Source organism: Abrus precatorius, unplaced genomic scaffold (assembly GCF_003935025.1).
Source record: "Abrus precatorius isolate BTA unplaced genomic scaffold, Abrus_2018 Scaffold4, whole genome shotgun sequence".
In the NCBI taxonomy this organism is placed as follows: Eukaryota; Viridiplantae; Streptophyta; class Magnoliopsida; order Fabales; family Fabaceae; genus Abrus; species Abrus precatorius.
The window spans coordinates 420,609-547,924 of record NW_020874384.1 but is presented as its reverse complement, the minus strand read 5'-3'; the positions used below and the strand labels follow the sequence as shown (position 1 = coordinate 547,924).

The following is a 127,316-nucleotide window of genomic DNA, read 5'->3' as shown; positions in this document are numbered from 1 at the left end:
ATTATTTTTGGATTATTTATTTACAAATTGTTATTTTTTATCGTAAACAATGTTATAAAAATAAAAATAATGAGCTTTCCGTTGGAACTGTCAAATTTTAGCTGGATCAAATTCACAGGTTCTGTCTATTCGTGTTTTGCATCAACACAGAATGTGTTAGTCCCACATCGTGTGGGTTAAAATTTGGGAGACCCCTCTTAGGCTATAAATAGGGGCTTGGGGTCCCTTAACAAATCATCCCAAAAATCTTCTCTCCCACTAATTTTATATTACACTAAGCTTGTACTTGGTAGTAGTAGTCTCCTATTTTGAGGAGTAAATTTTAGAGTGATGAGTGGTGTAATATTTTTTCTTCCATAAAATATTTTTTTTTATCAGCAGTATTGTCTCTCTTTTATCTCTTATTTTTCTCATCTTTATTTTAATTGTGTGTTATTATACTGGTACTCTGGTCCTAACAGTGGTATCAGAGCCTGGTTGTTTATATTATTCCGCTGTAGTGTACATTGGTATAGTGCTAGAGGAAATTTTTAGTATGCTCTGTGGTTGCAGTATTGTTTGATCTGCCACATCAGAAAAGAATTATTCTTGTTACTGGGTATACAATTTTTGGTAGTGTAAAAGTGCATATATAGTGTGTACTTATTCACAGTCTACCATTATTATTGTTCCAGTAAGTAATACTATTCACAGTGAAAGTTACATAAGTCGGTATAATTAAGAGAGAAATTATGGCAGCAAAATATGAGATAGAGAAATTTCATGGGAGTAATTTCTCCTTGTGGAAATTGAAGATAAGAGCAATTTTGAGAAAAGACAATTGTCTTGATGCAATTGAAGGCAGACCCGCAGATATTTCAGAAGAAAAATGGAGAGAAATGGATAACAATGCTGTTGCCAATTTGCACTTGGCATTGGCAGATTCAGTGTTATCCAGTGTTGCAAAGAAGAAGACTGCAAAGGAGATTTGGGACACAATGATTAAGTTGTACGAGGTCAAGTCACTTCACACCAGAATATTCTTGAAGAGGAAACTCTACACTCTTCGAATGAGTGAGTCCACATAAGTAACGGACCACATCAACAATCTGAATACGCTATTTGCTCAGCTTACAGCCGCAGATTTCAACATAGTAGAAAATGAACGTGCGCAGCTTCTACTCCAGATTTTACCAGATTCATATGATCAACTCATCATCAATATAACAAACAACAACATTATCGGTCGTCTATCCTTTGATGATGTTGTTGGAGCAGTTCTTGAAGAAGAATCCAGGCAAAAGAATAAGGAAGATAGACTGGAAAATTCTAAACAGGCAGAAGCATTGACGATGATGAGAGGAAGATCAATGGAACGTGGTTCCAGTGGGAGCCAGAATCATGGTAGATCAAAATCTCAGAGAAGGAAGAACCTCAAATGCTACAACTGTGGCAAGAGAGGGCACGTGAAGAAAGATTGTTGGAACAAGAAGAGTGGAGGAGGGAAGAATATTGAAGCATCAACCTCTCAAGGTTGTGTTGTAAGTACCTCAGATGATGGTGAAATCTTATATAGTGAAGCAGTAAATTCTAGAGGTGGAAGACAACTTCATAAATGTTGGATATTGGGTTCAGGTGCAACCTGGCACATGACTCCATGTCAAGACTGGTTTTACAATTATGAACCTATCTTGGGAGGATCCGTGTTCATGAGAAATGATCATGCCCTAGAAATTGCTGGAATTGGTACTGTCAAATTGAAAATGCATGATGGTACTGTTCGTACAATTCAAGGAGTACGACATGTGAAGGCCTTGAAAAAGAATCTATTGTCCATTGGGCAATTGGATGACCTCAATTGCAAAATCCACATTGAAGGTGGAATCTTGAAAGTGGTTAAAGGCAACTTGGTGGTGATGAAAGCAGAAAAGATCATAACCAATTTATACATGCTTTTGGGAGATACGTTGAAAGAAGCAGATGCATCAGTTGCAATTAGTCAAGAAGAAGAAACAATGATGTGGCATCGTAGACTTGGTCATATGTCAGAACGAGGCCTGAAAATTCTAGCAGAACGTAATCTCTTGCCCGGGCTCAAGATGGTAACCTTACCATTTTGTGAGCACTGTGTGACAAGTAAGCAGCATAGATTGAAGTTTGGCAACGTGACTACAAGAAGCAAACATATACTGGACTTGATTCATTCTGATGTATGGGAATCACCGGAAGTATCTATTGGAGGAGCAAAATATTTTGTATCATTCATTGATGATCACTCAAGAAGATTGTGGGTGTACCCAATCAAGAAGAAGTCAGATGTGTTTCCAGTGTTCAAGGAATTCAAAGCACTAGTAGAACTTGAAATTGAGAAAAGAATTAAATGCTTAAGGACAGACAATGGAGGAGAATATGTAGATGGTAATTTTCTGGCATTTTGCAAGTAAGAGGGTATTTCAAGGCAATTCACAGTGCCTTATACACCTTAGCAGAATGGTGTAGCAGAGCGGATGAACAGAACTCTTCTAGAAAGAACAAGAGCTATGCTAAGAACAGCAGGAGTGGCTAAATCTTTCTGGGCAGAAGCAGTGAAAACTGCCTGTTATGTAATAAACCGATCACCATCAACAACAATTGGTTTGAAGACACCAATGGAGAGATATGGAATGGAAAGTCACCTAATTATTCTTCATTACATGTGTTTGGATGTCCTGTGTACGTGATGTACAATTCCCAAGAAAGAACAAAACTGGATCCAAAATCCAGGAAATGTATATTTTTGGGTTATGCTGACAATGTTAAGGGGTATCGCTTGTGGGATCCCACTGCCCGCAAGGTTGTTGTTAGCAGAGATGTAGTCTTTGCAGAAAATGAACTGCAAAAAGAGCAGAAAGATGACAGTACTATCAAAGACACTACTTCAGTAGTGATAGAAAGGAAGGCTAAAGAAGATGACAACTCTAAAGCAGAACAAGAGCACGGAGAACAAGAACCAAATGATGCCAATGATGGAGAAACTCAACAAACAAGACGTGAGATAAGGAGACCATCTTGGCACTCAGACTATGTGATGGCAAGTCACGATGCATATTGTCTTCTAACAGATGAAGGAGAACCATCAACCTTTCAAGAGGCTATGAGCAGTTTAGATGCTTCTCTGTGGATGGCAGCAATGCAGGAAGAAATGAAAGCCTTACATAGAAACAAGATATGGAAACTTGTAACACTTTCAGAAGGTCGAAAAGCCATTGGAAACAAATGGGTTTATAAGATCAAACGTGATGACAATGATCAAGTGGAGCGATATCGTGCAAGACTGGTGAGGATTTGCTCAGAAAGAAGGCATTGATTTCAATGAAATATATTCTCCAGTGGTTAGACTTACCACTATCAGAATAGTGTTGGCTATGTGTGCTGCATTTGATTTACATCTTGAACAATTAGATGTAAAGACTGCTTTTCTTCATGGTGAACTTGAAGAGGAAATATATATGCTCTAACCAGAAGGTTTTGAAGAACAAGGAAAGGAAGACTTGGTTTGCAGGTTGACCAAATCTCTGTACGGTTTAAAACAGGCACCAAGGTGTTGGTATAAGAGATTTGATTCCTTCATTGTTAGCCTTAGATACAACAAACTGAGTTCAGACCATTGTACGTATTACAAGAGGTTTGGTGATAATGATTTCATCATTTTGTTGTTGTATGTGGATGACATGCTAGTGGTAGGCTCCAGCAAAGATCGAATCCAAGAATTGAAGGCACAATTAGCTAGGGAGTTTGATATGAAGGACTTGGGATCAGCAAACAAGATCTTAGGAATGCAAATTCACCGAGACAGAAAAGATAGGAAGATTTGGCTTTCTCAGAAGAATTATTTACTGAAAGTCTTGCGGCGCTTCAACATGCAAGATTGTAAGCCAATTTTTACCCCACTTCCTGTCAATTATAAATTATCTTCAAGTATGAAGCCTAGTAATGAAGTAGAGAGGATGGAAATGTCTCGAGTGCCGTATGCATCAGCAGTGGGAAGTTTTATGTATGTCATGATTTGTACTAGACCAGACATTGCACAAGCAGTGGGAGCAGTCAGTAGGTACATGGTAGATCCTGGTAGAGAGCATTGGAATGTTGCAAAGAGGATCCTTAGATATATAAAAGGAACCTCTAATGTTGCATTATGTTTTGAAGGATCAGAATTTATTGTGAAAGGCTATGTTGATTCAGATTTTGCAGGAGATCTGGATAAAAGGAAATCTACTACTGGTTATGTGTTTACACTTGCTGGAGGGGCAGTAAGCTGGTTATCTAAGTTGCAGACTGTTGTGACTTTGTCTACTACAGAAGCCGAATACATGGCAACTACTGAGGCATGCAAGGAAGCAATCTGGATTCAAAGGCTATTGGAGGAACTTGGGCACAAACAGCAGACTACTACTGTGTATTGTGACAGTCAAAGTGCTTTGCATATTGCAAAGAATCCAGCCTTTCATTCCAGAACAAAGCACATAGGTATATAATACCACTTGTTCATGAAGTAGTAGAGGAAGGAAGGGTGGATATGCAGAAGATTCATACCAAAGATAACATAGCAGACATAATGACAAAACCAGTGAACAATGACAAGTTTACATGGTGTCGATCCTTGTATGGCCTATTAGAAACATAAGCAACATATAATTGTAATGTGTGAAGATATGATTAACTTAATCATAATCTTCAAGTGGAAGAATTGTTAGTCTCACATCGTGTGGGTTAAAATTTGGGAGACCCCTCTTAGGCTATAAACAGGGGCTTGGGGTCCCTTGACAAATCATCCCAAAAATATTCTCTCCCACTAATTTTGTATTACACTGAGCTTGTACTTGGTAGTAATAGTCTCCTATTTTGAGGAGTAAATTTTAGAGTGAGTTGTGGTGTAATATTTTTTCTTCCCTAAAATATTTTTTTTTTATCATCAGTATTGTCTCTCTTTTAGCTCTTATTTTTCTCATCTTTATTTTAGTTGCGTGTTATTATACTGGTACTCTGGTCCTAACATAGTGAATGTTGAGTGTGTGCTTGGATTTCATTCAAAGACATGTAAACATAGTACTAATGCAGAAGTTACAATTATGAGCATTGAAGTAAACGCGAAACTAAAGACATTTAAACGTCAAGCCAAACATATTATGAATCACTTCCTTTCCTGATCAAGAAAATTCAATCTTCATTTGCACATACCTTCACATACTTTATCTTGCTTCAAACATTGTAATGGACATCTTATTTAGGGTGAACGGATTGCACATTCTAGATGAAGATTCTGCGTTAGGTAAATCACTTCCAGTATAAAATCCAGGAGCCTTCGGCTGAGGCAAATTTTTCTCACCATTTAGCATAAGAACAATAGAGGATATGTCTGGCCTGTCTTCTGGTTTCTGTTGTACACATAACAAACCCACATGTATGCATCTTATGACTTCAAAAGACTTGCAACTTTCAACCAAGTGTTCGTCTATCAGTTCCAATGGTCTATCTTGATTCCATAGTCTCCATGCCTAAAACCATGAAAATTAGTGTAATCACTCAGTTCAAATCAATGCTAATGATAGACTAAGCAACAAGTAGCAAAGTGGATAGTCTTAGCCTTTATGCTTACATGTCCAAGAAGATTTAGGTATTGTTCTGGGTCAGAAAATCCCCTATTCCTCTTCCCACTCACAATCTCTAATACTATTACTCCAAAACTAAAGACATCTGATTTTACTGAATAATGACCATGCACAGCATACTCTGGTGGTATGTAACCACTGCAAGTATTATTTGCAGATGAATAAGTAAAAAAAACAATTTCATATAAAACACTCACTAAGTACAAAAATACGGTAACTTACTATGTTCCGACCACTTTTTTTGTGTTGGCTTCAACTTGATCTCCCCAAAATGTCCGAGCAAGGCCAAAGTCTGAAATTTTTGGATTCATATAGGCATCTAGTAGGATATTGCTGGTCTTTAAATCTCTGTGAATAATTTTTAGTCTAGAGTCTTGATGAAGATAGAGAAGTCCTCTAGCAACACCACTAATAATGTGGAAACGCTGAATCCAATCCAAGAGCTTGCTTCTATGTTCATCTGATCAATTTCAAGTACAATATTAGTATACTATTTGCTTTATCAACTGGTTCTAAGGATAATCATATAAAGATTGCCAAAAATGTTAGAGGGTATGTTAAATTTAAAAGGCACTAACCAAAGATGAAGTAGTCCAAGCTATTGTTGGACATGTATTCGTAGATCAACATTTTCTCCTCTCCTTGAATGCAACAACCAAGAAGATTTACAAGATTTCGATGTTGAAGTTTAGCAATCAGTGCAACTTCATTTTTAAACTCTTCCAATCCTTGGTCAGAGGACTTTGAGTTCCTTTTTATGGCAACCTCCTGCCCATCTATTAGGGTACCCTGAAAACATCATTAGGAATATTTAAACAACTTCTATTGAGAAAATAGAGATTTTTATTGTATTTTGCTGGCTATATTCCTGGTACTGTTAGATTATAAAATTCCTACATTAATTGGTTAAACCAAATTGAAGGGTATATAAGCAAGAGCGCGATGAGTCTAAATTGCTGAAGGTTTTTAGATGAATAGGCTATTCAAGCTTAAAGCCCAAACTCTTAGATCAGACCCACACTCAAATTCTAATAGTTACCTTGTAGACCGGTCCAAATCCACCTTCCCCCACTTTATTTATGCTTGAAAAATTGTTGGTGGCTTTAGCAATGATTGACAAATCAAATGTTGGCAGATCCATCTCTTCTTTCCTCAGTCTATTTTTGTAGTGCTTCCAACTGAACATTCTTCCTGCCATTCAGGTGTTGCATTATGGCAATAACAAAAAATTAATTACTATGACAACAATTGTCCTTATATTCCTTCATTCCTATTTTTTGGTGCCAATCTTTTCTCAGTCTTAAAATTAATTACAAATTCAGGAATGACAAGATGTACCTATATTTTCCATTCTCTGTTTTAACTTGGATGTTGTGCATCCAAGAATTATCAAGCCTATGACTAATATTGTGGACACAGTTCCTATTCCTGGTAGGATCTTCTTTTTGAACTTTCCATGGTCATGGTCAGCAGCAAGATCTGACAAATAAAAGAGAATGGTTAGTAAGTACATTCATGCACAACATCTCAGTTATGGCTTTCAGAGTTGTATTTAATGCACTTTAAACTGTTTCACACGCAAAAGAGTAAAATCATTGTAAGTTCCAACAAATTCTTTATTTAAATTGGATTAGCACTACTTTAAGTTTCCCTTGGCAGTTATCTCTGCTTGTAAAAGGAATGCTAGCGACACACACTTTAATATAAGAAATGTTAAAAGAGCATGACTGTCTTCTATTTTGCATGTTGCATTTCAAACTAAAATCTAGAAACTCATTCACTCTTCACACTGATATATGTGCAGAAAATGAAGAAACTTGCAATAAAGGAAAAGGATGAAGAACTTAAGAAACAGAATTTTACTATGTAGCTCTGATGCAGGAACTCGAATGTAAAGGTCTTGTCCCCCTTCAGCGAATTGCATAATGTCAAGCAAACCATCAAACCAAAGTAAGCATCCACTCCCTCCGTTGCGTATATCCAAACTTGCATATGCTGTACAGGAACAGTTTAGTAGACAGGATTTCTGGCATTCCGTAAGGTTCATGGTCTTGTTATACCGTGAGGAAGACGTGTCTGGCAACTTCAGACCCGTGTACTTTTGGAAGCCATCATTATTATTACATTCCAATGGAATTCTCTTAATGCAGCCACTAGACCAATATGACACATTCCACTCTTCTGGATGTTTTGGTACAAATCCTTTCAGGCATGCACAGATAGGAGTGTTGAAGATGCTGCAGATTGAATATGTACCACAGAAAGCATAATTTCCACACTGATCTGCTATGGCTACTGACATTACCTCCCAGCTATTTGTTCGACTTGTCCAAACAAAACGCTGCCCAATGCCTAAAGTGGAGATGACATATCTAGTGAAAAAGGATCTGTTCAGAAGTTCAACCTCATAATATAACTCTTTCTCATTGAAAACAAATCCATATTTAAACATAGAACTAGGCCTTCGAAATGCAGATCCTGTAAAAGTAAGGCCATTCCAATGTCCTGCTCTGAATTTTATAATATTTCCTTTTAGTTGAATTGCTTGTGGATAGCCTTGAATGTCTATTCTAACTGTGTTCTCACCATGATCAGGATCTTCTGCACTTTTCCATGATGACAAAAACCATTCTACACCAGTTACCAAGTTCCATCCAAGCTTCATTCCTGGCAATAAGGTATCACATGGATAATCAAAACTCTGCCATAGAAGATTGTCCATGTTATTTCCATGTCCATTTCTTACTACAAGATTTCCTGAGTCCAAGAGCTGTGCAATTGGATTCTTTGATATGCTTGATGTATTAGAGGACCAAACAGTCCTCCTTGTGGCATCAAGAAGGAGAAGAAGTCCTTGATCATTGACTTGTAAGACTCCAGAGGCATTGTTGAGTGGTGGCCACCCATACCACTGTTGAAGGAGAATCCTTGTACCATACTCCAACATATAGTCTTCCAGAAGTTCCAGGATTGAAGAATCCCAGTTCAAAAGCTCCGGCGGCGGAAACTAATGTTTCGCCGTAGCGAATGGATTGACCTGGAGCAATACTGTCCAGTGAAGTGGTGATTGTCATGAAGAAGAATAAAAGATAGCATTTAGGTAACATTCTAATGTTATTCATTTTCTCTCAATTTTGGTGATACCAAGAAATTTTGTGCACTGAGCAAGAAGGTAAATACTGAATAGGCTGGCCTAGCTTTAGAATATGGGTTTGGGTGATATGAAGTGGTTTTTCTAAAGGAGAAGAGAATGGAGATGATAGCCGTTGGAATGATGTATTTATAAATATGGTTAAGAAAAAAGTTTGTAAAAATTAAGATCATTCTTATTTTACAAGCAAACTTTTTGAAGTCAAGTCAAATAAAGTCTAAACCCAAATTTAAGATGGTATTGAGAACTTTGACTGTAAAACAAAAAAACTAACCCCACCTATGTTTCAGTCTTGAGCATGAGCAGGTGTGTTGAGACTTGAGACCCAAATTTAAGAAGACTCAACATAAGTGATAATGTTCCTTACCCCAAGCAAGAAACAATGAAGACCCTTCATAACATTACTAGTGTCTTGCAAGTCAATAGCTTAAAATCCGTAACACCTGACCACCTAACATCCAATGTTGTGACTGACAATGATAGATTGTGCCAGTTTAGTTATAAAATTTTATTGTAATTATATTTTATTATTAATATTTTTTATTAATTTTAATTTTTATAATTAAAATTAAATATTTAAAATAATTAAAGATTTTAAAATATAACAAATATTGTTAAATTAATTATTATTGTTATATTTATATTTATATTTATTTTTTATTTTTTAAAATATCATAACATAATAAATTTATTATTATTTATATTATTAATTTTTATTTTTATAGGTTTTAATTTAAACTTTTACTATAAACTTTGTTTATTAAAAATAAGTTAAAAATAATAATAAATATTTTATACACTTCTATAAAATATAATATATTAATAAATATTGTTAAAATCTTTTTAAAATGTATTAATTTAATGCAACATTTTGTATAATAAATTAGTTTTACTTTAAAAAAAATCATAAATATATTAAAAATTAGTTTTACGTTGCAAAATTAAATTTAAAAATAAATTTAAAACTAATTTAACGAACTAAATTTAAAACTAGATTCAACAAAAATTAGATTTAAAATTGATTTGAAACTAAATTTAAATTTTAAAATTATTTTTGAACCGATTAAAAAAATAAAATAAAATAGTTTAAAATTTAACTCATATAAATAATTTGTGTGATGGATAGATGGCAAAAAGTAAAATATATCTAAATATTTATTACTTTAATAAAATAAAAAAATATTATTAATAAATTAAAATATATGTAATTATTTCCTTAACATGTATTGTTAATTTCTTTTAAAGATGTAATGAATTAAAGACTTAGAGTATCCTTTGTATTTATATTTTATCTTTAATAAATATTGATACTTAACAAATATATATGTGTATGCACGCGCGTACGCGTGCAAATATAATATTATATTATTTATTATAAAATTTAAATATTTTTTAATCTAATAATATAAAAAATATTCATAGTATATTTTTATATGTAAAAATGATTTAAAATTAATTTTAAACAAAATCTATATTTTAAAATTAAAGTTAAACTGATTTTTAGAAAAATTAAAATAAATTAATTTATGATACAATTCATATAATTAAATTTTAAATGAATTTAAGTTAGTCTTTTGAAAATCTAATCCATCAACACTCCTACATTTAAGTAACATACTAATGTTATTCATTTTAATCAATTTTGTGCACAGTGCAAGAAGGTAAATACTAAATAGGCTGTCCTAGCTTTAGAATATGGGTTTGGGTGATATGAAGTGGCTTTTCTAAAGGGGAAGAGAATTGAGATGATAGTAGTTGGAATTATGTAATTATATTAATATTCTAAATAGAGAAATTAATATCTTTATAGTTATAGTCATTATGTAACTGTATATTCTATATATTCTATATTAATTTTTTTTATTATTAATATATGTTTTGGTGTGTTACAATACATAAATTTATCTTAATTCATCTTATGTTTATCGATCTTCTTTCTCAACAATAGTAAAAAGAGTAGCATGGGATTAGGAATAAAATGATAGAATGCTAATTGATAACTTGTCCTTTGTACTACTTTTCAATTATGAATTTGGAATTTTGGACCTCTCCCATGACTTATTAATATAATTATGTTGTGTTAAGATAGACAGAGATAATATCGTGTTGGATGAGGACTTGAAAGAAGAAGTTAATACTAAATTTAAATTATAAAAGAAGACTTTAGAATTTAAAGATTTTTGTTTGAGTAAAAATAAGACGGAATATATTTATTATAGGTTTAACAAAAAATAGGATAAGAATCATGCGTTGAAAAATAAAATTAAAGATGATATTATACTATAAGTTTCTAATATTAAGTATTTGGGTTTGATTATACAAAATGATAGAGAAATTAATAAAAATGTTTTTCATGAAATACAAGTTGAGTGGTTAAAGTAGAAAAAGACATCATAAATTATTTGTGACGGTAAAATACCTATAAAGTGAAAAGGACAGTTTTACTATACTGCAATACGACTAGCTATCCTACAAGGTAGTGAATAATGAGTCTTAAAGAAACAACATGAAAAAAATGTCAGTGTAGATAAGCATGCTAAGGTGGATAAGTAGATTCACGAAAAAGGACATAATACAAAATGATAGTATATGTGAAAATATTAGAATAACACTTATATGAAAAATATGACAAAAAATCATTTAAAGTGATTTAGTAAAAAAAATTTGGAAATGCTAATAAAGAAAGTAAATTGCATGACTCTTAGACAGTAAAGAGTAGTCAAAGAAGACTCACAAAAAACTTGACAAAATTATCAAAAGAGACTATTTAATCAATCAAATTTATGAAAATTTAGGTTTTTTATCTAACTTAATAGCGTTGTATAATCTATGTAACCCACCTTATCTAGTAAGACAAGACTTGGTTGTTGTTATTGTAGGATGGATAAATATACAAAATACAAGAGTGATTCAAATAAATTTCACGTCAACTATAAATATAGTTAAAAAAAAGTTTATAAAAATTAAGATCATTCTTATTTTACAAGCTAACTTTTTGGAGCCAAGTCAAATAAAGTCTAAACCCAAATTTAAGATGGTATTCAGAACTGTAAAACAAAAAACCTAACCCCGCTTAGTTTCAGTCTTGAGCATGAGCAGGTGTGTTGAGACCCAAATTTAATAAGACTCAACATAATAAAGTACTGTACTGCAATTGTTAGTGATAATGTTCTTACCCCAAGCAAGAAACAATGAAGACATTCATAACATTACTAGTGTCTTGCAAGTCAATAGCTTAAAAAAATCCAATGTAGAAAAAATTTGTCAATAGCTTACTTTGACAAATTGAATTGGAAAAAAATTGTTGACACCTCAAGATATCCCGCCTTTAGGTGTCCTTTTGTGTTTTGTAGTGTATTTTTGAGATGTGTGCATAGAAAAAAATAAAATGTAACTGAGAGATAAAAAAATAATTATCATATGGTAGCAAGTTTTAGTAATTTAAATATATGAAGTTGCTGTAATTTTACATAGCTTTCACGAAAGACCAGAAAAATTGGAAGCACACTATAAAGCAATCAATTTTATTTTTTAAGAATATCATCAATTCAATAAGGATAAGGTTTGAAAAAGAGGTGTCAAATTCAGATTCTCATTTGGTACAAAATCATTGATAGTATCAAGTCAGATTGGTGGCTTCTCTGCTCGAATTATAGAAGTGATTTCTGCTAACTGGGAAATGTGTATGCGAAAAGTACTTATTTTAGTGCATGTTCTTCATCATAGGATTAAGATTCCATGATGGTCATTTAATCCTTTCTGCGTTTCATCTTTTTAGGAGAAATATAATTGGGAAGATTAGTGCCATTTACTTGTAAAATCATATTATTAGTCTATAAATATATGAATGGGATGAAAAACAAAATTCTTAATTCTGCTACCATTTTAAAAGACCCCCTAATGCAAATGGCAATATGCTGCAGAGATTAAAAAATGAGTCCAAATCATTCACGAATTGGTTGAACTCCCTGCCCAAAACAAAAAAGAAGTTGAATTTGTCCAGTAAGGCCCTAACATCATAGTATATACATGCTTGAAAACAATGCTTGATTAAATTGCAGAAAATGAATTTAAATTTATTTAAATAACAATTTTAATGTGAATGTGACATTTGCTAACTTAATCATAATCCAATTATAATGCATATCAAGTACCTCAATTAATCCAGCAAATTTGTCTTGATTTCCAAAACAAGTTGCAGTTTAAATGTTTCAACAAGAGAAGCCTCTCATCTTGCTTCCACAAGAGAATCTGTGATACCATTTACAGAAAATTTTTCTGGCATGTTTCTGGTAAATCTTGAATTTTCATCACCTTTCAGATTTAGAAATGCAGGTGGTTTAGGACAAGGAAGGGCCACAGATTCATTCCCAATCATTGATACAACATCAGACATTGTTGGCCTATCTGCTGGACTTTCTTGAACAAAAAGAAGTCCTATGTTCACATATCTTGGTACCACAGGCGTACTAGAGGTATCTTCCAGTGTTGAATCCATTAGCTCAATTCCCTGATTGCTTCTCCAATGATCCCAAGCCTGATTTAGCAAGAAAGCCCAAAATTGCAATGTTTGGAGCATATTTTGGCAATGTACAGTTGATCTAATTAATGCTCCATTTCAAAATGGCTCAAAACATTCACAATTCATGAAATTGATTTGAATTTCAACCATGCAAATCAAGAACATTTGAGTGGAGTAAAGAAACTTACATATCCAAGAAGATTGAAGGAATTTGTTTGATAAAAACCAGTATTCTTTTTGCCATTTACAATCTCTAACAACAGGACTCCAAAGCTAAATACATCCGATTTTATTGAGAAAAGGCCTTCCATGGCATATTCAGGCGACATGTAGCCACTGAAAATCATCAACACAGTAATTAATAGATGATTGATATGTGTCTTAAATCTTGAAGGAAACTATATGAATCTATGGTTACTTCTACCAGTGTTCTTTTGTTGGACTGACTTAGTTCCAACTGTCCGGTTTGTATTTGCTTCATTCAAGTTCATTCTCACCAAATATTCTTGCCATTCCAAAATCTGATATTTTAGGATTCATGTTGATGTCTAACAATATGTTGCTAGATTTTAGATCCCGGTGAATGATCCGGAACCTGGAATATTGATGAAGATAAAGGAGTCCTTGAGCGATCCCATCAATAATCCTAATTCGTGTTCCCCAATCTAGCATACTTCTTTTTGTTGCATCTGTTTTGCATTAAAACATGTCAATCCCAAAGTTTGAGCTTAGTAGAAGGGATCATATTTTGGAGAGTTCCAAGGTTGCAAGTACTAACCAAAAAGAAAAAAATCTAAGCTTTTGTTTGGCATAATTCATAAATCAGCATCTTTTCATCTCGATCAATACAGCAGCCTAGAAGTCTAACAAGATTGTTGTGTTGCAGTTTTGCAATTAATAAGGCTTCGTTTCTCAACTCTTCCCACCCTTGACCAGATCTTTGGGATAGCCTTTTCACAGCAACTTCATCTCCATTCAATAATTTACCCTGGAATTCATTTTTAGCAGAGAGTAAAATCTAAGTAGCATCAAAGGAAAAAGTGTAGATGAGTAAAAAGAGATAAAGTATGTTAGGAGTTAGTATTTTTTGATTTACCAGAGTTATATTGATTACATTCCAAAAAATCAAAGTTCACTTGTATTCAGAAAGTATTGCTAAGGAAAAGATTTTTTTATACTTGCATTGTAAACAGGTCCAAAGCCACCCTCACCAAGCTTATTGGCATCTGAAAAGTTAGCAGTTGCTGCTGAAACACACACAAAACTGAATAATGGCAATTTAACTTCCTTCTTTTTAACTTTCACACCCTTGTCTGTTTCACTAAGCTCAGAGTCTGTGATTTTCATGCTCATGCCTACATCAAAATGTAGCAAATCTTCTCCTAGAAAGTAAGGAGAATTAGTTCATATGATAAGTTGCCTAATTTAATGCTTGAACTGGTCATATCAGCTACTGCGAAAACTTGTTTCTTTCTTACCTTTTCTCCTTTGCCTTCTAGTCCAGTAAACAAATAGGCCCAATATAAGAAATGTTAGAAATGAGATTAGTGTAACAATTAGAAGTAGATCCCTCCTCCTGTTTTCATGCTTTTTAAAATCATTCATTGGTTCTTTACCATTTGTTGTGTTTGATTCTGCAGAGAAGAATTATAAATTATCCAAACCCATGTATTTTTGGCTCCTAGATGTACCTAAGCTGAGAAATAAAGAAAAGGGACCAGAGGGAAGGAAAAGACAAATTGCAGTTGAATGAAAATCAACTCACTGGATTCTAATTTCTAGTATAGCTACATAACATGTTGACATAACTTAAGACAACACATCTCTTTGCAACTCCAATGACTGCATATATTCCGGTGATCCTTATCCTTATTGTCAAGGATGTTATCACATATATGAACTTTTAATATCAAATTCTATTATATAAATGATCAAAATAAAATTTTAATTTTAATTAGATAACATGTAGCATGGGTTTTGACTAGACTTTAAAAATAGAAAATTCAAGTCTCGACCTTTTGGAGTATAGTGGTGATCCAAGTGGACGACACTGAAACAGAGCCTAGTGTCACTTGCTAAGTGGTTGATGGACTAGCTCTATGTCATATTTATTGACCAGAAAAACTGTCATGATCTAAATTTTATTATCGTAACAATAAAAATTTGGTTTGAATTGGACTGATTTTTAAAATAAAATTTACAATGTAGTTTAATAAAAAAAATAATTTTTACAATTTTTTATTAATTCAGTTTTTAATTCAAATTTTACCAACAATTCAATATTAATTGAATTACATGCTCAATAATAATTTATAAGTATTTTTAAATTTATTTATTTATTTTAATAAATTTAGCATTTATTAACTATATGTAGCATCGCATGTAGTGATAATCTTTTTAGTAGTTTAAGTACAAACTGTACTTGTTTAGATTAGTAATGAGGTCTAGTCATGGGAATGCTGATATAACAACATTGATGGGTCGCTCTAGGCCTCAACTTTTTTGGGAATCAATATTGGGCTTCAACTTAGGTTTGGTCCTGGGAAAATAAAATAGTGTTCCTGTTTGAATGAGATATAAAATAGAGACGAAATAAATACAAGATAAAAAAGTAAAATTATAAGAAATAGAATAAAAATAGAGTGAAAAATATTTATTATATAGATAAGATGAAATAAAAGGAAAAATATTTATCAATATTAAAAATAATTTTAAAAATTTATTTATACGATTATGTATTGATATTTGAATTTATTCATTGCATTTTTCTACAATTTTAGGCTTGAGAATAACATTGGCGAGAACATATCCAAAATAATGAAGGTGAGGTTTAGTAGCCTGTGATCCTCATGGAAAAAGGTGCTAATCCCTAATAAGATTATTTTGATCTATATTAATTTTTGTTGCATGATATTTTATTTTCATTAAAATACATTTTAAGTTGATGGCTCGAATAATGATGAGACTAGAAGCAATTTCGAGAACAAAGATTCTAACATTGTGAAAAATATAATAAACAATTTAAGAGTAAGAACAAGAGGGCAATGAATCACCCTGGAAATAAGGTAAAACTCGAAGGTTCATTGACTGACAAGTTCATAAAGATGATAGTTATTAATAATGGTGCCTCTCTGTACATTAGTGGCTCCAAATCTACGGTTATGGATAGGAAGAGGGTGGTAATTAAGCTGCATTTTGTTTAACAAGGTGTTTAGGTAATTTAGATTAATTAGATTTACTTATTAAAAACTTGAAATTTTAATTTATATTTGTACGCATATGAGCTTGACAAATAAACTATTGCATTTGATATCATGGGAAAAATGAAGAAGAACGCAGGCTAAATTAACAGGAAAAAATAGGAAAATAAGAGAGTGAGGAATATTATAAGCATTAACATGCTTTAAATTTGAACATCAATTCCTTATATTTTATAAATTTAAATAAGTTTATTATTATTATTATTATTATTATTATTATTATTATTATTATATCAAATATTAACACGCCGGTCAACATGGATAATTTATTATAAAAGATAATTATTTAGATACTCTAAACATATTTTTCTTTTATATATTATAAAAATAATCTTAAAATATTTTTGTCACTTAAATATTATATAATTTATTAATTTAATTGTTTTAATAAAATTAAGGAAAACTTAATTTTTTTTATTATTTATTATTAGAAATAAAATTAATTTGATCAATACGTTAAAAGAGGAAAGGAAAGCATATTTGCACTTACATCAACTTATAACTACGCATCATAGCCGGCACATTTCAAAAAGGTAGGATATTTATTCCTTATATTCCTCTATGACGACAAATTTCTTGGATGAACAGATACAGATACACATGTACATGCTTTTGAAAAATTTAATGAGAGCGTAACATGTCGACTAAAGTATACATAGATATTCTCTTTGTGCTAACTCGATGCCCAAAAGTTGTTTTTGTTTCTCTACTGTGCTGTGTTTTCATTAGAGAACTCTCTAGACATACGTGCATGGATGCCGGATGCAAAGTTCAAATATTCCATTTCTTAAAGAACTTTAAAGTCTCTTTTTTTCAAAAGAGAAAACAGTAGGATATCGATAGATCATAGAAGGTGCCTTATGTGTTATCACGTGATTTCTTGCATAGGAAAAAGGGTCTATTTGTTGAATAGAGCATGAAAATAAAATAAAATAAAATTTTCTTACCAGCTTATCTTCTTCTACTCTAATATGATTGTATCTGAGTCTAGAATAATAACAGATAAGATAAAGTAAGATAATGTAAATTTATTAATATAATATATATTTTTTATCTTATTCTTATTCAATTTTTATGTTCTATCTTGTCTCCTGAACAGAGTTTGTGTGTGTAATTTGCCTTTTGATGGCCACAAAATCTGGATATTTCTCTTTTATCACTATGGGAGATCAAGCAGGCATTTTCTTCTCAAAGGCACACTATATCTTGAAAGGTATTGTGATATATATTTGAACAAGTTAGGTAGAGGGGTATTGTTTCACTGGAGAATGATTGAGTGTAAAGGAGGAAAGTGCAGTGAAGTTTCCCACTGCTTGTTGGAGTCACACCTCTAAAGTTTTAAGAATGTGCTTTGTATACGTCAATGTCGGGTATAAATTATACATTGATATGTATGATTAATTAATTTTAAAATTGTGCTTAGTTTACGTTATAGTACTACGGTAAATGATCAATAATGTAATTACAATTATAATAATGAAAAAATAAAAAACTATTCAAGCAAATCAATCAGAATCTTAGTCACATCAGCAACAATAGCGATGTCAAAACTCAGTTAAACTGTATATAGTTGAGAGTACAATAATTAAGTAGTAATGATCAGAAGTGAGAATGGCATGCATTATCCGGTTTGCCTTTGGAGTTACATAAGAGGAAGCAATGGGATCAAAGATGGTGGTGTCCCATGGCTCCATGCTTACCCTTTTCTTTCCTTCTCTTCCAAATCAGATACATTAGGGTTTTCTTTGTTTGTGTATGAACATCAAAAAGAAAATATTGTCTTCAACATAAAGGCAAAGGCATCTTATCCTAACTTGTTTACCTCTTCTTTTAATTTTTATAATTACTTTTCCCCTTTTAAAATCCAGCTATTTGAGTAATTGCCTTGTGTAATTCAAAAAGAGTGACAAGAATAAATGAAATTATAAGTATGTAAAATGTAATATTTTTCAAATTAGACTTAGTCATGAAATCGATTAAAAATAGTACTAGTTTATAATTTATTAGTTTAACTATAATTAAACCGATATTTAACTGGAGGTATAAGATATACTTTTTAATATTATATAATATATAAAGTAATAAATTAATATAAAATTAGAAAAAAACTAAGTTAAGTTAAAATTTAAATTAGCATAATATGATTATATTGCATGTTTTATAAGATTAAAAATTATCATAAATCATTAAATAATAGTAACTTATGTATATATATTCATTAAAAAAATTAGAATTAAAAAATTAAAAAATAAATTTTTGATACAGTAACCGACTCAAACTAACTTTTCCATAGTTCTTGCTCGATTTAGTCAATTTTCTTCTTGATTAATTTTTTAGGTTGTTCAAAACGATTATTTAGTGGTTTCTAATCAAAGTAGGTGAAACAATTAGTTCGGTTTGAATTGAATAAAACTCACACAAATTATTGCTGTTTTTTCTTTTCTGTGGAGAAATTTGAATGAATTTGATGAAATACAGTGAATTGAAAGAAGAACCATTAAAAGGATTTTTTTTAAACATAAAATGTTTAATTGGAACTTTCCTTTTAAAAAAAAAACAATTAAGGATATAAGTACGGATTGGTTGAATTAGTGCAAGAGATACAAATATAAGACTCTGTACTTCTTTACTCTCAACTGCAAGAGTACTTAAAACTAACTCTCTCTCTCTCTCTCTCTCTATATATATATATATATATATATATATATATATAATTTTTTAATTATAATTATATATTATTTAAATTATTTGTATCAAATTTATTAAAATTAAACACATATAAAATTATTACTAAATAATCTTTATTTTCATAAATTTAAAAAATATAAATTACATTAATTTTGATGCACATAAATAAAATATTAAATAATTTTGAATTGATCTCAATTTTTTTATATATAATTTATATGATTAAAAATTTTAATCTATCGATTGCTTTTAAAATTAATTTTAAAAAATTATTAAATAATGTAAAAATAAGTATAATTTATACTGATATAATTTTATTTATAATTATTGAATTTTATAAATTATATATATTATTTTAAGTATAGACTTGTAATTTAACTCAAATCAGTTCGTTTATGACCAGATTGAATTAATTTAGATCATATATTAAAAATTAAAAAATTAATTAAATTTAATCAGTACATGTTGGGCACCTAAAATTGATAGTTGGAGAGTGATTCGAGTTCAAGGCTTTAGTTGAGAATTTATAGTTTGTAGTTTAACTTGACAGTGTTAAAAGTTTGTAATTTATAATTAGTTTATTGAATTCGAGTTTTTTTTTTAAATTATATGGCAGTTAAAATGTGTTAAATTATTGAAAATAAACTGTGAAGATTATGTAATGTGAGTATAAATAATTTAAATAAAGAATATTTAAAACTAACTTTCAATAAATTAAATGTTAGAGAATTTTATTAGTTAATTTTTGAAAGTTATAATTTTTCTTATTTAATAACTTTACTTATATATCTATTAAAAATATAAATTATAATTTTGTATTATCAAACATACTTTAAGATTACCATTTCATGATGGTAATTTCACTATGATGTTACATAAGCACTTGTATTGTATAGTCACATCAAAGATTTTGGAATTGAAGTTAAATGCTGGTAGATATTTGATAATTAACCACATCCTAAGGAACATGTAATAGGCGCGTAATGTCACAGATTATTTGATTGTTTTCATACAATGCCAAAACAAAAGTTTTGGAATCCAAATTATTTTGGAAAATCAATTTCTTGGTTAACCCGATCTCATCTCACAACCTCAGATATTAAAATTCAAACCTAAGTGAAACAGAATATTAAAACTCATGTTATATATGTCCTGTCCAATAATTTCAAAATTGAAATGTTATCTCATTAAATAAAAAAATATGTTGATAACTAAACTAGTAAAAATAATTCGTTTTACCCCATTAATTGTTTTACTTATGGAGAATGGTCATAATGATGTGATTGGTATATGGGTGCTACAAGATCCATGCCTTCTTATTTTACGATGCACTTTTTGCAACACGTTGGAATCATCTATGGAAAATAATTTGATTGTTGTGGTAATTTGATCCCTATGCATATAACAGCTTCCATAGAATATATTTAACAAAGAACTGTTAGATTTTAAATAAAGTTGTAGAATTATTTATAATTGATATTTAACTATCAATTTTTTTAACGTTGTTACTGTTTGAAATATAAATTGGATAAAAATAAGTTCTAAACTTGAATAATTTTTATATACTAAAAATATAAAAACTCAAGAAATGTGTCACACAAGACTTAAAAGTAATTAGGTTAGATTCAATTTTTTAATGGTTAACCTGTTTGTTTAATTCATGAGCTTAATTCTTTAAGCAAACTTAAATCAAACAATTCATTTAGTATGCAAACTTAAATCAAACAAACTTTTTTTTTTACCCCAAAATCATTACATAATACACATCTAATGCTGTATATATAATACTTTTTAACCTTAAATTATAGAAAATTACGAGACTTATTATGGTTGAATAATTTATTTGTGTATTGCACACATTACTCTTAAGTTGGAGAACTTGATGTAAGAGTTCGAATGCCATTCATATATTTCCGTTAAATCTAAATTATATTAATCTTTACTCTGCTAATGAAAAAACTTTATTATCATTTAAGTTATATCTACATTGTTATATCTACCCTAGCACAAAGATGAACACCCTTAAAGACGTTGACAGAATAGCTATATGCTTCTGTTCTCTACATTGCTTAAGCTGAATGAGAGTAATACAGACATGAACTGACGTCAATAAATAATAAATGGAAGTGCGGTATTTAAATGCAGAGCCGTAGTTAGTTGTTGACAGATGCCACAATATGAACCAAATTATATGTGCAAAAGCGAGGTATTTTACTCCCAAACTTGTGTTCTAAATATATATATATGAACCAGCCTTTACGTGACAACATAATTCTCACCATAGTGTTTTTCCTACAATAGCATTATTGTCAAGCTTATAGATTCATTTAGTTATATAATTGTAATTTTATTTTGTAAAGTATATAAATTTTAATTACATAATAATTCATGCCACAATTAATGTGGTGGGAATTAAAAAGGTATATATATATATATATATATATATATATATTCAACTTCAATGACAAAGAAGAGTACTTTGACATGATGGTCATGTCTTCCTTCAGTCCCCTCCTTCCGAGGGGAATGGTGCATTGAGATTGTACTTTTGTTGTTGTTTTTATTACTATTGTTATTTTTTTTCCTACTGCACCAAAAAAATATAAATTAGAAGAATATATATAATTCAAATTAAGAAAAGTGTTCTTATATACATCATACCGAGTTTTTTTTGTACAAGTATTTGATCTTCAAGTCTATAGTTTACTTTATGGACTAAAAATCAATTGCCACATTAATTATTTAGTCCGTTTACTAAGCAACTAGTGAACTGCCCATGTAAAATTGTTAATTGAGAAAAACGTGGGAGGAAATAGTAGTAATAGTCCTCTAATTGCGTACATATGAGTATGACATAATTAATTGTGATTAATTATGATGATTTTGTGATGATTAAAAGGGAACAAGCGCATCTTCCAGGAAGGAGACGGCTCCTTCAATTCTTCAATAATAAAGGAAGCATCGTGTCGAAATGAAAGCCGCAAGAAGCTACGCAACAGAAACATTAGAACTGTTTATCGTAAGTACCTATTTGTTGGTTACTTATGTTCCTTTCTCCTTATATAATTCCCTCACCTTATCATACACCTCATACCATCCTGTTTACATTCTTCTATCATAAGCTACCACCCTTAATTTCTCTCTCCAAGTTTCACCTTATACACACACACACACACTCATTAATTTCATTCAAATATGGAATTAGATTATGGTTTTGATTTCCAGGATTCTTTCCCATCCATGATTGCACGGCTAGGAGCTGAAGGGTTCATTGGAGAACTTTGTAATGGGTTTCGTTTGCTAATGGATGTGAACAAAGGGCTTATAACGTTCGAAAGCTTAAAGATGAGCACTTTGTTGCTTGGTTTGGAGGTGAGGGATGATGAGCTCGTGTGCATGCTAATGGAAGGTGATTTGGATGGGGATGGTGCTCTAAACCAAATGGAATTTTGCATTCTCATGTTTAGGTTGAGTCCATGTTTGATGGATATGCAAGGTATGGATCATCCAGTGTTAATGTAATGTAATGTAATATAATATATAATGTAAATCTTCTATGACCAAGTTTTCTATTTCTCTCTTTTTCAATAACAAGTTCATCCTTCTTTGTGATGAGAGAGAGAGAGAGAGAGAGAGAGAGAGAATATTGTAGTAGCTTTTAATTAAATATGTGTAATCAATGACAAAACCTACTCTTAGCTATGACTTCATTTCTTTGTTTGATGTAAGATGGTTATTGCTTTATGGGTACTCCAATATCATGTGTACTTCTTTTTGGAGGTTACGTTTAGGTAAGAAAGCTACTCAAGAATAGACATTTTAATTTTCCTTCACGTTTTTTTTGTCTTTTACTTCCCAAACTTCAAGGGAGCTGAGGCATGAAAAAGGAGAAATAATTGCATGTGTATGGAGAAAGTGACTTACGTAATATTTGAAATGATGCGGTATGTATGAGTAATGAGTTATCCGTAAGAATTTATTCAGTGAAATTGTTGTAAGTATACAGCATCGTGTTGAATATTTTAGTTTATCATACATAAGAAGTATTTATTATTTACACCTTTCTCATCGTCACATAAAGAAAAGTTTTAAATTACATAAAAGCAAGTCTAATTTTTACAAATTATCTAATTTGAATACATACACACATATATATATATATTGTATTAACGAATGCTGGATCACTTATAAGTTATAAAACAACAAAAACCAATGTTTTTTCAAGGACGAAATGCAGGAAAACGCAATTTAAATGCAACTTTTCATTATTATTTTGAGATCTGAGTATTACATATATACAGACCATTTATATTTACATATACGACTGTACAAATTAGTTTTATTGAACGTACGCTAAACTTACACAAATTTTAACTAAGAAGTTCAAATACTGTTGTGAGCCCATTGAAGCTTGTCTTTTTCTGATTGTTTTGTGCTTTGTGACCCTGTCAATAAAAGGGAGCATAAAGATGCACGACCCCTTTATCTTCCTTTCGTAATTGTCAAGTTTCTTTATATTTAAGCCAATTCCTATATCGTAAAGGGACATGTATTATAATTGAATACTTATTTTTAACTTTTTGGCTTAAAGATTGATTTCATATCTTTTTCGGCCTTGGCGGCAAATTCATGAAAGTAATTCCAGTTAAATATCAAGGGAAAAATAAACATCTAACATTTATAATATACTTTCTCCCATCTTATTCGCAAAAAAATAAATAATTAATTTATTAAGATTAACAAAATAATTATATGTTATAGAATATAATATATTTTAAAAATATTTACAGCATTAAATGATTAAATTAGTCATCTATATACTAAATGAATAATATAGATGAATGTTTGTTAACACAAATATTACAACAATAAAGAATATGATTTAAAAATGAATCTTAATTTATATATTATAATTTAAAGAAAAATATATTGATAATCGTTTATTATAAATAAGACAGGTAAAAATAATTAGTATGATATTCTAATATTGCATTTGAAGTTATTGAAATTGGGTCATTCGATCAGTACCGTGATGAGAAGGAATGGAAAGTTTATAACTAAAGGAATGGAAAGTTATATGATATCATATAGTTCCCAATGAAATTTTATAAGGACTTGTAAATTTCTTATCAAAGAGGAATTGCTTTGCTGGAAGAATCAAACTTTAACGGCGAAAGATAATTAATACGAATCTCAAGATATTTATTCCCTCAAGTCCATAATCCCACGACTAGAATAAAGATAGAACACAAACTACATATATCTGTCTGTTTATCGATGTAAAGAAAGTATAGATTAAGTTATTCAAACACACTTATTTTACTTAATAATTCTTTATAAATATTAAATTTTATCAATCTAATTATTAAATAATATTGTATATTTATATTGATATGTATATTATGTTTTGAAAAAAATTAAGATTCATGAATGTATAATTTTATAATCAATATTTATTTACATTTCAAATGCATATCAGATGTTAAATTTATCTGATAATATATATTTCAAAATACATATTAGACATTAATTTTTTTTTATAATTTTTATATACTTTATAAAAAATTTAAATTGAACGATTGAATTTACAAAATAAAATAGATTGGTTTGGGGATTGAAAACACGGGTCGATTTTACTTTTACATGTCCCCATCTTGATTCCTCCAAGAAAAGTGATATATCTCGAAAACAAAATCTATTTAAATAGCAATATGATCTTGTAGATATCATTTGGTCCGACTTTAATTTAATTTTTAGATTAAAAGTTAGCTTTTAGTTACAAAACTATTTGGTAATGTGATTATAGGTCTTAGACTTGGAAATTGAGAACGAAGATTAAGGATAGATTTTAAAGTTAACTTGTTTAAAAATTGTCATGTTACGTTTTCTTAACCAAACAAGTTCTTATTTTATTTTATTTTATTTTATTTGTTTGTAAATTTGTGTTTAGTACAATTTATCCATTTAAGAGATAGCTCAAAATAAATTAGTTAAAAATACTATAGTAGTTAGTTTTTTCTTGCTAAGATGCTATATCTTTTAATTATTGGAATAAACAAAGAAACATACAAAAAGTATAAGTAATTTAACTTTTTCAATAATGGCTGCGTTAATTGTGAACCAGATACTTAGTAGATTATTGGTTGGTCTCCCAATCAAATATAGGTCCTTAAAGTACTTTTGGTACTTCATTTCAATAAAGTTAATGCTTTTCTTTTTCCCTGCTGATTAAAAGATATTGATGCTATTATAGTAAAATGTAAAGCATTTCTCTTCATGCAACGTGGATTGTTTTTCAATTCTCATTTCATGCCATATCAACAATTTAGACCACCCATCAACTTTGAAGGTTAATTGAATACAGATACTAATTCTTATATGTGTCTTCTGTCCTTTTCGTCCAGAAAACCTAAACGGTTCCATGACTTCCGTTCTCATTAACGATCATTATTTGGTTAAATCAATTATTGCTAGCAACAATCAGCATCCTTGTTATTGTCTCAGGATAATTCTTAACACAGTGAAGCTTCACATAATAAGGAAAAAGAAAAGCACAATATGTGATTGTCTAAGGGTTTAATTGAATCAGTGGGGCATATGAAATAGAAAGAGATAGAGTTGAATAACTTTAAGATCTATTTTGTTTGGATTGTAAAAGATAAGATGTTGTATGGAAGGTGAGATCAATATTTGTCATTTTGCTTCTCTCCTAATTTGGAGGTCTGAGGAGTATGGGATGGATCATAAAATTGATCTCTTTTGCATTTTTAATATTCAATTTTTTAATGTGTTTAACATAAATCATGAAATTTTATTAAAAATTGTACCATTTAATATTATTGTATAATTTTTATAATACACTGAATCACATATGTAACTTCAATAAAAACTTACCATTTACAAGTTTTCATTATAGATTCTTATATATACATTACAAAAATATCCTTTAATATTATCCTGTTACCCGTGACAAGCTTGATTAAGTGGTAGAAACCACTTATATCTAATAGTCAGCAGAATGTTATACCAAACTAGTATTTTCTACAAGATTAATTTATCTCAACCAAGTGATCTGAAATAATACAGAACTGAGATTATGTGTCTATATAACCTTTAAAAAGTGATTACTCATGGTGAGCGTTTGAAGTGAAAATGTGAATAAACTTGAAGTTTCATTCCTCTTAACCCATTCCCCAAATTATGAAGTTTATCAAACAATCATGCTCTAACATTCCTTCCTTCCTTATGCTTGATGACATTAAAATGCCATATTTAGAAAGCTGAAAATAATGTCATTTTGAGTGCTTGCTTTCCTTGTCTTTGAATACCAACAAAATCGATATTAACAGCTAGGGAGTAGGGATTGAGTTCCTTAAAGATAGAGATTAAAAAAAAATTAATGCCTAGAAGTTAATTTTATTTTAATATATCTAAACAATAGAATGAAATATGTTACATCTTAATGCGACTCATCTTGTTTAAATCTATTTCATTGCACTCTATCTTTTTTCATCAACCATAGCCTAACTCCCAAGAGTTGAGAATCTTTTTTCTTTTTTTTTGGATACATCAAGTTTAAGCTATTTTTTTTATAAGCAGTGGATTATACCGGAAATGTGTGCAAGCAAAAAAAAAAATGACAAGTATAATTTTTGTTCCTTTATATATAATGTGCAATTTTAGTCTCTAATAATATTTTGCTCAAATTCAATTTTATGAATATTCAAATTCTACAATTGTCCTTTCATTAATTTTTCCGTTTTTACTACAATTTTTAAATTTTCATTTTTTTCAATCAAATAATTGAAAAGTAGGATAATTTTAAGACAATAAATTATTTGAACAATTCTATGAAAATTCGATGACGTATTAAGGATTTTTGAAAGTAAGGCTAAAGTTTGAAGAAGGAGAAAAATTATTATTATTTATTTAAGTGAAATATGTTATTTTAATTGGTGGGTTTTAAGTAAAAGAAGCTTGAAATGATTGAATTGATTTAGTTGGTAGAGTTTTGATTAAAAATAAAAGTTAAAGAATACTAAGTGAAGAAATATTAAAAAAAAAACCTTTATTGCGGTAATAATTCGAAAAATAGGAGATTGAAATTAAGAAAAAAGTTATTAAAAAAATTTAAATTAAGCATTGATTGCAGTAAATAGCCGAAGATAAATTATATTATTGTGCAAGTTTATCGTTTCCTTAGTGGTTTAAAAAGATCTATGCCGAACACTCTGAATTTTCGTTGCTGCAATGATCTGTCTAATGGATTAAGAAAAGTATTTTGTTGAGAACTATGGGTCAAAGATTATTGGGATCATAAACTGTTTTGTTGCCCAAGGAATCATCAATGATGCTATTAGTGCAGTAAGAGATGTTAATAACACCCCGTTGAATACAAATTACTTTTTAAAAAGTAATTACCTTATAAGATAATTGCTTTAATTTTTTTAAAAATAATTAATCATAAATTATGTGTTGAAGGGTGTGTTTAGTCGAATGTGTTCGTATTTCTCTATTTTTGTTGCTCATGAATGATGTCACTGTGTTCCAATTCTAGGGTCATCATTTTCGCCTACATAATCAGAAGCACATTCTTCGAACACTCCTGAATATATGCTGAATTTATTTGACTCAGAGTAATCTTAATTTATATTGTTTTTTTTAAGTACTAAGGATATCCTCTAGCCGACAGTCGAAGACTATTCCCTTTGAGGTTAGGATATATGCTGAAGAATACAACTGTGTCAGACTTTGTTGGTAAATAGTAATTTTTTTTGTCTTCAGACCATAAGCATCTTTCAATAGATACAATTTTGTTCAGATTGATAATCCTTGTTGAACACTGCATAACATTACAAAAAAATTATAAGTAGAATTTATTTATAGCAAGAAGTATCCACCATTTCATATGTTAGAAATAGATTTATTGCGGTTTCAATGGCACAATACATGCATGGTGTCTTTCTTTATAATGATAATAATATGGACTAATTTGTCCATTATGAAGAACATATTACAAGACTTACGAACGCAACATATAAACCGCAATAATTCTAAGTTCATAAATAACCAAGGTAATTGTACATGTGAATTCAATGGTCAAAGAAACCGGCTGGTTTTTTCTTGCCATTTTCTTGATCATTTTTCTCCGTATCTGAATGAGAAATAGAATTTAATAACATTCTAGGTGCAAAAATGGTTATAAAAATAGCTTCTGTTATTCTTCACCATGAACCATAAAGTATTCTAGTGTTCTAGAACGTCATCTCTGACCTTCACTTTGACTGTGTTCCCATCTATTTCAGTGTTATCTTATACCCCTTCATATGAAAAACACATAAATCACTGAAATCAGAGTTCTCTAGTTATGGCTTTGAGAAGAAGTCATTACTTATAAAATATGATAAAATGGTGGATAGCATCATGGTGTTATTTTATTTGTCCCTTTTACTCTTCTACTTGAAAACATGTAGTTCAGTAGATATTCTAGCTGTGAATCAATCTATTATAGATGGTGAGAGTTTAGTTTCAGCAGATGGAACATTTGAAGTGGGTTTCTTCAGCCCCGGGAATTCAACAGGTAGATATTTGGGTGTGTGGTATAGGAATTTATCCCCTTTAACGGTTGTGTGGGTGGCCAATAGGGAAGCACCTTTGCAGAATGGTTCAGGAGTCTTAAAATTCAATGAAAAGGGGGTTCTTGTGATTTTGAATTGCTCAAATAGCTCTGTTTGGTCATCCAACATATCAAACCAAACAGTGAATAATCCAATTGCAAAGATCTTGGACTCGGGAAATCTTGTGGTAAAAAATGGACAGGATACTGAGGAGGAGCACTTTTTGTGGCAGAGTTTTGACTATCCATGTGATACAATGATGCCGGGAATGAAGCTTGGATGGAACTTGGTGACTGGTCTAGATAGATTTTTATCATCTTGGGAAAGTGAACATGATCCAGCTAAGGGAAAGTATTCTGTAAGGGTTGACCTAAGAGGGTATCCACAACTAGTTTTCATGAGGGGATCTACCATAAAGTTTAGACTGGGGTCATGGAATGGCATTTCTTCAACAGGATATCCAACTCAACAATTGAAGCAAAAACAAAGATACAAATTTGTCATGAATGCAAAAGAAGTATATCATGTGTATGAAAACCTTGATAGCTCTATGGTCTCCATATATACTTTGAACCCTTCTGGCATTATGCAGGGCTTAGCTTGGACAAGTAAGACAAGTGGTCAAATAGTTATTGCAGCTGGAGGGAGAGACACGTGCGATAATTATGCTTTGTGTGGAGCAAATTCGGTGTGCAATATTGATGGCAACACTCCCAGATGTGAATGCCTTAAAGGATGTGTTCCAAGCATTCCTGAACAATGGAATGTATCATATTGGTCTGGTGGTTGTGTTCCACGGAAAAAATCTATATGTGAAAACCACACCACCGATCGCTTTTGGAGGTACACAAACATGAAATTGCCAGACACATCATCATCATGGTTTAATAAGAGCATGAACCTTGAGGAATGTCAGAAGTTATGTCTGAAAAGCTGTTCTTGTACAGCATATGCAAATTTGGATATCCGTAGAGGAGGAAGTGGCTGTCTACTTTGGTTCGGTGATCTGGTTGACATGAGGAAATTCTCTCATCGGGGACAGGACCTTTACATCAGAGTTCCTGCAGAACTAGGTATAATTTTTTTAGCTTCTTATTTTTCCTTTCCTTTGTGATATTGGAATGACAATATTTCATATTTCTAACAAGCAAATGGAGAGGGGTAAGGCAATGAGAGCTTCTGTGGTGAGTTCAACAGAACATTTTTGGTATTGCTGCTTGAAATTTTATTCTCAAGTCAAGGCCACAATAATTGAGACAAAGACCTGAATGTTGCAAGATTTTGCTAATTGTCATCATCAGTCATTCTTGTTAACTGTTAGGTTGCTTTTATTTTCTAGTTTATTTCCTTATTTTTTTCACATTGTGAGGGCTAAATTACATACTAGTATTACTGTTTTTTATATACACCACCAGTGTTGAGAAACTAGTCACATTTTTATCAGTTCTAATTGAATCATATACACCATACTAATACTAGTTGGTGATTAATCATGCTTTTGCACCTATCAGATAGCGTTGAGGTTCATGGCCACGGAAACCAGAAGAAGATCATAGGAATCACAATTGGTGTGTTTATTATTGGATTCATTGCGTGTGTCTGCAGAATAACACTTAGAAAACGAGGTAAATTTTGTATTAGAAATAACTTGTCGTATATCTGTTCGAAAAATTTTGGAAATTATGTTACTTATCATTGAGCATGAATTTAAAAATATTTTTAATTGTGGGCGTCAAAAAGTAGAGAAAGAAAAGGACAATTTTTGTCATGTTAATAATTTCTTCTTATTATCATCTTACACACTTTAGCGGAAGCCAGAGTATCTTCTCATCTCCCATCATTTCAATGGGGGCAAGAATATTTTAGATTGAGGGAGGAAGATATGGAGTTGCCAACATTTGATTTTCCAGTCATTGCTAAAGCCACCAACAATTTTTCTAGCAGAAACAAACTAGGGGAAGGTGGATTTGGACCAGTGTATAAGGTAATATAGTCATGTTCTATAAAGACCTTTTTCTTTTTCAACAGAATCTTATAAGCATTACACATGATGGTTTTCAGGGTACACTGATAGATGGGCTAGAGGTAGCTGTGAAACGGCACTCAACGATGTCTGATCAAGGATTGGATGAGTTCAAGAATGAAGTTCTGTCGATTGCAAAACTTCAGCACCGTAATCTTGTGAAGCTTCTTGGTTGCTGCATTCAAGAAGAGGAGAAAATGTTGATCTATGAATACATGCCCAACAAGAGCTTAGACCGTTTCATCTTTGGTTTGTGTCTTAACTTACTATAAAACATATATGGCAATCTTTATATGATTACCTTTAAAGCCTGTTAATAAAGCAAGTGGTATACTGAACATGTAAGTGAAATTAACCAGATGGAACTAGAAGCAAGCTCTTGTCATGGTGTCAACGTTTCCATATTATCTGTGGCATTGCTCGAGGGCTTCTCTATCTTCACCAAGATTCTAGACTGAGAATTGTTCATAGAGATTTGAAAACTAGCAACATCCTACTAGATGCCCATATGAATCCAAAAATCTCAGACTTTGGCATGGCTCGGACTTTAGGGGGTGATCAAAATGAAGACAAAACCAAAAAAGTGGTTGGAACATAGTAAGTTACCTTCTAGTACTTTGTGCATAGTTTATGCAAAATGGTATTTTTGACATATTCCACTGAGAAACACTTGCAGTGGGTACATGCCTCCAGAGTATGCTGTGCATGGTCATTACTCTGTGAAATCAGATGTATTCAGTTTCGGTGTAATCGTACTAGAGATAATAAGTGGGAAAAAGAATAGGGGATTTTCTGTCCCGGAGCATTCTCTCAATCTTCTTGGACATGTAAGCACAATGCCCATTTACTTTATTACCTAGTTGAATTATCTCGGATTAGAATGAATTCAGTGTTAATGGCTACATTAATTCATGATTTTAGGCATGGAGACTATGGATTGAAGACGGGCCAGCGGAACTGATAGATGAACACTTACATGAAAGATGTATTTTTTCTGAAGTCTTACGGTGCATACATGTGGCTTTGTTGTGTGTACAACAAAAACAAAGAGACAGGCCAGACATGTCCACTGTCATTCTTATGCTGAATGGTGAGAAGTTATTGCCTCAGCCAAAGGCTCCTGGATTTTATACTGGGAGGGGTTTACCTGGATCAATATCATCATCATCTAGAACATGCAATCTGTTATCCTCAAATGAGTTGTCCCTTACAATTTTTGAGGCAAGATAGAATTTGAATCAAATGAAGAGGCAAAAGCTAAACCTTTTTAACTAGATTACAGTGTGCTCTACACTTTTTATTGAATGGATCTGTTTTAACTTGGACAGTGTTCTGCATATTGACATTTGCACAAAGTTTCTGACTGCAGTGCTAGAAAAATCGGATTTAGAGACGGATAAATTCCATTTTTAAATGCTTTTTTTTTTCGTCACTAACTAATTTAGAGATAAAATTACAGAACAAAATGGTCTGTCGTTAATTCTTATGTTGCAAATGTATTAGTGACAGAATCTTAATTCCGGTTACTATTTAGAGGTGAAACTTTACCGTCTTATGATTTAATTGTTGGTCTTATGATTTCATGGTTGGATAGATTAGTTGTTGGTCTTATGGTTTAATGTCAAATAATATTGACTTCTATGAATTTTCTTTGTTTTCTGTAGTCAATAAATTTTTTATTATTATCGGAGTACCGTAGTGTTATTAAACTGTAATCTAAGTTATTAAAGTACCAAAAAGTGAGTATATATATAGCATCTGATTTAACAAGTTTCTTAATATATTTTCTAGTCTGAACTTCTGAATTCAATGACATAAACACTTGAGCACGAGGAGAGACCTTTTGAACTGAGATGTTGACACTTGCGACTTTTGGTAAAGGTACTTAATATATTGGGACACGTGTTGATTTCATGTTTCTGTCTAATTGATCCTACAATCTAAGAAATAAGCAAACTGATAAAGCATCCTTTGGATAAAGGACAGATCTTATGTGCTTTTTTCTAAGCGTTGGTAGTTCTGTATATCAATCAAAATTATTTTAATAAAAAATTTGCAGTTAATATTATTGCATATTAATGAAGTAAAACTCTAATTTTGATTGAAAAAAAATATTAACAACATATAAAAACAGTACCTGAATTTTGTCCTTTGCTAAAGATGAGACTTTGGCACAGTTCTTTGAACATTTTTTGTGTTATTTTTCAATCAAAATTAAAATTTCATCTTAATAATATACAACACATTAAGACTTATTTTTACCGAACTCTTTGATTTAAAAACAATGCATAAATTACTCAAGTAAACCTAAATTTTGTGCCTTAGACAAAGGCAGTGGACAATAAACAAAGGTAGCCTTTCCCCTAACGCAACCCACCCTCCGTATAAAATGTGAAGGACCCTCTTATTGAGTTTGGAAAAGTCTTTTGCTGACAAGATCTGAATATAACATGGTTCAGGATAATCTTGTTCGTTCCTCAAGCAATTTTGTTCACATACGTGGCTCTTCATCATTTGAACACGTAATTTTGTATAGAGATAATTTTTAAATAATTATTAAAATGAAATAAGATGCTAATAATACTTAATATAATCATGTAGTTTTTAAATTTGAACACATAATTTTGCTTAAGAAATAAGTGTAAATAAGGATGGGGGGAAGAAACGAGTGCTCTTGGAGGAGTTTGAAGAAAGAGCATCACTAATTGTTGGATTTCATGTTCACAAAGTAGAGGTAAGGATCCTGATTGGTATTAAAATCTCATGATTATATTGTGTATTACTTATAAAATTTCTTATCATTTGGCTTGGATTCACTGCTCTCACCTTTGTCGAGAAACCCATCACTTTTTGTGGCTGCGTTTCATGCTAAAAATCCTTTGGTGTGTTCTGTTCTCTGTTTCTCACTAGCTTGTTTGTTTCTCTATCCCTCTGTTATATTTATTTTTCTTATTTAGTATCTCTAAATATTATGGGTTTTTCTTTTTCATTTAGTTCCTCATTTTAGGATGATTAAAAGGAAAATTCATGATATTTATGAGGACCGAATGTAAAACTCGTAATCCCAAATGAAAATAAAACATGAAGCACGGAACACTTGAGCTAACCCCCATTGATCTTAAGCCACCTGAATGAATATAAAATTATATTTTATTATATTAAAGGAGGTGGTAGATGAGGAATTTATTGAAGTATTAAGGGTAAAAATTGAAAAATAATAGAAAGATACAAATTCAAACTTTATAGGTTATTAATTTCGATAAACTTATTTACCAAACACTTATATTTTAGTTAAGCAAGCTTATAAGCTTGTGAAATAAGTTATCGGTTAGTTAAAATGATCAAACACTCTCTTGACATGGAAGAACCCGCCAATGATTTAACCCTTTTGACTTAATAAAAGGTTATATTGATAGAATTCATAGTGTTTAAAGAATTAATTATATCAAACTGAGAATTGTTATCTATTTGTAAAAAGGGCAAAGTTTAGGGATGTTGTCAGATTTTCCTTAATTTTTAATTGAAACAAATTTTAGTGGCAATTTTATTTTTCTCTTTCTTAAAATTATTTTGGCATGCTGTTTACTATTATTTAGTTCTCATTCAATCACACATTTTTCTAGTTGCAGGGGCCAGTAAAAATGAGCATCATGTTTAATAATATTAAGTCAACTTACTAATTAACCCCACGTTTGGGACCAAGTCATTGTCATTTCTTTGAAGAAAGAGTGAAGGGAACGGTTTCAGAGATTTCAGCATGTTATGTATTTGGTTCATTCTCTTGTTGTACCTTAGAAACTCCACTTCATTGGACACATTGGCTCCTAATCAATCAATCCGAGATGGAGAGACTCTAGTTTCAAATGAAGGCACATTTGAAGTGGGCTTTTTCAGCCCTGGAACTTCAAAAAATCGATACTTGGGTATATGGTATATGAATGTATCCCCCTTTACAGTGGTGTGGGTGGCTAATAGAGAAAAACCACTTCAAAATAATTCAGGAGTTTTAATAGTTAATGGAAAAGGGGTTCTTGTGATTCTTGATGACTCAAATAGCACAATTTGGTCATCTAACACACCAAAGAAAGTAATAAAGGATCCTATTGCACAACTCTTAGACTCAGGAAACCTTGTAGTGAAAAATGGACAAGGCAGAAATGAGCACAATTTTTTGTGGCAAAGTTTTGATTATCCATGTGATACATATTTGCCCGGAATGAAGCTTGGACGCGACTTAGTAACTGGTCTGGATAGAACTTTATCATCTTGGAAAAATGAAGATGATCCTGCTGAGGGAGAATATTCTATAAGAATTGATCTTAGAGGATATCCACAGTTTTTTGGATTCAAGGGATCCATGATAACATATAGAGCAGGGTCATGGAATGGGCATGCTTTCACGGGATATCCAATTCATCAACTTGCAGAAAAGTATAGTTATGAATTTGTGTTTAATGAAAAAGAAGTGTACTATGAGTACAAGCCCATTGATAGATCAGTTTTCTATATGTATACACTTACCCCTTTAGGATTTGGGCAGCGTTTTGTTTGGACAAGTCAAACATGTAGTAGAAGAGTTATCCCAACTGGGGGAGCAGATCCATGTGAAAATTATGCCTTGTGTGGTGCCAATTCTATATGCACTATGGATGGTAATGTTCCAAAATGTGAATGCCTAAAAGGGTATGTTCCAAACTTTCCCCAACAATGGAATATGTCATATTGGTCTAGCGGTTGTGCTCCAAGGAATAAATCTATGTTTACAAATAGTACATCAGATGGCTTTTGGAGGTACTCAAACATGAAATTGCCAGATACATCTTTGTCGTGGTTTAGCAAGACCTTGAACCTTGAAGAATGTCAGAAATCGTGTCTTAAAAACTCTTCTTGTACATCATATGCAAATTTGGATATTCGTAGTGGGGGAAGTGGCTGTCCACTTTGGTTTGGTGATATGATTGACATGAGGACATTCTCTAAAGGGGGACAAGACCTTTATATCAGAGTCCCATTTTCAGAACTAGGTACACAATTTTATTTGTTTTTGCACTTTTTCATTTCCTTTTCCTTTTAATGATTTGGTTGATTATGTTTCATTATTCTAATGGAAGTGGATGAGAGGAGTAGGGCAATGATAACCAAGGTAAGTCCAGTAAAATATTTCACTATTGTAGATACAATGCCACGCTGAGGTGTGGACCCCAATAATTGAAACATAGATCAAAGGAATACTGGATTTTACTAAAGGCTATTTAGGAAGTTATTAATGATGATGCATGTTGGTTGTTAATACTATTTAGTGTCTGTTTTTTGGCACTTTATTTTCTCTCTCATTCCCATTTTCTGTCGCATTGTAGTGGTCAAAACAAATACATTTTGTTCCCATATGCTACACTGTTCTTCAGTCTTGACAATTTAGTTGCACCTCGCATCAACTTCCATTGAGTTGTGCACTAAAAGTTTGTATTAATCACACTTTGCTTATATCAGATCTAGTTGCAGTTAATGACAACATAAATGAGAAGAAAATTGTGGCAGGAATTACAATTGGTGTGATTATTTTTACCTTAACTACATGGGGCTTCGCAATGATACTTAAAAAGCGAGGTAAGTTCTGTTTTTAAAATAATTTATATTATAATATATGATAGTTGGTAGGCACAAGAATAAGGTAAAAGACAGAACATTTACCCTTATCTTCAAACCAATCAGGGACAGCAAGAGTACGTTGCACAGAGCATTACCAAAATATACTAAGGAAGGAAGACATTGATCTGCCAACATTTGATTTGCCTATTATAGTTAAAGCCACTGAAAACTTTTCATACAAAAACAAACTGGGAGAAGGTGGCTTTGGACCAGTATACAAGGTACCACAAAAATTGGTCAAGAATTTACTTTCCATAACATATTTCTAACTGTTGCAGATGATAAATTTTAGGGAACACTGATAGATGGGCAAGAGTTGGCAGTGAAAAGGCTCTCAAAGAATTCTGCACAAGGGTTGGAGGAGTTCAAAAATGAAGTGGTGTTGATCACCAAACTTCAGCATCGTAACCTTGTGAAGCTTCTCGGATGCTGCATTCAAGGAGAAGAAATAATGTTGATCTATGAATACATGCCCAACAAAAGCTTGGACTACTTTATTTTCGGTTGAGGCCTTCATAATTTAGACTAAAACCAATATTGCATTCTTTTTATTTCTTACTTTAGCTTATGAAATTAAGGACAGTGGAAATGATTTGCTAAACAATTTTGTGTAATTGACTAGATGAAACGCAAAGGACATTGCTTAATTGGCAGAGGCGTTTCAAAATTATATGTGGCATTGCTCGAGGACTTCTTTATCTTCATCAAGACTCTAGATTGAGAATTATTCATAGAGATCTAAAATCCAGCAATATTCTTCTAGATGCAAATTTGGATCCAAAAATATCAGACTTTGGTCTCGCTCGAAAATTGTTAGGAGAACAAATTGGAGCAAACACAAACAAGGTGTCAGGAACATAGTAAGTTAGCTCAGTCCATATTTTGGAATTTTGAGATTTCATCATTACTTATTTTATCTTTGAAAATGATGTTTACAGTGGTTATATGCCGCCTGAGTATGCTACACGCGGGCATTTTTCAATAAAATCCGATGTATTTAGTTTTGGTGTGATAGTTCTTGAGATAATAAGTGGGAAGAAGAATAGGGAATTTTCACACCCAGAGCATTGTCATAATCTTCTTGGACATGTAAGCATAATAACTTGGCTATATAGCAAACTTGTCAACTTTAAATTTCTTGCAACTAACTAATTTGATTACCACAATTTTAGGCATGGAAACTATGGAGTGAAGGGAGGCAACTGGAACTATTGGATGAAGTGTTAGGAGAAAAATACACACCTTCTGAAGTGATACAATGCATACAAGTGGGCCTATTATGTGTGCAACAAAAACCAGAAGATAGACCAGATATGTCATCAGTAGTTCTTATGTTAAATGGTGATAAATTGTTGCTCAAACCAAAAGTTCCTGGATTTTACATTGAAAAAGATACTATTACAGAAGCAAATACCCAGTTGGCAAAATGCACACTAGTGTTGCCCGATGAAGTTTCCATTACATTATTAGAGGCAAGATAGAAAATGAAGACAAGCAAATGGCAAGGATTGAATTTGTAATATTAGATAACACAAGCTATTCAAGCCATATTTTTTCTGGAATATATATTTTAAGTCATGATATGATTTATAGGATCAACTACACTACCTCGATAGAAATGATATATTAGGGCAGAATTAATGAATATTTTAGATTTTGTGGTATTCTTTATCTTTTCACTTGCAAAAACTCTTTATTTGAATGTTTAATATTGAGAGAAAAAGGTGATGGAGGGTTTAATTATATAAATAATATTATTATATTTCATATATTTTATTTATATTTTTTTATTTTTATAAAAATAAAAAGTAAATATTTTTTTCTCAAAAATTAATAATTTTAAAATTAATTTTTTATTTTTTTAAAAAAAATTCACTTAAAAAATTAATAATTAAAAAAAATTATAATTATAATCGTGAAAAAGTCTAAGAGAGTAAAAGAGAAAAGAACCTTAAAAAATTTTCAGGTTAAAGGAACTAAAAAAATTAACAGTAAGAGGACTTTGGAGGGTGTATAAATATCTTTAAAATGTTTCTTTTCTAATTAAGTAACTTGCATACAAAAATTAATTCTTCATAAACTCTCCCTTTCTCTCCTCTTCCACCCCTCTTAAACTCAACTCATAAATATAGCCTTTGTGCTAGAAAAGTAGCTTGTGTGTGTGTTCGACTTCTGTTTTCAATATCTTATTTATGTTTTCCAAAAAAGAAGGAATCTACTTGTTACTTACTGTGTTTAATAACATTTAATAGACAATGAACTCATGAATTTAATGATTGAATTATGTAATATTAATTTTATAATCATGCATGTTAAATTGAAGACAAATTGAACTAACATGTATGTAATGTTATAACATAGGTTATATTTTATTTTCTTTTAAAAAATAAATTTTGAAAATTATTTTAGAAAATAGTTTTTAAAACAGAAAATAGAGAAGAGACTATTTTTATTTCCCACCAAATAGTCTATATTATGAGGTTTCGTCAGTTAACTGTTGTATTACTTAATTAGTAGTCACAAGTATTTTGTGAAGGAAAGACTCAGATTTCAATTTTGGATATGGAATCTTTTCACCCTAATGGATGAATTCACAATATTTGAGATACAAATCACATTACTAAAACAAAAACCTATTCCTAAAATGAAATCATATATTACAAGATGACAGCTCTAGAGATAGGAATGCACATGGCATCTGCAACGAGAAGGGAAGACAATTGAGGGGGAGGAGCTAAAATCTCTGCAACATCAGCAGGGGAAAGACTTGGTTGTAAAATGACACACTAATCACCTTGAAGAAGAACTCGAATTTGAGACAGGAGAGGACATTACAGATGAAATAAAAATTAATATAAAATTAATTTATGTAAAATGTTTAATTAATATAAAATATCAATTTATATCTATATTCAGTCTTTATTTATTTAAAAAAAATACCAAAATTTAAAATTAAAAAAATGTTCACTTTAAAAATTGGTTTAAAAATGAATCTGATGTGGGTTTATTATTATTATTATCACAATTTTTTTTCCAAATACTGTAAAGTTGCAAAATAACACGTTAATCGTGACCATTTCCTTTCCAAACCTTTTGGATAAATTTAAATTATAGGAAAAAGAACATTAAAAGCTTTGCAACTTTTAATAGCTGTCATTTTATTCTCGTGTTGAATTGAAATTTCAACTAAAAAATCATTGTGGGGTCATGGAAGAAAAATATAATAATAATAATAAAAATGCATGAATGACACCACTCTCAAATCAACGTTGATTGTTTTCATATTGAAAAGATCTTGCCTCAGTGTATACTTTTCAGCGTTTTATTGATTTATTATTATGGTATCTCTTGATTGGACTTTTGACTTTTAGAAACAATTTAATATTAATTACTTTATTTTATGCGCATACATAATCCATTTCATGTTTAGACTCAAGTTAGAAGTGAGAACTAATATATATGTATGCAAAAGTGCGAGTTTGAAAATTTTAAATAAATAAAAAGATTGATAACCAAAATTAAAATTTTTCATCTAATTGTGATTAAAATAAACATTATGGTATTTTAAATATAAATTACATTTGTGAATGTGAAAAGAAAATAATAATAAATTACATTTTTGTGCAAACTGACATTTTCTTCTAGTGGTTGAAAAAGACTGGTGCTGCACTTCTGATATATATGAAAAATGATAACCTGAACTTTAAGGATTGAGTATAAACAATTAAAAGTATTAAACACTTTTGTTGGAAATAAAAGCATTTAATATCTTCAGAATATAAAAGTTAATAAATTTTATATTTTTTAATAGAAAAAATTATTTATTGGGACTTAAATTAGCCATAAGAATTGAGCTTAACAAAAGAAATCATTTATTTACTGCATTGGTCTCTGTATTTGACCAAGAAAAGTAATTTGGTCAACTTTGTGGAAAAAAAATAGCAGCTATAATGGTAATCAACATGAACTCTTCTATTCCTCATGGAGCCACCATGATAAAAGAAATCATATACTACAAGAAAACCCATCTTCCTTAATATCTTGTTAGACAGTAAAGAAAGGTTATCATCTTGGGTGTGTAATTCAGAAATCAGAGTTCCATTGTTGTAGCTTTTAGAATAAGTCATTGGTTAGAAATTAATGGTTGATAGCATCATAGTGTTGTTTTGTTTGTTCTTTTTACTCTCCTACGTAAGACCCTGCACTTCACTATACAGTTTAGCTGCGAATGAATCTATTCAAGATGGTGAGAGTTTAGTTTCATCAGATGGAACATTTGAGGTGGGTTTCTTCAGCCCGGGGAATTCAACAGGTAGATATTTGGGTGTGTGGTATAGAAATCTGTCTCCTTTAACGGTTGTGTGGGTGGCGAACCGGGGAATTCCTCTACAGAATAAATTAGGAGTCTTGAAGCTGAATGAAAAGGGTGTTATTGTGATTCTTAATGGAGCAAACATCACTGTTTGGTCATCCAATATATCAAACAAAACAGTGAATAATCCAATTGTGAAGCTCTTGGACTCGGGCAATCTTGTGTTAAAAAATGAAGATACTAAGGAGGACAAATTTCTGTGGCAAAGTTTTGATTATCCATGTGATACTTTATTGCCAGGAATGAAGCTTGGATGGAACAAAGTAACTGGTCTAGAGAGGTTTGTGACATCTTGGAAAAGTGCAGATGATCCAGCTATTGGAGAGTATTCAACACATATTGACATTAGAGGATTCCCACAACTAGTTTTTATGAAGGGATCTGCGATAAAATTTAGAGGGGGCGCATGGAATGGCCTTGGTTACACTGGATATCCAACTCAACAATTGAAGAAAAAACAAACATATAAATTTGTATTTAATAAAACGGAAGTGTATTATCAGTATGAAGTCATTGATAGATCAATTGTCTCCATATATACATTGAACCCTTCAGGCCTTTTGCAGGGTTTGGCTTGGACAAGTCAAACAAGTGGTAGGAAAGTTATTGTTCCAGGAGGGGTAGACTCGTGCGATAATTATGCTTATTGTGGTGTAAATTCTATATGCAATATGGATGGTAATGCTCCAAAATGTGAATGCTTGAAAGGGTATGTTCCCAAGTTCCCTGCACAGTGGAATATTTCATATTGGTCTAGTGGTTGTGTTCCAAGGAATGAATCTATATGCAAAATCATTAACACAGATAGCTTCTGGAAGTACACAAATATGAAATTGCCAGACACATCTTCTTCATGGTATGATAAGACCAGGACCCTTGAGGAATGTCAGAAGTCATGTCTGAAAAAATGTTCATGTATAGCATATACAAATTTGGATATCCGTAGAGGAAGTGGCTGTCTGCTTTGGTTTGGCGATCTGGTTGACATGAGGAAGTTCTCTCAGTGGGGACAAGACCTTTATATCAGAGCCCCAGCTTCAGAACTAGGTATGCAGCATTTCTTTTTTCACTTTTTGCATTTTTTCTTTCTATTCTGGTTTAATATATTTCATTGTTGTTACAAGTGAATGAAGAGGGGTAAGGCAATGAGAACTATGTTCTAAGGTTACTTTAAAAGAAAATTTTGGTATTAAAGCTTGAAATGTCATGCTCTAGTGGAGAGTGGAGACCATGGAAATTGAGACAGAGATATGAAGGTTGCAAGATTTTGCAAAAAACATCCAACAATTTATTAGTTATTAGTCATACTTGTTAACTATTATACTGATTTTGATTCCTTACTTTATTACCTTTTCCTCACATGACAAGGGTTAAATTAAATAGTATAACTAGTCTCTACAATCTCAGTCAAAATAAACAAGTCATGTAAGTCATGCTACTGTTAGTTTCAATTATCTGTTTTAACAGTTGATGATTAATCATACGTCCTCTGTATGTGCCAGATCATGTTGCAGTTAATGGCCACAGAAATAAGAAACAGGTGATAGTAGGAATCACAGTTGGAGCGATTATTTTTGGATTCATTACCTGTGTCTCCATAGTAATATTTAAAAAACGAGGTAATTTCTGTATCATATATAATGTAAGACAATAATAATCATCTATATTAGTCATGTGATTGATGATTTTTGGCCCGTGAATAGAAAATATTTAAAGATTCTGGTACATAATATCAAGCTTGAATTTACGATTTTCTTAGATATGGCTGTGCGTAGGCTCCCAAAAATAGAAAAACAAATAAAATAAGGACACTAATCATATATATATATATATATAATTTTTTTTTATAATTTTTTTTTATATTGTCATCTTGTACATTTTAGTGGCAGCAAGAGTACATTGTCATGTTGCACAATTTCAACGGCAGCAAGAATATTTTAGATTGAGGAAGGAAGACATTGATCTGCCAACATTTGATTTGTCAATCATTACCAAAGCTACTAATAGTTTTTCTAACAGAAATAAACTAGGGGAAGGTGGATTTGGACCAGTGTATAAGGTAATATAGCCAAATCTATAAAGATTTTCATTTTTTTCAACAAAATTTTTGAAGTACTCCAAATGATGGTTTTCAGGGAACATTGATAGATGGGAAAGAGATAGCCATAAAACGGCACTCAAAGATGTCTGATCAAGGATTGGAGGAGTTTAAAAATGAAGTTTTGTTGGTTGCAAAACTTCAGCACCGTAATCTTGTGAAACTTCTAGGTTGCTGCATTCAAGGAGAGGAAAAACTGCTGATCTATGAATACATGCCCAACAAGAGCTTAGACTATTTCATCTTTGGTTTGTGCCCTTGATGTTTAACTTTACATTAAAAAATTCATGGCAATATTTGTGTAATTACCATTAAATCCTGTTTACAAATCCAGTGGTGTACTAAACATGTAAGTGAAATTAATTAGATGCAGCTAGAAGCAAGCTCTTGGCCTGGCATCAACGTTTTCACATTATTTGTGGCATTGCTCGAGGGCTTCTCTATCTTCACCAAGACTCTAGACTGAGAATTATTCATAGAGATTTGAAAACCAGCAATATTCTACTAGATGCCCATATGAATCCAAAAATCTCAGACTTTGGCATGGCTCGGACTTTTGGGGGTGATCAAATAGAAGACAAAACCAAAAAAGTAGTTGGAACATAGTAAGTTACCTTCCATTTGTAATTATTGTATAGTTTATATGCAATTACATTTTATGACTTATTCTGAAGATTATACTTGTAGTGGTTACATGCCTCCAGAGTATGCTGTGCATGGTCAATACTCCGTGAAATCAGATGTCTTTGGTTTTGGTGTGATAGTACTAGAGATAGTTAGTGGCAACAAGAACAGGGGATTTTCTGATCCAGACTCTCTTAATCTACTTGGGCATGTAAGCACATGACTATTCACTTTTATTATTACATAGATTCCAAGTATGTGACTATTTTAATTTCCATGACTTCAGGCATGGAGACTTTGGACTGAAGATAGACCAATGGAACTCATAGATACACACTTGCGTGAAAGATGCATTCCTTCTGAAGTCTTAAGATGCATACATGTTGGTTTGTTGTGTGTACAACAAAAACCAGATGACAGGCCAGACATGTCAACTGTCATTCCTATGGTGAATGGTGAGAAATTAATGCCCCAGCCCAAGGCTCCTGGATTTTATACAGGAAGGAGTTTACCTGAATCAATATCGTCATCACAAACATGCAATCTTTTGTCCCGAAATGAGATGTCCCTGACAATATTTGAGGCAAGATAGAATATGATGACTCATGTAAATGATGTGTTACTTGATGAGGCAAAGAAATGATATAGCTTCCGATATGCATAATGTTGATATGAATTTTTAGTACACAGAACCTGTGAATAGCATTATGTCATTTGTTTGCTGATCTATTACTTACTTGATTTTGCAAATTTAAAACCGAGTTTGTGTCTCATTTCTGTACCATTTATGTGTAATGCCATTTTCTGTTGAAGTCTCACAAAATTCTTATTGAATGAATAATCGTACACAAGACTGCAAACTTTACCTTCTAGTGGGGTTTACTGTTTTAATCTTTTATTATAAAATGGGTTGGTATTTGTCCATTTTGTTAGGCCACGAATTTGTCTTCATTGACACTGTAACAATGTTTCTGTCCTTATTTTTACAAGTTTAAATAATTTGATTAAGTGATCCAAACCTGATGCCTCATGCCTTTGTCCATATAAATAATGTATATTGATGATAATGTAAAATGATCCATGAATATTTTCATTGGCAAATAACTACATTGCCTCCAGTTTGGAGACAACTTCATTTGATGCCTAGTTGGGAACTCTTACAAAAGTCGCTTCTGTTTAGTGTTGGGCTAGTATTAAACAAGGCTCAGGGCAATCCTTCATGTAAAAGTCATAGCAATGCATTCTTTTAACACTCGTAACTATTATCTAAAATAAAATTTATTAAAAATTACAAAGTGGTGTTTGTTAGCTTAGCTTATGTGTTAGTTATGAGTCCAATTTTGAGTCATGACAATATTAGTTGTATGATTATTTGCACCGAGAAATTTAATAACTTTAAGCCCAACGTCAAAGTTGATGAGTTTATTTTTATTTTGTATAATTATAATTAATTTTTAATTATTTTATTGTTGTCATTTTTGTTTTTGTTAATATTTTTCCAACACAGTGTTCTCCATATATTGCTGAATTTTATCTCTAACTTGGTAAATGACCTAAATTCACTTAATTTTAAATTTCACCTTTTTATTTTTCTCTTCCTCCTTAAGACTTAATCTTAGATATTGAAATTATTTTCCAAGTCCAAGGACAAAAATATCTGTATATTTCTGCGTCTGCATATTCATATATAGCAGCACTTTCAAAATGTTAGCTTTTGCAACATGGTAATCGATTGAGACACTTGTTAATTTCAAGGTGGTGACTAATTCTAAATCATACAAGTCAATTTGCTTAGTCAACCCAACTGCTTCGTTGATGAGTCAAGTAAATTGAATGCTTTTGATGCTTTTTATTGAATAAATAATCTAAGTTAGTATAATTAATTGAAAATTTTAATGAAAAGATATTATTACTTGAAATGCAATGAATTATTTAATTATTTATTTTTTGCAGTTGATTTTTGAAGAGTTTAGAAGAGAAATAGCAATTGAATCTAAAGAGAAAAAGTTAAATTACAGCAAGACGTATTTATGAGCACATGCATAACTGATTGTGGGGACACAAGCATGATAAAACATATAAAAATAGAATTTCTGCTAAAGACAACAACTATTATTACACTTTTTAGACACAAAATTTTAAGTTTTCTGTATATCTTTACATAAAGATGTGTTTCATTCCATTTTTTTTTCTCTTTTGTATGGAATTTTGATGGGAAGTAGGACTACATCCCTTCATTCCCTTTACTCTTTAATGGAACATTGATTTTTATATTTACATTTTCCTGTAATTTTCCTTCAATTGAACATGAAGTTTAGTTATGTAATATATTTCAATTTCTTCTTCTTTATTCCTGCTATGTCTTGCTAATTTTACTAGAGTTAAGAAAGGATGAACTTAATCTTTTATCCATTGCAATGAACTGAACATTGAATATAACGGATTAATGTATAAATTGGATAATTTTAGGTTATGACTTGGACACTTTTCATGTTAAGTGTTTGGATTTTTTAGTTAAATTTCTTTGAAACTTGAAATTTTTATAATTACTTATATATTTGAGGAGAAGAATGCAAATTTAAGTGTTTTGATTCTTTTTTGATATATTTTATACTTAGAATAAGAAGAGAAACATTACTCCAAGTTGAAAAAAATTCAAGAATTAAGCAAGAAGCACAAAAAGCATGAAGTTTGAAAAAAAGAGACCTTCTCGAGGTCTCTCACTGCAACAAGAATTCATAATTTTAGAAGAGTGATTCTGTATTTTTCTCGCTACAACGAATAGTAAGACAGTTGCCTCTGCAATAAAAGGCAAGTAGAATGACCTAATTTTTATATTCATCTCTCGCTACAGTGAGAAGGCGTTGCTGTAGCAAGAGAAGCTTCGTCTAAAATGTTATAAAAGGAGACTTTTGTGTTTATGGGAAAAGTTACTATTCCATTTCATTGTTCAAAGAGGAAGAGCGGCAAAGAGTGTAGGAATAAAGCGGGAACACTCATTTTCACATATTTGATACCGTTTGTACCTCTTTTCTTGATGTTATGCCTATAATGAGTAGCAGCTAAAACTCTTGTGGGATTGAATGTAAATCTTCAAACTTGATGTATTCTCAGTAATTTATATAAATATAACTATTTCTTCTTCATTTATGTTGATTTGGTGATTTTAATCCATGTTTAATGCTTAGATATGTTTAACTGATAGTTTCTTGAGCCCTTATATCTGGAAAGGTATTGCTCAGATCCAGATCTGATTAAGATTGCCCAATAACTGGTCACTCTAAGAATAAATTTTGAGTTATTGATTTTTTTTTAAATCCTGATTGTAATGCTGAATAGTTTGTTAACTAATTAGGAATCAACATTTAAGAAATTATCTTATAAGTATATTTTCAAGTAATTGAGATATATGATTTTTGTATTTTGCATCAATATCAATGGAAATGATTGTTATGTTTATTGCTGAATTACTAAAATAATACAGAGAGGGAGATAGATGAAATTCAATCTTAATTTCTCTAATTTGGATATTTTTTTACATTTTACATCGTTGTCTTACATTATAATTGTCACTCAAATTCTATGAAAATCATCAATCAATTTTATTGTATATAAGTTCAATCAATTTATATCTTAACAATTAATATATTTTGAATTGTTCTCTAAGGACAATATTTTGCAACTCCACCAGTTATTACTTGCAACAGACCCAGTACACTTGCCGTATTTTAAGAACAAATTTCAACAATAAATCAAATGCAATCTGTAATCTAAGGTATTTAATTCTGAGCTTAATGCTTTTCTGCTTCTTAGCACTCAGAATTGATGAAAAGAAATTTATAACTGAAAAGTTGTAATTTTTTTTGGATTTGGATTAAATCGCTCATTATAGATTATCTAGGAATAAGAATCTCTAATGATGTGGTCATGTTGATTTCTAAACTTAATACTGATCACCTTCTTGCTTATCTAAGGACTTGAGAATTTAGAACTGGTTTATAATTAATCAACCAAGGAATTAGTGTTGGATATTGTTGAAAATATGACTATTAGACTGGATTGTATTCTAAGTTATATATATTTGGATACAATGGAAAAGGATTAAGGAATTCTAAACTCAACCCACCTCTTATTCTAATTATAACTCCGTTTCATTTTCTGATTTAGTTACCTTCTGCAACTTAGTCTCATTTATAGTTAATTTCTTATGTCTAATTTTTACTCTTAATGTTAATTTAATTTTTCCGCACTTGTATCTTACTTTTACTTTTTGCAAAATATTTAAATTTTTCTTTCTAATTCTTACTCTGTTTTTTAACCCAACTAGCAACATTCTTATGATTTATTAATTAACATTAATCTTAATGAATAATAAAATCTAATTATTTCTGCAAACAATTTGGTAAACTTGCCAATTTATTTATCATTCATCCATTGGAGCTCATTTAATTTTACCATGACGTTCAGCATAATCAGGTCGATTCCATAAATCGGAAGTACAGATTTATGAATGCAGAGATAACTAATGTTTGACTTGGACTCCTGTATTTTTATCCTTTATGGATTATTAATTTCAATATTTGTTAGTAGATGGAAGAAAGCAGAGGTTGTTGAACAATTCAACATTATTATTGTAATTCTTGTGGACTTACTTGCTCTCGTCAACACTCCAAGGATTATTCATAAATATCAAAATTATTTGGCGCACACATTTGAGATATTTCCTAAGGTACAAAGTCAAAAAGAATTAAATTTTTGCAGGGGAGACTTGTTTTGGCTATCCTTAAGTATTTGAAAGTCCACAGTGGATCACTATAAGAAAAAGAACTTTCTTAGCCAATGGCTTCTTTGGAAAAAATATAACAGGAAAGAAAAGAACGGACAGCACATTTTAAAATTTCAAACGTAATTTTGAAGTTTTTTTTTTTTTTTTTTTTACTTTTCTACATTTTATTTTCCTTTTAATAAAAAATAGATATTTTACAATTTCCACATATTATTTCCAAAACTATTTTCTTTCTCTTGATCTAAACACTAGGTACACATATGCATGATATGCTTTGATTATGTTCAAAGTTAGGTTTGAATTTTTCTTAATTCCTGTAAATGGGGGTGATTTTCCATGATTAATTCACTTCTCAAGCTCTCGCTAGATATGTCCCTAGGGCAAATCTGGTTCGTACAGTAAAACATGGATATGATAAAAAAAATATTTTAAAAGTGACATACATAATTAAAAGAGTCGTTGACTCTGAGTCTTCTTTGACAACAATGGGCGTTGCCATGATATTACTATATCAACCATCTACCATTTTTACATTCATGTGTCTCAACCCATGTACCATGCTTCAAAATTGGATTGCTGAGTTAGTGAGTTTCTTCTAGTTCAATTTTATGGTCATCCTCTCCTTGTGCATGATCAAAAGCACTTACTCTCACAAAAGCTTATGGAAAATAAACATCATAGTGTTATATATTTGGTTCAATAACATCACAATGTTATTTATTTGGTTCATCTTATTCTCATGCATGACTAAAACTTCCTCTTCAGTGGACTCTTTAGCGGTGAATCAATCGATCCGAGATGGTGAAACTTTGGTTTCAGCTGGTGGTATTATTGAAGCTGGTTTCTTCAGTCCTGGAAGTTCAAAAAAACGGTACTTGGGTATATGGTACAAGGATGTGTCCCCTTTAACAGTGGTGTGGGTGGCTAACCGAGAAACCCCTCTTGAGGATAATTCAGGAGTTTTAAAACTCAAGGAAAAAGGGATTCTTGTGCTTATGAATGGTACAAACAGCAATATTTGGTCATCCAAAATATCAAGCAAAGCAGGGAATCATGCAAATGCTCAGCTCTTGGATTCAGGAAATTTTATAGTGAAGAACGGACAGAATAATTTCTTGTGGCAGAGTTTTGATTATCCGTGTGATACATTGATGCCAGGAATGAAGCTTGGATGGAACTTAGAAACTGGTTTAGAAAAATATTTATCATCTTGGAAAAGTACTGATGATCCTGCTGAGGGTGAATATGCTGTAAAAATTGATCGTAGAGGATATCCTCAAATAATGAAATTCAAGGGACCTGATTTAAAAACAAGAGCAGGGTCATGGAATGGCTTGTCTATAGTTGGATATCCAGGACCAACTCCTGATAAGTCTCAAATATTTGTGTTCAATGAAACAGAGGTGTCTTACGAATTTGATTATTTTAATAGATCGATTTTTGTTGTGTATACACTGACCCCTTCAGGAACTGGGCAGAGTTTGTTTTGGACTACTCAGACAAGAAGTCCCCAAGTTGTGTCAACTGGAGAGGAAGATCAATGTGAAAACTATGCCTTTTGTGGTAACAATTCTGTATGCAGTTATGATGGTAACCATCCAATCTGTGAATGCTTGAGAGGTTATGTTCCCAAGTCTCCTGATCAATGGAATATTGCAATTTGGGGTGATGGGTGTGTTCCAAAGAATAACTCTAATTGTAAAAATAGTCATACAGATGGCTTCTTTAAGTACACAAATGTGAAATTGCCAGACACATCTTCTTCGTGGTATAGTAAGACCATGAACCTTGATGAATGTCAAAGTACCTGTCTGGAAAACTGTTCTTGTGTAGGTTATGCAAATTTAGATATTCGTCGTGAAGGAAGTGGTTGTCTACTTTGGTTTCATAATCTGGTTGACTCGAGAAAATTCTCTCAATGGGGACAAGACCTGTATATAAGAGTCCCTGCTTCCGAACTAGGTACTCAATTTTTTTATGATTTGCTTTCATTTTTGTCTTTTATTTCATTGTTTCCTTTTCCCAGTTTGATTTCTTGTTAATTATTGCATTGTTCAAAGAGATGGGGGTCGAGTAGGGCAAGGCCATAAGAACTTCCAAGCTGTGTTAAACAAACATTTTGGTATTGAAGCTTGAAATGCCATGCTCAAGTGGTGACAATAATTGAAACATATATCTGCAGGTTGCAAGATTTTGCTAGCAGATTCTTAGAAAGTTATTACTGATGCATGATATTTCTTATATGGCATTTAATTTGTAAATTAAATACATTGCCTTTTTTACTCACACATTCTAAAGAAATTAAACACACTTATCTCAGCTTCAATATTTAGTAGAAGTCCTGTTGTAAAAGTCACTAATCATACTCTACTCTTAGATCATGTTGCAGCTGGCCATGAAAGCAGCACGAGAAAGATAGTAGGAATCACTGTTGGTGTGACTATTTTTGGATTAATCACATGTGTCTGCATATTGAGAATTAAGAAGACAGGTTAGTACAAAGATATCATTTACTATATAAATTTAGCATATATAAAGAAGAAAATCAAACATGTCCATATTATGTATCAGTGTTTGAAAACTGTTATCTTCTATCTAATCAGGGGCTGCAAGAAAATTTTACAGCAAGCATTACAATAATACACAAAAGAAGGAAGACATTGATTTTCCAACTTTTGATATTTCAATATTAGCTAATGCCACTGAAAACTATTCAAACTTTAACAAACTTGGAGAAGGTGGCTTCGGACCAGTATATAAGGTGATATGGAAAAACCAATTCAGCACTTCTAGTTTTCTTAAAAGCTTTCTAACTATAGAGAATATGATTATTTTTTAGGGCACACTGATAGATGGGCAAGAAATAGCTGTGAAAAGGCTTTCAAAGAAGTCTGGACAGGGGTTGGAAGAGTTCAAAAATGAAGTTGCATTGATTGCGAAACTTCAGCACCGTAATCTTGTAAAGCTTCTAGGATGCTGCATTGAAGAGGGAGAAAAAATGTTGATTTATGAATACATGCCTAACAAAAGCTTGGACTGCTTTATTTTCGGTTGGAGACTTTATGATTTGCTCTAAACATCTATGGCAGTCTTTTTATTTCCTAAATTTAGTTTACAAAATTTTAGAGATTACATGCAATTGATTTGTTAAATACGCATGTGTATATGACCAGATAACACCAAAAGGAAGTTGTTAGATTGGTGCAAGCGATTCAACATTATTAGTGGCATTGCCCGTGGACTTGTGTATCTTCATCAAGACTCTAGGCTGAGAATTATTCATAGAGATCTAAAAAGTAGCAATATTTTACTAGATGGGAATTTGGATCCCAAAATATCAGACTTTGGCTTGGCTCGATCAATTTTGGGAGATCAAGTTGAGGCAAACACAAATAGGGTGGCTGGAACATAGTAAGTTAGTTTCAACCTGATTATGATTCTTTGATTTTGCATTTTATACTTATTTTCCTTTGAAAAATAATGCATTCAGTGGTTACATGCCTCCTGAGTATGCTGCGCGTGGTCATTTCTCAGTGAAATCAGATGTCTATAGTTATGGTGTGATAGTACTTGAGATTGTGAGTGGGAAGAAAAACAGTGAATTCTCAGACCCAGAACACTACCATAATCTTCTTGGATATGTAAGCATAATGATCTGACTGACTGGCTAATTAGTCTAATTTGAATTGTTTATAGTCATCATTTTAATATGCATCATGTTAGGGATGGAGATTATGGACTGAAGAGAGGGCACTGGACCTATTGGATGAAGTGTTAGATGAACAATGCATGCCATCTGAAGTCATACGTTGCATACAAGTTGGTCTATTATGTGTGCAACAAAGACCAGAAGAGAGACCAGACATGTCATCCGTTGTTCTAATGCTAAATGGTGAGAAATTATTGCCAAATCCAAAGGTTCCAGGCTTTTACACTTACGAAGATGTTACATATGGAGCAAATTCTTCATCAACAGATCCTAAACGATGCTCTGTTAATGAACTTTCCATCACAGTCTTGCATCCAAGATAGGATATGGAGCCAAGAAATAACAAGGCTTCAGCTTCCAATGTGTGATAAATAGGTTATTTGAGTGCACATTGTGAAACAGTAAAATGAGCTTCTGCTTCATGTTTGCATAATGTATAAAATCAGGCATGTGATAAACATTCTGTGAAGAAAAGAAAGCTAAATTGCATTTTGCAATGGAATATCATCATCAAACATTTCTCATCCTTAACATGAAAAAATTTAGAATTCACTTGTTTAAATTTTGGTAGAATTTATTTAGACACAATTAAGGTTATGAAATTAATTTGTGTTTGGGAATTATACTTAAAAATGAATTGATTTGGTTTAGTAAAGCGCAATATATAGATATGTTTTGTGAATCCCACTAACAAAATCTTGATAACTTTCCTTCACATTTTTCTATTTTGGACTTGATAAGGCACTTAAATAATTTTTGTATTAAAAATTACTTATTAAAATGCGTAAAAAATATGAAAAAAAATGTATTAATAATATTTTTAGACAAAATTTTTCACTTTTGAATTTATAACTACTGTTTCTTTTTAAAGTGTTGTTTAACATTTGCCTATTGTTGTATATTAAAAATGAGAGAACTCATGTCTGGTGAAAATGTATGTGAAATTTTGCAAGGTGTCAATATTCCACGCTATTGGGCCACTTTATTTTTTTGTTACTAATCTCAGAACTGTTTGGTGGTGTCCAATACTCAATTAACTGGGCCACATTATTATTTAACTGCAAAGTTCTATAATTTAGACATTTGATTAGTCGTGTTTGCAATGATTCACGCAAGTGTTTATGAACAAACTGAAACTTGCGTAGACAAGTTTTAATTTTTTTGTAAAATTTTATTATCAAATTTAAAAATCTTACTACAAAATTTTCTTCATTTAGACTCGTGTATAACACTTTTATAGCACTAAATTTTCTTTTTATTTTTTCTCTATAACTTTAACATTAACCAACTTGTTATTTTTTACATACCCATCCTCATTTGAAACAATTGTGAATCAAACTTGTTGACAATAACATGTTAACATGGGTTCAGGCCATTGTTTTAAACACTTTTACAATGCTTATTTTAAATTTGTTAGAATAATATTAAAATAGAATGTAAAATGAATCGATCTATGTAAGTTCATTACTTATCGAATTAAGTTAATTTAGATAAATCATGTCATAATGACATTTTTTTTATCATATATATGGAAATTTTCTCTAAAATAATTTAGTGCATGGTAATCACAACTAGATAAAGCAAAATTTAAAAGACAATTTTTTCCTTGAAAAAATATATAATAAACAAAAAATAGAACTAAATTATTCTAATTTTTTTTAATAGAGTTAATATTTTTAATAAAAAAACAACTTACTTAAAACGTTTTTATTTTTACTATTTTTAGGGCTCATTCCTACATATTCAAATATGAAAATAATCAATAAGTTTAGACTTTGGATCATTGTAGCTCAGGATTTTTTTTCTTATATGAATCCAAAGGGATAAATTGAATTCTAAATTTTGGAAGTGACTTATAAATGACTTCTAGAATTTCATTTTTAAAAGTTATTAACTAATAAATTTTAAAATTTAATTTTTTAAAAATATTAAAATTTTATTGAAAAATTAAATTACAAAAGTGACAATAAAACAAGCGATTTCAATAAAAAAATATATTTAATGTCCAGGCCATTGGGATAATAATTCCAATAAAACAAGTTATTAAAGTCAAACAATATAATTTTATTTTACTTTAGATCTGAAAGTGCGTTAATCATGTAGTAAAAATGAACAAATTTAAGCCTAATGGAAAAGAAAATTAGAATATGGTCTCTTAATAAGATTAAAAGATGACTAGCTCACTCACTTAAGAGGCACATGTTCATAGAGCAATATGAATCACCAAAATTAGCATTCTTAAAATTAGGCCATAATCTATTTATAAAAGCTTATAAATGACTAACACGCAAAGAATTATGTATAAAACTAAATTAGTTATTGTCCTAAAATCAATTAGCCTACCTATACTATCATATCCAAATCTCTAAAGTAAAATAAAACCTAAAGTAAATCACAACTGACATGAACCTTTATTGATAAAAGAAAACAATAATAAAATTAATTCAAGTCTTACCAATTAAAATATCAATTATATAAACCAAGATTAACAGTTGATGAGAAATTATAATTGGTGGTGTTTATTATAAAATTAAGGAATGATATAGTTAAGTTAAGCGTTATTATATGACATAAATATTCTAGGTGAAGAAACAAATAATATTAATTTTTATTGTAATTAAGTATTTTGCTTCTTATTTTTGCATAAAAAACTGTACTTTATGAACGAAATAAAAATAAATATTGTACAAATTTTTGCTTCTGTGTAACTAATTAATTACATATGTCTGTAGAAGTATTTTGTTTGATATGCTTTTGCATATAAAATATTTTCTCATGTCATCATTAGATTAATTTCAAGAAATTAAAATCAACAAAATGTGACATAATTAATTAATAGATAGTTGAGCCATGGGATTCAATTTCTAATCGCCTGTCTGAAAAACTTTATTGAGTGAGATAATGCTTAAAGATTAAATATTAACAAAATTTAATTATTTTTATATTTTCTTCGCATGCATATGCGCGCTGTTGAATTTAAATAAAACTTAAAATACTATCATTGTTAAACGATGTGAAATATTTACATATTTGACAAATACATTATTATAATATGAAATGTCTGCATTGTTAACAACGGTGTTTCTATTTTACTAAACGGGAAAAAGTTGAAGAGGTCAACTTTTAGAAAACAAAGAGAAAGTTATGAAAATAGATTATTAAAAAAAGCATATGATTTCTATGTTTATTAATTTCATGTGATATATCAAAATTTAAAATTTAAATTAAGATTGACTTAAATTAAATAATATTATGTGAAAGGATAAGACTTATATTAATAACTCTTTTATATAAATTCATTTTATTAATGATTGAATTCAAAGATCTTCTTAAATAAATTAAATATATTAATTTCATATAATTAAGAATGAATTGGTATTTTTTTTATTAAGTTCATTTTAACGGATTTGGTGATTGGTAGTTGATAATTGACGCAGTAATTGAACCAAAAGAATGTGACCTAAGTTAATAGAAGTGTTACCAAATCCGCAGCCTCTGAATATTAAAAGAGGGGGCAGTGAAGGTTCTATCATCCTTAGAATATTTCCTTTTGAAGACTAAGGCGCAACGCCACCAATGGTCATCAACGTGGATAAGACTTTATGACTTCTCTTTGTCCACGGAATTTTAACCCCACCCACAGTTTGGATTAATTGAATCTCAAAAAGTGAACACCTGCAATTCAACAAATGCTGCTCTTTCAAACTATAGATTTCAATATTTGAGAATTAAAGCTTAACTTTTGGATGTGCTTTACAACTTTTTTTGGTATTATTTAAATGCATTATTTCATCTTGTATTATTTTACGTTGACTTTTTTCATGTTAATCTTTTATGATCAAAAGTTTTAGTGATCTCAACCCAAACAGATCCACCCAATATAATTTAATTGGGAAGAGTTTCATTTTTTAAACATACAAAAATTGACACCGTATGTAATATCAGATATAATAATTTTACTTTTGCATGTTACTAAATATATATAATAAAATAAAATAGATAATATTTGCTGTCTGAATTTTGTGCTTGAGGAGCATTTTCCTTTGGACTAAGTCTAGCAATCTATGATAAATTAGCCTTGGAATTTTCAATTCTTCAATTTTGTTTAAGCTGGCATAGCCAATGCAAGCCGAAGAATATTGTAATGGCAAGCAATAAGGTATGTGTTGTCTACTCTCTCATATCACCCTTCATTATCATTCCCATGGTCACTTCTCTGAGAAGCATCACTTCAGACCAATCAATTCATTACAACCAGACCCTGGTTTCAGCAGCTGGAACTTTTGAAGCTGGGTTTTTCAGCTTGGGAAATTCACAGAACCAATACTTTGGTATATGGTACAAGACTCTAACACCTAGGACAATTGTATGGGTAGCCAACAGAGACACCCCACTTGATAACTCCACAGCAATGTTCAAAATCACTGTTGGTGGAAATCCAATTATAATTGATGGCTTAGGAACCACAGTCTGGTTCTCCAATGCATCAACAATTGTAGAGAATCCTATGTTGCTGCTACTAGACACAGGAAACCTTGTTGTACTAAATGGAAGTAGTGCTGGGAACATTTTATGGCAAAGTTTTGACTACCCTGGTGACACTTTACTTCCTGGGATGGTACTTCATGTTAATAGAGTTAGTGGTGAGCATAATTCTCTCACATGTTGGAGGAACACTGGAGATCCTGGAAGAGGTGAATTTTCATATCATTTAGATGGTCATGGTTTTCCTCAACTTGTTATCACAAAAGGGTCAACATTGATATACAGATTAGGCTCATGGAATGGTTTTTTCTTCAGCGGGATTCCTTGGGAAACACTCTACAGTTACTTTAATTTTTCTTTCGTGTTAACTGAGGAGGAAGTTCAATTCAAGTATGAGCCCTTGAATGATTCAGATGTTTCAAGATACCTGATCACTCCAACGGGTAGTGTGCAACGTTTTGTGTGGTCATATCAGACAGAAACTTGGCAACTTTTCCTGGCTGGCCCTGTGGATCAGTGTGAAAACTATGCCTTGTGTGGTGCTAATTCTGATTGCAATGTTAGTAACTCTCCACAATGTGAGTGCCTCCCAGGTTTCACACCCAAATCTCCAGAAAAATGGAATTTGTTAAATTGGAGTGATGGATGTGTTCGGAAGGTGAACTTGGATTGTGATAATAGAGATGGATTTCGTAAACTTACAGGAATGAAGTTACCAGACACATCTTCCTCGTGGTTTGATAAGAACATGAATCTTCAGGAATGTGAGAATCAGTGCTTGAAAAACTGCAGTTGCATAGCATATGCAGCTTTAGATATCAGAGATGGTGGAAGTGGCTGCATGATTTGGTTTGATAAAATAATAGACATGAGGCAAGAAAGTTCTGTTGGACAAGAGATTTACATAAAAATGGCTGCTTCTGAATTAGGTGTTACTTACTTTTCTTTTCAATTTCATCTATCTTTTTTAATTTTTCTTTTAGTAGTCATAGAAAAAGAAATATAAAGATTTCAGCCTTTAGGTGATATTCCACACTCAGAAGATGCACATAATGATGGAAACATGTAGACAGTGATTAAAAATGCATGTTAGAAATATAATCTATATTGCATTGCAGGTAACAAATGAAACACGAAAAGATAAATAGAAATTAAAGTTGCTTGTGTCAGTTGCGGGATTAGAGTTTACTTACAGTGCTCTTAAAATATCTCAGGTCACTCATCAAATAACACAAACAAGAAAAAGTTAGCTGGGATTCTGGTAGGAATTGGGATACTTGTGTTGGTCATCGCAGTAGTTGGATATGCCATCTATCGCAGAAGAAAGAAACTTAAGAAGTCAGGTGAATTTAATATATATATATATATAGTTTTGCTTCTTTTCATTTTTATTTTTTCATGATACACTTAATGATTATAAGACATTGATTTGCAAGTCCTCTTTCATTTTGAGTTTATTGTGAATTTCCTAAAAGGAGTTCTGTTACTTTATTATATCTTTTAAAATATATCAGGTTATCCTCTATCATAAATCATCTACCCTTTTCAGGTAAGCAAGAAATAATTAGCATGGAGGATCATAGTGAGAAATATGGGAATGAAAGCATGGACTTGACTACATTTGATTTTTCAACTATAGCTAATGCCACAGATCACTTCTCCCTCAGTAACTTACTGGGAGAAGGTGGATATGGACCAGTTTACAAGGTGACAGGATTATATATTATTCCTATTAGTGGAACCATTATCTTCGTGATTTTAATGTTTCTAAGTAATGATCAATAGGGTACACTAGCCAATGGGAAAGAAATTGCTGTCAAGCGTCTTTCCTTGAAATCTGTACAAGGACCACAGGAATTCAAAAATGAAATCCTGTTGATTGCCAATCTTCAGCATCGAAATCTTGTGAAACTACTAGGTTGTTGCATTCAGAATGATGAGAGAATCCTAATATATGAATACATGCCTAACAGAAGTTTGGACAAGTTTATTTTTGGTATGAACATTTGCCTTCTCTAAATCCATAACTTGTTCTTACCATGAATAAAATGTCTTCTCCATGCTAACTTGTGATTGGAATTTGTTAGATAAAACTAGAAGCAAAGTGTTGGACTGGAATAAACGTTTATATATTATAAGTGGGATTGCTAGAGGACTTGTTTATCTTCATCAAGATTCGAGACTGAGGATCATCCACAGAGATTTAAAAACCAGCAACATTCTTCTTGACAATGATATGAACCCAAAAATATCAGACTTTGGATTGGCTAGGGCCTTCGGTGGTGATCATGCTGCGGCCAATACAATAAGAGTAGTGGGAACCCAGTAAGTACCTAAAATTTTATTTAATTACTTTATGGACTCATAATTTTTTTCTTCTTAGTTTTAATTTTCCTCTTCTGTGCTATTGTAGTGGTTACATGCCCCCTGAGTATGCAGTGTATGGATCCTTTTCAGTGAAGTCTGATGTCTTTAGCTTCGGTGTTATAGTATTGGAGATGGTTAGTGGGATGAAGAATAGAGAATTTTCTGATCCACAACACAATCTTAATCTTCTTGGACATGTAAGCTTAGAGTTCAACTTGCAAACTCAAACTTTAAAATCTTATCAGTAGCACAAATATTTTCTCATTTTGCACATATTCTACATCTGATATCAATAATCACAAGTTAGTTGTTTATGAATTTCAATTATCTCAGTGAGTGGTGATTAGCATTGTCTATACAAGTGCACTAAATTCATATTTTTATGTTTTTTAGGCATGGAGACTGTGGAGTGAGGATAAACCATTGGAGCTGATAAATGACTCCCTTAGTGATTCTGTTATTGAAGATGAGGCATTAAGATGCATTCACATAGGACTCTTGTGTGTGCAAGAGAGACCAGATGATAGGCCAGACATGTCATCTGTTGTTCTAATGTTGAATGGTGAGAGAGCATTGCCTAATCCACGACAACCCGGGTTTTATCCACATGAAGTTTCATCAAGCAAACAAGAACTATCTTCGACCAATGAAATTTCCATTTCATTGTTACAGCCAAGATAGAAAAAATATGCTCTTGCTCATATGGGGTGAGCTTCAAATATTTGTCACCAGACAGACAAATGGTGAAAATATTCTTTATGTCTATAGAAAAAGGAAAAGTAAATACATTAAGGTTAGTTTTGCAGATGAGCCATTGGTGTATTCTACTATATTCATCATTCAATATTGAATAAAATTCAATTAATTTTCCTCAACCTGAAGTGTTCTCTTATTTTAACTAGAAGAGATTTTTGTAGTTCGTTAGTTCGTGTCCTTAAGCAGTATTTATTTTAGAGAGGCTTTTTCTTATATAATTGCAGTTAATTCAATTTATATTCAGGTTTAATCCTGCTTTCTAATGAATAAAATTCTGATGCATTTACTCCAAGTTCTCAACATTTTCTTATCATTCAACTAACTATATGCTTATAAGAATGCTCCAAGTGTTACTACTTAACTAACAAGACACTTAAAGCTAATAGTGGGATGAGTTAAGGATCTGTTCTTCCATGTGTTGGAGCAGAATTTAGTCCTCAAACAGGCCACATGACATCGCAATACTTTATAAACTTGATTTGTTTAATGATCATTTTGAATTAAATAGTTGTATTAATAAAATTAAATATTTATTAAATGTTATTATATGAAGTATGCTTAAAAAAATTAATATATTTTTTTCTAACATATATTCAAGAGTATGCAATAAGATGAAAGAACATGATTAGAGTGGAGACTTTTACTTCTCTCTCAAGAAAAAAAAAAAAAAAGGGACTTCTAACATATGAAAAATCATTCACATTTTTTTTATCATTCATAATGAATGAAAGTAAAATATTATTTTCTATACTTAAACATCATCTTCTTATAACAATCTTCATAACTACAATAACATAAATTAAATTCTTTAAATATCCTTTGTAGCCGTGGATCTCATAAAAAAAATATCTTCCTCATTTTTTTAAAACAAAAAATTATATTTTACTCTTATTTTAATTATTTATGTTAACTTTTTGAATATATAAAATAATGAACTTGGTACAATTTTCCAAACATAGTGAAGTCCACTCCACTCTAAGCTGGAAACATAAGAAGAGACGACAGAATTATTTTGGCATTAAATCTGGTGGACATTTTTGCCCTTATAGGACCTTCTGCGAAAGCCATAGGCAAGTAACTCCAGCCCAACCCAGACACCAACGTTGTTCCTCACTTGTCTTCTATCAATCAATGCAATGCCACTCTCTCCTTCTCGGAAAATCCCTTTCCCTTTTCCCCTTTCTATATATATCACATTCTCTTCTTTACCCTCTCACACTCTCTCTTTCTCTTCCTTCATCATATATGGCATCGCAAAGCCCACAACCCCATTTCCACGATTACCTTCCTTTCATGGCCAACAAGCTCGGTGGGGATGGTCTCATAGACGAACTCTGCAATGGGTTTAACCTTTTGAAGGATTCTAACAAAGGGGTCATCACTTTTGAGAGTCTCAAGAGAAACGCTTCTTTGTTGGGCTTACATGGCCTCAGTGATGAGGATCTTCGCTCTATGCTAAGCCAAGGTGATTTTGATGGCGATGGGGCGCTGAACCAGTTGGAGTTCTGTGTTTTGATGTTTAGGTTGAGCCCTGAACTCATGGAGGGATCCAAGTTGTGGTTGGAGGAAGTTCTTCGACAAGAGCGTCAAGATTGATTTTTTATTTTTTTAATGTGTTGGTGTTTTTAAGCCCAATTTAATAATTATTTTTGCCCAATTTAAAAAATTGCCCCTTATGTATAGTCCTCATTTCAATTCAATAATTATTTTTGCCTAATGTCGATGTTTTAGTTAACATGGCCTCAAATTCACATATTCTGAACATTTTGGACTTGCGTTTATGTTTGCCAACTCGCAATTGAGTTACCCTGGGTTATCGTCTAATATCGTGTTTTGAATTGATGTTTAATGTGGCATAGTGGTTATAATTTTTACGTTGGAACGAAACTTAAGGTTTTGAAAGTACACTAATTAATTTTACATACATGGCTTTATATTGATACAAATGAGAGACTTGTTTTAATATTTTAGGTGAGGAGGATCAAATCAGTTTCTTTTGCCGGTTAATTTGACATATCTCTGTGCGTGGATGTCATGTTCCTGAAAATGATAGCGCCATTAGCTTAGATCCACATTTGTTTGGTGTAAAATTGAAACAAGGACAAAGATGAGAACAGGATGTACCTTTTAGCATTGGCCACAACACAGGATATTATATACATTGTATATAACGAGAAAGAGCTTCTTAAAGAATTTTTTTTTTTATTAGAATTAGCATTATAAATAACCTCTAGCCAAACACATGTTTAATTAACAATTTAACATAATATCAAGTTATCTCAAAATATGCCAAACTTTCAAACTGGTTGTGATTTAGTCTAAGTTACTTTCCAATCCCCTTCAGGAATTTTAACACTGATTTATTGATACAATAATGGCTTCTGGCTCTGGGAGTGGCGTATATTGAAAGAGACATTCCTAAGACCAAGACTTGTCCATGCAGATTATCTGCTACATGTTCTAATTCTATCCTACAATTTTTTACCAAATAAAAGGTGGAAGCAAGTGTAAACAAAAGTGATTCACTGAGATGCAAACTATAAAGCCATGTTTCCAAATTCTAAAACTGCTTTCATGTCAGTCTGAGTGCATGTTCCTTTCAAATGGAAAATGTTTCAATTTCAACCAATCTATTTTGGCCTTCGAAACTAAAGATCGTTTGGTGAGTCTAACAAGGCTGCTAAGTGCTAATCAAACGACATGTGGACTAACAAAGATTTGCAAATATTTTTGCCAAATGGTTACGTGTTGATTTCAATGTATACACTATACAGCTACCGATATTCTTGTACCCATGTGCAAACAAAATGAACTTCAGGTGTAAATGTATTGCTTCTTTCATTCAGAAAATCACGTATGAAGCTTCAAGACACAGGCAACCGATGAAGAATCTTTCTTCGATGTTTGTCATTACTAAGATTCTGTTATTCATTTTTCATACCTGCAGGGCAATTGATTCCATATCCAAATTTGAGTCACTTTCTGAGAACACCACCTTGGTTTCCAAAGATGGTAGCTTTGAATTGGGTTTTTTCTGTCCTGGAAGTTCTGGGAACTGTTACTTGGGTATATGGTACAAGCGAATACCAGTTAAAACTGTGGTATGGGTGGCCAATAGAGCCAACCCAGTCAAAGACAACTCTAGCATTTTGCACATAAACAAGCAGGGGAATCTTGTGATTGTAACAGAAAATGGGACTGTTGTTTGGACAGGACTAGCAGACTCCAGAAACAAGGCTTTTAACCCATTTGTTCAGCTCTTAGACACTGGAAATTTAGTAATAAGAGATGAGAAAGATGAAGATGTAGAAAACTACTTATGGCAAAGCTTTGATTATCCTTCTGATACCTTGTTACCAGGTATGAAGCTGGGGTGGGACTTACAGACAGGTCTTAACCGGCATTTATCTGCTTGGAAGAACTGGGATGATCCATCACCGGGAGACTTTACTTTAGGTCTTGCACTTGAAGGGTACCCTCAAATAGTTATGTGGAAGGGCCCAACAGCATTCTATAGGGGTGGTCACTGGAATGGTATTACATTCAGTGGTGCCCCGGAATTGAAGGAAAATCCACTTTTTGAGTTCGAGTTTGTGTATAACAAGGAAGAGGTGTACTACACATACAGCCTCAGAAATGAGTCAATGATTTCAAGAATGGTTATGAACCAAACCGTGTATACTAGGCAGCGCTATGTATGGATTGAGGGAGCTCAAACTTGGAGGCTTTATGCTTCTGTGCCAAGAGACAACTGTGACTACTATAATCTTTGTGGCCCTAATGGAAATTGTGTTATAGGTGACTCACCAATTTGCCAGTGCTTGTCAGGGTTTAAGCCAAAATCACCGGAAAACTGGGATATGATGGACTGGACTCAAGGATGTGTGCACAATCAACAGTTGAGTTGCCAGGATAAGAGTAAAGATGGGTTTTTGAAATTTAGCGGTTTGAAATATCCTGATACTACACATGCTTGGGTCAATGAGAGTATGGATCTCAACAAATGCAGGGAAACTTGCTTAGGAAATTGTTCTTGTACAGCTTATGCAAACTTAGATATAAGAGGAGGAGGTACTGGCTGTGTGATTTGGTTTGGTGAGCTTAGGGACATGAGACAGTTTTCTGGTGAAGCTCGTGATCTATATATTCGGATGACAACATCAGAATTTGGTATGGTCTTGATGTGTCTATAGCACTTGATACTGTATTCAAACAGAAGTGATTATTTATGCTACTACATTTATTGTGATTTTTCTGCAACTTCTTACAGTCTTTGATGATTTCATAATTGTTTTGTTACAAATCATGAAGCTGAGAAAGATGTACATAAGAGGAAGGTGGCTGCAATAGTCATCAGTGTTGCCTCGGTTCTCGTGGTGATTCTGATTTTCTCCTACATTAGCAAGAGAATGAAAAAGCTCGAAGGTAGTTTTCTAATCTTAATTAATGAATTTCCACTGAAATAAAACAAGACTAATCAGTTTCAATCTCAGTTCTGTGAGCGTGAGACTATTATATTGTCATTCTTAGGTCTAGATTATCAAGCTCTTATAAATAGTGTTGTTAGAGATTCTTACAGGCTTTAAACAGCCATTCAAAATTTTGAACGCCAACATATAATTGTCTTATTCTATTGCTTTCTCTTGCAAAATAGTGCTGCAAATTTTTTAATTTTAGCTGTTGTTAGGAACAACGTTGTGCAATTAGTGCTTGTGTTAGCTGTCAATCATAAATCAAGAAAACTGGAAATAATTTTTACTTTCAAACGGATTAAAATTGAAACCTTAAATGTTGTTTTCTTAAATCTATAATAATTTACTGGCTTTATTCACAACACCATTGGCAACTTTTGATTCACAAAATGTTCCTCTGTAGCACTATTATTTTCCTAAATATAAGTTTTCTTGTTTGGATAAAATAAAGAACAAGATAGACGTTGCATGTGGTAATGGCATATTAGTATCTTAGAATCAACTTGCCATGTTTTTCATATTTTGAAAAAAGCTCAATGCTCTTTACAGTTGAGGAAACAGAGAATTACTTGATGGAGAATAATGTTGAAAGCATGAAAGAAAACCTCGAGCTTACTTCGTTCGACCTTTCTCGTATTCTCAAAGCAACCAATGGCTTCTCAACAAACAAGAAGCTTGGCGAAGGCGGTTTTGGGACTGTATACAGGGTAACATTGCAGGATAATTGCTTTATAAAATATATAAAAGCTTGAAATCATTACTTATAGTTTGTATATAAATTTGAAACAATAGGGTATCCTAGAAGATGGACAAGAAATTGCTGTCAAGAGACTTTCACAGAGCTCTAGACAAGGATTGAATGAATTCATGAATGAAGTAATATTGATTGCCAAATTGCAGCATCGAAACTTAGTTAAGCTTCTTGGTTTTTGCGTTGAAGGAGAGGAGAAAATGCTTATTTATGAGTACATGTCTAACAATAGCCTAGACTCATTTATCTTTGGTTTGTGCCACTATCTTTTGAAATTTTATACTTCATTTTCTATATATATTTCCGCACGTCATTTTACTTCAATTTTTTATACGTCTGCTGGAAATAACTAATAATGTTGTTGGTTTTGGCAGATCATGTGAAAAGTAAAGTTTTAGATTGGTCTAAGCGCTTCAACATTATCTACGGAATTGCTCGGGGACTTCTGTATCTTCACGAAGATTCTAGATTAAAGATAATACACAGAGATCTTAAAGCGAGTAACGTCTTACTTGACAATGAGTTCAACCCAAAAATATCAGATTTTGGCATGGCTAGAACTATTGTCGGAGATCAAATTGAAGGAAACACGAACATGGTCGTTGGAACATAGTAAGTATTCTTAACATTTTGCAATTTACGTCTACCTCTACCCAACAATGATCTCAACCATGCTTGATTATATTTTTCAGTGGTTATATGGCACCTGAATATGCAATTAATGGACTATTCTCGGTAAAATCTGACATATTCAGCTTTGGTGTATTACTGCTTGAGATAGTATGTGGAAAGAAGAACAGAGAATTTTCCCATTCAGACAACTGTATAAACCTTATTGGACATGTAAGTAAAAAAAAGTTGATATTTTTCTGCTAGGACTTTTGAGTGACAAATTTTGGAAATTGAATGAATGGCTTTGTATGTTCTAGGCATGGAGATTTTGGAAAGAAGAAAGGGCTTTAGAGCTGATTGATTCATGCTTCAAGAATTCATGTATTCAATCACAAGCACTACGCTGCATTCAAATTAGTCTTCTATGTGTTCAGAGGCATCCTGAGGATAGGCCCATAATGTCAACTGTGGTTTTGATGTTGATTACTGATATTGCATTACCCCAACCTAAGGAACCTGCTTTCCTTATTGACAACGTCTTAGTTGGTGCAGATTCTTACCATAACCATCAGCTTTCTACATCCAATGGAGTAAGCATCACCAAGTTAGAGCCTCGGTAGTGGATCATTTACCAAAATCCTACAATGGATCAAAATAAAGATATGGAGCACAAGTTTGAAAGAGTTAAAATCTTTGCATTTATTCTTCCAATTTGGTACTATTTATAGATACTAGACCAAATATAAAAGTGAAGTGTTATAAACCAGCATTCTTGGTCTCTCTGGTAATTTTGTATTACGACTCCACAACGTTTTTCCAAACCATTATGAGCGACAAAATTTTCCCATCAAGCTAGAATAGTAATTACCAGAAATATTAATCAGTAAAATAGTATATCAAAACAAGTATAATATATCACGGAAATTATGGAATAAAAAAATATGAGAAAGGTGGTGACATTCACGTAAACACCCAAGAGTTATTGTTCATTTATTCTCTGTGATGTCACCAGTGACGGATCTGAAGTGCAAGTGGGAAGGCGTGAACTATATATCATCACATACTCTATGTATTTGTGCAAGGAAATTCTGTTTTCATTTAATAATTTTTTATACAACAAAAACTCTGCAAGAGATTTTGTTTATTTATTTCTTACACCTAAAAGATAAAGGTTATGAATATGAATATATTCTAATATCCAACAGCAAAGGATATTTCCTGAATAAAAATAAACAGAGAGCATAATATGAGAATAATAAAATGGTGAACTTGGAAGTGCAAAGTTTTTTTTCGTTTATGATAATCGGCAAAGGAAAGCTTTAGAAATAAATAAAATTTTGCCACGCAAAGAAGAAGAACCAGATGTCTTGTCCAATTGGTTTGTGATGGCGTCACGAGTGACGCCAGAGTCAAAGCAGAGAAAGTCAAAACTTGAACAACAAGGCAAAAAAAAAAACACATTCACCGCACGCACTGCTTCCCAACACTTTCTTCTTTCTCCGACTTCCCTTTATAATACATACATTCCTTCACTTTCTTCCATTGCACTTGAAAAAGAAAACATTGCAGAACCATGTCCACATCACAAACTCACGTGCTCGCTTACCCCTTCCCTTCTTCAGGTCACGTGATCCCAATCATTGACCTCGCCAAAGCCCTTGTATCTCGCGGTGTACGAGTCACGGTTTTAGTCACTTCATCGAACCAAGCCTTAGTCCCAACCACCTATTCCCCTCTTCTCCAAACTCTTCTTCTACCCGCGCCTAACGCCTCCGACCCCAACCAAATCAGGCTCGTAGCTCTCGTCACCTTCATGCGCCAATACCACTACCCCATCCTCCTCGACTGGGCCCAGGCCCACCTTCCACCCCCTTCAGTTATCATCTCTGACTTCTTCCTCGGCTGGACCCACCACCTCGCACGTGACCTCAACGTGCCACGCCTCGTTTTCTCCCCCTCCGGTGCTTTCGCTCTTTCCGTCTCTTACTCCCTCTGGCGCGACACCCCCCGAAACGACAACCCCGAAGACCCCAACTCCGTCGTTTCGTTCCCCGACCTACCGAACTCCCCAGTTTACCCCTGGTGGCAAATCACGCACCAATTCACAGCCCCCGAGAGAGGGGGACCCGAATGGGAATTTCACAGGGAGAACATGCTCTTCAACATTGACTCATGGGGCGTCGTTTTCAACACGTTCACCGAATTAGAACGTGTTTACCTTGACCACATGAAGAAATATCTTCACCAACGAGTATGGGCCGTGGGTCCGGTTCTACCGGACCAGAAAAGCGGACCGGAAAACCGAGGTGGGTCAAGCACCGTCACGCGCCATAACCTCATGGAATGGCTCGACGCACGCGCGGATGGTTCGGTTGTTTACGTGTGCTTCGGGAGCCGCACCTTTCTCACGAACTCACAAATGGAGGTGTTGACACGTGCCCTAGAGTTAAGTGGGGTCCACTTCATTTTATCCGTTAGGACTCCCGATGAGAGACACGTGGCGCAGGGCCACGGTAAGATACCGAGTGGGTTCGCGGATCAGGTGCGAGGCAAGGGGTTTGTAATAGAAGGGTGGGCCCCGCAGCTGGTAATACTGAGTCACGGCGCGGTGGGATCGTTCATGACTCACTGCGGGTGGAACTCGGTCGTTGAAGGGTTAGTTTCAGGGGTAGTAATGCTGACGTGGCCCATGGGTGCGGACCAATACACGAACGCGAAGCTGTTGGTGGATGAATTAGGGGTTGCGATTCGCGCCGCAGAAGGGATCGAGAAGGTTCCAGAAGCGATAGTGATGGCGAAGAGCATGGAGAGGTCATTGGGGATGACGAAGGAGAGAGTTCGAGCCCTTGAGTTACGAAACGCTGCGTTGCGTGCTATCAAGAAGGATGGTAGCTCTCACAAGGACTTGGATGCCCTCGTTCACAAACTCAATCAACTTTAAGCATTAGAAAGTGGTATAAGCATCTCTGCTATTCCACCCTTAGGAAAGAACTTGAATTAGAGTAAAATTCACAACAGAATATGATTGAAACTCATTAATGAAATTCAGCAAAAGTTGCTGTTACTACAAAAATTACACATCTATACAAATAAATAAGTGAATATGCAGTTAAATAAAATAATTTTGTCTATCTCTCACTCAAATTTGAGATAGTGACATCGTTAACTGAATAGGGTGATAGGTTCTCAAAATCACAGTCTCCTTTAGTTGAGATTTCTTCTGTTAAGTAACACGGATCCTTAGGTACAGGCAATGCACCCTCGTTGCTCAATAATACCACTACAGTGCTCATGTTTGGCCTATCTTTTGGATGATGCTGCACACATAAAAGACCAATATGAATGCATCGCAAGACTTCAGAGAGAATACAAGAGTCCTCCAAACTAGCATCAATGAACTGCATTGGAACACCCTCTTTCCATGACTTCCATGCCTAAGACATTTTAAAACAACGGTCATCAACCAGTTCATAAAATAAAAACTGAAACTGTTAATGATACTTACTTGCCCTGTAAGATTATTGTAGTCACTTAGATAGAAGAGTCTAGAATTTTTCTTGCCACTTATAATCTCTAGCAATAATATGCCAAAACTAAATACATCGGATTTGATAGAGAATATTCCGTCAAAAGCATATTCTGGCGCCATATAACCGCTGAAAAAAATTCAAAAAGAGTTGATTGAATATATTAGATTATTGTATAATAATAATATTTTAGTAGAAATAAAGATACCTACAATGTACCAACTACTTTGCTTGTATTCCCTTCAATTTGATCACCTCGGCACATTCGAGCTAGGCCAAAATCTGAAATTTTTGGATTCATCTCATAATCTAATAAGACATTACTTGCCTTAAGATCTCTGTGTATGATCCTTAGTCTTGAGTCTTGATGAAGATAGAGTAGTCCACGGGCAATTCCATTTATAATGCAAAAGCGCTTTGGCCAATCTAGAAGTTTACTGCGATCAGAATCTACCAAATTTCATGGTTATCTTCTAATATTGCAAAAAATATGAGAAAAATGAAATTCTAAATTCAACTAAGAATTAGTTTTGACAGAAACACTAACCAAAGAGAAAAAAATCAAGGCTTTTGTTGGCCATAAATTCGTATACAAGTAATTTCTCATTATCTTGAATGCAGCAGCCAAGAACTTTAACAAGATTTCGATGTTGTAGTTTAGCACATAGCATAACTTCATTCTTAAATTCTTTTAATCCTTGTATAGATGTTTGTGAAAGCCTCTTAACCGCAATCTCTTGTCCATCTGGTAGTGTTCCCTAAGCAAATCACATTTGTCAGGAAAAAAAAAATAAATGTAGTGAATAACAGTTTTTGTGCTATGTGGCACACTTACCCTGTATACAGGTCCAAAACCCCCTTCACCAAGCTTGTTTTGATTTGAGAAGTGATCTGTAGCATGTGCCATTAAGGCAAGGTCAAATAATGGTAGTTCCAAGTCTTCTTGCTTGCTTTCATTGTTCTTTACTCTTATCCTTGTGATGATCTCTGTTTCCATGCAAACGAATTGAATGAGAAAAATTATCTTGCAACCTGTACTAAAAAAGTTTCCTTTTGAACAACAACAACAACAATTAAGACTTATCCGCTTCCTTTTGACCTACAATACTTTGAAATTTATTGTAAGTGTTTGGTTTTTAATTATAAGTTTTTATTTTAAAAATGCCATTCATTATTGTGGGGTCGAAAGGAGGAAATGACTACAAAATCTGTTTAATATTTCCAGACAATAATATATATGAAGATTATGAACAACGCTTCCCTCTGATTTCAAAAGGAATGGACACAATCACATCCTTCTACGACTTCATGTGACCATTCTAAATATTATGTGTTGGCTCTTCCATGGAAAATATGGGAAAATCATTATGAATAGGTAACATGGGTTAGGCGGAGACTTACCTTTGATTTTTGTGTTGCTCCTCCAATGAATGAATATGAAAATTAAAAATATCGCAATAACAGAAAACACAGCACTTGTGATCACAGCCACATTTTTCTTTGAACCACCTTTTGCACCTTGAATTCCTTAACAAATAAAGGGAAATAAATAGTCAAAACATGCAAAAAAAAAAATGGGTATTGAGATTAATTACAATTTATCTTCATCTTAAGGTAATGAAATCAAAATCAAGATCAAATTTCGTACCTATTTCGGACATCGCCAATCTAACATAAATATCTTGTCCACCATTTTGAATCACTCTTAAATCTAATAGATCATCGAACCAAATGGCACAGCCACTACCTTCTCCCCTGATGTCTGAATTTGCATAAGCCATACAAGAACAATTTTCCCAACACTTGTTCTTGCATTCATCAAGAGTCAAACTTGAATTGACCCATGATCTCTTAGTGTCTGGTGCCTTCACGTTACTAAATTTTTGAAAACCATCCTTGTTCTTTTCCCTGCAACTCCATGTTCCATTGTGGACACATCCTTCATTCCAATTCATTTGGGTCCAATTTTGTGGCGATTTTGGCTTGAACCCATCCAAACATTTGCACACTGGAGACTCATTAATTACACAGATCCCAAATGACCCACAAAGATTATAGTTGTCACAATAATCACCAGGCAATACTGAAGACATTATCCATGTTTGGCTATCACGATTCCACGTCAAGCGTTGGCGTGTATAAACCGTTTGATTCATCACAATTCTTGAAATCACTGACTTATCACCGATGCTATAAGTAAAATAGAATTCATCGTTATTGGACACAAATGTGTAGTTGACTACTGAATTATATGCCAAAAATGGACTACCACTGAATTTAATGCCATCTGAAGGGCCACTTCTATAGAACTCTTTTGAGCCCTTCCACATAACCGCTTCAGGGTTATTTGTAGGTATAATACCCCATTTAAAGTCCCCTAGAGAAGGGTCATTCCAGTTTCTCCAAGCTGTTACACGCCTATTGAGGCCTTTTTTGAAGTCCCATCCCACTTTCATTCCAGGCAAAAGTGTATCTGAAGGGTAATCAAAGCTTTGCCACAAGTAGTTTTGAGGATTGTTGTCTTTCTCATCTCTTAGAACCAAGTTGCCTGGGTTTAATAGCTGTGCTACTACGTTGACCCTTTTCGTTGTTGCGTTTGTTGACCAAATAACTGTGTTGTTGTGGTTGAGAAGTACAAGGTTTCCCTCCATGCTTATGCTCAACTTGCTGGAATTGTCTTTGATTGGGTTGTCACGGTTGGCAACCCAAACGATAGTTCTAATTGGTATATTTTTGTACCATATTCCTATGTATTGGTTTGTGGAATTACCTGGGTTGAAGAAACCCAACTCAAAGGTTCCATCGTTTGAAACCAAGGTCATGTTCTCATGAAGTGATTGAAACTGAGTAAGGGTATCTGTTTCAGCTGAAATTTTAGAGAAGGACAAAAGTAACTTGGCAACAAGAAACATAAGAGGAAGAGTGGCCATTTTACATTAATGTTTGCTCTTGATCACTAAGAGTTAAATGTGTATAAGCTGAAATTCCCAGCGGCCAAGTATGTTCTATCAATTCAATATAAAAGGAATCTATCTGTTTAAATATTGCGAAATTTCCCAGTGGAAACAGCAAATGAAATTGTCATTTTGGGTACCCACACATTGCGTAGTTTTAAATATATTATTAGATACATTACACTTGCGATTTCTTTGATAGTTGAATTGTTTGTGTCAAACACTGTTTCTGCGTTAGTTTATATGTTAGTCAACTCATTATCTTCAGTTTCAGATAATTTATTTATTTTTGTGTCAGTTGATTTATTGTATTTAAATATCTGTGTTTGAATTGTTGCATTACATAATTATATTTTACAGCTTTGTTCAATTTCGTTAAGAATATGACGTAGATAATTTAACGTAAAATGAAAGGATAAATAAAATATTATTTACGAAAATGAGTCATACACGTAAGTCATCATTGAAGGATATTATAGAGTTTGAATTTACTTGTGTGTAAGAGCACTTAATTGGAACTGTATGATTGGGTGGTAACTATGGTTAGTTGTATGCGTGCGTGAAAGGAGGGAAACTTTTTTCAATGCTTCTGAAGAACACATACACACACATCTGGTACAATATATATCAGGCACTTGAGCAGTGACCTAGAAATTTTGTGATGAATTTTTTAATTCATTATTGTGTTACTGATGTGATCTTCATGGAGGGCGATTTTTACGGTCCCTATTTTGGGAAAAGGAGATCAAATCAAGCCGATGATGAATTAACTACCATGATATTACATAAGAAAAACCATTATACATAATACTTCTGATTTTATATAACCTTGCACAATCAGGAAATATAAGAAAAGACATAAGATATAATACAAAATATAAAGGAAGAGATAAACAAAAAAAAGGTTTAAATATATTTTTCTATCTTTGCATTCCTGTGAGATTTTAATTTTAATTTCTTAATTTTTTTTTATATTTTAGATAGTTAGTTCTCTTTTCAGAAAAATTGGTGATTTTAGTTTCTACTGATGATTTGATTAGTTAAGAAGCAATCGTACGTGTTTAAATTTTTTTAGTCAAATTATTGCTGAAGACCAAAAATATTAACTTTAGAAAAATTTTATACTAAAATTAAAATTTATAAATATATTTTAAAATCAAAAGATGTATTTTATTTAAATGTTATAGAATTATTAAAATAGATTAACTCAATAAGAAATATTTTTATCATTAAGAACCCCTGAACACAAAACCACACCAACCCTCAACTGCCTGAAACTTAGCATACATAATGAAGATAATATTACATGTTTTTAACATACTGATTTCATGATTGAGAGAAAATTTGTTGGCATCTTATATATTTGTCACTCTCCACGACTCAAATAGAGCCACATATTACCATCTTGACAATTTCAAGTCTCAAACTTCTCCCTTTGTAATGAATTTGTTAATATATTAAGATGAATATCAGTTGCATGAATCTTGTCAAGATCAAGCAACTTGGAGCATGACACATCTGGTATTTAATGTGTGCGTGTGTATATATATTAATATAATATTAAATTAAATAAATATTTAGTTTATAAAATAAAAATGAAATATTCTTAAAAGTTTAAAAATTAGAATATTCAACTCGTACAATCTAAAATTTTAACAGGAGAGTTTACTCAAAAGTAGATTCAAATATGAACGAAGGAGCAGCCAGCAGTCGTTTACAAATGTTGTTTTACTGGCGAGTCACTATTCTCGGGCGAAGGTGTCTTTAAAGTGTCGTTTTGTATTTAAAAATGATTTGGAAGGGACAAGTATTGATGGCATAGCAATTAAAACAGAGATGTCATTAGTGCTTTTAGGCCCTAAATAATTGTTATTCTATTAAACATTGTTTAATTTTGTTTCTTATTCATATATATATATATATATAAAAGCTATGATCATCTTAATTACAATATATTTGATGTAGACTCTTTTGACAAAATCAAATAACATTTTGAATCACATAATCTTCCATGGCTTGCTTGACTTGACCTCTTTCGGTAAAATAGACACCATATATAATTAAATCGATCACTCCTATCACCTTCAAAACCTCAATAATTCATATATAAATTCGTTACAACATTTGTAAATGACTGCTGGCTGCTCCTTGGTATATAATTAAATATGATTAAATTCTCGTATTAACATTTGAGATATGAGTTGAACTTTTTAATTAAAAAAATATTTATATTTAATTTTCTAAGATAATATTAAAAAAAATATATAAAATAATAAAAGTAAATATTGTTTATAAAATAAAAAAAATATTTTAAAAAAATTTAGACACTAAAATACTTTATTCATAACATCTTGTGAACTAATTATGTTATCAAACATGCTTTAAACTTTATTTGATAAATTTAGCTAAAAGTTTGTAATTTATACCTAAAAACGTATAGTTAATAAGTAATTAATTGATTGAATTATAGTTATTGAATAAAATTACTTGTATTGCTAACTAAAATGTGCTAAATGAATTAAAAAAGAAATGCTAAAATTATTTTATTTGAGTGTGTAAATTATTTAAAAAGTTAGGAATAAAATTACTAAAAAATTATTAGAAGCTATCTTTTACTAAATTAAATACTACTTTTCGTAAGTTTGTTTTAAAAAGTTAAAAGCTTTCTTTAAGATGTTTTTGATATAACACATGCTTATGACTTATTTATAAGCTTAATTTTTTTTTCATTATATCAATAAAGTTAATTAGTAAAATTTTTTGATAAATAAAAATAAAGTAAGCTTATATGTTTTGAAAGAGCTTTTCTGAGTTATGATTTTTGAAAATTAGCTTCTAAAAAGCTATTCCAAGTAACATTCACCTTATTGGAGGTTAGCAATAATTTTTCTATTTTTATACTTAATTAGTTAAATAATTTACATTTACATAAATTAACTTTAATATTTTTTAATCATTTAAAATATTTCAACTAGTGATGCAATTATGTTTTCCAAGAAAATTTAAATTATATAAAAGATTAAGATAAAAAGAAAGAAAATAGTAATACTTAACTTCTAATAAATTAAATATTTTGAAATAAGATTTTTTTTTTTTACTGAATATCTTGATTGTTTGTTAATACTTGCCACGTCTTATTTTGAACAGCCTTGGATGCAGCTTCATGCACGCCACTCACTCAAACGGTTTCGATTCACTTTCTTAGTTCTTATACCCAAGTTTATAGTCAAATTCTATGCTCATTCTATGTAATATCCTCGTCCTCATCATCATCATTATTATTATTATTAACCGATATGATTCGTTTTTCTGAAGAAAGACTACCGGCGTTAATTCTCTGACTTCTAATTTCATATTATTCTAAGTCGAAGTCACAATTCTGAACAGAATTTGAACCATGAGGTTTAACATATTGAATTCTCCTTGTTCAGAGGGTAATTCAAAATATTGAATTGACGAAATGGGCATTTGACTAATTCAAACTGCGAACTTCAACTTGCATATATAACGCTCGCTAGTGATGAGCAACATAAACATAAAATGGCCACTCTTACCATTATCCTTATTGTTGCGAAGCTATGTTTTTGCTTTTCAGCTGCAACAGATACCATAACCCAGTTTCAATCACTTCTAAATAACATGACCCTTGTTTCCAAGGATGGAACCTTTGAATTGGGTCTCTTCAGCCCAGGTAGTTCCACAAACAGTTACATAGGAATCTGGTACAAAAGCGTTCCACTCAAAACTGTCGTTTGGGTTGCAAACGGTAACTACCCAACCAAAGACAACTCCAGCAAGTTGAGCATAAGCAGAGAGGGAAACCTCGTACTTCTCAGCCAGAACAACACCATTATTTGGTCAACAAACGCAACAACAAAAGTTGTCAATGTTGTAGCACAGCTATTAGACACAGGCAACTTTGTTCTAAGAGATGAGAAAGACAATAATCCTCAAAATTACTTGTGGCAGAGCTTTGATTATCCTTCAGATTCATTGTTACCTGGAATGAAATTAGGATGGGACTTCAAAACTGGTCGTAATCGACGCCTAATTGCTTGGAAAAATTGGGATGACCCATCTCCGGGGGATTTCATATGGGGTCTGGTGCCTACCAATAATCCTGAATCGGTTATGTGGAATGGCACAAAAGTGTTCTATAGAAGTGGTCCTTTTGATGGCATTCAATTTAGTGGTAACCCATCTTTGGATTATAATGCATTAGTCAATTATACATATGTGGCCAATAATGATGAATTGTGTTTTTCATATACTATCAATGATAAGTCATTAATTTCAAGAATTGTTATTAATCAATCAAGTCACGTTCGCCAGCGGGTGACATGGAGTAATAATACTGGAACGTGGAGGGTGTCTTCAACGTTGCCAATTGATTATTGTGACCATTATAATCTTTGTGGTCCATTTGGGATATGTTACGTTGGTGATTCCCCACTGTGCAAGTGTTTAAATGGCTTCAAGCCCAAATCGCAGCAAAATTGGATTGAAATGGATTGGAGTCAAGGATGTGTGCACAATGAAACATGGGTTTGTAGAGAAAAGAATAAGGATGGTTTTGTCAAATTTAGTAACGTAAAGACACCAGACACTACAAGATCGTGGGTTAATAAGAGTATGACACTAGAGGAATGTAAGGAAAAATGTTTGGAAAATTGTTCTTGTACGGCTTATGCAAATTCTGACATAAGGGGACAAGGTAGTGGTTGTGCTATTTGGTTTGGTGATTTGTTAGATATAAGGCAGATTTCAGATGCTGGGCAAGATTTATATGTTAGAACGGCGGTGTCTGAAATAGGTATCAATTATGATTTATATTTCGCCACCTTAGTTATGGTAAACTATGTAAATTCTACTTAATACTCGTTTTTCTTCATGTATTGACAATTTATTTCATTTTCTTCGTGCAGCTCAAAAAAATAAAGATGCAAAAGATAGTTCAATGCGAAAGGCGGTTCTGATCGCAAGCACTGTTTCATCTTTTGTTGTGATGCTTATAATTTCAACATTTATTTATTGGAGGAACAAAGGTAAAATCAAAGGTAAGCCTTCTTAACCTATATTGCCTTCATATTATCATACTCTTTCCATAAAATATGTTAGAGAAAGGAGTATTCATGATCATCCGTGAGTGACCTAATATTTTTATTGAATCAATTCTAATATCGTATTAAAAATATATCAGGTTTAACTCACTTCTTAAAGGGAAGAGAATTGCCTCAGTCCTATGTGGAGTAATCTTGCTAAATATATATTTCAATAGAAATCATATTCTTTACTATTCTGAATATTTTAATAGAGTTAATATATGATTTAAATGGTCACATTAACACAAAAATTATGGTATTGCACTGATAAATTATACTAATTACTTTTGAAATCGGAAAAAGTGTGTGATCCTGATCTTTAAATATAATTTTTTAAAAACATTTAATTAATATTACTGTTTCAATCCTATCAACTATCATATGCTTACATTATTTAATAACTTTTTATAAAACGTAAAATTTATCAATCTAAAAATTACTTTATAAATTTTAATTAACTAATATCAATGATTCCAAATTCTATGTATATAAATATAAAATAAATGTCAAACTACTACAACTCAAAAAGTAACATTTGCAACACAAGTTAAAATAATTTTTCTATTCAATTTGTTTGGATGAAAACAGATATCATCACAGTTACAAAGAAAAAGAATGACGAAAACAAAGAAGATTTTGAGCTACCATTGCTTGACCTCACTTCAATAGAGCATGCCACAGACCACTTCTCAGATAGCAATAAGTTGGGCGAAGGTGGTTTTGGGCCTGTTTACAGGGTAAGTTTAAAATACTTGTTCATCATTTTTCATATAACAAAGCTCTAAATTTTTATGTGTATATATCTTTAACTTCCTTCCCCATAAACGGTGATGTGTTTAGGGAATACTACAAGATGGGCAAGAAATTGCTGTGAAGAGGCTTTCCCAGACATCTGGACAAGGATTGAAAGAATTTAAAAATGAAGTTATTTTATGTGCTAAACTTCAACATCGAAATCTCGTTAAGGTTGTTGGTTGTTGCATTCAAGAAGATGAGAAACTACTCATATACGAATTCATGGCAAACAAAAGCTTGGACTTCTTTCTTTTTGGTTAGTGTCAAGATTGAAACAATTCATTCATTATATATATATATATATATATATATATATATATATATATATATATATTACTTTTAGGATCATGCTAACAAGTATTTTGAAGATGCTAATTAAGCAATAAATAAATAAATTTTGTAAAAAATTACAGTGGGGTTACATTAGTAATACAAGGGTATGTTGATAATTATTTTTTTTTATTAAAATGTTCCATTTTTTATTCCATAACTAGTGTCCAAGGATACTTGTTAGCATTTTTGATGTTTTTATCGTTGCAATATTAGAAGTATAATAATCTTTAAATTTGATAGATTCTAGTCAAAGTAAACTTTTGGACTGGTCCAAGCGCTTAAACATTATAAATGGAATAGCTCGGGGAATGCTTTATCTTCATCAAGATTCAAGATTGAGGATCATACATAGAGATCTCAAGGCAAGCAATATTTTATTAGACAATGAGTTGAACCCAAAAATTTCAGATTTTGGTTTGGCTCGAATGTGTGGGGGTGATCAAATTGAAGGGAATACAACAAGAGTAATTGGTACATAGTAAGTATCTTTATCCATCCTACAGTCTTATTACATATTAATTAAACATCAAAATAACTCTTTTTGTGGTATCTTGCAGTGGTTATATGGCACCTGAATATGCTTTTGATGGAATCTTTTCTCTCAAATCTGATGTATTTAGCTTTGGTGTATTATTGTTAGAGATAGTGAGTGGTAAGAAAAATGGCCGATTTTTCTATCCGAATCAGTACACTAATCTTATTGGCCATGTAAGTAACATTAATAACTTTAGATTTCATATAGTGATGTGGTAGATAATATTAATAAGATTAATCTTATTCAATGTGTTTTAGGCATGGAGCTTATGGAAAGAGGGCATTCCAACACAATTAATTGATGCTAATTTGCAAGATTCATATAATCTATCTGAAGCTTTGCGGTGCATTCATATTGCTCTCTTGTGCGTGCAACATCATCCTAATGATAGACCAAATATGGCATCTGTGGTTGTATTATTGAGCAATGAGAATATATTGCCTCCACCAAAGGATCCTACCTACTTAATAGACGAATTTTCAATTGGATGGAAGTCTTGTTCTACAACCCAAATGGCTTTTTCAATTAGTGAATCATTACCCCAACCTTAAATGATAGAAACACACATATTTTACTTCTTTTATTTGTACAGCATTAACAAGATGATAAGTCTAACATGGAATATGTGGCTGTACTATTGAACAGCAGAAGTGTTCAGCCTCCATGTTGAACGACAGATTGGCAAAGTTACGTAACGTCATAGCTACATATTGATTTATTTATTTTGTAGAAAAAATAAACTTTTTGTCTCTTCGTAATGACTAATACATGATTTTTTTTATTCAAATTCAATTCTTCAATTTATTCAATTCAAACCTTTAAATACTTGGTTTATGATATATTTGAGATAATATATGATTTGAATGGTTAGATAATGAAATTTGGTGGAAGAAAAATTGAAGAATCCTGTAGGCAGGGAAGAGGAAAAAAATTCATTTTGAAATCTATGACAATACTAAAAAAAAGTTTTAATAACAGTTAGAAAATAATTAATTATATAAAGTATAACTGCTATATTGCAAATGATATAAAATATCATAAAAGTAACAAAATCGTTATAAGGGTGAACCTCTATCCTAAAATTAATGTAACATTAGTAGAACCATGGCTCATGCTGTTAGATACAGTTATTAGAACCTAGAATGCACAAGATAACATGGGTTGTCTGATATATTACCTTGAATCTAGAACACCATGGGGCCATACTCCGGTTCGCCTATGAATTGGAAAACTAACTGAGAATCCCAGTGGACGAGCAAGTGAAGCTGAGAACCAAAAAGCCAAGCTTGAGCAAGCCATTGAAGTGCATCTCTAAAGGCTTCTCTTTATGCAAAACATTCCATTTCACACCTACCCTACTAAGTGTGGCTCCCCATCTATAGCATCATCAAGATGTCCAAACCTCATTATCATCAAGATGCAAATAAATGTACTCATGATTACAATTAAATAATCGTGCTAAAATTGAAACTTATTACAGAATAATATTTAAATTTATTTTAAAAATATATAAACTTTATAGATATCAAAACCTTATTCAAACTTTATTTATACATGTGTTTGTAAATGGGTACGTAAGTTTGGAATGATTTTTTGATCAAGTGATTTTATTCAAAGTTGGATTTGGATTTGGATAAAATGTTAAGCATATATTATGTAGTGGATTCAATGAAATTCTTGAATGTTTGGGTGTGTATGTATATTTATGGTTGGTTTGGTGTATATAAATAGGATACTGAATCAATTATGAAATGGCAACCTTATATTTTTGAAATCGTATAAAAAATATTCCGTGATAACACAACATATTCTTTAAAAAGTATTTAGCAAAGCTTGTAGGGGGTGCATGATATGGGGTAAAGAACTTGTGAAAAAACTAACAATTTTTTTTAAATGGCAAGGTTTTTACTCTAAAACAGTAATTACATTAGTATTATATATTACGCATAGGAAAGAAAAAAAAAATCTTTATATATTAAATTTAAGCCTTTATTTTTAAACAAGAGGGCCTTAGAAATTATTTTTTTATTATTTTATGTGACTTTTATTGCATTTAATTTTTTGAAAATTCAGTTTTAACTTGAATTTTAAAGTTTAGTGTTATGAAATAAAATACTTTTTAATTTATAAAATTTATTAAATTTTAAAATGATTATGCAATATATTCTTAATTTTTTTTAAAAATTATTTAAATATAATAATTTTAAAAACGAGTGTCAAAAGATGAACACGAAATTCATGATTTCTAGCTGCAACGGGCTTAATATGAACGGGGGCATAGTTAATGCTTCAATCCCTTGAGCATTGCCATATCTAAGAAACACTTTTTATCCTTTCGTGTATAAGAAGTTATAAAAGTAATTTTTATATAAAGTAATTGATAATAAAAGATTGGGATGGTTTTAAAATGAGTTTAGTTTTAGTGTATCGTTAGTGTAAACTTATTTTACTATTTGTGAATGTCTGTCAACCAGCGTAATTATTTTTATTTTTAAGTATATTTAAATTAAATGTTATATATATATATATAAAATTAAAATTTGTTTTGGTTTGTGCTTTAAAAAATAATGTGAATGTGTACTTTACACCTACACGGATCTGAGTTGATTTCTTCAATCAATCTATTTATTTATATATTTGAGCTATCATGATATTTTACCTTCGTCTGATGTTGACTTTTCTCATAAAACAAACATTTTTATCGAGGTATTTTCTCAGGCTTGATTGGATCTTCTTTGGCAAAAATAGCCACCATAGAAATAGAAAAATCACTCATGTCATGTTCACAAACACTATAATCAATTCTTAATTTGATTACCAGGAAGTTTCGTGGAATCCCATCTTGCAGATGATGAAGGCAAACAGCACCGATGAGGACGAAATTGCAGGTGGCCATACATATTCACGAGTCTAAACATCACACATTGCCACCATCCATAATGACAATTTTTCTAGCTCTACAAGAGAAACAAGTGAAAAAAATGGACCCCATGAAAGCATCACTTAACACATGTTTGTTGGTTATATGTTTAAAGTCAAATTATCTTGCTTTTCAAATATGATATCCTCATTGTTATTATAAATATAATTGTGCTATGCATGCACATGGCTCATTCCTGTAGCAAGACCACCCCCATTCTAATTTCTATTGACTTTTCTTGCATTTTATGTTAAATCTATGTCAACATTCTAAAGAGAATTTGAACCAAACTTTAAAATATAATTATTTAACGCAACAATTCAAGTACACATATTTAAATATAACGAAATATTTGAAATTAAAAGATATATGATTTGAAACTGAAGCTAACTAAGACGACTTCGTATATAAAGCAATTTGAAACGAACCATTCAACCATCAACAGATGGAAAGTGTAACGAAACTATAATATATTTAAAATTAACAATTGTACCTAAAGCTATGAAGTATGAGTACTTTAAAACTACAATTTACTCGTATAGTACTCATACCAAATATTCGATGCATGTATTATTTTTATTTTTACTATATACTTTTTCTTTAGATATATAGAGATTAATATATATCTTAACTGAAATGTGTTATTTAGATTTAAATTCAATTAAATTTATATTTTTAATAATTTTTCAAGAAATTAAAGGTAAGTGATAATACAATGGTGATGATAAATTAATATAATAAAATATCATTTACTTATATAATTTTACCATATCTATATTTTATTTTTCAAAAAACTAATATATGTACATGTCGTACTATACAGTACTGAGTCCTATTCATATTCATGGAACATAGAACTAAACTAATAATATCATTGACTGAGTTAGGTGGGAAATTTCGATGAAGTACGCGAAGTTATGCTACGAACTTCAACATTTAAATTCTTGTATGTAATCGTGAGAAAACAATAGGGAGCAATGGAGATTCTTCCCGTTATGCTTCTTGTAACCAACATACTAATTTTCTTCTCTAAAATATCTTTTGCTGTAGATATCATTGCCCAGAATGAGTCACTTTTCTATAACACGACCTTAGTTTCAAAGGATGAAACCTTTGAGTTGGGTTTCTTCAACCCGGGTAATTCTTCAAACCGTTACATAGGAATCTGGTACAAAAATATACCAGACAGAACAGTAGTTTGGGTTGCAAACCGTGGCAACCCAATCAAAGACGACTCCAGCAAGTTGATGATAAGCACAGAGGGAAACCTCGTACTTCTCAATCAAAACAACACCATTATTTGGTCAACAAACGCAACAACAAAAAGGGTCAACGTAGTAGCACAGCTATTAAACTCGGGTAACTTTGTTCTAAGAGATGAGAAAGACAACGATCCTCAAAACTACTTGTGGCAGAGCTTTGATTACCCTTCAGACTCCTTTCTACCAGGAATGAAAATTGGATGGGACTTCAGAAAGGGCCTTGATAGGCGCATAACTGCATGGAGAAATTGGGATGACCCTTCTATTGGGGACTTTACATGGGGTGTTGTACCTACAAATAACCCTGAAGAGGTAATGTTGAGAGGGTCAAAAGAGGTATTCAGAAGTGGCCCTTCAACGGGTACTCAATTTAGTGGCAACCCTTCAGTGATAAACAATACAATACTTAACTACTCTTTTGTGTCTAACAATGATGAGTTATATGTCACAGCTAGCCTCATTGATAAATCGGTGATCACAAGAATTGTGTTGAATCAAACACTTTCTGTTCGCCAACGCTTGACATGGAGCAAACAAAGCAAAACATGGAGGATGTCTTCACAATTGCCTAGTGATTTATGTGACACCTATAACATTTGTGGTGCTTTTGGGATTTGTGTCATTGGTAATGCACCCGTGTGCAATTGTTTAGATGGGTTCAAGCCCAAATCGCCTCAAAATTGGACCCAAATGGATTGGAATGAAGGATGTGTGCACAATGAAAGGTGGAGGTGTAAGGAAAAGAATAAGGATGGTTTTAAAAAATTTAGTAATGTGAAGGCACCGGACACTAAAAGATCATGGGTTAATGCAAGTATGACACTTGATGAATGTAGGATCAAGTGTTGGGAAAATTGTTCTTGTTCGGCTTATACAAATACAGACCTTAGGGGAGGTGGTCGTGGCTGTGCCATTTGGTTTGGTGATTTGTTAGATATGAGATTGATTGCAAATGGTGGACAAGATGTGTATATTAGATTGCCGGTGGAAGAAACAGGTATGAGCATTCATTTTGGTTTTGTCACTATGGAAATGTTGCTAAAATTTAATTTTTTTCAACACCCATTTTTCTTCACATATTGATGACTATATATTTCATTTTTTTCATGAAGAAAATCAAGGTGTAGAAGGTGGGTCAAAACAGAAGGTGGTTGTGATCGCAAGCACCATCTCCTCTGTTATTGCGATAGTACTAATTTTCGTATTTGTTTGTTGGAGGAACAAAACAAAAATCAAAGGTAAGCCTCTGCCTAACCCATATGCCTTTTCATAATGATTTTGTATTATTTCCACGGAAAAAGTTTAAGGCACATTTGGAATGGCCACATAAAGTCATAAAGACCCGTAATGATGTTATTAGGTCCATTCATTTAGAAATAAGAGGAAAGCGTGTGATCATAATCATGATATATATCATCGGAAGTTTTAAATATATATTTGATACTTTTTTTTTTTCTAAGCAAATATATATTTGATACTTACATTTTAATTCTTTTTTAGTCTTTCTGAACTCTTTATTTTTGTAAAATTATTGTTTTAACCCTATTGCTAGTGTAGACTACTAAAACATTGTTATACATCAAATTTTTTGTTAAATTACCGTACTAATAGAAATTAAAATAAAATTTTCAAAAAAATATATAGAAATTAAAAAAAAATTAAGAGAAATTAAAAACAATCGATAAAATATAAAGAGCAAAATATATTCAAGCCTTATATAAAAACACAATCATTTTACATTCATGCGTACCTCTTCCCAAATTATTGACTATCATATTTTTTTAATAAAATTTATTTAAATTAAAAAAATTTCATACCATAAACTCTGAATTAAGATAACATCAAAAGCAAACTTTCTTACCACAAGTTGTTGAGAATTTCTATTAACCCAAATTAAATTTCATAAAAACTAAATACTACATCACACTGTATTAACGAGAGAAGAAGAGAATTTTAAATATATCTAGATTCATAGAATTTTACTAGATAAACACAGTTGAATATGAACTTCCGGCACAATGATGAGCAAAAACATTTGGTACAATATACTTTTTCAACGAAATTATTGATTCTTTTGTCAAAACTTGATGTTTTCTCTTTTAATGAGAAGAGAGTAAACTATTTTAATTTGATATATTAGAGACTATGACTACATTTATTAAGGTTACCATTATTTTTTAATGGACTTAAACTCAAACTCAGTATCCAATTATTAATTTCATATTACCTTTTATTAGCAGTCTAAAAGACTTACAAAAATTAGATCAATTAAATATAAATGTTATTAATAAAATGTAGTCCTACTTATATTATTATATTATTAGAAATATAAATTTTTTAACACAAATTGGAATATGGTTTTTCTTATTTAAATTGTTAAATGGAAACAGAGATCTTAATGAGGATAAAAGAGGAGAACAACAAGAATAAAGAGGAAGACTTTGAGCTACCTCTGTTTGACCTTGTCTCGATAGCGCATGCCACTGATCACTTTTCAAATCACAATAAACTTGGTGAAGGTGGTTTTGGGCCTGTATACAGGGTAAGTGAGTAACATAGTTATTGATGATTAAGAAATGATCAAAGCATAAAAAATGATAATTACTGCATTTGATTTTCCTCCCTGTATGTGTATATGTGGTGTGTGAAGGGAAAACTGCTGGATGGACAAGAAATAGCTGTCAAGAGGCTTTCAAGAACATCTGGACAAGGGTTAAAAGAATTTCAAAATGAGGTTATTTTTTGTGCCAAACTTCAGCATCGAAATCTTGTTAAAGTTCTTGGTTGTTGTATTCAAGATAACGAGAAATTACTCGTATACGAATTTATGGCCAACAAAAGCCTTGATTTTTTTCTCTTTGGTTAGTGTCTCTGCCGAAACTGATTCTTAATTGAATTTAGAATTTCATTTTTCTCTTATAGTTTTTGCAATATTAGAAGATAACCATGAAATTTGGTAGATTCTGATCGCAGTAAACTTCTAGATTGGCCTAAGCGTTTTTGCATCATAAATGGAATTGCCCGTGGACTACTTTATCTTCATCAAGACTCAAGATTAAGGATCATACACAGAGATCTTAAGGCAAGTAATATTTTGTTAGATAATGAGATGAACCCAAAAATTTCAGATTTTGGTTTGGCTCGAATGTGTGGAGGTGATCAAATTGAAGGAAAAACAAATAGAGTAGTTGGCACATTGTAAGTATCTTTATTTGTTCTAAAATCTTATTACACATTAATCAAGTATCAAAATTAACTCTTTTGAATCTTTTTTCAGTGGTTATATGGCTCCTGAATATGCTTTTGATGGAATATTCTCCATCAAATCTGATGTATTTAGTTTTGGTGTATTATTACTTGAGATAGTAAGTGGTAAAAAAAATAGCAGACTCTTCTATCCGAATGACTACGATAACCTTACTGGACATGTGAGTGATATTGTTATATACTTTTTTTCACATAATGAAATGATAAATAACCACTCTTTCTAATTGTTTTAGGCATGGAAGTTGTGGAAAGAAGGCAATCCAACACAATTCATTGATTCTAGTTTGGAGGATTCGTGTATTCTATCTGAAGCTATACGTTGCATTCATATTGGTCTTTTATGTGTTCAACAACATCCTAATAATAGGCCATCAATGGCATCTATAGTTGTATTACTGAGCAACGAAAATGAGTTGCCTCTGCCGAAGGATCCTAGCTACTTAACCGAAGAAAACTCAATTGAAAAACATATTTATGCAGAAAATACAACATCTTCTTCGGTTAATGACCTCACTATCTCAATTTTAAGTGACAGATAGATAACATTATTTTAGTTCTTAATTGTCTATTAACTTTTTATTTTTATATATATCTTAATTTTTGTACTCAGATGTTTGTTGATTTTTTTTAAATATGTTTTTATCAGCAAAATTTTGACACTGTTACTCTGCCAATTATAGGTATGTAAAAGTTAATTTGAAAATTTTATTAGTAATGGAGATGTCTGTCTTAACAGTGCAAAAATTTCAAATTTAATAACAAAAGTTTAAATGTTGCATGGCTAGAAGTCATTCAAGCATGTTACCCAACCCTATATTACTTTTTAGAGAGATTTTTGAATGTTATATAAGAGATTTATAAGCCATTCCTAGATGTATTGTAAAATACTTATATGAATTATATATGAAAATAGAAGAAAACATATAGTTTTTTTTTTTTTTTTTTTTTTTGTAGAAGGCATAATTCAATGCACTGGAATGCGGAGATTCATCGCTAACAATAATTGAAAAAGTTATGATTTCCTCTAAACTTCTTGTTGACTTAAATTCATTTAAAATCAAATGAGTTATTAAAACATTAGCTTTCTCAAAATTACAAGTAATGAGTATTAAATACCTTGAAGACTGAATTTTATTTATTCTTGAATTTTAATTAACGCAATCACTCGCCCCACCAAACAGCTTTTGATAGGATTCAATACTTGAGCTCAACAACTTGAGAATAAGAATTATTTCCATTAGTAATTAATAGTCAATGGTCGATATTCTTTTTAATATAAAATTAACTCTGACATCATTACCATTATTATACGTAATTTTATTGGGCAAGAACCAACGTGGACTTGCAAAATTCACGCATGCAATAATAATTAGCTTTAGAATATGGACAATTAAGTTAGGCAATAGTTTTATGATGGATAAAATTTTGTCAACTACATGACGCAACAAAAATATATAACGAAGCAAAAAACAATAGCACCTTCACTTGTAGAAAGTCTAAAATAGGATTAATAATTAAAACTGCAAGGACTTGTGAGATTGCATGTTTGGGCATATATATATAACTCCACCTTCTTTTACGTACACTTCTTGGAGTTAATAATTACATATGAAGTCTTAATAGTTGCTCCATATGAAAGCTGATTATGCACACAAGTTGACGAACAATCTGATCATACTCTCTTTCTCACACACCCACATCAATAAACATTAGTTCAACGTGCGATTAAAGTCAACGAAATTTGTGCATTCAGATTGTATTGGTCGTTTTCGGTAGTTTGGGTGAATGGAAGGATGAAGAGGCAAGGGAAATTAAAACTCTTTATTTGGGTTGATTAGAAGAGAGGAAAGTTTGTAATTTTTAATTAACAACCTTTATTTCTTGAATTTTAAATCTATGTACTTTGAACTTTTACTAAACTTAAGCATATATGTAAGTGACACTACGCCAGAATAGAGATCTGAGAGTGGTTCTATTTTAGATTAGAGAGCGTTTAAAACTGCTCTAAAATCCTGGGCTATCTGATGTGTTATATTTAAGAGAGCGGTTAAACAACCGCTCTCAAAAGTTAATATTGGAGAGCAGTTTCAGGCAGCGCTCTCCAAAATATAGGTGTAAGATTAGAGAGCGGTTCTTGGAACCGCTCTCCAAAGTATAAATATAGACCGCGAATTTGAAATTTGAAATTAATTTTTTTTTAGTTTTCGATCTGTTGTAAAGTAAAATTAATTTATTATTACGTTTAAATTAAAATTTAAAATTAATTTCTTTGTGAGTTTTCTTTATTTTTATCACAAATCAAAATTGAATCTTGAGTTTATCCATTTGGTGTTAACCAAAGACAATCCATATATGCATGAAGCAAACAGAAAAAAAAAAAAAAAAACAAATTAGTAGGATGATTTTTAACGTTAATAGAGAGAAAAAAAAAAAAAGAGAATGGATGATTCACCATTAACAAAGAGAAGAAGAAAGAAAGAAAGAACAAAGAAGTACCTACAAATGTGAAAAAAATTTGTTAGCGCAGAAATATGAAGAGAACAACAGAGAATAAAGAGGTAACTACATATATGAAAAAAAAAAACTAATTATTAGCGCAAAGAAGATTAAGAGAGAAGGATGAAGAAATACCTACAGATGTGAAAAAAAAAAACTAATTTGTTAATGAGAGAAGACAAAGAGAGCATGCTAACAGAAAAGATGAAGAGAACATAAGAGAGCAAAGAAGAAGAACAGAACTTACAATAAAAGAGACCAACTTTATTAGCTAAGAAGAATAATTACGTTGAACGTGTTTCATTTATAAATGACTTTAGAGAGCGGTTAACAGAGAACCGCTCTCCAAGAATGATTTTAGAGAGCGGTTCTTTGTTAACAGCTCTCAGAAGTATGACTTTAGAGAGCAGTTAATAGAGAACCGCTCTCAGAAGTATACTTTGAAAGTGGTTAACAGAGAATCGTTCTCTAAATATATAATTACAAAACAGTTTTTACTAATCGCTATATAAATTAGGGCTTCAAAAACTCATTTCTGGCGTAGTGTAATAAAATGTCTTAGAAATATTGTGTTTTCAGATTCACTGCAATGGTTTTAAGTAAGATGTTAGGCTAGATGAGGTATTCATCGTTAGATTGTTCAATGCTTCTATTAATTGGGGATCTGTGGAAGGTTAATGCTATTTTGAGATGATGATTCGAGAATATGTCGCAAAATCTTGGATTGGGCATTATTGACTTTGTAATGTTTTTTTATATTGATTTAACATCAGAAAAGTTATACTGATATATTTGTGGTATATTTGTAGTGTTTGTTATTGGTAGATGTTTTGCAAGAGTTGGTTGCTTATTTCATCGATCTATCACATTCGAAAGGGATCCTATTTTGCAAATTTTGCATGATTAAGACTATGACCGATTATTTAGGTCAAACCAAATTCATGTAGGCCATGAAAATAAAATATTTTGTATCCATCCACACATGACAAACCATATACTATTACTTGCTTAATTAAACTCGATTTATAAGGCTCAAGTTAAGATTTTTTTCATATTTAATAATGATGACTTAAGTTTAGAATATAAATGTTCACAGTTAAACAATTGATACTTTAGAAGAAAACGTAATTTAACGGGACAAGAAAAATTTAAAACAAGTAGTTTGAATTTACAAATAAAATTTTGAGAAAAATAAAATAAATTAAAGAAAGTAGTTTGGGCCAATGGCCAAAACATGAACCTCGTATCTTCTGTTGTGAATCACATTCCGGTCAACTTATGGCAGCATAAAGTATACCAAGTCAACCCGGAAATAATAATAGCAACCGTAATCATATTAATTACCCCAACGCCCCTTCTTTATGGCATATCCTATATGCTCATAACAAGTGGCTGTGAGCACCAATTACCAAAAAATGGCCACCATTACTACTATGCTTGTTATTTCCAAACTAGTAGTAACATTTTTCTTCCCTCAAATTTCCTCTGCAGTCGACACCATTAACAACTTTCAACCACTTCATGATGGCACCACGTTGGTTTCTAACGATGAAACCTTCGAACTGGGTTTCTTCACTCCAGGTAGTTCCATAAACCGATACATTGGAATTTGGTACAAAAATATCCATGTCCCAACCGTTGTTTGGGTCGCCAACCGTGACAATCCAACTACCGACAACTCCAGCGTTTTGTGCATAAGCAAAGGCAACCTCGTACTTCTCAGCAAAAATAAAAGTCTTGTTTGGTCAGCAAACTTGTCAACAAAGGCGTTGAGTCTGAGTCCCTTTGTGCAACTCTTAAACACCGGAAATCTAGTACTTAAAGAGAAGAACAACGAAGAAGAAAGGGTCTTGTGGCAGAGTTTTGATTATCCAACAGATACACTATTACCTGAAATGAAGCTAGGATGGGACCTTAAAACTGGTCTCAATAGACGTTTAACTGCATGGAAAAACTGGGATGACCCATCTTCAGGGGATTTTTCTTGGGGAATTGTGCTTGGCAACAACCCTGAATCGGTAATGTGGAAGGGTTCTGTCGAATACTATAGAGGTGGCCCTTGGAATGGGGTTCAATTCAGTGGCTCACCGGCATTGAGGGCTAATCCAATTTTTGACTACAAATTTGTCAACAATTCAGATGAGGTGTTAAAATAGTATCTTCATCATTTTTACAATATTTTAGTACATCTTAACTCATATTTTATGATTAATCTTTCTTAATTCTTCAAGGACTGCTTAATTTTAAAAATTAATTTTTGTTTTTGTATGTACACACATTGATGTGATTAGTCTCCTGTAAATCAAGATAAATTAATAATAAGATACGTAATTCTCCAATCTAAAATCTCAAATTTTTTTTCTTCTTATTTTGAACAGGTGTACTACACGTACGACTTGAATAATAAGTCTGTAATTTCAATACTTGTTATGAATGGAACCCTTCATTTTCGCCAACGAATCACGTGGATTCCAAAATATGGAACTTGGAGTGTGTACCAGTCTGTGCCGAAAGATAACTGCGATGCTTATGGCCGATGTGGGCCTTATGGGAATTGCATTGTTGATGATTCACCTATTTGTCAGTGCTTGAAAGGGTTCAATCCAAAATCACCCCTGAATTGGGGTATGATGGATTGGTCACAAGGATGTGTGCGTAGTGAACCATGGAGCTGCAGGGTCAAGGATAAAGATGGTTTTATAAGATTGAGTGATATGAAATTGCCTAATACTACACAGTCTTGGGTCAATAAGAGTATGACACTAGAGGATTGCAAGGCCAAGTGTTGGGAAAATTGTTCTTGCACGGCTTATTCTAACTTAGATGTAAGTGGTGCAGGTAGTGGCTGTGTAATTTGGTTTGGTGATCTTGTTGATTTGAGATTGTTTTCAAATGGTGGGCAGGATCTATATATTCGAATGGCTACTTCAGAGATAGGTGATTGCTTTGATTTGCTTCTATTGTTTTCCTTCATTTTATATTAAATGTCACTCAGTATTAATGTATATAAATACATATATAACCAAAGAGAGTATCTTCCATAGTTACAGGGACATGGCAGTGTCTTCGGGTCTAACCAGTGTTTTATGTTTTTCTTTTCTGTGAACCTGTAAATGCAGATGTGCGGCATAAGAAAAAGGTAGTTTTGGTAATTATAATTCCACTTGTAGCGGTTTTTATGATGCTATTGGCATTTTCCTACATTTGCCGGTCCAAAAGAAAGTGTAGAGGTATAATTTTTAGTCATCTGCTTCCTTATTAATTTCACAAGTTTCTAAGGTTTTTGTTAACACTTACTACACTGTAAAGTGAAATGCTCTGAATAAATTTATCAACCCCCCCGCCCCCCTACATACACGCACAAAATATTACTACTAATTAACTCTTTATATTGGTCAAACTTTTTACTATGACATATACATGGTACACAAATACATTCTTTATATTTAGCACCCCTAAATTTTATCCTCTTTGTAAATAAATACTTTATAAATTTTAATTTCATCCTAGTTGATCCTTAAACATCAAATTTATTTTATTTTTTGCAATCAAACACTTAGAAAATTTGGTGTTCAACTTACCCTTAGACTTCACTAATTTTATAAATATACACCCTGCTCTTTAATTTTGTTTCAATTAATCTTTAAACTTTATAATTCTTGCAAATAGCCCATTCTATCAATTAAGTTAGTGCTAAAATCATTCAATAAAACATTTGATAAATTATTTATCTTCATACTAATCATTCATTCAAATTTTTGTGTTATAATCCTTTTTTCTTTTCTAAATATCATAACGTAATTCAGATTCCAAACTCTAGAAAAGAATACAAAGAAATAAAAATAATCCACTATAAATATTTATTATATAATTAAGAAATGTTTTCTCTGTATTTTTTATTTTATTTTTTTGCAAAACTATTGCTATATTATTATTATTATTATTATTATTATTATTATATAATTTTTTTATTTTTTTATTTTTATGTTTAGAATAATGAAGATTTAAGATAAATAAGTGGTTAAAATTTTTTCTTCATAATTGTATTTAAATTAAAATTTTAATCATATAAAAATAAATTTTAAGAATCAATTGTGATGAAAATAAAGTTTGAGGTATATATAGCGAAGATCATATGCATAAATATTATATATATATATATATATATAATATAATATATAATAATAGATGAGATATTAATTAACTAGTTTTTGATCCAAAGTATCTAATCTCTTCTTAATAGTTGTCTTATTATAAACCTTGTTAAATTTTTTAATATTTCATTTGATTATCTGGAGAAAAAAAAAAAGCCTTCACCCCCCTCCTATTGTTGGATTCCTTGAGATAGCACAATAGACTAGTTTTAAATTTGGTGCGTTGCATACACTTAAAAATTAAAATCAAGTTTTTGGTTGATGTTCTTTCTTCTTGATTATATTGGTTCCCATTACTATTTTGAAGAGAAAGCAAACAAAAGGTTGTCAACTAAAAAGAAAGATGAGACCACACAAGAAGATATTGAGCTTCCAATCTTTGATCTTGCAACAATAGCTAATGCCACTAATGACTTCTCAGTTGACAACAAACTTGGCGAAGGTGGCTTTGGACATGTATACAAGGTAACATGCAACTTACCTATTACCAAAATCATGAATCTTTCATCAGACAAAGGAAAATTATGAATCTTATTATTAAATTTCCTTATATGTTATATTGTTTTCAAACTATGAATTGAAACATAGGGTACATTTGCAAATAGCCAAGAGATTGCTGTCAAAAGACTTTCGAGGAGCTCTGGACAAGGATCGAAAGAATTTAGAAATGAAGTTATATTGTGTACGAAGCTTCAGCATAGAAATCTTGTTGAGGTTATTGGTTGTTGCATTCAAGGAGAAGAGAAAATGTTACTTTATGAATACATGCCCAACAAAAGCCTAGACTCATTTTTATTCGGTTAGTGTCCACACTAAACTTATATTTAATTAAAGTTTGAATTGTTTTAAATTTTTCTGTTTTGAAAGAGAATACTGATCAACATAATGAAAATCATGACAGACTCTACTCTGAGCAAACATCTAAATTGGTCTATACGTTTCAATATAATAAGGGGAATTGCTCGAGGACTACTTTATCTTCATCAAGATTCTAGATTGAGGATTATACATAGAGATCTTAAGGCAAGTAATATTTTATTAGACAATGAGATGAATCCAAAAATTTCGGATTTTGGTTTGGCTCGAATGTGTGGAGGTGATCAAATTGAAGGGAAAACGAGTAGAATAGTTGGCACATAGTAAGTTAATTTCTTTAGTTATGATGAACTGTATTCAACATTAATAAAAAAAAAATCTAATTAACTTATTGTTGATTCTTTCTAGCGGTTACATGGCACCTGAATATGCTATTGATGGACTATTCTCTACCAAATCTGATGTATTTAGCTTTGGTATAATATTGTTGGAGATTGTAAGTGGAAAGAAAAACAATGGACTTGTCTTTACAAGTGACATGTATAATCTCATTGGGCATGTAAGTAATAAACCAATTTCAATTTCAATATAACGAAGTGGCCATTAAAAATTGGTTTTGCACTGTTGCAGGCTTGGAGGCTGTGGAAAGATGAGACCCCAATGAAATTGATTGATGATTGTCTAGGAAGCTCATGCATTTTATCCGAAGCTTTTCGATGCATTCATATTGGTCTTTTATGTGTGCAACAACACCCTAACGATAGACCAAATATGGCATCTGTGGTTGTGATGTTGAACAGTAATGATGCTTTGCCTCAACCAAATAAACCTGGTTTCTTAATGGATAAAGTTAAAATTGAAGGAGAATCTTCTTCTAGCAGAATGATATTTTCTTCAACTAACGAAGTAACTATGTCAGTGTTGGATGCTAGATAAAGATTTTTATGTTACTTATTATCATATACATAGACTTAATTAATTAGCACACAACTTTAAATGTACTTTTTTTGTTGTAAAGAATCTCTTGTTCGATCTAAAATTAATATATAATTATTCTCTGAAAATAACTTTAAAAAGTAATTAGATATGAATCGTTGTTCAAGGTCATACTTTTTTATTTTATTTTAATTATTTTTAAAATCATATTGTCTATGGCATTTTTCTTTCTCTTTCTTATTACTCTCATTCTCCTTTCACTCACTTTACTCGAGTTTATTAATGATCAATGGCGAATTAGGTGAGAACAAACTGCTGGGCTTCATTTATATTATATTAATTAATAATAAATCTTTTAATTATGTTATGAAAGATTAACATTAAAAAATAAAGAATAACAATCTGTTTTCTTTCTGAATTCAGGATTACATTATCATATTTATATAATATACCGTTAACCCATTCAACAGAGTGTGTAACGGAAAAACATAGAATCTGAAATCCGTTAGTCAGCGCAATTAATTAAAATGAAGGACGTGAATTATGAGTCTATAATTGAGAATAATTGAGTTTTAAAGAAGAAAGAGAAGAAGATACATATTTTATTTTTATATAAAATGAATTTATTATATTTATAAAAAGTAAATTAATTAAATATTAATTCATTAAATTTATATTAAGATATTATTTTAATTTTTTATTTTAAAAATTATATATCTCTTGGTGAACCTTATGCGTGTTATTGACAATTATTTGTGATTTGACGATTGGATAATAAATCGTGAAGAAATCAAAACAACTTGACTCAATCTAACATATCTTATTAATAGAAAATTGTTTAAAAAATATAATGTTCCAAGGAAAAGTCCAACTGAAGCAGAAGATTCGATGGACTCAAACAAAACATTTGCCAGTTAGTATTACTTATATTTATTTATAATTATTGTCAAATTTGTGACAGCGTCTACAATGACAAAACATAAAAGCGACATTTATATAATTTAAATAAAAAAATGTTTTGTCTAAATCATAAAAGCATAAATCAAGAGAATTGCCAGCATAGACTAAATAAACAAAACAAGCAGAAGTGGTGCTCTATATTTCCTCAATTTAAATACAATAAACAAATACCCAAGAAGTTTTGACTGGAATCCTCTTTTGGAATTATTCAAAATAATGATCAATCTTGAAAAATAACAGTACCCTCATTCATAAAATTATTTCCTCCTTATTATCTAATCTCCAATTATATCTTCAACTCTAGCCATTGTATGCTTTAATCTACACAAAATGGCGGCCATTCTTTCAACTATGCTAATTTTTTCCAAGTTACTATTTTTCTTCTCTCAAATTTCCTATGCTACTGACACGATTTCCCAATCTCAATCCCTTCTTGATGGAAACACCTTGGTTTCTAAAGATGAAACCTTTGAGTTGGGTTTCTTCAGTCCTGGTAGTTCCTCAAACCGCTACATAGGAATATGGTTCAAAAACATTCCAGTTACAACAATAGTTTGGGTTGCCAACCGTGACAACCCAATCAAAGACAACTCAAGCAAGTTGATCATAAACCAAGAGGGAAACCTCGTACTTCTCAGCCAGAACCAGACCCTTCTTTGGTCAACAAACACAACAACAAAAGCATCAAGTCCCATTGTGCAACTCTTAAACACTGGAAATTTAGTACTCATGGATGAGAACAACAACAACAATAACAACCCAGGTTTTTTGTGGCAAAGTTTTGACCATCCTTGTGATACATTATTACCAGGAATGAAGATAGGATGGAACCTAAAAACTGGTCTTAATAGACGTCTCACTGCATGGAAAGATTGGGATGATCCTTCTTCAGGAGATTTTACTTCAGGTATAGTACTTAGCAGCAACCCTGAAATGGTTATATGGAAGGGTTCTGAGGAGTTCTATAGGAGTGGACCCTGGAATGGAAATACGTCTAGTGGAATATTGGGATTGATGGCTAATCCACTTTATAATTACGAATTTGTCAACAATGAAGATGAGGTATATTACATGTTTACTCTTAAGAATAGTTCTGTGATTTCTATTATTGTTTTGAACCAAACACTTTCACTTCGCCAACGCCTCACATGGATTCCTCAAACCAAAACTTGGACCGTTTACCAATCCTTGCCAGAAGATGGTTGTGATGTTTATAATGTTTGTGGTGCATATGGAAAATGTGTCATTAATGCGTCACCAATTTGCCAATGTTTAGAAGGGTTCAAACCAAAATCACCTCAACATTGGAATGCCATGGATTGGACACAAGGGTGTGTGCCTAATGAACAGTGGAGTTGTGGGGTTGAAAACAAAGATGGGTTTAGTAGATTTTCTGGGATGAAAGTGCCAGATACTACGCATTCTTGGACCCATGAAAACATGACACTTGAGGATTGCAAGGTACAGTGCTTGAAAAATTGTTCTTGCACTGCTTACTCAAACGTTTATCCAGGAGAAGATAGTGGTTGCTTGATTTGGTTTGGTGATCTTCTTGATTTGAGAGTTTCAGAAAGTGGGCAAGATCTATATGTTCGAGTTGCAACGTCAGATGTGGGTAAGACGACAAAGTATTCCTCTAACTTATTATGAAGTTGTTCAGTTTCAGTTACCTCACGGTAAATAAGATTAATAAGATTTTGTTTATAAAGAGTAAATAAATATTTATATAATTTTTATTATTATTTTAACCTCGTTAATTCATTTATTATAACGTGATTTATTCCATGGAATAATTTAGACTAACCCCTGTTACGTTTATTAGAGGGCCATTACTTTATTTGGTAATCATTGGTTCTTCATTTTTTTAAGCTAAAAATGCAGATGCTAAACATGGACACAGAAAAAAGGTCGTCTTGGCTGTCACAATCACAGCTTCGTTGATCCTTGTGATGCTATTGGCATTCTGTTACATTTATATGACCAAAACAAAAAACAAAGGTAAATTTCTAAGCTAGAAAGCCTTTATTTCTTAAAGATTCTAAAATTAGTTTAATTGAATACCAACATTATCTCAAATGCAGAATAGTTGTACACAGTTGAACATTCTATGCTATTTTGTTAGATTGCAAAATTTTAAAGCAATTCGTTTTACATGTATGGCTTGTTCAGTTGTTTGAGAACTTAGGCAATATTGATCTTCCCCTGTTTCATACAATGAACTTGATCAATCAAAATATATTAATATATTATATCTAAAATAGTCAAATCCTTCCCCGACTGTTAAGTGCAAGAAATGATAATATTAAATTTAAAGAAAAGAAACTAATGGTCTATCCATTACTAATAATACAATGATCATTTTAAATAGAATGTTAATGCATTTTTGTTTTTCTTCATGTAAAAATGTAGAGTTAAATATATTTTTTTCTTAGTGGAATTTTTTTTTGTTTTGGCTCTCAATTTTTGTGAGTTCGTCATTTTTATTCCCTAGTGATGATATGGTTAATTAAAGTTATTTCATTTTAAATTTCTATTGTATCGCATTAGTGAGACAGAATCAAAATGTTGAATTTAAAACATTGAAGGACTACAATTAAGTTTTTTAAGAAATTAAAACAAAAATCTCATAAAAATATTAGAACTACAAATATATTTTTAAAAATTGCATATATACAATTAATTTTTTTTATATGATTTGACTATTTAATAATTATACAAAATTTTATAAATTTATTTATTGTGAACGTTCATTTAAGATCACTAATTATGCAAATTTTGGGTTGAGCTTGGAATGATTATAATTTTCTAATAAAATTTATTATTTTTTTAATGACATTGTTCTCATTCAATACATCAAAGATGAAACCGAGAATATTATATTAACAAAAGGGAAAGATGATAGCACACAAGATTTGGATCTTCCATTCTTTGATCTTGCCACAATAGTTGATGCCACTGATAACTTCTCGATCAAGAATAAGCTAGGCGAGGGTGGTTTTGGACCAGTATACAAGGTAAATTTTCAATCTAAACTATTAGTGAGGCTCAAAAAAATTCATGAATTTCATTATTTATCAAGTTTGATCATATAAAATTTAGGGTATATTGCAAGATGGACAACAAATTGCAGTCAAAAGGCTTTCAAGGAGTTCTGGGCAAGGAATAAAAGAATTTAAGAATGAAGTTATATTGTGTGCCCAACTTCAACACCGCAATCTTGTTAAAGTTCTTGGTTTTTGCGTTGAAGGAGAAGAGAAAATGTTAGTCTATGAATACATGCCTAACAAAAGTCTTGATTCATTTATTGTCGGTGAGTGTTTTGTAAAAAGTTTAATAATTGAAAATAGTGAAGTTTGATTTGTGCTATAATTAAGTCATTTTAGAGACAAATTACTAATAAAAACTCATTGGAAAATCTTGACAGATTCAACTCAAAGCAAACTTTTAGATTGGCCTATGCGCTTTCACATATTGAATTCAATTGCTCGAGGACTTCTGTATCTTCATCAAGATTCTAGATTAAGAATCATACATAGAGATTTGAAAGCCAGTAATATTTTGTTAGACAACGATATGAACCCAAAGATTTCAGATTTTGGCTTAGCTAGAATGTGTGGAGCAGATCAAATTGAAGGGAGTACAAGTAGAATTGTTGGAACATAGTAAGTATCTTATTGCTAATTTTACAATGATTATTAGATCATTATATCAACTTTTACATGGTTTCTTGCAGTGGTTATATGGCACCAGAATACGCCATTGACGGATTATTCTCTATAAAATCTGATGTATTTAGCTTTGGTATATTATTGCTTGAAATTGTAAGTGGAAAGAAAAATAGAGCACTTACCTTGCACGAGCACGATAATAATCTTATTGGACAGGTGAGAGACACTTACAAAGAAAATGCTTTTCTTATTATAAACTACTATATAATAGTTGTATTGAATTGTTGTAGGCATGGAGACTGTGGAAACAGGAAATTCCTGAAAAATTGATTGATGCATCTTTGACAGGCTCGTGTAATATATCTGAAGCTATTAGATGCATTCATGTTGGTCTTTTATGTTTGCAACATCATCCTGATGATAGGCCAAACATGACATCTGTGGTTGTAATGTTAAGCAGTGAAAATGCTTTACCTCAACCAAATGAACCTGGTTTCTTGATTAAGAAGGTCGTAGTTGAAGGGGAACAATCTTTTGGACAACTATCATCATCAGTTAATGAAGTAACTATTTCACTAATGAATGCTCGATAGATAAGTTATATTATTTTTATTCTAGTCTATGAATCTAATTTGTAACTAACGCTTATAACAATGTCAATTAGCCACTATATTCAGTTTTGGTGAAAATATTAGTTTTAAAATTTTAAATAAAATTATAATTAACAATATAGTATCTAATTAGAGATGACATGATAATTTCCTTTTTATTACATGCATTCAATGACACTTTAATTAAATACACACTCATGTAAGAGACAAGGTGAGTTTGAGTTTTGGACAAGGTTGATATTAGAACCTTCAAACCCGAATATCAAATCCAACATTTTTAAATAAAATAAAAATCAAATCTAAACCCAATCAAAATAAATTTGTTCTCACAAAATCATATTGAGGTTGTCCTAATTCCCATATGCTTAGGTCTCATTGCTATAGAAATTTTTGTGTATGGTCCCACACCACTATGATTCTAACGAATAACAAAATGATATGTATGTATATTTAAAAAAAAAAAAAAAAACTAGACACGTGACAATATTTGTACAGATAGAGATCATATGGTTCAAATCACCTAAAAAATTCTCCATTGCCATTCTACATGTAATGAAGTCAATTTTTATCAGCTCTAATTCAAGTTTCCATTTTCATGTTTCGGCTTAAATCCTTAAAGTTCTGGGTTCTCCCAATACGAAACTATTTGAGTCGAAACCCTTACAACAGTAAGTATACCATCTTGAATCTGATAATTTTAAGTCCAAATCGTATCCCATGGAGAAAGCTATTTTCATTTTTATGCAGAAAATATTGTCTGTAAGTTTTAGCTTAAATAGCTTTCTTTTAAACTTAAAAGATCTCTCATATTTTAGGACTATATTAACAACTGTACGAGCCACGCAATATTTAACTTAATCTTGTAAATTTGCTGAAGTTGCTCAATTTTTCCTTACAAAGTTTACAACCAGTACTTTAAAGATGTGTTTGGATGAGGAGACAAAATCAAATAAAATAAAAAGAGAAAATAGAGTGAAAAGGAAGTGTTGTTTGAATGAATATTAAAAAAAGATATATGCTTATTTAAATAAATGAAAAATATTATTAAAATACATAATTAAATTGTATTAAAATTATTATATAATTGTGATAAAAAAATTTAAATTAGTTATAAAAATTGATTTTTTTATCACAATATTTTTCTTAGGAATTTATTTTAATTTTTATAAAATAATTAATTTGATAGGTAGAAAAAACACACATGTCCCTCTCCTCTCCTTCAACATTCTCCTTGTTCTCTTATGCGTGCAAAATCAACCCAGTAATATACCAAATATGACATGAGTGGTAGTGATATTGACCCCAGCCGAATGAACAAAGTTTTCTTAGTAGAAAAGGTATCAATTGAAGAAGAATCATCTTCTGAAAACAAAAGATATGTTATTCGACCAATGAGGTAACTATGTCAAAGTTTGAACCCAGAATAAAAAAATTGCTCTCGTTTTAGTTCAAACATATGTTGAATTTTATAAGTTTGGGGGTACTTCTAAGATAACTATAGCTAATTAGACTCAATTGATCTTTGGTTCACTTTGAATGTATTCACGTGATTTGTGCTTGTCAAATTTCCTTGCTGCAACTGTTAATTTATTCATGAAACTTATGGTAGGCCAACATATGTGCCATATACATATGTGAATTTGACTTTTGTCTGTATAAATAAACACACAATTGTTCACATTTACTTTTGTACATCAATTTTCTTTGCAACATATATATTAATTTTTAGTCTTTTAAGCTTTGTTTGAATTTTACGACGAAGGGACAGAAAAAGGAAAGAGATGAGAAGGAATGGGAAAGGTTAATGATTACTAATTTTTATTTGAAAATTAATTAAATATAAGAAAAAGAGTTAGAGATTTTTTTAAAACTCCAAATCTCTCTTAACCTTATTTTTTAGTAACTTAGGTACTGAAATTTATTATTTTTATTTTTATTTTTATTTTTAAAATTAAATATTTAACATAGTTCAAAATTAAAATAAAAAACAAATAAAGAATAAAAAAATATTTTTTTTCAAAAAATGATAATTTTTAGATTAGTTTTTTCATGCTTATTACCGAGTTACCTTTTTCTTTTATACATCAATTTTCTTCAGCAACATATATACTATTTTTTAGTCTCTTAGGCTTTGATTGGATTGGATATTGAGGGAGAAGGAAGAAGTTAATCACTAACCTTTATTTAAAAATTTAATTAAATATAAAAAATTGTAACTTCATATCCTTCCTAACCTTTTTTTTTTTAGTTTTTCTAGCGTGCAAGTTTTAGTAATTCATGGATTGAGATTTATCATTTATATTTTTATTTATTAAATTAAATATTTAGTATGGTTTAGAATTAAAGTAGTAAAAAAAATGAAGAATAAAAAATATTTTTAAAAAAAATATTAATTTTTGTGTGAAAATTTTTTAAATTATAAATAAAAATTTTAAAATATTTAATTTTTGTATAAAAAGACAAAAAATTATATAAATACAAAACATAAAAAGATAAGAATGTGATTTACATATTAAATCCTCTATTATCTTTCTCTTTCAATACTAAATATTCAAAAAAAGAAGATGTTTAACTCTCTTTCTCCTCTCTTTTATGTTTTTTAAATTTTTTTTTTTAAACTTTCAAACAAAGCTTTAATTTTTTTTTAGTATCTATATTTTTTTATTTTCCACTTTTTATTTCTTTATATATATTTTTATCACTTCATCTATCTTATAGGTTATTTTTATCTCTTTATTTTTTGTATTCCTCTCATTCTCCACTTATTCTAAACTTCAAAAATGGAATGTGAACAACTGAGCATTACCCTTTCCTTCCAGGGATAGAAGCCTGAAGTTGAGTTGGGTCTGCAACACAAATTAATCAACCCATTGATTATTGTTTGGTTGCCAAATCCCAATCAAAGAGTAAAATATATCCCCACAAAGCGCCACATAGTTTTATATTTTATGTATCTTTTGAAATTCCAGGCTTAATTAATAGTGACGTGCTTTCACTCACTTTAATCTTGAGTTTATCAATGATCAATGGCGAGGCCTCATCTATTAGTTAATAATAAACCCTTTAATTACGTTCTAAAAGATTAAAAAATAACTGTTTTCTTTCTGCATTCAGGATTACATATCATATTTATATAATATACCGTTAACCCATTCATCAACAGAGGGTAAGGGGGAAACAAATAGAATATGAAATCCGTTAGTCAGCTCAATTAATTGAAATTTGATTTTGTAATACACTACTTTTTTTCATCTTCATCTCCTCTATCTCTCTTATTTTTAAGTTATAATTGAGAATTGAGTTTTAAAGGAGAAAGAGAAGAGGATAAATATTTTATTCTTAAATAAAATGAATTATGCCATATTTATAAAATTAAACTAATTAAAGATTAATTCATTAAATGTATATTAATTGATTATCATTATTTATTTTAAAAAATAATAAAATATTTATTAAAAATTTCAAAATCTAAATATCAAATATAGCCTAATGTATTAGTTAATAATAATCATAATAATAATAATAATAATAATAATAATAATAATCACATCTAATACTACGAAAATTGTCGATCTCTTGGTCAACCTTATGCGCGATATATTGGCAACTATTTGTGATTTGATTTGATGGTTGAATAATAAATCGTGAAGAAATCAAAACAATATGACTCTAATGTATCTCTTATAAATGGAAAATTGTAATGTGCCAAGGAAAAGTCATTCTGTAAATAGAAAATTTGTAGTCAAAGAATACCTTAGCCAGTTAGTATTAATTATTTTTATTTATCATTATTGTCAAATTAGTGACAGCCAAACTCTTTAAATTATCGCCTAAATGAGAAAACATAAAAGTCACAGTCTAAAAGCATGTTTATTTCCTTTTTTAAAAAACAGTTTTTTTAAATAAAATATAATACAAATTTGTATTAAATTTTATTTTTAGAAACAGAAAACTGTTTTTTTTTTAAATAAACATACCTTAAGAATTTAAAATTTATTTTTTTATTTAAATCATAAATAACTTCTAAAGGTAATTCAAAAACTAATAATATTAATAAAATACTTGAATTTAAAATAAAAATATTAATAAAATCTCATTTTCTTAAATAAAAGTGATGACTTTCCATTTCTTACAATTTTATGTAAAAAATAAAAAAATATAAGATAAATCACTTCAAATTAAAGTACAAAAAAAAAAAAAACCTCAAATAAAAGCAACAAATACACAACCTTAGCCAGAATGTGTAAAAATGCGTAAGTAAACCATCAATACATCGAGAGAATTGCCCAGTATTTTCAACTTAGACTAAATAAACAAAAGAAGCTGAAGTAGGGTTCTATATTTCCTCAAATTACATACAATAAACAAATACTCGAGAAGTTTCTCACGGGAATCCTCTTTCATAATTATTCAAAAGAATGACCAACCTTGACAAACAACAGCACCCTCCTCATTCATATTATTTCCACACTATTATATTTCAAATCTCCAATTATATCTTCAACTCCAGCCATTGTATGCTTTAATCTACACAAAATGGCCATTCTTTCAAGTATCCTTGTTTTTTCCAAGTTACTATTTTTCTTCTCTCAAATTTCCTATGCTACTGACACGATTTCCCAATCTCAATCCCTTCTTGATGGCAAGACCTTGGTTTCTAAAGATGAAACCTTTGAGTTGGGTTTCTTCAGTCCTGGTAGTTCCTCAAACCGCTACATAGGAATATGGTTCAAAAACATTCCAGTTACAACAATAGTTTGGGTTGCCAACCGTGACAACCCAATCAAAGACAACTCAAGCAAGTTGATCATAAACCAAGAGGGAAACCTCGTACTTCTCAGCCAGAACCAGACCCTTCTTTGGTCAACAAACACAACAACAAAAGCATCAAGTCCCATTGTGCAACTCTTAAACACTGGAAATTTTGTACTCACGGATGAGAAGAGCAACAACAATAACAGCCCAAGTTTTTTGTGGCAAAGCTTTGACCATCCTTGTAATACATTATTACCAGGAATGAAGATGGGATGGAACCTAAAAACAGGTCTTAATAGACATCTCACTGCATGGAAAGATTGGGATGATCCATCTTCAGGAGATTTTACTGCAGGTATAGCACTTAGCAGCAAGACTGAAATAGTTACGTGGAAGGGTTCTAAGGAGTTCTATAGGACTGGACCGTGGAATGGAAATAGGTCCAGTGGAGTATTGGGAGTGATGGATAATCCAGTTTATGATTACGAATTTGTCGACAATGAAGATGAGGTATATTACATATTTACTCTGAAGAATAGTTCTGTGATTTCTATTATTGTTTTGAACCAAACACTTTTACTTCGCCAACGCCTCACATGGATTCCTCGAACCAAAACATGGGCCGTTTACCAATCCTTGCCAGAAGATGGTTGTGATGTTTATAATGTTTGTGGTGCATATGGAAATTGTGTCATTAATGCGTCACCAATTTGCCAATGTTTAGAAGGGTTCAAACCAAAATCACCTCAACATTGGAATGCCATGGATTGGACACAAGGGTGTGTGCCTAATGAACCGTATAGTTATGGGGTTGAAAACAAAGATGGGTTTAGTAGATTTTCTGGGATGAAAGTGCCAGATACTACACATTCTTGGACTCATGAAAACATGACACTTGAGGATTGCAAGTTACAGTGCTTGAAAAATTGTTCTTGCACTGCTTACTCAGACGTTTATCCAGGAGAAGATAGCGGTTGCTTGATTTGGTTTGGTGATCTTCTTGATTTGAGAGTTTTAGAAAGTGGGCAAGATCTATATGTTCGAATTGCAACATCAGATGCGGGTAAGACGATAGGGTATTCTTTTAACTTTTTATCAAGTTTTCAGTTTAAGTTACCGCAAGGTAAATAAGATTTTGTTTATAAGGAGTGAATAAAAAAATTATAATTTTTAATATAATATTTTAACTTCGTTAATTCACTTTTGATAACGTGATTTATTTCATGGAATAATTTAGACTAACGCCTGTTATGTTTATTAGAGGACCATTACTTCATTTGGTAATCATTGGTTCTTCATTTTTTTAAGCTAAAAATGCAGATGCTAAACATGGACACAGAAAAAAGGTTGGCTTGGCTGTCACAATCACAGTTTCGTTGATCCTTGTGATACTATTGGCATTCTATTACATTTATATGTCCAAAACAAAGAGCAAAGGTAAATTTCTAAGCTAAAAAACTTTTTAATTTCTTAAAGATTCTAAAATTAGTTTAATTGAAAACCAACATTCTTTGAAATGCAGAACCGTTGTACACATTTGAACATTCTATGCTATTTTGTAAGAATGCAAAATTTCAAAGCAATTCGATTTACTTGTATAGCTTGTTTCAGTTGTTTGAGACCTTAGGCAATATTGATCTTCCCCTGTTTCATACAATGAACTTGATCAATCAAAATATTAAATGCAAAAAGAAAAAGACACTTATGGTCTATCCATTACCAATCATACAATGATAAGGAAATATTTAGAAGGATTTTAATGTGTGTCAATTTTTATTTTTTTTGTTTTGTCTCCCAATATTTAGAAGTTTGTCATTTTCAGTCCCTAGTGATGTGATGATATGACTAACTAAAGTTGTTTTCCTTTAAATTTCTGTTGTATCACGTTAGTGAGAGAGATTAAAAATGTTGAATTTACAACATTGAAGGACTACAATTAATTTTTTAAGAAACTAAAACCAAAATGTCATGAAAATATAAATACAAATATATTTAAAAAAATTGCATATACAATTTACACTTTTTTTATGATGACTATTTAATAATTGTACAAAATTTTACAACTTGATTTGTTGAGAATTTCCATTTAAGATCACTAATTATGCAAATTTTGAGTTGAGCTTGGAATGATTATAACTTTCTAATAAAAGTTATTAATTTTTTATGACATTGTTCTCATTCAATACATGAAAGATGAAACCGAGAATATTATATTAACAGAAGGGAAAGATGATAGCACACAAGATTTGGATCTTCCATTCTTTGATCTTGCTACAATAGTTGATGCCACCGATAACTTCTCGATCAAGAATAAGCTAGGCGAGGGTGGTTTTGGACCAGTATACAAGGTACATTTTCAATCTAAACTATTAGTGAGGCTAAAAAATTCATGAATTTCATTATTTATCAAGTTTGATCATATAAAATTTAGGGTATATTGCAAGATGGACAACAAATTGCAGTCAAAAGGCTTTCAAGGAGTTCTGGGCAAGGAATAAAAGAATTTAAGAATGAAGTTATATTGTGTGCCCAACTTCAACACCGCAATCTTGTTAAAGTTCTTGGTTTTTGCGTTGAAGGAGAAGAGAAAATGTTAGTCTATGAATACATGCCTAACAAAAGTCTTGATTCATTTATTTACGGTGAGTGTTTTGTAAAAAGTTTAATAATTGAAAATAGTGAAGTTTGATTTGTGCTATAATTAAGTCATTTTAGAGACAAATTACTAATAAAACCATTGGAAAATCTTCACAGATTCAAGTCAAAGCAAACTTTTAGATTGGCCTATGCGCTTTCACATATTGAATTCAATTGCTCGAGGGCTAATGTATCTTCATCAAGATTCTAGATTAAGGATCATACATAGAGATTTGAAAGCAAGTAATATTTTGCTAGACAATGATATGAATGCGAAGATTTCAGACTTTGGCTTAGCTAGAATGTGTGGAGCAGATCAAATTGAAGGAAATACAAGTAGAATTGTTGGGACATAGTAAGTTTCTTATTGCTAATTTTACAATGAATATTAGATCATTATATCAACTTTTACTTGTTTTCTTGCAGTGGCTATATGGCACCAGAATACGCCATTGACGGATTATTCTCCATAAAATCAGATGTATTTAGCTTTGGCATATTATTGCTTGAAATTGTAAGTGGAAAGAAAAATAGAGCACTTACCTTGCACGAGCACGATAATAATCTTATTGGACAGGTGAGTAACACTTACAAAGAAAATGCTTTTCTTATTATAAACTACTATATAATAGTTGTATTAAATTGTTGTAGGCATGGAGACTGTGGAAACAGGAAATTCCTGAAAAATTGATTGATGCATATTTGACAGGCTCGTGTAATATATCTGAAGCTATTAGATGCATTCATGCTGGTCTTTTATGTTTGCAACATCATCCTGATGATAGGCCAAACATGACATCGGTGGTTGTAATGTTAAGCAGTGAAAATGCTTTACCTCAACCAAATGAACCAGGTTTCCTGATTAAGAAGGTCTCAGTTGAAGGGAAACAATCATTTGAAATACTATCATCATCGGTCAATGAAGTAACTATTTCACTAATGAATGCTCGATAGATAAATTAGATTATTTTTATTGTAGTCTATGAAATTAATTTGTAACTAACGCTTATAACAATATCAATTAGTCACTTTATTTAGTTTTGGTGAAAATACATTAGTTTTAAAAAAATTTAAATAAATGTATTGTTATCAATATATTATGTAATTAGGGATTACAATGAGAGCTGTTGGGGCAAGTTTACCCCTTCTCAAACCTGATTCTTAGTCTCTAAACTTGATCCTGCCCTGCATGTCTTAGTAAAAAAAAAGTAAAATTGTACTGTGGACACATTTTGTCATACAGAACGCAAGCATGGGTAACTGATAGGGTGTTATCAAGATGTACGCTCCACCGGCTTATGATCTTCGCAATGTTTCCTAAGCTTTGTGTGGAATGAATCACAATTGAAAAGAAAGCTTGGCAACGGAGATTTTTTTTTTTTTTCCAAATTAAATCAGCCATTTTAAATGAGCTTAAAATATCCATAGAGAAACCTGAGCTTAAAACCAAATCAAATATTTAAAAGATAGTTGAGTTTCAGAAAACCAGTCCAATTAAAATATCTTTTAAACTTAAAAGATCTCTAATATTTTAGGAAAATTTTAGGACTATAATAACAACTGTATGAGGCACGCAATATTTAACTTAATCTTATAAATTTGCTGAAGTTGCTCAATTTTTTCTTACAAAGTTTACAACCAGTACTATAAAGATGTGTTTGGATAAGGAGATAAAATAAAGTAAAATAAAAAGAGAAAAAAATCTAAAAGAGAAAAATAGAAAATAGAGTGATACTAGAGAGAAAAGGAAATGTTGTTTGAATGAATAGGAAAAGTATTATCTGCTTATTTAAATAAATGAAAAAGATTAGTAAAATAAATAATTAAAATTATTAATAATCGTGATAAAAAAATAAATTAATTATTAAAAATGATTTTTTTATTATAACTTTTTCTTAGAATTTTTTTAAATTTTTATATAAAATAAATGATTTATAAGCAGAAAACACACACACACACGTACGTCCCTCCTCTCCCCTTCAACATTCTGCTAACTTAGAGGATTTTCTTTTCAAGATAGGTCTTTGAAATTTATAAAAAAAAAAAAAAAAACTCTCAAATCTCTTTTCTCTTTCTGTTCAAACATCCAAACCGCTCTTGGTTCTCCTATCTTTTTCTCCAACCAAACATAACCTAAGATACATGTTAAAGAATAAAAAAATATTTTAAAAATAATGTTAATACAATCATACTATTGTTTTTAATGCGTATTAAAATTTAAACACTGGTCTAATCTAAAAGTGGGAGCTTTTTAAGAAAAAGTTAAGTTGTTGTTCACATTATTTACACTACAGTGTATATGCCGTACGTAGACTGGAAACATAGATTTATGCAATTTCTTTTATCTTATTTTGGTGTAAGGAGGTTATGGAAATAAATGAACCTATTTATAAGCATATATATGGCCGCCTATATCATATCACCTTGTCAAATACGGCGACGCAAATGGACCAACTGAGCCCATAATGAACAGTGTCCATCCCATACCATAATTTAGCAAAATCACTTAGACGTCCATAAATATCTTCAACTTTTGTGATAATATAGAACAATTGTTGCAAAATGGCTATTCTTCTTTCTACTATGTTTCTTATTTGCAAACTACTGTTGTTTTTCTCTCAAATTTCTCATGCAATTGATACCATTACTCAGTTTAAGTCACTTCCCGATGGCAGCACCTTAGTTTCTAAAGATGGAAGCTTTGAGTTGGGTTTCTTTAACCCTGGTAGTTCCACAAATCGCTATGTTGGAATTTGGTTCAAAAATATCCCTGTAAGAACCATAGTTTGGGTTGCTAATCGTGACAACCCAATTAAAGACAACTCCAGCATGTTGGTGGTAAGCAAAGAGGGAAACCTTGTGCTTCTTAGACAAAATGGGTCTCTTCTTTGGTCAACCAATGTATCAACCCCGGTTTTGAGTCCCATTGTGCAGCTTGTAAACAATGGGAATTTAGTAATTAGAGATGAGAAGGTTGACAATAGTGAAGAGAATTTTTTGTGGCAGAGCTTTGACTATCCTTGTGATATATTGTTACCAGGAATGAAGTTGGGATGGAACCTAAAAACTGGTCACAACCGGCGTCTTACTGCTTGGAAAAATTGGGATGACCCATCTACAGGAGACTTCACTTCAGGTCAGAGTTATTAGATTCTTATGATTTACGTTGACTTAATATATGATTAACTTTGTTTTAATCTTCAAAAATATTATTTCTTCATTTTTATCACTTTACAATAACGTGACATACATTTAATCATATTATATCAGTAACTATTTTAAGATATAAATGATGTAACATGAAAAAAATTGATGTGATAACTTTTATGATTTGGTGCAATCTATAATTGATGATTTAAATCTCAATTTGATAACTAATTTAGGTATAAAGCTTGGAAGCAATCCTGAATTGGTATTTTGGAAGGGTTCGGTTGAATACTACAGGAGTGGCCCTTGGAATGGCATTTTGTCTAGTGGAGTATTTGGATTCGGACCAAATCCACTTTTCGATTATAAATATGTCAGCAATGAAAATGAAGTGTATGTCACATATACCCTAAAAAATAGTTCTGTGATTTCAATACTGGTTTTAAACCAAACCCTTTATCTTCGTTCACGCATTACATGGATTCCTCAAACAAGAACTTGGAGTGTATACCAATCCCTACCACAAGATAGCTGCGATGTATATAATGTTTGTGGCGCATATGGGAATTGTATCATTAATTCATCGCCAATATGCCAATGCTTAGAAGGATTCGAACCAAAATCATCCCAAAATTGGAATGCAATGGATTGGACTCAAGGGTGTGTACGCAGTGAACCATGGAGTTGTGGAGTCAAACACAAAGATGGTTTTCGTAGATATGTTGGGATGAAATTGCCTGATACCACACATTCTTGGATAAATAGAAGTATGACACTTGAAGATTGCAAGATCAAATGCTTGGAAAATTGCTCTTGCACAGCTTATGCTAACTTAGACACAAGTGGAGTTGGTAGTGGTTGCTCTCTTTGGTTTGGTGATCTTATTGATTTGAGAGTTTCAGAAAGTGGGCAAGATTTATATGTTCGAATGGCTAATTTAGATAAAGGTAAAGACAATAGTATTCAAACTTTTTTATTCTATAATTAATTAGATTTCCATTGCTTTTATTTAGGAATCATAAGAGCTTCAATTCTTTGTCCAACTATACATGCAGATGCTAAACATGGGCGTCCAAAAAAGCTAGTCTTGGTCCTCGCGACCATAGTTTCGTTAGTCCTTGTGATGCTATTGGCTTTCGTCTACATTTACATGACAAAAGCAAAGTATAAAGGTAAATTTTTTAGCCATAAAACCACTTTCATTTCTTAAAAGTTGGAACACCCAAATAGTAAAATGTTCAACACAATTATATTAGAATTGAAAATTTCAGCAGATCTTTTTTACTTGTGTTTCTTCTTTATGGCTATTGAGGCAGTCTTTTCTTGTTTAGAATAGTGAATATACATGATTCATATGAATAAATTTCCTTCATTATAGGTGTAAGATATAATATTATTTATTGTATTACATTAAAGTGATACTTAAGGTATTTGACATCATCTGTTACCAATCATGAAATTAATGAGAGGATATATATTGAATAGAAAATTCTATACGTTTGTCTTTTGTGTTGTGTACATGTACGCACATTTAATATCTTTCTATGTTGCTTGAGCCATCCATATTTGCTAGGTGTGTTCACTTAAAACCTTTCAATGCAATAGCGTTGTGTGGGGCTTCAAGTTTTTCTAACAATCTATTTAAAGTTTTGACTCTTTTTTTTTTTGTTTTAAAAAATGGAATGACGACAGAAGAGAAAGGTAAAGGCAGACAAGAAGATTTAGAGTTACCTTTCTTCGATCTTGCTACAATAATTAATGCCACCAATAACTTTTCAATTGACAACAAGCTTGGCGAAGGTGGTTTTGGGCCTGTATACAAGGTAACTTTGCAACCTTTCTGTTTATAAGGTTAAAGAAAATACACTATTTTCATTATTTATTAATTTTTCATATTTACAAATTTTAGGGTACATTATTAAACGGACAAGAAATTGCAATTAAAAGACTTTCAAAGAGTTCCGGACAAGGATCGAAAGAATTTAAGAATGAAGTGATATTGTGTGCTAAACTTCAACATCGAAATCTTGTTAAGGTTCTTGGTTGTTGCATTGAAGGAGAAGAGAAAATGTTACTCTATGAGTACATGCCTAACAAAAGTCTCGATTCCTTCCTTTTTGGTAAATGACACTTTATTCTAAAAGCTTGATAACAACATTCTTTAATGAAAATTCTAATCAACTTATTCAAAAATTTTGTCAGATTCGACTCAAAGTAAAATTTTAGATTGGCCTACACGCTTCAACATCTTATGTGCAATTGCTCGAGGGCTTCTTTATCTTCACCAAGATTCTAGATTGCGGATTATACATAGAGATTTAAAAGCAAGTAATATTTTATTAGACAACAGCATGAATCCAAAAATTTCAGATTTTGGCCTAGCTAGATTGTGTGGGGCTGATCAAGTTGAAGGCAATACAAATCGAATTGTTGGGACATAGTAAGTATATTTTAAGGTCAATGCTTAATTTTTACATTGATGTAACAAATCATTAAATTAATTTTTGTGTGGTTGCTTTCAGCGGATACATGGCACCTGAATATGCAATTGATGGAATATTCTCCATAAAATCAGATGTATTTAGCTATGGCGTATTATTGTTGGAAATTGTTAGTGGAAAGAAAAACAAAACACTTACCTATGAAGACCGTGATTATAATCTTACTGGACATGTGAGTAACAAATAGAAAAAAAAAATATTTTTTATATAACTAAACCATAAATAACAATTACATTGAATTATTGCAGGCATGGAGATTATGGAAAGAGGGTACCCCAGAGCAATTGATTGATGGTTGTTTGGTAGACTCATGTAATATAACTGAAGTTGTACGATGCATTCAAGTTGGTCTTTTATGTTTGCAACATCATCCCAATGATCGGCCAAACATGACATCTGTGGTTGTGATGCTTAGTAGTGAAAATGTTTTACTTCAACCTAAGGAACCTGGTTTCTTATTTAAAAATGTTTCAATTGAAGGAGAAGAGTCTTCTGATAAACAAACATCTTCTATCAATGAAGTAACAATCTCACTGTTAAATGCTAGATAGAACAATTTGTTTATTTAAATATTGGATATGAATTTCTATAATTAGTAGATGAGAGTTAAACTATATGTTTATCATTATTTAATTACAATGAAATACATACATACATATATATATATATATATATATATATATGTACTTTTTATTTTAAACCAATATTTTGGCAAAGTTAATGTTCGCCTTGCATATAGAAAGTATTAAACTAGTTGTTAACAACTACACACCCAAAGTCCATAAATTGTATTTTGAGTGTTAACTGAAATCTAGTTCAATCTTCGATAACAAGTAACTTAACACACACATATTATTAATTGATATTATGTGCTAAATTTGTATATTTACACCAATTAAGTTAGTAGCTGAGTCATATAAAAGCTAATTTTACTAATGAGAAACATGACAGAAGATTTTCAATCTCATAAAATATATAAACATAATTTTAAATAATAAATATGAATTAATAATTTTTTGTGTGCACTTAACATATATTTTCAAATAATAAAATTTAAAATAATTAATTTAAAATATTTTATATAATTTTTAATTTTAATAAATTTTATAAATTTAAAATAAATATTATAATTATTAATAGTCATTTAAGTATTCACACTAATCATCATATACTTTGCTATTTTATTGATTTTTGAGGTTTCAATACACTTAGAAATCAAGACATAAGTTTGGAAATTCAAAATTTCAATCACTCAATTCTCCTTCTCCAAAGTTTGTGAAGTCATCTTGCACAACAACGGATTATTGCATGAAAAATTTGAACTATAAACAAGGCAGAAAGCAAAATAAAATAAAATAAATTAATATAAGATGTTTGACTTCACTTATATTGTTTACTTTTACCTATTTTTTATAATTTATATTTATCATCAACTATTTATTTTAAATCCATTAATTTAACTCTAGCCAAATGATCATGCTGGATATGAAATTAAAAAAGTATTATGATCCAACAAATTTATCAATTCAACAACAGATTAATAGTTTAGAATTAAGATTTATCACAAAATTTTAAATTCAGTATTCCGTAGTTGATAATATTTTATTATCTACCACACAACTAACTTAAATAATGATAAAATTGATCATATCTTGATAACAATTAAAGTAGTAATTTAAATCTCATTAAAATAAAAACATAAATTTATTTAAAAAATTAAAACAAAATTCGTAATATAAGATTGAACATAACTCTTAAATTGAAAAAATAAATAAATAAATAAACCAAGTAATGTTGAAGATACAGTGGATCGAATATCAAGAAGCCATTTTGGGGTCTAAACACTTATTTTGTCCATCACGTAAGACGTGCTTTCAACAGCCTTTATTGCCAACCAATTGCAGACATACACTTAGATTTTTTTCCTTCTTCTTCTTTGGTCTCTGACAAACATTTAATGTGCAACTAATTCTGTAAAAGCACGTTTAAGTCTGTAGCTTTTGCAGAATGCTTTTATACAGTCCAAATGCATCCCACGCAATTATAGAAGGGAGATCCATTATATATAATATTGATTAAAACATTTTAAACAATCATCTTATCTTTTATCTCTGTAAATCATTTTACTTATTAAATAAAAATATTAATTTTTTTATATCCTGAAGATAATAAATATTTAAACTTTTTATTTAATATTTACTTTATAAAATTGCAAAAAAAAAAAATGCAAGAGAATATAACAAAGCCCCAATGTAAAGATAAAAAAGAAATAGGAATTTACTTTAAAATCAAGATTTAAAATTTAATGAATAATGAAAAGATTCATATCAATGCTTTTAATCTCACCTATTCAAATAATTTAAAATGAATTTACTTATATTATTTCTCCAATAATTGAACTTATGCCTGCGCCTTGTAGACCAGGGCAAGGGCATGTAGCGATCGAGGGACAGGGCTTTGTTCTTATCATTAGACGCAACTGAGTTTGACCAATGCCTTCTTATCATTACAATGAACGTTTTGTTGAATGTAATTTCTATATGATATAATTTTAAGCGAAATATGTATCTTAATATTACACCATATAAATTTGTTATAATCTTAATGCTTTTGAGACTTCTATATGTATCATTCATAAAAGAAAAAAGATATGTTTGAGACAAGGTTTTGACTTGAATGTGAGTGCTTCTCCTATTGAAATTTCAAGTTTTGGTTCAGCCTTTTATTAGGAACTATCGCCTTCTGCTAGAAAAAATAACCATTTATGTTCATAATAATCTTATTAACACAGCATTGTATTAAATTTAATTTCATAATATAATTTAAAATTTTAAAAACATTTGTAAACGTACCATTATATAGTTGTTTACAATTTAACATTACATTTATATTTAATTTTTAAATAATTAACAATAGTAAGTCTGAGAGAACAAAATTGATTTAATCATTTCATTATATTTTGTGTAATTATAATTACCGTATGTTTATAAAAGGAAAATGACACTTATTTTCGGAACATGTCTTGTTCATTTACAATATTTGAAATTTTTTTTAATATCATATGATTTTAATAAATTCGTTGAATTATACTATATTTTGTTAATGGTCAGGGAAACTAAATTTTAAATGTATTTTAGCATTCATAAATTGTGTACATCTTGTTATCGGTTAAAGTAATAAAAGTTTTGCCTTTACAAAACTTTTTTTTATGCTATTGACTACTTCATAAGAATATTCGATCCAATAATTATATTAATGAATCAGTGATATGAATAGTACAGCTACACCGATGCATTATGAAATCAGCAATGCTATTTTGTCGGTATACATTATGTGATCATAAATAATATAAGCCTCCAAAAGCAAGGACCTTCAGCGACCCATGCATGAGATCATGTCTACCCCCCAATGTTGATGCCTATGGCACTATTCAGATTAATACTTACAACTCCCTCAATAAATGTGCATGTATACATTCATCTTCAACTTGAATGATCGATCGTGGGAATTAATCAATTAGCACAATGACAATTTTCACTGTCACACTTGTTATCGCCAAGCTATTCTTCTTCTTCTTCTTCTCTTCAAAAGCTTCCTCAACAACCGATACCATTACCCTCTTACAACCACTTCCCGATGGAAGCACCTTGGTGTCCCAAAATGGAACCTTTGAGTTGGGTTTCTTTTCTCTAAGAAATTCCACAAATCGGTATGTGGGAATTTGGTTCAAAAATATACCAATAAGAACCATTGTTTGGGTTGCCAACCGTGACAATCCTCTCAAAGACAACTCCAACATGTTGAGTATAAGCAAGGGAAATCTTGTCCTTCTCAACAAAAATGGCACGGTTCATTGGTCAACAAATGCAACAAGAAGGATCTTGAGTCCCATTGTGCAACTCTTAGACACGGGAAATTTAGTACTTCGAGACAAGCACGGCAATAACGACCTTGAAAATTTCTTGTGGCAAAGCTTTGATTATCCTTCTAATACATTATTACCAGGAATGAAGCTAGGATATGATAAAAAAACCGGTTTCAATCGACATATAACTTCTTGGAAGAATTGGGATGACCCTTCTCCTGGGAACTTTACTTGGGGTATCACACTTGATATCAATCCTGAAATGGAACTATGGAATGGTTCAGTTAAGGTCCATAGGAGTGGCCCTTGGAACGGTGTTAGATTCAGTGGTGCATTTAGTGGTTCAAATGTGTTAAGCACTCACCCACTTTATGTTTATAAACTGGTCAATAATGACGATGAGGTGTATTACACATATAACCCAACAAACAAGTCTGTGATTTCAATTGTTGTTATGAACCAAACCATTTATAGTCGCCAGCGCATCATTTGGATTCCGGAAAATGGAACATGGAGGCTTTTCCAAACAACACCAAGAGATATATGTGACACTTATAATCCTTGCGGCCCATATGCAAATTGCATGGTTAATGGATCACTAGTTTGTCAATGTTTAGAAGGATTTGCTCCAAATTCGTTCCAAAATTCAGAGACAAATGATTTGGTAGTGCAAGGATGCGGGAGAAGTGAACCTTGGGCTTGTAAGGTCCAAGGCAAAGATGGTTTTCGAAGATTTGTTGGGTTGAAATTTCCAGATACTACGCATTCTTGGATTAATAGAAGTATGACACTCGAGGATTGCAAGGCCAAATGCTATGAAAATTGTTCTTGCACTGCTTATGCAAACTTAGATGTAAGAGGAGGAGGTAGTGGTTGTTCCATTTGGTTTGGTGATCTTATTGATTTGAAAGAGGTTTCACAAAGTGGGCAATTTCTATATGTTCGAATGGCTAATTCACAAAAAGGTAAAAGTTTTGCTCTTCATCCAAGTTCTAACATCATTGATGATTTTAATTATTTTGGATGAGGACTACTGATATTGCTAATTCAATTATTTTTTTCAACTTGTAAATGTAGATGGTATTGATGACCATAAGAAAATGGCAGTTCTGATAAGTGCAACCATACTTCCTACTGTTCTCGTGATACTATTATTGGCGATCTCCTTCAACTACTGGAGAAAACGAAAGAATAAAGGTATATTTTGCAAGATCATATATAACCCTCTCCATTGTTCCAGTGTTGAATTTTGTTTATATATGTTCCAGATTTTTATATTTATCTCATGTAGTTTCATGTTTATTGAATTTATTGCTTATACTTTTTTTTATATCACTTAACTTTCTTATATTTTATTTTTGGGTCACTGAATCTTTTTATAGTGCTATTCTTTTATCACTTTAACCTAAGAAGGTCAATCGATAGAGAAAAAGTATATATATACTGTTAGATTTAAGTTAAATAAAAAAATCAAATCAAATGTGTAAAATTTTTTAGATTTACACATAGATAAGAAGAATTTGCCGCTATATCTATATATATATATATATATAAACCTCACAAAAACCCTTGCTATATTTTAAAAAATTGATGGCGGTCTCGTTAATTAATCAAGGAAAAAAGACGTTTATAACGGAGAAAGATGAAGCTGGTGGACAAGAAGACATGGAACTACCAATGTTTGATCTTGCTACATTGGTTAACGCCACCAACAATTTCTCAATTGATAACAAACTCGGGCAAGGTGGTTTTGGGCCAGTATACAAGGTAAATTAGCACCATCCCCTTATTTGAATTTGATTCTTCTGAAGTATGAAACGGTGTAAAACGAGAAAGTAAAACTTTATTTACTATTAGTTTAAATTTAATTAGATAGAGTTTAACTTTTTCAATTTAGATATTTTTTCACTATAGAGGAATGAAATCCCACCTATTTATAAGAAAGAATGAATCTTACATTTGTTTATTGAAATAAATAAATCACCATTTTATCAATTTTTTCAAACTATGAAATTTAGGGTGTACTATCAAATGGACAAGAGATTGCTGTCAAAAGACTATCAAGGAGTTCTGTACAAGGATTAAAAGAATTTAAGAATGAAGTTATGTTGTGTGCCAAACTTCAACATCGAAATCTTGTCAAAGTTCTTGGTTGTTGCATTGAAGAAGAGGAGAAGATGCTTCTCTATGAATACATGCCCAACAAGAGCCTCGACTTGTTTCTTTTCGGTTAGTACGCAAAGCTTGATATGCCTATGGAAGTTATACTTCTTTCAAAATCTTATTGAAAAAGAAAGACACTACCAAACATAATGAAACAATCTTGACAGATTCAACACAAAGCAAGATTTTGGATTGGCCTAAGCGCTTTCAAATTTTATGTGCAATTTCTCGTGGACTTCTTTATCTTCATCAAGATTCTAGATTAAGGATAATACACCGAGATTTAAAAGCGAGCAACATTTTACTAGACAACAACATGAACCCAAAAATTTCAGATTTTGGCTTGGCCAGAATGTGTGGAGGTGATCAAATTGAAGGAAATACAAATAGAGTAGTAGGAACATAGTAAGTATCATTGATGATATGACAATTTTGTTGTGCAACACAAAACTTGAACTAACTTTTTTTTTGTGTGTTCCTTTCAGTGGTTATATGGCACCCGAATATGTTATCCATGGATTATTCTCTACAAAATCAGATGTATTTAGCTTTGGCATATTACTACTGGAAATTATTAGTGGAAAGAAAAACAGAGAACTTACCTATCCATACCATAGTCATAATCTCATTGGGCATGTGAGTTATACAAATAACTTTAGTTTCCTAAGATTAAATCAATAAATAACAATTATTTTTGTTTTTGTAGACTTGGAAGTTATGGAAAGAAGGCATTCCAAAGGAATTGATAGATACTTGTTTGGCCGACTCTTGTAATCTATCAGAAGCCTTACGATGCATTCATATTGGTCTTTTATGTCTACAACATCAACCAGCTGATCGACCAAACATGGCATCTGTAGTTGTTATGTTAAATACTGAGAGTGAATTGCTCCAACCAAAGGAACCTGGTTTCTTAATAGATAGAGTCTTAAATGAAGATTCTCAATATAGAAACCAAACATCTTCAACAAATGAAATAACTATTTCACTCATGGATGCTAGATAAGAGAAATTGTTTTATCTCTCGCACATGTCATTTAATTTCGTAATTGTGAAATTAATTAATAGTTTGAAAGTGACAATTTCCTAAATTTAAGAGTTTTTGGTGTAATTAACACCCTTATGCCATGTAATTCTTAACTAAGTATCATTTTCTTTGTGTTCATAACTAACACAGGTTTATAAATAGTTAGACGTGTTAATTATTAGATTTAAATATGTTTTTAGTGTATATAATTATGGTTTAATTAGTTTGATCATATGGAAATTCTTTGTTAATTTTAGTTTTCATAATTTTTATTTTTTATAAATGATCTCTTTCATTGTAAAATAATGAAATTATATTTAGATATATATAAGATTATCCTGTCTCAGAAACCAGTAAGGAAAAGTGACCAAGAAGTGCTTAGAACTCTCAAACAGGACAAGAGAGAACTAGAGCTTGAAACTCTTAATAGAGAATGAGAATTTACTTCTTCAACTTAATGCCAAAATGAGGAGTACAATGGGGTATTTATAGTATTACAAGGATGGTTCTAGAACATAGATTATTTTATAGTAGATATTAAATAAGATAATTCTAGATTAGAGATGTTTCTAGAGAATGATTAAGTCTAGAGTAAGGATATTTCTAGACTAGAGATATTTTTAGATATTGGGCCATACTTCCCTGGTTGGAAAAGACTCGTCCTCGAGTCTAAGTATTATCTTCATAATAAGATGATAGATCTGCAACGTTGAATGTAGCAGAAATTTCGTATGACTCAGGCAGTTCTATCTTATAAGCATTGTCATTGATCTTCTGTACTACTCGGAATGGTCCATCTGCTCTTGGAGACAATTTAGCATTTTGCTGCTTTGGAAATCTATCCTTCTGCAGATGAATCCATACCAAATCTCCTTCTTTGAAAATAGCATGTCTTCGATGCTTATCTCGTTGAGTTTTATACTTGGTATTTTCCTTCTCAATTTGTGCTCGAACTTGCTCATGAAGCTTCTTAATCTCCTTTGCTCTTTGGTCAGCATCAGCACTGAACTGGTTATTAGTGGGAATAGGGATCAAGTCCAATGGGCTAAAAGGTCTAGTACCATACACGAGCTCAAATGGACATTTTCCAGTAGCAGGATTACTGGAATTGTTGTAGGCGAACTCAACTTGAGGTAAGATAAGATCCCATTGTCGAAGATTCTTCTGAACAAAGCTTCGTAGTAGATTTCCCAGAAGTCTATTTTTTGCCTCTGTTTGTCCGTCAGTCTGGGGGTGGCTATCACTGCTGAACTGTAGTTTAGTGCCCATCTTCTTCCATAGAGTCCTCCAAAAATGGCTTAAGAATTTAACATCTCTATCCGAAGTGATGGTTTTGGGAATTCCATGAAGTCTCTCCTTGAAGAATAGATCGGCAATGTGAACAGCATCATTGGTCTTTTGGCAAGGTATGAAATGGGTCATTTTAGAGAACCGGTCCACGACCACCATTACTGAGTCCTTCTGTCGTTGTGTACGAGGTAATCCTAACACAAAATCCATGCCGATATCCTCCCATGGTGCAACTGGTACTGGAAGAGGTAGGTATAGCCCAGTGTTTTGGCTTGTGGACTTGGCAAGGTGACATATTCGACACCTTTGAATGTGACGAATAACATCCCTTTCAAGTCTCGGCCAATAGAAGTTTTTTTTTATTAAGGCTATTGTCTTGTCTCGTCCAAAGTGTCCGGCTAATCCTCCGTCATGTGCTTCCCAAATGATTGCTTCTCTTAAGGAGCATTGGGGAATACACAAGACATTGTTTTTGAATAGGAATCCTTGTTGTCGATGGTAATGTTGGAAAGGTTGATTTTCTGTAGAGCTCCAAATGTTCCGGAAATCTGGATCATCTTGATACAATTTCTTAATAATTTCAAAACCTACTACCTTCATCTGCATTGTAGATAGTAATGCATGCCGTCGACTTAGCGCATCTGATACACTGTTTTGAACCCCCGACTTGTGTTTAAGCAGAAATGGATAGGCTTGAAGGAACTCACTCCAAGATGCATGTCTACAACTTATCTTTTGTTGAGAATTCAAGTGTTTCAAGGCTTCATGATCTGTATAAAGGATAAATTCCTTAGGAAGCAGATAGTGACTCCAATTAGGGATGACAATGGGTAAAGTACCCGATGGGCACCCGCAAAATTTACTCACAATGGGTAGATATTTACCCGCTATACGGGTACGGGTATGGGTGTGGGTAAAAACCTGCAAATTTTAATAAGGATGGGTGCAGGTATGGGTATCTAAGTACCCACCCCGCCCCATACCCGCATATATATATATATATATATATATATATATATATATGCTTGAACTTTATTTTACAATTATGCATTGAATTTTTGTATTATTATATTACTTATGTGAAGTTATATAAGATTAATATTAAAATATATTTAATAATAAAGTAAACCAAAAAATTTATTTTAGTTTATATTTTTAATAGAAAAATTTATTTACTATTTTATATCATTTAATTAGGCTAATACAATTTAATTATTACATAGTTAATATGATATTGACTTTTTTTAAAATATTATTTATATATGACACACATAAAATATTTTTTACACAAATATTTTTGTTAATAAAATCATACTGATGTTTAAATCATAAAGTGAATGATAAATAATAAATATATTGTAAATATTTTATAAATTTTATAATCACCTACTATTACCGTAAACTTATTATTTATTAATGATATTTAAATTTTATTTTTTTATTTTAATTTAAATAATATTTTTCTATGCAACATATGTATTACAAGCACAACTATAATCTATTGAATCTAAATAATATTATTTTTACTATTTATTCACGTTCAAAGAAGTTTTTGAAAAGATATAAATATAAAAAATTATTGTTAATTTTTATTTGTTAATTTTTTCATATAAAAAAGTATAATTTTTTTAATATACACGTATATTTCTTTATTATAAAATTTTATTGTAACTATTTATCTTTTATTCAAATTCTTTCTTTTAAAATTTATATACATTATAAATATTTAATTCATTAAAATAATTTTTCAAAAATTTATATTTTTGATAAAATTCTTTCGTATAATATATGAGTTAAAAATATTAGTATTAATATATATATATATATATATATATATATAATTTTAATTAAATCTATTATTTTTCTTACAATTTTAAATTCAAAAGTTAAAAACAATATTTTATGTATTCACTTTCTGTTGTTAGTATTGAATTTCTCTACTCTAACTCTATTCTCATTCTCAATGACTCTCTCATTAAAACCTAACAACTATAAAACATTATTTATTAGAGTTAGTTGTCAATGTCGTCACAAGAGGTCACTAAGTGATCCCACACAAAGGGACAACCATTGTATAGATCTATTTCGTTGTCGTTCTAACGTTACCAATCATCAAATCTCACACAAGATAGGGTTATCACTGACAAATAACTTATGTGTTTAGTTTCGCTTATTGTTTCTAAGAATTTTAGTTTAGAAAATTATTATATTAAGATACATTTAACATTTATGATTTTTGAATATTTGTTTTTATCTATGTTTGTACCTTATTCGGCAACTACATATTGAATTTTTGTATTATTATGCTATTTAGGTGAAGTTATATAAACATATTTTTCTTTATAAATATTTTTTTTCTCAAACAAGCGCGGGTAATGGGTACAAGATGGGTATGCGAGTATCCAGAGGGTATGGGTACGGGGATTAATATTCATACCCACGCGGGTATAGGACCGGGTACGGGTATTTTTTTAAAACTCGGGTATGGGGATGGGTACTATAGTACCCTACCCATACCCTACCTATTGCCATCCCTAACTCCAATGTTGCAGTGCTCTCACAATAGCATAGAACTCCTTATCATAGGTGGAGTATTTGAGTTTAGCATCATTTAGCTTCTTGCTAAAGAAAGCTATAGGCTTTCCTTCTTGACTGAGAACGGCGCCAATGCCGCTATTCAAAGCATCACAGCTTACTTCGAACACTTGATCAAAGTTAGAAAGTGCTAAAACTGAAGCTTCAGTTAGTCGTCTCTTCAACTCATCAAAACTATTTTGAGTGCGTTCTGACCATTGAAATTTATCTCTTTTAATACAATCTGTAAGCGGGGCAACAATAGAGCTAACATTCTTTATGAATCTTCGATAGAACGAGGCTAATCCATGAAAGCTTCGTACTTCTTGCACAGAGTTAGGGGTAGGCCAGTTGATGATTGCTTCAACCTTGCTAGGATCAACCTTGACACTGTGACACCTTAATGTCACAAACTTCAAATACGATAAACGTATATCTAAGGGCATAATATTTTATCGTAATATTCACACAATTTCGTAAATATAGGAGTTAACGTGCATAACCAAATATTCATTTAATTACTTGTAATTTAAGTGTATATCATCCGTAACATTCTTTTCATTTATCATTTAATCAATCTAAGTGTAATTTTTAAAGTTAAACTTATTTGTCAAGCGAAATTTAGAATTAACTAATTTACCATACATGGTCACAAACGTAATTCATTTGGAGACTAATAAAAGATAAAAGAGATCCCAACACATGTCACACCCCTGGGAGAACAAAACTACACATCATCCAAAGCATTCAAAAAGTAACTAACAATCCCTAATTTAATTCTCCCAAAATTCCCATCATGCAAAAAGAAAGGGGTACACACACGTGGATATACATAACACTAAGTCAATCCAGAGGAGTATACTCCTCTGAGGGATCAGAGTCAGGCGAAGTAGAGAGGGTAGCGTCCGGGTCAGAAGGCAAACTGGGCAGGTCCTCGTCTACATCTTCCAGCCAGCCAGGAGTAGATGGAGGTATGCGAGAGTATGGAGAGGACAGGGGTGGTGAGGGACTACGGTGTGAGGGTCCAGCCTCATCAATGGGTGTCAGTCGGCGGGGTGGAGTAGGAGGGCGAGGTCTGACGGATGACTCAATCACCTGAATATCCACACACTCGGGCTCAATGGGAGGAGGAGAAAAGGGTCGAGGTACATGAGAATCAGGGGTACTGTCTGGGATAGGTAGAGCAATGGGGACATCAGTATGCATGGGAACAGGAGCGGCCACAGGTGGAATAAAAGAGAATGGTATACAGCGGGTCTCCCAACCCACCTCAGTGACTGACCCAAGGGTCATCCTGGCGAACCCTTGGTAAATCGTCTGTTGGGTGGTGTTGTCGTAGATCCACAGGTCATCCTCGGTCGGGAGTACCGACACCTTTATCATTTCGGAACCCATCTGCACACAACATACACAATACACCAAACAAACAAACACACCACAAAGAAGAAAACAAAAGAGAAAAGACAGGGTAAGTCCATAATATCAATCAAAGTAAATAAAATACATGTACAAGAATTACGTTATTAAAAATAAGTTTATCAAGAATCAATGCTGCATTTGAAATAAGACAAAACAGAATTCACTGGTATTCATAAATGAGATGATGCATGATGCAGGTAAATTATGGAGAATTCTTTTTCTTTCATGATAATTTCTTGTTATGCAATGCATGGGGATCCCATATACCAATTTCCCTTTCATTAACTTTTAACCTCAAGGCAATCAGAGGACTCCATTCCCTACTATCACATCCAGCACATTCACAATTTTGTGACAATAGTCACACTACACTTCACAAATGTCATTCAGGAATGGGCCTACTGCGATCTTGGTAACGGGTGTTCACGTCAGGCTTGGCAAGGGTTTGCTGGCGACGTGACCCGGCCGTAGTGAGCTACTCTTCACCATTGGGTCATCCCCCCCTTTACCATCTCCAAGGTTCATTGTCGATCCTAACACAGGCGTCCCACAGTTGTGCCAACTGTAGCCTTAAGTCATCTTTTCTCTCATGATGCATGATTATTTTTGAAATCCTCACTTATCCTCTTTTATATCTTTAGATGTTACTTGATCAATTCCATCCATATAGGGAATTAGATTTTCACACATAATCATATGGGCTGAGTTTTTTTTTTTCCCTTCATTGCTACATCAACATCTCTTACTTTTTGAGGTTCAACGGTTTTAATTAATTGGGCTTCTAAAATCTTAATCTTAATTTTATTTTATTTTATTTTTCTTTGGTTGGCTACGCTAATTAATCCTAATAATCTTTCTTCTGTTCCATTACATTTCTATACTATGTGTTTATATAATACAACTTTGAGTTTCTCGGTGATATAGGTTGATTTGGCCGTATATCTAATACTATTAAACACTTTACTTTCTTTAATTAGTTTGGTTATAATTTATAGGATATTTCTTTTTATAGTGCAGGGAAAGTTTCTTATGACTTTCTAAATTATTCTCTCTATTTTCCTTATATTCAAGTCAAGTTCTAAGTTCCTCTCCACTATAATTTAAATAATTAACTGTCCTAATTGTAATCACAAGCAAGCATGATTAAAACACCCATTCATACAGAACATAACATAGTACAGCACAGAGAGCTTTCTCACTTGATCTATACATATATTTCCCTTTTTCATTATCATTACTATTTTTATCCGAAACTCACATTCACCTCCAAAATCTATTTTATTCATATAGTTGCAAACGGAAACAAAAGGGAAGGTCCTCATGCACAAATGAAGTCCAGAAAATTTATACACGTGATGTCACTAAATCACATAATATCCTCACCTATTCTATTATTAGATAATTCGGTCTCCTTGTACTATGTGAAACACCACATTTGATGTTCTCATACCATTATAAATTGGGATTATTGGGGTATCCAGATTTAATATAGCGTTAATTAGGTACATCCATTCTTCACTTTTTCTTCCTTGGTCCTCTTTATCGTCTAACGAAAAGATTTGAATTTTATCTATTCATTAAGTTGCATGCAATAAAATCCAGTCAAATGTACAAAAATTTCAACTAAATAAACAACAAAAGTCTAACTAAACATGCAGCAAAATCTCAATAAGACATGCAGCAAAAATCTCAGTAAGATATACAGCAAGATTTCCACACATTATGGACTCCTCCTTACTTGTCAACAAGGTCTCGAGATAAAGAGATAATGGATGTGGAAGATCTCGGTCTAGCTGAGTGGGGGTCTTGGTCGAAGTCCTTGAAGAGGCAGGGAAAAAGAACGAAACAAAGAGAGATGAGGGATTGTGAGAAAAGAAGGAAAAGGTCAAAACATTCAAGAATAAAATGTCTTTAAAGTAATTAATAAAAAGCTACCCTTAACAAGTTCTCCCTTCTTTCTCTAATGCATGCAATCGATTGTCGAGTTCGATCCTCCTCCTTTATATTTTGTTCCTTTTTCTCAATGGTTGAAT

At 31.6% G+C, this 127,316-nt stretch overlaps 13 protein-coding genes and 2 pseudogenes across 15 annotated transcripts; 12 read left to right on the top strand and 3 right to left on the bottom strand.

The window, feature by feature from the left end:
* Positions 1–5,207: 5,207 nt before the first annotated feature.
* LOC113865095 lies at positions 5,208–8,749 on the bottom strand (annotated as a pseudogene).
* A 4,257-nt stretch (positions 8,750–13,006) lies between these two features.
* Positions 13,007–14,653, bottom strand: LOC113865093 (annotated as a pseudogene).
* Positions 14,654–22,443: 7,790 nt separating this feature from the next.
* LOC113865090 lies at positions 22,444–38,149 on the top strand. The gene is made up of 18 exons (XM_027499456.1): positions 22,444–22,744; positions 25,969–26,041; positions 28,719–29,938; positions 30,377–30,490; positions 30,674–30,849; positions 30,927–31,137; positions 31,248–31,485; positions 31,565–31,715; positions 31,810–32,109; positions 33,348–33,418; positions 34,684–35,061; positions 35,143–35,912; positions 36,379–36,495; positions 36,601–36,758; positions 36,830–37,040; positions 37,160–37,397; positions 37,476–37,626; positions 37,710–38,149. Exons 1-18 carry the CDS (start codon positions 22,444–22,446, stop codon positions 38,016–38,018), a joined length of 5,187 nt encoding a protein of 1,728 aa, XP_027355257.1. The 3' UTR covers positions 38,019–38,149.
* A 2,528-nt stretch (positions 38,150–40,677) lies between these two features.
* On the top strand, positions 40,678–59,718 carry LOC113865089. Its single transcript, XM_027499455.1, has 17 exons — positions 40,678–41,956; positions 42,412–42,528; positions 42,793–42,968; positions 43,045–43,255; positions 43,375–43,612; positions 43,695–43,842; positions 43,918–44,214; positions 46,820–46,862; positions 49,183–49,542; positions 49,612–49,656; positions 56,821–57,540; positions 57,826–57,954; positions 58,161–58,318; positions 58,397–58,607; positions 58,699–58,936; positions 59,025–59,175; positions 59,372–59,718. Exons 1-17 carry the CDS (start codon positions 40,678–40,680, stop codon positions 59,657–59,659), a joined length of 4,809 nt encoding a protein of 1,602 aa, XP_027355256.1. The 3' UTR covers positions 59,660–59,718.
* Positions 59,719–60,972: 1,254 nt separating this feature from the next.
* Positions 60,973–61,362, top strand: LOC113865630 (calcium-binding protein KRP1-like). The gene has a single exon (XM_027500320.1). The coding sequence runs from the start codon at positions 60,980–60,982 to the stop codon at positions 61,328–61,330; it is 351 nt and encodes a 116-aa protein (XP_027356121.1). The 5' UTR covers positions 60,973–60,979; the 3' UTR covers positions 61,331–61,362.
* Positions 61,363–62,540: 1,178 nt separating this feature from the next.
* LOC113865626 (G-type lectin S-receptor-like serine/threonine-protein kinase At4g27290) lies at positions 62,541–66,334 on the top strand. The gene is made up of 7 exons (XM_027500317.1): positions 62,541–63,904; positions 64,046–64,159; positions 64,756–64,913; positions 64,999–65,209; positions 65,332–65,569; positions 65,650–65,800; positions 65,887–66,334. Exons 1-7 carry the CDS (start codon positions 62,542–62,544, stop codon positions 66,187–66,189), a joined length of 2,538 nt encoding a protein of 845 aa, XP_027356118.1. The 5' UTR covers position 62,541; the 3' UTR covers positions 66,190–66,334.
* A 782-nt stretch (positions 66,335–67,116) lies between these two features.
* On the top strand, positions 67,117–70,652 carry LOC113865629 (flavonol 3-O-glucosyltransferase UGT89B1-like). Its single transcript, XM_027500319.1, has one exon. It carries the CDS (start codon positions 67,143–67,145, stop codon positions 68,508–68,510), a length of 1,368 nt encoding a protein of 455 aa, XP_027356120.1. The 5' UTR covers positions 67,117–67,142; the 3' UTR covers positions 68,511–70,652.
* LOC113865088 (G-type lectin S-receptor-like serine/threonine-protein kinase At4g27290) lies at positions 68,698–72,026 on the bottom strand. Its single transcript, XM_027499454.1, has 7 exons — positions 70,745–72,026; positions 70,498–70,605; positions 69,932–70,083; positions 69,644–69,854; positions 69,309–69,546; positions 69,075–69,225; positions 68,698–69,003 (listed from the first exon to the last, which is right to left on the bottom strand). The coding sequence occupies exons 1-7, from the start codon at positions 72,024–72,026 to the stop codon at positions 68,698–68,700; spliced, it is 2,448 nt and encodes an 815-aa protein (XP_027355255.1).
* A 3,564-nt stretch (positions 72,027–75,590) lies between these two features.
* On the top strand, positions 75,591–79,366 carry LOC113865087 (G-type lectin S-receptor-like serine/threonine-protein kinase At4g27290). The gene is made up of 7 exons (XM_027499453.1): positions 75,591–76,863; positions 77,000–77,107; positions 77,753–77,889; positions 77,993–78,203; positions 78,521–78,758; positions 78,838–78,988; positions 79,073–79,366. The coding sequence occupies exons 1-7, from the start codon at positions 75,591–75,593 to the stop codon at positions 79,364–79,366; spliced, it is 2,412 nt and encodes an 803-aa protein (XP_027355254.1).
* A 3,336-nt stretch (positions 79,367–82,702) lies between these two features.
* LOC113864288 (G-type lectin S-receptor-like serine/threonine-protein kinase At4g27290) lies at positions 82,703–86,803 on the top strand. Its single transcript, XM_027497842.1, has 7 exons — positions 82,703–83,994; positions 84,110–84,235; positions 85,388–85,539; positions 85,648–85,858; positions 85,958–86,195; positions 86,275–86,425; positions 86,498–86,803. Exons 1-7 carry the CDS (start codon positions 82,713–82,715, stop codon positions 86,801–86,803), a joined length of 2,466 nt encoding a protein of 821 aa, XP_027353643.1. The 5' UTR covers positions 82,703–82,712.
* A 3,356-nt stretch (positions 86,804–90,159) lies between these two features.
* On the top strand, positions 90,160–94,712 carry LOC113864286 (G-type lectin S-receptor-like serine/threonine-protein kinase At4g27290). 3 transcript variants are annotated; one of them, XM_027497841.1, is made up of 9 exons: positions 90,348–90,464; positions 90,563–90,904; positions 91,139–91,697; positions 91,868–91,990; positions 93,222–93,379; positions 93,503–93,713; positions 93,816–94,053; positions 94,139–94,289; positions 94,361–94,712. In XM_027497841.1, the coding sequence occupies exons 2-9, from the start codon at positions 90,656–90,658 to the stop codon at positions 94,664–94,666; spliced, it is 1,995 nt and encodes a 664-aa protein (XP_027353642.1). In that variant the 5' UTR covers positions 90,348–90,464; positions 90,563–90,655; the 3' UTR covers positions 94,667–94,712. The 3 variants fall into 3 exon arrangements, with proteins under 3 accessions (XP_027353641.1, XP_027353640.1, XP_027353642.1); XM_027497840.1 differs by having other exon boundaries at positions 90,160–90,904; positions 91,880–91,990; XM_027497839.1 differs by having other exon boundaries at positions 90,160–90,904.
* Positions 94,713–95,977: 1,265 nt separating this feature from the next.
* LOC113864290 (G-type lectin S-receptor-like serine/threonine-protein kinase At4g27290) lies at positions 95,978–99,887 on the top strand. Its single transcript, XM_027497844.1, has 7 exons — positions 95,978–97,241; positions 97,508–97,624; positions 98,486–98,640; positions 98,726–98,936; positions 99,051–99,288; positions 99,360–99,510; positions 99,585–99,887. Exons 1-7 carry the CDS (start codon positions 95,978–95,980, stop codon positions 99,885–99,887), a joined length of 2,439 nt encoding a protein of 812 aa, XP_027353645.1.
* Positions 99,888–104,441: 4,554 nt separating this feature from the next.
* Positions 104,442–108,251, top strand: LOC113865086 (G-type lectin S-receptor-like serine/threonine-protein kinase At4g27290). Its single transcript, XM_027499452.1, has 7 exons — positions 104,442–105,723; positions 105,981–106,097; positions 106,854–107,008; positions 107,092–107,302; positions 107,415–107,652; positions 107,724–107,874; positions 107,949–108,251. The coding sequence occupies exons 1-7, from the start codon at positions 104,442–104,444 to the stop codon at positions 108,249–108,251; spliced, it is 2,457 nt and encodes an 818-aa protein (XP_027355253.1).
* A 1,621-nt stretch (positions 108,252–109,872) lies between these two features.
* Positions 109,873–113,496, top strand: LOC113864289 (G-type lectin S-receptor-like serine/threonine-protein kinase At4g27290). The gene is made up of 8 exons (XM_027497843.1): positions 109,873–110,433; positions 110,681–111,391; positions 111,500–111,616; positions 112,137–112,267; positions 112,354–112,564; positions 112,647–112,884; positions 112,967–113,117; positions 113,194–113,496. Exons 1-8 carry the CDS (start codon positions 109,881–109,883, stop codon positions 113,494–113,496), a joined length of 2,415 nt encoding a protein of 804 aa, XP_027353644.1. The 5' UTR covers positions 109,873–109,880.
* Positions 113,497–116,461: 2,965 nt separating this feature from the next.
* On the top strand, positions 116,462–119,979 carry LOC113864285 (G-type lectin S-receptor-like serine/threonine-protein kinase At4g27290). Its single transcript, XM_027497838.1, has 7 exons — positions 116,462–117,775; positions 117,888–118,007; positions 118,426–118,577; positions 118,829–119,039; positions 119,141–119,378; positions 119,459–119,609; positions 119,680–119,979. The coding sequence occupies exons 1-7, from the start codon at positions 116,470–116,472 to the stop codon at positions 119,977–119,979; spliced, it is 2,478 nt and encodes an 825-aa protein (XP_027353639.1). The 5' UTR covers positions 116,462–116,469.
* Positions 119,980–127,316: the final 7,337 nt, after the last annotated feature.

Excerpts from the sequence above, each read along its gene's own strand:
- LOC113865090 (XM_027499456.1), top strand. The coding sequence starts at position 22,444 with ATGGAATTAGATTATGGTTTTGATTTCCAGGATTCTTTCCCATCCATG. Across the intron at positions 22,745-25,968 it reads ATGTTTGATGGATATGCAAG|GTCTGAGGAGTATGGGATGG; the intron begins GTATGGATCATC and ends CCTAATTTGGAG. Across the intron at positions 31,138-31,247 it reads CTTAGACCGTTTCATCTTTG|ATGGAACTAGAAGCAAGCTC; the intron begins GTTTGTGTCTTA and ends GAAATTAACCAG.
- LOC113865089 (XM_027499455.1), top strand. The coding sequence starts at position 40,678 with ATGGTTGATAGCATCATAGTGTTGTTTTGTTTGTTCTTTTTACTCTCC. Across the intron at positions 42,529-42,792 it reads AGTAATATTTAAAAAACGAG|TGGCAGCAAGAGTACATTGT; the intron begins GTAATTTCTGTA and ends TGTACATTTTAG. Across the intron at positions 43,256-43,374 it reads CTTAGACTATTTCATCTTTG|ATGCAGCTAGAAGCAAGCTC; the intron begins GTTTGTGCCCTT and ends GAAATTAATTAG.
- LOC113865630 (XM_027500320.1), top strand. The coding sequence starts at position 60,980 with ATGGCATCGCAAAGCCCACAACCCCATTTCCACGATTACCTTCCTTTC.
- LOC113865626 (XM_027500317.1), top strand. The coding sequence starts at position 62,542 with ATGAACTTCAGGTGTAAATGTATTGCTTCTTTCATTCAGAAAATCACG. Across the intron at positions 64,160-64,755 it reads GAGAATGAAAAAGCTCGAAG|TTGAGGAAACAGAGAATTAC; the intron begins GTAGTTTTCTAA and ends TGCTCTTTACAG. Across the intron at positions 64,914-64,998 it reads GTTTTGGGACTGTATACAGG|GGTATCCTAGAAGATGGACA; the intron begins GTAACATTGCAG and ends TTGAAACAATAG.
- LOC113865629 (XM_027500319.1), top strand. The coding sequence starts at position 67,143 with ATGTCCACATCACAAACTCACGTGCTCGCTTACCCCTTCCCTTCTTCA.
- LOC113865088 (XM_027499454.1), bottom strand. The coding sequence starts at position 72,026 with ATGGCCACTCTTCCTCTTATGTTTCTTGTTGCCAAGTTACTTTTGTCC. Across the intron at positions 69,547-69,643 it reads CCTTGATTTTTTTCTCTTTG|ATTCTGATCGCAGTAAACTT; the intron begins GTTAGTGTTTCT and ends GAAATTTGGTAG. Across the intron at positions 69,004-69,074 it reads ACAATAATCTTACAGGGCAA|GCATGGAAGTCATGGAAAGA; the intron begins GTAAGTATCATT and ends AAAATGTCTTAG.
- LOC113865087 (XM_027499453.1), top strand. The coding sequence starts at position 75,591 with ATGGCCACTCTTACCATTATCCTTATTGTTGCGAAGCTATGTTTTTGC. Across the intron at positions 77,108-77,752 it reads GAACAAAGGTAAAATCAAAG|TTACAAAGAAAAAGAATGAC; the intron begins GTAAGCCTTCTT and ends ATATCATCACAG. Across the intron at positions 78,989-79,072 it reads ACACTAATCTTATTGGCCAT|GCATGGAGCTTATGGAAAGA; the intron begins GTAAGTAACATT and ends AATGTGTTTTAG.
- LOC113864288 (XM_027497842.1), top strand. The coding sequence starts at position 82,713 with ATGGAGATTCTTCCCGTTATGCTTCTTGTAACCAACATACTAATTTTC. Across the intron at positions 83,995-84,109 it reads ATTGCCGGTGGAAGAAACAG|AAAATCAAGGTGTAGAAGGT; the intron begins GTATGAGCATTC and ends TTTTTCATGAAG. Across the intron at positions 84,236-85,387 it reads GAACAAAACAAAAATCAAAG|AGATCTTAATGAGGATAAAA; the intron begins GTAAGCCTCTGC and ends AAATGGAAACAG.
- LOC113864286 (XM_027497839.1), top strand. The coding sequence starts at position 90,176 with ATGGCCACCATTACTACTATGCTTGTTATTTCCAAACTAGTAGTAACA. Across the intron at positions 90,905-91,138 it reads TTGTCAACAATTCAGATGAG|GTGTACTACACGTACGACTT; the intron begins GTGTTAAAATAG and ends TATTTTGAACAG. Across the intron at positions 93,380-93,502 it reads GCTTTGGACATGTATACAAG|GGTACATTTGCAAATAGCCA; the intron begins GTAACATGCAAC and ends ATTGAAACATAG.
- LOC113864290 (XM_027497844.1), top strand. The coding sequence starts at position 95,978 with ATGCTAATTTTTTCCAAGTTACTATTTTTCTTCTCTCAAATTTCCTAT. Across the intron at positions 97,625-98,485 it reads GACCAAAACAAAAAACAAAG|ATGAAACCGAGAATATTATA; the intron begins GTAAATTTCTAA and ends AATACATCAAAG. Across the intron at positions 98,641-98,725 it reads GTTTTGGACCAGTATACAAG|GGTATATTGCAAGATGGACA; the intron begins GTAAATTTTCAA and ends TATAAAATTTAG.
- LOC113865086 (XM_027499452.1), top strand. The coding sequence starts at position 104,442 with ATGGCCATTCTTTCAAGTATCCTTGTTTTTTCCAAGTTACTATTTTTC. Across the intron at positions 107,009-107,091 it reads GTTTTGGACCAGTATACAAG|GGTATATTGCAAGATGGACA; the intron begins GTACATTTTCAA and ends TATAAAATTTAG. Across the intron at positions 107,653-107,723 it reads AGTAGAATTGTTGGGACATA|TGGCTATATGGCACCAGAAT; the intron begins GTAAGTTTCTTA and ends GTTTTCTTGCAG.
- LOC113864289 (XM_027497843.1), top strand. The coding sequence starts at position 109,881 with ATGTTTCTTATTTGCAAACTACTGTTGTTTTTCTCTCAAATTTCTCAT. Across the intron at positions 110,434-110,680 it reads TACAGGAGACTTCACTTCAG|GTATAAAGCTTGGAAGCAAT; the intron begins GTCAGAGTTATT and ends TAACTAATTTAG. Across the intron at positions 111,392-111,499 it reads AATGGCTAATTTAGATAAAG|ATGCTAAACATGGGCGTCCA; the intron begins GTAAAGACAATA and ends CTATACATGCAG.
- LOC113864285 (XM_027497838.1), top strand. The coding sequence starts at position 116,470 with ATGACAATTTTCACTGTCACACTTGTTATCGCCAAGCTATTCTTCTTC. Across the intron at positions 118,578-118,828 it reads GTTTTGGGCCAGTATACAAG|GGTGTACTATCAAATGGACA; the intron begins GTAAATTAGCAC and ends TATGAAATTTAG. Across the intron at positions 119,040-119,140 it reads CCTCGACTTGTTTCTTTTCG|ATTCAACACAAAGCAAGATT; the intron begins GTTAGTACGCAA and ends CAATCTTGACAG.